General features: G+C 42.4%; 1 protein-coding gene and 1 pseudogene across 1 annotated transcript; one reads left to right on the forward strand and one right to left on the reverse strand.

Moving 5' to 3' along the window:
* Positions 1–24,140: 24,140 nt before the first annotated feature.
* LOC124777750 (keratin, type II cytoskeletal 68 kDa, component IB-like) lies at positions 24,141–79,304 on the reverse strand. The gene is made up of 3 exons (XM_047253255.1): positions 79,223–79,304; positions 32,552–32,822; positions 24,141–24,590 (listed from the first exon to the last, which is right to left on the reverse strand). Exons 1-3 carry the CDS (start codon positions 79,302–79,304, stop codon positions 24,353–24,355), a joined length of 591 nt encoding a protein of 196 aa, XP_047109211.1. The 3' UTR covers positions 24,141–24,352.
* Positions 79,305–136,445: 57,141 nt separating this feature from the next.
* On the forward strand, positions 136,446–136,563 carry LOC124728996 (annotated as a pseudogene).
* Positions 136,564–144,179: the final 7,616 nt, after the last annotated feature.

Raw genomic sequence — 144,179 nt, forward strand, 5'->3', positions numbered from 1 at the left:
TCTTGATGAACTGTGGTATCATGTTGAAGCTGCATGGGCAGCTGTACCTGTACACGACATCCAAGTTCTGTTTGACTCAATGCCCTGGCGTATCGAGGCCGTTATTACGGCCAGAGGTGGTTGTTCTGGGTACTGATTTCTCAGGATATATGCACCCAAATTGCGTGAAAATGTAATCACATGTCAGTTCTAGTATAATATATTTGTCCAATGAATACCCGTTCATCATCTGCATTTCTTCTTGGTGTAGCAATTTTGATATCCAGTAGTGTAATTTTCAATATTCGTCTGTAGCACCACTCTCAAATGTTTCGATTCTCTTCTGTTCCGTATTTCCCACGGTCCATGTCGCACTAGCATGAAATGCTATATGCCAAACGTACATTCTCAGAAATTCATTCCTCAAATTAACACCTATGTTCGATACTAGTAGACGTCTCTTGGCGAGGAATGCTCTGTTTTATAACGCTTGTCTGCTTTTTTAGTCACCAATACATGGCTTCAACTGCATATGTCACAACATTGTTTTTTTCTAAATCAGTTACCTGAATATGTTCCTATTCCTAGCGATCCAGTAAGTCAGAGAGACTGATTACTAATCAACTACAGATTCATTACTTTGTTAAAACTGATTGTGGAGCTATAACTGTCTCAGGTGTTAGTCAGTCTTTCGTATGAAATACCCGATATGATCGATAAAAGAGAATAGTAAAAGTTTTCCAAAATAGCTACTGAAGAAAAAGGCCTATTTACATTATTTAATCTTCATTCGTATCACAAACTTTGCCCAGTATTGAAGTAACAGAATAGCTTTGTGGTCACAAGAAGCATTTTCTGACCATTACAGCTGTAAATCCTACTCATTTGTTCTTCGTGTTGTAGGTTTGTGACAATGTTGTTATCCTTGTGTTCCCATCTACGTTTTTATCTTTATTATGTCTGGTTTTAAGTAGTATTTCTGTAACCATTCAACAGATGGAACAGTTTCAGGGCAGCCCAATTAATGAGCAAGCAGTTCAATAACTATCTCTGAGAAATTACTTATTAAGTTTATTAATCATTTTCAAATGGTTCAAATGGCTCTGAGCACTATGGGACTTAACTTCTGAGGTCATCAGTCCCCTAGAACTTAGAACTACTTAAACCTAACTAACCTAAGGACCTCACACACTTCCATGCCCGAAGCAGGATTCGAACCTGTGACCGTAGCAGTCGCGCGGTTCCGGACTGAAGAGCTTAGAACCGCTCCGCCACAGCGGCCGGCAATCATTTTCGAGATATTTGTATTCTTATGAATACTGCTGGGCTAGTAAGACAGTAACAGAATCAGGTCCTCCATGTCCCATTTGCACTCTACTTAATGCCGTCAAGTATATGATTCAACTGAAAACGTTTAGTAATCGTATCAGTTACCATAACACTTTAATTATCATTTCCATATTACATTTTTCAAGTGTAAAGTGTTAAAGTTTCCTCGTGTCTAAGTTAGCTGTGTAGTGAACACTAAGTTTCTTGCTTTAATGCGGATAGTATTCGTGAGCGGGGGGTAGGTTTCTACCAAAGCATTTTAAGTTTTTATCTTACCAATACTTACTGTTGTTTCGTGTCCAATTTACTAAACAGATTTAGTTGCAAAGTCAAGCTATATTGAGTAGTCAGTTTTTTGATTAACAGTATATTTACTCGGGATCACTTTGGTTAATTGGGCTGGCGACCGTCTTTCATTTACACGACTACAGTTTTACCTTACAACCACATTAACATTGGATCGATCCCTGTTAAATTAGCTGTCAAAACGGCATCTGTCAGATGACAAATCATAGTCCGATTCCTTTCCATTAACATACGATCACTGTCAAACTTTTAATTCCTATCAAGTAACATTTTCGGAGATTTACTCACGCAGTAATAATCGGTAGTGCTACAGTACCTTTACATTTCCGTGTACGCATGATGCCATATGCAGTGCATTAGTGGAGCGTCCCACCCACAATAACGGTATACCTCGACGTTGTCAAGTTTGCCTGTCTCACAATGTAAGCACCAATTGTTTTGTCTTTCAGTCCGAAAACTGTTTTGATGAAGCTCTCCACGCTACACTATAATCTGTAAGTCTTTTCACCTCTGTATAAGTACTGTAACCTACATATATTTTAACCTACGCACTACCACCAGGCCTCGATCTCCGTCTACAATTTTTACCCTCACACTTCTATCCATTATTAAATTCACTGTTCTTTGATGACTCCCGACGTCTCCTGTCAACCTATACCTATTGTTTTTGTATGTATGTCCTTTTGAGAAGAGGTCTTTGGGACGGCGGCCGTTTACTATTGTCGAAAATGGAACGCCTACAGCCGTCCTTAGGATTTTATTAATTTTGTTGCTAACAGTTTCAGCGCTTCAATGCGCCATCTTCAGGCTGTAGTTGATGCGGAAGGGGTTGACACGTTCCCTATGTATATCTCATCAGTGGCCAGCACAACTGGTTACGCAGTCTTATCTGTGAACTGATGGTTAGACTGCTGCCACCAAAGTTTTCAGATAGTTTGCATGACCAGTTATGCTGGCCACTGATGCGATACATATAGGAATCGTGTCAACCCTTGCCCATCAACTACAGCCTGAAGATGGCGCATTGAAGCACCGAAACTGGTCACAAGAAAATAAATAAAATCGTAAGGACGATTGTAGGCGTTTCATTTTCTCACAGTATTCCTTCTTGTAGTCACGTTATACCGTACTGTTCTTTTATCGCCAGTTCGATGCAGCACCTCTTTATCAGCTACTCTGTTTACCAGCCTAATCTTCAGCATTGTTGTGTAACATGTCAGTAGCTTCCATTCTCCTCTAGTCCTTACTGTTCATCACTCACGTTCCACTTTCATCCAAACTCATTCTGCATTCAAGAGGAATCTAAAATTTTATACCTTTTCATCGCCGTAGCTTTCCTCTTGGTATACAACACCTGTTTGCCTACTATCCAACAGTGAACCAGTATCTCTGTCCCACTGTCAACACTATAAATTTTTATCTCATATTTCTCTACATTGGTTTTTTCCTCCATCTGTACCTGACAACCTTACCCTATTATTCTTCGTTCTTCCCCAGACCAGTGAACTCCTCCAATTGTCTTTCATTCTGCACTGATTCCTTACTTTTCTGTTACGTGTCAGTAGTCACATTCGACACCAGCCTAATGACAGAGATTGTTGGTTGGTTGGTTTTGGGAAGGAGACCAGACAGCGAGGTCATCGGTCTCATCGGATTAGGGAAGGAAGGGGGAGGAAGTCGGCCGTGCCCTTTGAAAGGAACCATCCCGGCATTTGCCTGGAGCGATTTAGGGAAATCACGGAAGACCTAAATCAGGATGGCCGGACGCGGGATTGAACCGTCGTCCTCCCGAATGCGAGTCCAGTGTCTAACCACTGCGCCACCTCGCTCGGTATGACAGAGATTGTATAACATAATGTTAAAAGACTGAGATTTCCGAAATTCTATGTACTCATCACTGTAGAGTATTGTAACAATTACTATAGAGGGTGTAAACGGAATAAGTTACCAAAAAATCCTGTTAGTAGAAGTAATTCATTTAAGGCGCCTAGTAGCATGTTTGTCCATTTTCTACGGTTGACGCAGAAAAAAAAAAGTTCATCTCGGGACAATATTTTTGGAAAAGTAGACACAAGACAGTAAACACGAATTAGATTTAGCTTGTGGAAACATTATGCACAGTAGATTGGCAGAATTCATTAAACAGGATAAAAATTCTACGGGGTATTCAACCCACCCCCTACCGCTGCGCTTATTGGCATCGCGAGCCTGAGTAGCAAACGCGTAGGCAACAACGGCCTGCGCGGTTGAGTCACTATAATACGCCGTTCGTCTGCAGTCATCGAGTTACCTGTGCAGACGTTACTGCAACTCTGCTAAACGCTAGGATGGAAGGAAGATTTACTATCACTGAACTATGCGATTTTCATTTAATGTATAGCGTGGCAAAAGGAGTTGTGAGCGCAGCTATTCGTATTTGTCGAGGACGTTTCCCACAACGAAGATTTCCTGCACGATCGACATTTGTTGCTGTTGGCCGAGGTTTGTATCAGCAGAATTCTCTACTTTTATCCGAATATTTTCCAATTCATTCCTAGCAAAGTACAGTAGTTTCTTTATCCTTTTACATTTAAGTCTGTATGCGAAACGTACTGTCTTTTCTGATGTGTTTTCGTTTTATTATTAAATAAATCATGACATAATAGAGATTACGAGTGTGCATTCAATTTGCATAGAATGAGAGACACTGCTGGCTCTTTACCACTCCGCGCAGAAGGCAGTGGCCCACAACGCGAAGAACGTACATTGGAAGCTGTGGAACAAATTCTGGACCGCATCCACCAAGATCCTACTCAGAATACTAGAAACATCGCCATTCAAGTGAGTGTATCGCACACTATCGTTCACCGCACTTTGAAAGAGGAGCGTCTGCGTACACGTACAAGAGTTGGAAGAGCAAGATTTCCCTCCGCGACGAGAATTCTCAGAGTGGTTTTTGTTACAAAGTGCGCAGCATGATATTGTAAGCCAAATACTCGCCACAGATGGAGCGTGTTTCACTCGCAACGGAATAAATAAGTTCGATAACATGCACACGGGGAGCGTACACACTCCGAACCAAGTAGCAGCAAAACATTTTCAGCCTCGCTTTTCCTTAAATGTATGGGTGGGTATAATCGATGATTACATTACTAGGCCTTACATTTTATCAGCACGATTGACTGGTAACAACTACAGAATCTTTCTAGAGGAGACATTACTACAAATTTTATTAGAAATTACTCTCTTAGCCGTACGTCATAAACATGACATATTGAGGAGACATGACTCCGCTGCACAGCGAAAATCTCATTCTGGAAACATCCCCCAGGCTGTGGCTAAGCCATGTCTCCGCAATATCCTTTCTTTCAGGAGTGCTAGTTCTGCAAGTTTCGCAGGAGAGCTTCTGTAAAGTTTGGAAGGTAGGAGACGAGATACTGGCAGAAGTAAAGCTGTGAGTACCGTGCGTGAGTCGTGCTTCGGTAGGTCAGATGGTAGAGCACTTGCCCGCGAAAGGCAAGTCTCGGTCGGGCCCACAGTTTTAATCTGTCAGGAAGTTTCATATCAGCGCACACTCCGCTGCAGAGTGAAAATCTCATTCTGGAAACCTGAATGTAATTTTCGTTATGGTATTTCTGCAGAGAGAGGAAACAGTTGATTGCAATTGCTATTAACGCACAACCATTTACGTGGTAACTGGTTGATTTTATACTAAGGAAACACATTTATTTGAAGTTAGCTTCTCTTTATTACCACGACCATCGTTGTGCTAATCTTGTAAAAGAGAACGTCTACATCTACATCTACATCTACATTTGTACTCCGCAAGCCACCCAACGGTGTGTGGCGGAGGGCACTTTACGTGCCACTGTCATTACGTCCATTTTCTGTTCCAGTCGCGTATGGTTCGCGGGAAGAGCGACTGTCTGAAAGCCTCCGTGCACGCTCGAATCTCTCTAATTTTACATTCGTGATCTCCTCTGGAGGTATAAGTAGGGGGATACCTCATCCAGAAACGCACCCTCTCGAAACCTGGCGATCAAGCTACACCGCGATGCACAGCGCCTCTCTTGCAGTCTGCCACTTGAGTTTATTAAACATCTCCGTAACGCTATCACGGTTACCAAATAACCCTGTGACGAAACGCGCCGCTCTTCTTTGGATCTTCTCTATCTCCTCCGTCAGACTGATCTGGTACGGATCCCACACTGATGAGCAATACTCAAGTATAGGTCGAACGAGTGTTTTGTAAGCCACCTCCTTTGTTGATGGACTACATTTCCTAAGGACTCTCGCAATTAATCTCAACCTGATACCCGCCTTACCAACAATTAATTTTATATGATCATTCCACTTCAAATCGTTCCGCACGCACACTTCCAGATATTTTACAGAAGTAACTGCTACTAGTGTTTGTTCCGCTATCATATAATCATACAATAAAGGATCCTTCTTTCTATGTATTCGCAATACATTACATCTGTCTATGTTAAGGGTCAGTTGCCACTCCCTGCACCAAGTGCCTATCCGCTGCAGATCTTCCTGCATTTCGCTACAATTTTCTAATGCCGCAACTTCTCTGTATACTACAGCATCATCCGCGAAAAGCCGAATGGAACTTCCGACACTATCTACTAGGTCATTTATATATATTGTGAAAAGCAATGGTCCCATAACACTCCCCTGTGGCACGCCAGAGGTTACTTTAACGTCTGTAGACGTCTCTCCATTGATAACAACATGCTGTGTTCTGTTTGCTAAAAACTCTTCAATTCAGCCACACAGCTGGTCTGATATTCCGTAGGCTCTTACTTTGTTTATCAGGCGACAGTGCGGAACTGTATCGAACACCTTCCGCAAGTCAAGGAAAATAGCATCTACCTGGGATCCTGTATCTAATATTTTCTGGGTCTCATGAACGAATAAAACGAGTTGGGTCTCACACGATCGCTGTTTCCGGAATCCATGTTGATTCCTACAGAGTAGATTCTGGGTTTCCAAAAACGACGTGATGGTTCAAATGGCTCTGAGCACTATGGGACTTAACATCTATGGTCATCAGTCCCCTAGAACTTAGAACTACTTAAACCTAACTAACCTAAGGACATCACACAACACCCAGCCATCACGAGGCAGAGAAAATCCCAGACCCCGCCGGGAATCGAACCCGGGAACCCGCCCGCGGGAAGCGAGAACGCTACCGCACGACCACGAGCTGCGGGCAAAAACGACATGATGCTCGAGCAAAAAACATGTTCTAAAATTCTACAACAGATCGACGTCAGAGATATAGGTCTATAGTTTTGCGCATCTGCTCGACGACCCTTCTTGAAGCCTGGGACTACCTGTGCTCTTTTCTAATCAATTGGAACCTTCCGTTCCTCTAGAGGCTTGCGGTACACGGCTGTTAGAAGGGGGGGCAAGTTCTTTCGCGTACTCTGTGTAGAATCGAATTGGTATCCCGTCAGATCCAGTGGACTTTCCTCTGTTGAGTGATTCCAGTTGCATTTCTATTCCTTGGACACTTATTTGGATGTCAGCCATTTTTTCGTTTGTGCGAGGATTTAGAGAAGGAACTGCAGTGCGGTCTTCCTCTGGTTGTACTTAATTCATTGTTTGCGTAAAACGAATTACACGCTCTTGGCAACCCAGCGCGTTTCCAGACTGAAGCGTCTAGCACCACAATGAGTGTTTAAATTGTTTGTTTCGGTAGTACCTAGCTGCCGCGCCGCGTCGTTGTACACGTCCAGTGTTTACATTGCTCTGATTCGTCCGTTACCTTTCTCTGACTGCCGCGTCAATGTTGCTAATACACAAGCAAGGTCGTGTGCTGTCAGTGGACAATGTGAATAGAAATGCATCTGCTATCAAACCTACAAACCTTTTAGTAACACAAAAACCTACAAACCTTTTAGTAATACAAAAATAAGAACATGATACAACGGTATTTCATTAGACTTTTTGTTAAAGTACACAGAGATGTACCGTCTATATAATTTTCGCAGCTTATACCATTTCCACCCTGCATATATTATCGACATCAGTTTTATTATTATCATTACTGTTATTTTCATTAATATTATTACATACTGCACATGTACTATTCACACTACAACGTTAACTCACTAAGGATATCTGGTTAGATGTACAAGAAAGCCTGAAGCTCCAAATCTTTCCGAATTTCGCTTCAGTCCAGGGAAATTTTCCAAGTAATGTCTAGTATAACCAGAAGAAACTTATGAGGAGATCTGTGACATTAATTTTTAGAGTAACTCAATTATTACTCTGTTCCTATTGAGACGCGGAGGGAAATATGCTTGCCAGAGAACTTCGAGAAGAGATCGAAGATCTTAACCATACAAATAATGCTCCACACCAAAATGAACTGTGAGAAAATCTAGCAAACAGTGTGGATTCCCCTGGCAACTAATATTAAAACACTTACGTCCCAGAACAACCTCGATATTGACAGTGTAATAGCAAGGATAGAATACGAATCTCTGGCGTGTTAAACACTATGTGTGCTTCTGTAGCTGAGTGGTCAGTGTGGCTGACTGCCTTGTGGAGAATCCGGGCTCGTTTTCCAATACTGCCAGCAGTTTTGCCTCGCTGGGATGACTGGAAGGGGATGCGCTCAGTCTCGTGATGCCAACTGAGGAGTTATTTGACAGGGTAGTAGCTGCACTAGGCCTGCCAAACAGACATTAGCCAGAACAATGCCATACTGACATCCAACCATCCAGACCGCAATGGAAATGGATGACACGGCGGTTGGTCAGTGCGGACCGGCTTGTATGTGGCCAGAATGGCTGTGCTTTGTGTATAATATTAAATTCTGACATTTGTAAATTTATATTATTATCGAAGAATCAAGTTTTCCATGGCCGCTAATAATGCATTTTTATTACTGTTATCGATTTCGACAGTTCTACGCTATCGTCATTGGATCTTGTAACATTATTAGGTATACATACTTTTTACAACATTGAAAGTCACATAGCGATGTTGTGTCGTGTCAAATTGTAATCCAAAGTGGCAGGCGAAACCAGCGCGTTACAAATAAAATACCACACAAATTAAACATACAACATGTGCTGACATCCCAGCAGAGTAGCGACGAACAAACTGGTTTTCCTCTCAGAAAACATTGCAATTAGTAAGTGCAGCTGATAGTATGGCGAAATAACTCCCACGTTTAGACGAATCACTGCAAACAAGATAAAAGAGCAGAAGTCCGTCGATATTTCTCACGTTACCGTTCATAAATGAAGCGAACTAATGAGTACCGCAATTTTTTTGTATAAATGTTTCTTTTTTTTTAAAGTTACTGAAACTTAATATGAAGCACGAAAGTATTCATCAAACGTAATGTATTTTGTCGTTTTCCTGATAGAAAAACTGTTCGTCAACGTCTTTTGAACATTATGGAAACTGGATCAGTTTTGAAACAATAACCACCTGCTTGACGTTTGACCGTCATTATATGTGAAAACATTCAGGCCATGAAGTAATAAATCGTACAACCTTCAAGGCGTTCTATAAGTGAACATGAAGCTATCCTTGGAGTTTTTGTCAGGGTATGGAAGAACGCTGCAGCAGGAAATTGTGATACATGCCGACAAAATGCTGATGGCTTAGGTAGTAAATGAAAGAGAGTGGAAAACTCATCAAGACTAATGCGCACAGATGTCCAGTCGGTCAGCCAGTGTTAGGACGTTTTGCAGGACAGCATGTTGCTCGTACAGATACTGTATTGTTTAGTGGCTGTGCACTTTTTGAACAGCAAACAAACCAAATTTTCAGTATTAAGCAGTAAGTGCCCCGTGTGAAATTAGCGAATGTCAACTGCGTAACCCCCTTGAAATTTTCTATTGCTCTGAAACCAGATTTGCCAGCATCAGTGTATCTACGATAAGGAAGCTGACCGAGGGAGCTGGCGCAGTGGTTAGCGCGCTGGACCGGCATTCTGGAGGACGACGGTTCAAAACCGCGTCTGACAATTCTGACTTATTTTTCCATGACTTCAGTGAATCGCTTAAGGCAAATGCCGGGATGGTTCCTTCGAAAGGGGACGGTCGCTTTCCTTCTCCATCCTATCCTAATCCGAGCTTGTGCTCTGCCTCTAATGACATCGTTCGACGGGACGTTTAATACCCATGTCTTCCTCCCAGGAAGAAGGTGTAACTCCAGCTGCTACAGAGTTTTCTGTGGGTAGAACTGGAAGAAAAGTTTCCGTTACAGGTCACGGTTCTCGTTTTTCACTTTCTGCCTCAAGAAAGCTGCCCACCCATCATATAATCACCTTGTATGGTGCAACGGATCGCTGATTTACATCGGTCGATTATTTCTTTACCTAAGGTCTAAAAATGTTACCCTTAAATCATTGTACCGTTAAAAAAATCAATACAAGACGTCGCCTTCATGTAATTCTCGAATGTTCACTAAGTCTCGGTCAGCTTTCGCGAGCAGCTTCAACGGTGTTCTGTTAGTTAAAAGTTCTGCTAGATTTATTTACCCTTTAAAATGTTCCTTCTGTTTATGATGCTGCATCTGTTAATCATACGTAATTACAAAGAATAAACCTGGTAAACATTTCAATGAGTTTCTTAGACTCCTTGTTGCAATTACATATTTACTGTTGGATCAGACTCCTATTAGTGAAGAAATTGGTGTAATAATGATACTCGTTGCCATTGTTATTACTCTACTTCGATGTTACCGGCGGCACAGTGAGTACTCAAACCGGTAATGCGGAATGTACTTTAGTGCTTTCCTCTCTCTTGTCTTCATGACATTTCCTTTCCAACTTTACTTCCGGAAAAACACCCATTTTTCTCTGAGAACTCACTCAGAGTTTTTCTTGCCAATTAGAATAATTTTTATGCCAACATTGAAAATATTAATTACGCTATGAATGAGAAAAATACACTGCTGGCCATTAAAATTGCTACACCAAGAAGAAATGCAGATGATAAACAGGTGTTCATTGGGCATATATATTGTACTAGAACTGCCATGTGATTACATTTTCACGCAATTTGGGTGCATAGATCCTGAGAAATCAGTACCCAGAACAACCACCTCTGGCCGTAATAACAGCCTTCATACGCCTGGGCATTGAGTCAGAGCTTGGATGTCGTGAGCTTGGATGGCAGGTACAGCTGCCTATGCAGCTTCAATACGATACCACAGCTCATCAAGAGTAGTGAGTGGCGTATTGTGACGAGCCAGTTGCTCGGCCACCATTGACCAGACGTTTTCAATTGGTGAGAGATCTGGAGAATGTGCTGGCCACGGCAGCAGTCGAACATTTTCTGTATCCAGAAAGGCCCGTACAGGATCTGCAACATGTGGTCGTGCATTATCCTGCTGAAATGTAGGGTTTCGCAGGGATCGAATGAAGGGTAGACCCACGGGTCGTAACACATCTGAAATGTAACGTCCACTGTTCAAAGTGGCGTCAGTGCTAACAAGAGGTCGCCGAGACGTGTAACCAGTGGCACCCCATATCAGCACGCCGGGTGATAGCCAGTTTGGCGATGACGAATACACGCTTCCAATGTGCGTTCACCACAATGTCGCCAAACACGGATGCGACCATCACGATGCTGTAAACAGAACCTGGATTCATCCGAAACAATGACATTTTGCCATTCGTGCACCCAGGTTCGTCGTTGAGTACACCATCGCAGGCGCTCCTGTCTGTGATGCAGCGTCAAGGGTAACCGCAGCCATGGTCTCCGAGCTGATAGTCGATGCTGTTGCAAACGTCGTCGAACTGTTGGTGCAGATGGTTGTTGTCTTGCAGACGTCCCTATCTGTTGATTCAGGGATCGAGACGTGTCTGCACGATCCGTTACAGCCATGCGGATAAGATGCATGTCATCTCGACGGCTAGTTATACGAGGCCGTTGGGATACAGCACGGCGTTCCGTATTACCCTCCTGAACCCATCGATTCCATATTCTGCTAACAGTCATTGGATCTCGACCAACGCGAGCAGCAGTGTCGCGATACGATAAACCGCAATCGCGACAGGCTACAATCCGACCTTTATCAAAGACGGAAACGTGATGGTACTCATTTCTCCTCCTTACACGAGGCATCACAACAACGTTTCACCAGGCAACGCCGGTCAACTGCTGTTTGTGTATGAGAAATCGATTGGAAACTTTCCTCATGTCAGCACGTTGTAGGTGTCGCCACCAGCGCCAACCTTGTGTAAATGCTCTGAAAAGCTAATCATTGGCGTATCACAACATCATCTTCCTGTCGGTTAAATTTGGCGTCTGTAGCTCGTCATCTTCGTGGTGTTGCAATTTTAATGGCGAGTAGTGTATAACAGTAATGGATTAAAACATTAAAATCTCGTTCTGTACAATATATACACACCTAACAGGACACACAGTTCTGTGGTTTCATCTTATAAACAAAAAACCAGAGAGTCAAGTTACATTTTTTACCATAGCTGGATGTTCCTGCCGTAAATTCTTTCGTAGCTTAGAGGATATTCTGTGTTCTCCCCGAAAATATCCATAGCCGGCGTAGCGTACGGCGTTGTATGTTGTCGCAGTTAACTACTGAAATCACAGTTATACAGTTATGACATTCTGCTCTCCTTCTCTTGTATCTGCAGTACCGGCATCAAACATCTCCTCTTTGTACACGATCTAGTGACTTCAAAAATTCCTTGGCCGGACTGAAACAAAGTGGTCGCCTAATTGGAGCCGACACAAAACCTATCTATCTGGATTTGCGGGATTCCAGTCATCATGCAATGTGCAAAAATTTCGAAATCTCGCATCTGCTTTTCACCACGCTTCCGAGGCGATTTTCTTGATTTCAGTCAACTCTTGCTTTTTAACAGCATTGTTTAATTGTTGATAATCGATGTGATATTTGGACCATTAATCGTCTAACACAAGAGTGTGAACCGGACTGCAGAGGGCAGATGTTTCCAATCAACGACACACATTGTTTCGTGTAGATAGAATACTTCTTGTTATGGCTCCCTTGCCATTCTTCAAATGGTTGTCGATCTTCTGCATATGAACAATGTTGGACCGCACGAAACCGTAGTATTCAGCTGCTGATTAATGAAAGGGTTGACAGTCTATCAGTTGTTCCATTAGCGCCCCAACCAGTTCCTGGTATTTCATGTACGATATTCGTTCACGATTTCACCATAGCAGCTTCGTGTCTATGAAGATAAGCCCACGGTGATTATATTTAGTGCAACGCTGTGCCTAATGGTTCTGAAGAGCGTAAGTTTCAAGTGTAGGGCATTTATTTTACGCATACAACTAATTTGTCTATTATCCAGATGAAAGAAACTGGCACTACAAATGTAGGGGTTGAAGTAGTTGGAAGTAGTATCGCATCACAACAATTGCCTCACATGTCTGAAAATTATTTTAATGTGACCTGAAGGCAATATGAAGTTATTCGTCGTAATGAAAGTTTTGTCTGCGGTGAAGTTACTATCGAGAGAGAATATGTGACATAATTTGTGAAAACCTATTAATCCTACTATATTTTTACATAGATGAACGCGAAGACGAGAAGGAAGGAAGATGGACTCGAATTATTCTGATGCATAAAACATTTTCCACTAACGAGGCAGAGATCAAGTGATTGTCTGTAATTACTTGGCGTCTTCCTCTTAGGTGCGTCAAAAACAGGTTGTCTGGCTTGAGTACTGTATTAAAATACCGCCTTACAATCTTCTACGAAGACGTCCAGTTCCCAAGAGAAGTGAGTGAACCTCAACAAACCTTCCTTTCAGTTTCCTCTGAATAAGAGTTTCGCATATGACCTTAATTTAAATCGGTTGCGAATTGAGAAGGAGTGTGGTTTTCGATAAGAGCTGAACGAAAGTTTTCATAAAATAAATGCTACCTGTAACGTCATTTTGTCGTATGAAACTGAATTCTCTTTGCAATTACACTTAAGAAACCTGACATGCAAACCAGCAACATTGATGTCAACTGGGAAGACATTTACCACACAAAAGAATAATAATTAATTTGTTCACGCATTGTTGCTTACTAATTTTTTTTAAAAAAAAGAATCTCTGTAGCACTGTTGTGAAGCATCATGAAATAGTAAATCCTGACTGAGACAAATATTCACTTCGCTGGAAAGGTATTGCCGAATTGAAGTTCATCTTTCTTTTATATGGACCATCCCAGAATATTGCTTTAGTACGTGGACCAGTCAACGCAAAGAACTTGTCATATGTGTTTGCTTCAGTTGAGTAGCTCACGTTAAGATTCTCGTTAACTTGGAATTTTCGGTTACGTCTAGTAAGACTCACTTGCGCAGCTGAGATCGCTAATCCATTATTACGAGATAGTACAATCGAAATCCTGTTGCTGAAGAAAGTTTTACACTAACAGTATTTGACCGTAAAAGGGAGACTTCGTGACCGTAAGACCCCGCTCAGACCCCAAATCTATTAACAGTGACTCATTGAGTGAAGGCATATGAGTCGGTTTGTGGTGATCCGTCCATCCAGTGGGGACAAACCAATTTTCATGTTGTTCTGTCTCGCCACTATCTACGAAACTACTCATCAAATTTACACTTAAGAAATCTGACATGCAAACCACCAACACGGATGTCAACTGGGAAGACACACAAAAGAATAATAATTAATTTGTTCACGCATTGTTGCTTACAAATTTTAAAAAAATTACAAATAATCTCTGTAGCGCTGTTGTGAAGCATCATGAAGTAGTAAATCCTGACTGAGACACGAACACAGGGTCTCGCCTTTTGGGCTCAGTGCTCTTACAGTACCACGACTCAGGGCACGTCCTGAAACCTTCAATAGCACCAGTATTTGTTGATTGCTTACTCACAATCTCCTTAGACTCTAATACATTGTTCTGCACCAACTTGACAAAAACAGATAGCATTTCATGACACTGACTCACTTCTTCGATGCTGTAAAAATGTCTGTTATATATTTTCAACGGTGTTTTTCTAAGGAGGTAGCGGTACATAAAGTGGTTCCTAAATACTGCTATTTATTGAAAGCTCCAAATTCACCATGCAGTCTCATTCTATCCAGAGGTAGTTGAGGTTTAAGTAATCCAGTATGTCCAAAGGAATAGAAGAAGCAATGGACGATGAACAAGGACTGATCAACAGCGCGTCGATAAGCACGCACTTTACTTTAGACACCGGGAGAGTGCGGTGGTAAGAAATTCGCAGGGCAGTTCCTGGTCATCATTTTATTAATCAATGTCGTGGGTAAACTCTCATGAAGCGAGAACATATGACGCTCGTGACAGTGATCGGCCGTCTTAACAGAACAGTATGGTACATGTCGGGATGAGGTTTCACCCCTTCTCTTCGTTGCATTTCGACAGTCATCCAATGTAAAAATACAATTAATAACTACACGGCTGCTCAGCAGTCATATGCTCGATACGGGAAAACTGTATCTCGTCAGATCATACACATGTGATACACTCAGCGGAAGAAAGATTGACAGTACCTCTGAACATCAGTGCGCACCATCAGTATTCATAAAGTAGATCACAATGATCATTAGCGATCAAGTAACAGGAATTTAAAGATAATAAATTCCATAATTTTAACACCTTCGTGACAAAGAGAAACTTCCTGGCGGGGTCAGGGATTTTCTCTGCCTCGTGATGACTGGGTGTTGTGTGATGTCCTTAGGTTAGTTAGGTTTAAGTAGTTCTAAGTTCTAGGGGACTGATGACCATAGACGTCAAGTCCCATAGTGCTCAGAGCCATTTTTTGAACAAAGAGTAACGTCACTCTCGAGCAACTTGTTATTAGGACACCGGACATCGTTGAGTCTTAATAACTGAATAGCCAATTTTAGACAACAAGCAATTTATGAAAAGCTCTATCGCTGAAGCCCCACAAAGTGATGTGTGTAGATGGAGAGATACAAGCTTATTGGTTCAAATGGCTCTGAGCACTATGGGACTTAACATCTGAGGTCATCAATCCCCTAGAACATAGAACTGCTGTCCGCCCTGGTAGCTGAGTGGTCAGCGTGACAGACTGTCAATCCTAAGGGCCCGGGTTCGATTCCCGGCTGGGTCGGAAATTTCCTCCGCTCAGGGACTGGGTGTTGTGTTGTCCTAATCATCATCATTTCATCCCCATCGACGCGCAGGTCGCCGAAGTGGCGTCAAATCGAAAGACCTGCACCAGGCGAACGGTCTACCCGACGGGAGGCCCTAGCCATACGACATTTCCACATAGAACTGCTTAAACCTAACCAACCTAAGGACATGACACACATCTATGCCCGAGGCAGGATTGTAACCTGCGACTTAAGCGGTTGCGCGGTTCCAGACTGAAGGGCCTAGAACCGCTCGGCCACACCGGCTGGCTACAAGCTTATTCTTTACGTTAAAAGAAACTAAGAAAGTTTACTCGGCAACATCTATGGAAATAGCACAAGCTCGGATGGACGAGGCTGAATAGGGGTGCGTCTTCCCTGTACTCACTCTGAAATGATTTAGACAAACACATAAAACCTAAAACGAGGATTTGATTCCTGCCCCTCCTGTACACAATTTGAGTATATTCTTGACGTACTTGAGGTCCAGGCATGTTTGATCCACATCCCTATGCATTCTCTTGGACAATAATATCACCTCTAAAATTTTGTGTGTAAATATTCTATAATATGAACATTCTACCTGATTCCCCTCTGAGCGTAACACGGCACAATGCTCGGTTCATTGCCAGACACGAATTTCACTTGACCTATTTAATTCCTTGTAATTATATGTGATGCAAATTCCAAACAAAACTAGTTCTGGAGCGGTAGCAACACACTCACAGGAGATGCGGTGTCGTTCCTGTCTGTCGCCTACCTGTTTTTCGTGTTAAAGAGGAAACAAGTTTCTGTTATAAACCTGCACAATGTAGGATGGTAATTACTACAGAGACAGCGAAAGAAACATGCCGTTGATACGGATGTATATTCATCTCCACTGAATGAACAGCATAAATGACAGTATGCAGAAAGAAATTTACTCGTCAGTCTTCAGGAAAGTTAAAAGTAGTCTTACAGCCTTCCCTATTCGCTTCCTTGAGACACAAATCAGTCATGACAAGGCAATTACGCTGCATCAGTTAGGTAGCTACTGTTGGAGAAGGGAGCTGGCACCGTGCTGGAGAGGTTGGAGATAAATGTGAGGGGTTGCTGGGAAACCCAGCGGGGACCCACACTTGGCTGCAGGCAGACAGAATGCGATTTTCGCGCGCCTGACGCAGCCACTTATTAGCTCCGATCCGATACATTATTTTCAGCCCGTGCCGGCCTTGGCATTTGAGTTACGTAAGCAGCGGAGGAGCCGGGTGATGCGCCTCGCGGGAAGTTGTTAAGGGCCAGCGCTGGGTAAGTCCGCGCCGTGACGTCACACTGGCCAGCGTAAACAATGCGGCTGCCACGCAGCGGTCCTTCCGCGCCTTCACACGCCTGCTTGACAAACAGCCGTCATTACGTTCCCGACAAACTGCACGTCAAAGAGCTTGCACCATCGTTCTTAATTTATGACGGCTAGGAATATTCCGAAGCAAGTGCATAACTACTGTGTGGAACTTCAGATGAATCTGAGGAAACGTTCGATGCCGACCGGTGTGGTCGAGCGGTTATAGGCGCTTCAGTCTAGAACCACGCGACCGCTACGGTCGCAGGTTCGAATCCTGTCTCGGGCATGGATGTGTTTAATGTCCTTAGGTTAGTTAGGTTCAAGTAGTTCTAAGTTCTAGGGGACTGATGACCTCAGATGTTAAGTCCCATAGTGCTCAGTGCCATTTGAACCATTTGAAACGTTAGATAATCAGCTGCACATTTCACGAATCGCAATGTTTAAGTGGAGTCGCATACTACGTCAGTTACCTAAGTCGTTAACGCTTTATACATCAGGAAGTGCTGAAAATTGTTTTTGAGAGGCAAATGGGAGAATGTTTCGCTGTGCACACAGTACTCATAACTTTTCTACCTAATGAGACAATTAGTTCCACGTTCTTTGATCACATTCGCAATAAAAGTTGTGATTTGGAATGTGTCAGCTGAACAAAACACATTCTCTGTATACTGGCCATTTACGTACTTTTAACTGACTAACGATTTCTGTTCAAAAGTTTTCCTGTGGTATAGAAGGAGTGGTTAAGGAGAAAAGCTTCCATCTATTGTCTGACATTTCGTTTCAATGGGAAAATTAATAAATAATTTTTTAGCTGAATATTTCACTCTTTTCTATGCCAAAGTTTGTGTCACTAGGGGGAAATGCAGATCATTTTTCCTTCTAGGACTCTGTTGGAAAATATCCCTATTACTGTCATACTTTTCGTAAGTGAGTAAATGTACAGCGAGGATGTAAATTGTTTAAAAAATGCCCTCAAGATGTACGTATATGAAATCTACATATAATCCTAATTATTTTCTTTTGTGCAATAAACACCATTTGCCAAACCCATTTTTGCCCGATGTTCCCAAATGGAACAATATTCTTTAAGTTTTCGTTTATTTATTTCGAGTCATGTAATGGTTATTAAACTGTGAAATTCTTTTTACACTGCTTGGAATCTAAGTTTATTCTTAGTGCTCTGGATCAAATTTTCAAATGTGCGAATTCCTAAGGAACCAAACTGCTGAGGTCATCGGTCCCCTAGACTTAAACACTACTTAAACTAATGTATGCTAAGAACACACACACACACCCATACCCTAGGGAGGACTCAAACCTCCGGCGGGAGGGACCGCACAATCCGTGACACGGCGCCCTAAACCGCACGGCCAGACCGCTCGGCTGCTCGGGATCGAACATGTTTGCCGTCTGATGGTTATTGTATGTTTACAAAGTTGTTACTCATTTTAGTTTAGCAGCAACTGAAGTTAAAGCCATCAGACCGGACAGAGCAGAATATATCGACAGAACTGCTCCACCTGAACCAGAATCTCATTCTAATAAATATGAAAGTAATACTAAACGTTGCTGAGGGGATAACTCATCTTCTTGTGATTGGGAGGAAGCTGACATTACTCCCAATTTCAATCAGTTTACTCCACTGCAAGGAAACGATATCTCCTCTAATCTTGTTGAGTGCTTTGAAGTCTTTTTTGACGATAGTATATTGACTCACCTTCGAGAAAGGTTATCATGAAGGTGACCATAGTTTAGCAATTTCATGTGACGAACTCGGAGGTTCCTAGGCAATTTTGTTTCTGTCAGGGTACCTAACCGTTCATAGCTGTAGAATGCTGTGGGAAGTCGACACAGTCCAGCAATGCACCCCAAAAGATTTTAAACAATAAAACAATTAGTCCACTGTGCTAATAACTCCGAAATACCATCAGGCAATCGACCTGGTAAGTTATCACCCCCGATAAGGCTTCTGAATGATCACTTCTTGTCTCATATAACAGTTGACGAGAGCATGGTATCACATTACGGCGGTCATCGAGCAAAGAAGTGTAACTGCATAAGATTTGGCTTCGAGTAGTAGTGTCTCTGTGGGCCACTTGGATACATAGTACAATTTTTTCCTTACAGCCGATAAGATATTGATCTGCTGAACATCATCAGCTTAGGTGAGCATGTTATTCTGGAACTAGTAAAAGACTTTCCACCATCTCCATACAAAATATGGTCACTTTTTTTCCTCAATTTATTTGGCCAAAAAATTGAGAGAGAGAAAATTGAATGAGATTCAGGGGTACAACAATGAGCAATAGATTACGGAAGTGCCCTACGGTTGATCCAAACAAAATAGCGAAGTTCCCTCGCAGTAGCTTCGACTACAGAAGAGAAAAACAATCGGGATCACTGATAGCTACTGGGAACAACAACAACCTACCAGATCATCTCATATGAACGTGTAAACCTGTTCACACCATCAGAGAAGCCTGCAGTTGGGCCCAGGCTGAAAAGTAAAGAGTAGTAGTTCAACAGCCGAATGTAGTCCAAGCGTATATCCGTTTTATGGGCGGCGTAGATCGGATGGACTAAAATATTTCGTATTTTCGTACATCTGTATTATTAAAAAATGGTGGGGGCAAATATTTATTTTCTGTCTTGACGCGTCAACGCAAATTGCATGGGAACTTTATAGGAAAAATATAAATAATAATAATTCTCATTTAGAAGGAACATAGAACAAGTATATTTTCAAAAGTACGATGGACCACTAACGCCAGAAGGAAGAGCTAAAACACCGAAAAAATTGCTAAAGAGGAATATCGACACAGTTCGCATTTACAACATTGGCCACTGGATTTGAAATGCATCCAAACATGGAGGATGGGGAAAAAAACAGAAGGCATGCGAAAAATGTAAATTAACTCTTCAAGAGTATTGTTTCGAGGATTAACATTCGAAGAATTAACTATTGGTAGGACATATGTAATAAATATTTGTACTAAAGCTTGATGCAGAGAAGCAGCAGAGACGTTCGTTCCGAGGTTTACGTTCCAACGGAAGCGGTAGCGCCACCGGCGCACACATTGACACCGTCTGTGACAGCAGTATGTAATCGTCGACCAATCATAAGCCGACCAATCAGAAGCCGTCCGCCGGCTACAAAAAGGCTACCACAGCAGCAGTGAAGACAGGCAGTTGCTCCTGACGATGACGATGGAGGTAATCATCGGAAGCTTCAGTTTTTATCCAGAATTGACGCGGCAAGAAAACCGAGAATGTTTTACATATAAGTGCCGTCGTGAAAAAAATTCGTTCCCATATTAGCTTTTGTTTTACTAAATAAATGAATAATACTGAAAAAAAAATTTTTTTTCTTTCTTACTTGTGCAATCCCTCTCATTCTTGGTGTTCACATTTGGGCATTTGGGAACAATGTTCTCTGCCGAAACCATTGGTGTACATTCAAAAGTTATAGGAAGGATATCTCAAACAAATTACTTTAAGTACATTTTACATGGTCGCCCAAAATCAAACAGAAAAAATAATTCAAGCAAAAGTGGACTAAGTGAGGAGTTACACTAGAATTTTATCATCAGAACATCAGTGAATTAAAATGTGCGCCAGCCGGTGTGGCCGTGCGGTTATAGGCGCTTCAGTCTGGAACCGCGTGACCGCTACGGTCGCAGGTTCGAATCCTGCCTCGGGCATGGATGTGTGATGTCCTTAGGTTAGTTAGGTTTAAGTAGTTCTAAGTTCTAGGGGACCGATGACCACGGATGTTAATTCCCATAGTGCTCAGAGCCATTTGAACCATTTTTTGAATTAAAATGTACAAAATATATTCAGAATATATTGACTTACTTACTTCCCATTATTCTTATGACAAAAGTAGGAGAGTTAGTTTACAAAACATTTTCTTTCTTCAATTTCTCATTGACATACATCTCAAGACCTTCTTAACCAGTATATTATGTTTTTGTTTGCAACCTACATCCATAGTAGCTCTGACAGTCGGAAACGGGATGTCCTGCGTTTCTTCAAAATCAAAAGCTAATCCATTTCTGCAGAACCAGTTAATAACTTTGGCAAAATTATGACGTAATCGTGGTTGTTAAATGGAACTGTGCATTTCTGTAACTTTCAAAAGCTTTAAAGAGCCTTTCGAAAGAGGAGTACAGTAATATATTTGTTATCGTCTGCAGGGGAATACTTCGCAAGTGTCGTGGGAAGTATACGAGATTGCCAGCACAACGCAGTATCACTAGATCCGGCGCGTAAATATCAAGAAAGAGAGCTGTGCACCTATCCGCAAAACGCTTCGCTACAAGTCACATCACACAACATATCAATACATTCATCGTTCCAAGCCCTCTCGTACATCACTGATAAAATTTGTAAATCTTTTTTTTTAATAACTTTTTCATTTATGTAGCAAATTAAGAAATTGCTTCTCCTTTATTTTCTATCACTTGTTGAAAACGTAAACGATATCTGACGCATGTCTAACCAAATCTTCAGGATTAAAATTATGCATGTGGCAAAGATCTCCACGCTGAGTACTTTGAGTTAGGGCAATAATGGAAGCAAATTAATATTTTTTCGTCAAATAACGGGCTTAGGCGTTATAGCAGATAGCAACCGTGCGGAATGACCAACGTCAGCCAGAATGCATACATTATAACATAATCCATTGACCTATTCTCGATGTTCAGTATCGATTTATCTCACTGCTTGCACTCATTTCTTAAGATAGAAGGGCAACTGTTTCTCCACCAATTCTCTCCACACTGTATTCTTCGGAGTATGCATTTTAAGGCCAAGTCGATGCTTGCACATTGATGAATCCTCTCTCACACAACTCTACACCATCTGCTTAAATTCTGTTGCGCTTCTGGAGAACGCTGATCAAGTCTTCGTGTCACGAATGATCCATTCTCTCGCAAGTTCCCATCCACGGCGAAAATTTTTTTTTTTTTCCAATTCAGATGAAGCATGTAACTAAAGTTTTCTCTGTACATTTGTTATGTCTGTGGGGCGGGGGGGGGGGGGGGGGGCGGGGGGGCTACGCCTATAATGGGCTCGTTAAAACGGGTACAAGTAGAAATGAAATACACTAGCCATACATGTAGAAGAAAACAAGGGTTTACTGTAGGTTGTGTTAGAATACAATTGAAGTTAGATCAGAATAGCACAGAAAACAGGCTTAAGGTATTGACCGCACGTTAATCTGGAGATGCTTTCCTACAGCCAGTCATTAGTATTGGAGATCTGTATACCACCCAGAGGCGAACGACCCGATGTGTGCAGTTGAGACCCTTGCGTCTGGTGGGAGCTTACACATTCCACCCTGTGTTCTTCCTTTTTTTCCCTTCCTGATCAAATGATCATATGTCAAATTCTTACAATTTCTCAAGCCAAAGTTATTTTTAATTTTTTATTTTTTGTCTTAAGCGTATACTAGGTATTTTATGAAATAGCAATACAGATTTATTTACTTCTGTACAAAGTGTTACAAAAATGTAAAGTAATATACAGTTCATTTAATAAGGTAACTAATAGACCATCAGTGCAGATAAATGTTAAATGCAAATATTGCATATTGTCTGACTATTCGGACGCTACAGCTACCAGCTGCAGATACATGAAAGTCTATAAATGCAAGTCTATAAATTCCTATAGCAAGTAACTCTCCATCTTAGACAAGTCATCAACTGTAAACAGTGGCAGTTCCACCGTGGGCGTATCGTCAACGTCGACGTGGGAATGAAACATACACAACCGAGTCTCCCATGGGTAGATAATCCGAGACCTCGTAACACCTCAAATATTCATTCCGTCCATTATTTCCTTAACCCAAAACATGATCTTCTGCGGTCTGCATACTTTTGGCCATGATAGTTTCTGACACGTTGTATAAAGAATCTGGAAATAACTGTATTTAAGTTTAACAGATTATATGACCCAGCGTGTACTGAATAATAGAAGAATACAATGAACAGTGATCAGTATAAGAAACATTTACTTCAGGCACTGGGATAATAGGCTTAAACGAATGGCTTCGATGTAGTTAAAAGCGAAGCAGGAAGGAACCATTCTATTAATCGTGCCTTACGTGCCTTACGGAGTCCTCGGGAAACAGAAGTGTGGGTAACAGGACGTGAATTTGAACCATGCTCCTCCATTATGAAAGAATAGTGCCTTATCAAAGGCTACCACTTGCTCCAAGTACGTTACATTTACAAACGCCTTTAGACTATTTTTGCAAGCGGAGAAAGCCCTCGACATTGTCTATTGTAATAAGAGGCTTTGATGATACTATTATAAATAAAACGCGAAAAACTTCTTCCGCAAGTATAGATCACATATTTCAGCTGCACAAGGGTCGATAACGAATACCAAAGAATTATTTCTGGATTATTTGGAGGAAACTAAGCAACCAGACTTTACTCTTCGACCATTAAAATTTAAAACGACTGATAAGGTACGTACTCAATAACATTTTTTTTTATTTTTTCTTACAAAATGTACTCTAAAAAGGTGCACTGGTAACTTACATATGTATGCGGCGAAAGCTTGATAGGATATTGCAAAAAATGCAATTAATCAGAATGAATCAATGGAAAATTTATTAAATTTATTAACTTAATCAGAGACATAACAGAGAGACAGTGTTACAGTTGTTTTTGTTTGTTTGATAGGCGGCACACGGTGGGAAAATTTCATACAGAAATTGGTCATTATGGAATTGGTCCAGCACTGCGTCTGATACCACTGACTTCTGAGCAACGTTGCTGGTTGTTCTAGACTAGAAATATCGTCGATATCTATTTATGTATCCTGTCAGAGAAGGAGAAGAGTTTAAAGAGTCACGAATGGTATACACTACATACATACCCTGACTGCAACAACGTTTTAAAAACATTCTGTCTCTAAACGCCTGTTTTAGTTTACGTTCGACTAATTCGGAACAACAAACGTGCTAAGAAAACATACACTAACTGAGAATCAGATGGGAGTACATCTTGTATTACGAATGACGGAATTGTCTCGCTTTAAAAACACGCTATAAATATAAATATAAGTGTAAAAATTAGACGGTAGGGTTATGTAGCAAATCATGTATTAAAATTTGAGCAATGCTATTTATTTATGCTTAAGTGGTGAGAGGCTGAACACAACGTTGGAGTTATGGCAGTGGGTGCTTTGCTTACATTTACAGCTTTGGTCAACTTGAGGTTTTCTTCGGTAACTTGTGATGGTAACTACTACGTAGCAGGAATTAAATTAAAAAAAAAAGCTTGAGCATAGAGACATTTTTCCTAGCACAGCGGTTGTCAATGAGACGAGGCCGCTGCCCTTCGTAGAAATGTCGTGGCGTTTCGCCTGGCAGTCGATAGGCGTCGCATCAGTCGCCGCAATAGCTCCGGAGATTTCAACGCTGGGTTGGAAGACGAGCCGCGACGGCGTACGAACTCTGGCGGCAGCTGCTGGAACTGCTGCTGGCCGTGGCCGAGGCCCTGGCTGTGGCTGAAGCTGAAGCTGGCCGAGTGATGGACCGCCGCCCCCGCCGGCCTGAAACACGGCGGAGGCGGCGCCTGTGTTAGCGTACACTGTTCAGAGATCGGTCTGAAAACACGGCCGTTAGTCTGTCTGAAACTGGGATACATCTACGTTCTGAAACGATTAAACGTCAACCTGTTTGATCAGAATAACATTTTCCAGTTTTTTCTTGACTTTTTTTTAAATTTTGAACGACTATTTTGTTATATTAATACAAATACAGAATTACAAAGAAGAGAACATTAAGGAAGTACCCTTCTTCAGTACAGCCAAGTGCCTTAAAAATCATTCCATAAGGTTGTTAATCTCTACTAACATAAATCATTAGGATTTGAAATCAGCTGCAACGTAAAAGCATGATGGTGCTTAAAGAAATAAAGGACGTGAAACGTCTATGGCTAACACTTAAAACGTTTTGTCCAGTTGTAAATGCAGCCTTCACAGATAAACGACAATGATAAATATTTTTCCTGGTTTAAGATACAACAGAAATACAAAATGATCAGTGTGGTTTCGCAGAGGAAGACTGCACTGACACAACCCACAAATGCTATCTGTCGGTATTCGCATGTGATTTCTCAAAGTTACATTAACCACCACCGGTGGCGAGCAATTTGATGGAGAACCTTTGACAGTGCATAGCCACTCGTCCTGCCCAAACGACAGAAGAACAGTCAGAGAACCGTCAGCCATATAACCCAAGCAAGATCGTAAGACATGGAAAAGAGCCACCGTGGTACAACAACAGAGTTAGAAAACTGCTGCGGAAGCAAAGGGAACTTCACAGCAAACATAAACATAGCCAAAGCCTTGTAGACAAAGAAAAATTACGTGAAGCGAAATGTAGTGTGAGGAGGTCTATGAGAGAGGCGTTCAATGAATTCGAAAGTGAAGTTCTATGTACTGACTTGGCAGAAAATCGTAAGAAATTTTGGTCTTATGTCAAAGCGGTAGGTGGATCAAAACAAAATGTCCAGACACTCTGTGACCAAAATGGTACTGAAACAGAGGACGATAGACTAAAGGCCGAAATACTAAATGTCTTTTTCTAAAGCTGTTTCACAGAGGAAGACTGCACTGTAGTTCCTTCTCTAGATTGTCGCACAGATGACAAAATGGTAGATATCGAAATAGACGACAGAGGGATAGAGAAATAATTAAAATCGCTCAAAAGAGGAAAGGCCGCTGGACCTGATGGGATACCAGTTCGATTTTACACAGAGCACACGAAGGAACTTGCCCCCCTTCTTGCAGCGGTGTGCCGTAGGTCTCTAGAAGAGCGTAGCGTTCCAAAGGATTGGAAAAGGGCACAGGTCATCCCCGTTTTCAAGAAGGGACGTCGAACAGATGTGCATAACTATAGACCTATATCTCTAACGTCGATCAGTTGTAGAATTTTGGAACACGTATTATGTTCGAGTATAATGACTTTTCTGGAGACTACAAATCTACTCTGTAGGAATCAGCATGGGTTTCGAAAAAGACGATCGTCTGAAACCCAGCTCGCGCTATTCGTCCGCGAGACTCAGAGGGCCATACACACGGGTTCCCAGGTAGATGCCGTGTTTCTTGACATCCACAAGGCGTTTGATACAGTTCCCCACAGTCGTTTAATGAACATAGTAAGAGCATATGGACTATCAGACCAATTGTGTGATTTGATTTCAGAGTTCCTACATAACAGAACGCAGCATGTCGTTCTCAATGGAGAGAAGTCTTCCGAAGTAAGAGTGATTTCAGGTGTGCCGCAGGGGAATGTCGTAGGACCGTTGCTATTCACAATATACATAAATGACCTTGTGGATAACATCGGAAGTTCACTGAGGCTTTTTGCGGATGATGCTGTGGTATATCGAGAGGTTGTAACAATGGAAAATTGTACTGAAATGCAGGAGGATCTACAGCGAATTGACGCATGGTGCAGGGAATGGCAATTGAATCTCAATGTAGACAAGTGTAATGTGCTGCGAATACAATTGAAAGAAAGATCCCTTATCATTTAGCTGCAATATAGCAGGTCAGCAACTGGAAGCAGTTAATTCCATAAATTATCTGGGAGTACTCATTAGGAGTGATTTGAAATGGAATGATCATATAAAGTTGATCGTCGGTAAAGCAGACGCCAGACTTAGATTCATTGGAAGAATCCTAAGGAAATGCAGTCCGAAAACAAAGGAAGTACGTTACAGTACGCTTGTTCGTCCACTGCTTGAATACTACTCAGCAGTGTGGGATTCGTGCCAGATAGCGTTGATAGAAGAGGTAGAGAAGATCCAACGGAGAGCAGCGCGCTTCGTTACAGGATCATTTAGTAATCGCGAAAGCGTTACGGAGATGATAAACTCCAGTGGAAGACTCTGCAGGAGAGACGCTCAGTAGCTCGATACGGGCTTTTGTTGAAGTTTCGAGAACATACCTTCACCGAGGAATCAAGCAGTATATTGCTCCCTCCTACGTATATCTCGCGAAGAGACCATGAGGATAAAATCAGAGAGATTAGAGCCCACACAGAGGCATACTGACAATCCTTCTTTCCACGAACAATACGAGACTGGAATAGAAGGGAGAACCGATAGGTACTCAAGGTACCCTCCGCCACACACCGTCAGGTGGCTTGCGGAGTATGGATGTAGATGTAGATGTAGATGTAGAAGAACGCCAACAGGTACTCGTAAAACAGTATGAGGCTATGATAATGTCGTCCATTCCTGTTTCTTGCGCGTAAAGAAGCTATCACAGCCTAACTACTACCAATAAAGAAATCAAAATTAGCGACAAGAACATTTCATTTTGCGAATAGCTGAGCTTAACAATGAAAAGACAGCAGTACGCACCCCTGTTACAAGGACAGAGACACCGACAGTCGCGCTGAATTGCTTGCCGATACTCTACTGATGTCATTTTCAATGAAAAAGCAATTCTTGTACTGTCGTAAAGCCATCAAATCGTATTCACGAAATATGAAGAAAAACTGCTGTACTGCTGTCAATTATCTTGCTGATAACTATTAGTTCCTAAAAAAATTATGTTGTTGGAAAATAGCTTTACATTAATAAATGATTATAAGCAAATAAAAATAGAACCGACTCCTTTGGCAGTTCCAGTGCGTACGAAATTAGGTGCTCGTCAAAAATTTTCATGATGAACATTCTTCTCGTTCGTAATCTCTGTCCATACGACATCAGTTATACTACGTGAGATTTCATTTAGCAGACTGGATATAATAGCAGAACGAAATTAAATTCCCAGTATACATGTATCGGAAGTGACATTTATTTCTAGATGGATCATAAATATTATTTATTATTTACCAAAGCTAAGAAAAACTAAAACATACACTTTATAATCTCTATTAATCGCATGAAACTCAACAAATATACAATAGACCACAATTTTTGAAGCTGCATTCGTAATTGAGTTTCAACTACATAGTAATCTACTACACGGCCGAATAAATTGATAGTGTTATGCACTCACTTGTCAGAAACTGGTGAAGAAGAATAAGAAATACATCTCACTGAGACAACGTATGCCTTTCTGCGAAACTCTGTAGGTGAAATGAATATAGGCGTTTCGTTCGTATCAATGGTTCTGTGCTCACATCATTATAGTTGTTTGTATGAAATCAAATCATATGTGACGCCATGCTTGTGAAACCACAATAGGAACATCGACTTGGAAGCGACAGTCAACGGCAGGTAATTCAGCGATAATTAGAGCGAGAAAATGGATGCAGATACTTTGAAGGAGATGGTTGTATGAAATTATCTCTTCGAAAATGTGGAGAAGTAAAGTAGACATCCAATCAGAAAAAATGTGTTACAGCAATATGTCGTCATTTTGGGTTCTGGCCAGAGCTTACTGCCTGCAGTCCCAGAATGAATGAACACAATGATAGGTAGAAAGTGAATTTTGGAGAAATAAAGGAGGAAAACAAGCCTAAAGTGTAATGTCCCTTCGATGTCGAGATCATTAGAAACACTAGCTCGGATAGAAAATCGGCAAGATCCTTTTCACAGAATATGGCATTCACCTTAGGAGACTTCAGGAAATCGCGAATGGCCTACATCAAGAAGACTGGGTGAAGCATCTTGGGAGAGAAGGGTCGGTGCTGTTCTAATGATCTTTTGAAACTACAACAGTGTCATGGCAGCAAAATTTCTACTAGGAATTAACTACAGTATTAGTGACCTGTTTGATTTGCGCAGCAGAGACAAATAATATGTAGTACTCGGCATATAAGTCGCGTAAAATTACAGTTAAAATGCAACTCTTCTAGGTAAATTACAGCAAAAGAAGCCTCCTCAGTAGAGATCACTAACACATTCTTTCGTGGTGGTGCTCAACTTTGAGGTAACTCAATCGAATCCTGATCGTGGAAGTAATTTTCATAGCCAGAATTTTGTCGGCAAAGAGGTAGTGGCGTAAAATTCCTGATCATTATCACCAGAGTTTGCGCCAGCGTTCTGGGAGAAATTAAAAACCCCTCCACAATGTCTCATTGAGTGAGGGTCTGTGGCTGTGATACTGATCCGTTAGCTGCGTGGTCGTTGGACCCTGCGGCCCCATTTTGCTGTTCGAGAGGAGCAGGTTTTATGTCGGCACTGACATCCTATCTTTTTTCGTTATCATCAGCATCAACAACGACACATTCATGGTACTACACACTACATATGCACGCATCAGTCACCACCACGACTTATTTTACACTCAATACAATGATACAGAAGTTGTTACAATTGTGCCTGCTAGAAGGGATTGCACCAGGCTACACTACATGCCTTGGTATTAGCATGATTGCTAGACTGAGCTTTCAAATGTTCAGATGTGTGTGAGATCTTATGGGACTTACACACAACTTAACCTAAATTATTCTAAGGACAAACACACACACCCATGCCCGATGGAGGACTCGAGCCTCCGCCGGGACGAGTGGCACAGTCCGTGACTGCAGCGCCTTAGACCGCTAGGCTAATCCCGCACGGCAGACTGTACTTTAATTTGTTGCGACTTACGTAGCAGGAACTTTATATCGAAGGCGTTTTTTGTCCTGTTCATCAAAAGCAAACAGTGGATACTTTGGAGTCTCTTGGACACCATAAGGTTGGTTGCAGGGTATAGATATAGATAAGCTAGGAAATCGGAACACAATCTCATAGCGTTCAAACCGTTGCGGAGGGACTAAGCTGGTCGAGTTGAAGTCTATCGGCAAGGTTCAGACTAGAGTAAGACATTTTTCTACGTCTATCCTCCCGAGACTATGAAGACTTAAAAAGTATGCGAAATTCACTGAGATTTCAACAGAACTCTTACGCAGAGAAAAAAAAACAGATGTCTGTGCCTTACCCGTATTGTGATTGTGTAAACCGTGTTAGACTAATTTAGAGTAAGCAGAGTATAACATAAATGGACTGAGTGAAATCAGGGTGCAAGATTTAAGAAAAATAAATAATACATTGAAATATTTCTTTGGTTTATACTTTATTGTAGATTAATTTCAGTTGAAATCTTCGTTCATGTTTGAAGCCGTTGAAAATGGTTTGCTATGATTTTGTATTCCTCGCTGGGAATCTGCCCAGAGAATAAACTGCACTGGATATCCTCATTTTCAGAGTGTTGCAGGGCTATCTGTTTTAATTGTTAAAAACCATTCAAAAGCCAAGATCGCATAAAAATTTCTTTATTTAAGACGACAGGTTTCAACAGTCATTGCTTTAAAATCTTTTTGTTGTAAAATATGCTCATTTTACACTGAACCTCATGCACAAGATGTCAAGTGGATAAAACTCAGCACGTCATGTTATTAAATATTTCAGCAATGACAAACGTTTGTAATGTGCTGCGATTTAGCCACTTGACATCTTGTGCGTGAAGTTCAACGAAAAATGAATATATTTTACAACAAAAAGATGTTAAAGACCTAAAGATGACGGCAATGAATGTTGAAAGTTGTCGTCTTGAATAAATTACAGCGTATTTATTGAGTGAATCTAGTTAGTTGAACTGAGTGGCACTCTTTTTTTTTCTCTGTACAGGTCTATGTTACCTATATCCCTCTCCTAGGTCACTAACGCATGGTTGTCCGGTGGCGCTCGACACGGAGGCAAGTAGGTTAGAATCCTGGTGGTGGAAAATTTTAAATGTCAGTATTTGGCCGGCAAGGGGAGGAGAGGTGGTGGTGCAAAGTTCCTGTTCATCAGTCTTTGCGCCAGTGCACTGGATTGAAGTCCAAACCTCTCCGCAGTGTCTCGCTAATTGAGGGCATGAGTGACTGTTCATGGTGTTCCTTCCGGCGGCTCTCCTTGGTGCTATCCGAGAGGAGAAGACTATATGCCATCAGCGGTAGCATCATCTCCGTTCCCTTCTTGCTTAACACCAGTACCGCAACGCTAGACTGTACAAACACTCATCACAGCCATCTCATCACAGTCATCAATACGACACATACACTTGACACTTCATAACAGTTCCGAGGAAGTCAAGGGCAAATCCCGTCCACTGATACCCATTTGCTCCCCAACGCTCATTTCCTGTATATGGGACTCTATGTCAAATTGGTAATGGGTTGCGATAGATAAAAAAGGAAGATCTCGATTAATCAGCCATCAGAAATATCGTCAGATGCGGAGCACATGTTCGTATTGGACAAGGACGAGGGAGAGGACCCATTACGGTATTTAGTTTCAGCGATTTAGGAATATCTTCGGAAAAGTGAATTCCGATAGCCGAATGGATATTCGAAGCGCTGTCTTCCCATGTACGAGCTTACTACATCGCTACTGCGCATCATCACCAAGTTACTGTAGGTAAAGTGTTTAGTGAGCTGTTTCTGGTAGATGGGCTGCTGAGATTGCAGTACACTACGCGTACGAGGCTAGTGAACTTCATGCTATCGGGAACAAATCTCCTATTACTGCTTCTTCAGAGACTCTTACCTGTTAGGATAGGAGCGCTTCGTGTGTTGTAATGCTGCTGCACAAGGTACTTGAAGGGAATGCTTGACTAATGTAGGATGAATATAGCATGACATCTCACTACAATAACAATGTTATTACTTTTGTTCTTTGAACATTGTAAGTTGAACACTTTATTCATGTAAACATTATACATTACTGTAAATAAGGAACTCGTGCCATACATTAGCTTAAGAAAAAGATAGATCTGCGCTTGACAGCGAAACGGTTCTACATCTTATGATATACTATAAACATTGTCAATCACAATTTAGCTCTTTAGGAACTATCATATTGCTAGCTCTGGCTTCATCGTCCAGAACTACCTAGGCTATTCAGTGAGTTCCCTTACATAGATAAGCATCAATTTGCAGTAATGTGGTTGAGGTTAATTTTCATAGTAATCACATTAATGGAGGAAAAGCTAAACAATTAGAACTTCTCATGCTTGACGTCAGGTAAGAAAATGGAGCACAGGGTAGAGAACACATGCCCCTTTTTTAAACTTTTAGTTTAATTTAAAAAATTAAGAAATTAAGTAGCAAGAATTAATCATTTATGAGTATTTTGCTGTTTCTGCACTAATGTTAATTAATTCAATTACGCTACTAACTCTAGTGAACTTGAATGAGTCGTAAAAAAAATTTAAAGAACTATGGCTTAGACATAACGACAGCTTCGATTAATTTTTATGTCTAATTTCAGTTAATCTAGGTGAGCGAATATTACAAATGGTAATTTATCGGATCAGGAACTGTGTCCAACGCATGGGCTGTACTATGGCTCTTGCATATTTAGTATAATAATATACTGGTAATAGAGAATACAGTGTTACGTTCTTGTGTGAAAATGCTGTTGAAGACCGAATCTTTCAGAAGGATAACCATGGCTGTATCAGTTTTTCGGATGAGTGTGTATAGAATGTGAACACAGAGTGAGAGGGGTAGCAGGTTGAAGAGAGCGCTTGTCGAGCCTGGGAAGGAGCCTGGTCTCCCGCCTCCCGCCGCACCCGACGCTCACCCGAAGCTGGAGCTGTAGGAGGCGGCGTGCGCGCCGCTGCTGTAGCTGAAGGCGCCGCCCCCGCCGCCGCCGTAGCTGGAGGCGTGGCTGGCAGCGAACCCGGGACCGCTGAAGCTGGAGGCGCCGGCCAACCCACCCTCGGCCACGGCGCTCGCCCCCACGCCGCCCCCTGCTGCCTCCGACGCCGCCGCCGCAGACGCAGACGCCGTGGGCAGTGGGGCCGCCGCAGCCACCACGTGCGGCTCCGGGAACACGAAGACGTCGCCCGCTCCTGCGCAAGATCGCACTTCATAAGAGCTGCTCAAAGCAGAAATTTCCGTAGTCTCGCAAACACATGTTGCTACAACTGGGAAACTTATTTATGTTACATTCGCACATATAGTAAAGCAACTAATATTAAGTGCCAATTTGATTTTAAAAAAAGAAGGAAACAGAATACTATGGTGGTCAAAACAAATGCTGCATATTCTGAAGGTGGTAGGGGTAAAATACAGGGAGCGAAAGGCTATTTACAATTTGTACAGAAACCAGATGGCAGGTATAAGAGTCGAGGGGCATGAAACGGAAGCAGTGGTTGGGAAGGGAGTGAGACAGGGTTGTAGCCTCGCCCCGATGTTATTCAATCAGTATATTGAGCAACCAGTACAGGAAACAAAAGAAAAATTTGGAGTAGGAATTAAAATGCATGGAGAAGAAATAAAATCTTTGAGGTTCGCCGATAACATTGTAATTCTGTCAGAGACAGCAAAGGACCTCGAAGAGCAGTTGAACGGAATGGACAGTATCTTGAAAGGAGGATATAAGATGAACAACAACAAAAGCAAAAATGAGGATAATGGAATGTAGTCGAATTAAGTCGGGTGATGTTGAGGGCATTAGATTAGGAAATGAGACACTTAAAGTAGTAAATGAGTTTTGCTATTTGGGGAGCAAAATAACTGATGGTCGAAGTAGAGAGGATATAAAATGTAGACTGGCAATGGCAAGGAAACCATTTCTGAAGAAGAGAAAGTTGTTAACATCGAGTATAGATTTAAGTGTCAGGAAGTCGTTTCTGGAAGAATTTGCATGGAGTGTAGCCATGTATGGAAGTGAAACGTGGACGAGAAATAGTTTATACAAGAAGAGAATAGAAGCTTTCGAAATGTGGTTCTGCAGAAGAATGTTGAAGATTAGATGGGTAGATCACATAACTAATGTGGAGGTATTGAATAGAATTGGGGAGAAGAGAAATTTGTGGCACAACTTGACTAGAAGAACGGATCGGTTGGTAGGGCATATTCTGAGGCATCAGGGGATCACCAATTTAGTATTGGAGGGCAGCGAGGAGGGTAAAAATCGTAGAGGGAGACCAAGAGATGAATACACTAAACAGATTCAGAATGATGTAGGTTGCAGTAGGTACTGGGAGATGAAGAAGCTTTCACAGGATAGAGTAGTATGGAGAGATGATGCATCAAACCAGTCTCTGGACTCAAGACCACAACAACAACATTGCGAAAATGTAATATTATACAAACTGAAAGTGGAGGGTATGCCCGCACATCCACCATCGACGCGACTGCACAGATATTGCTTCGCCGTTCTCCCCCTCTCCCACGAAATCAGACAAAACGGGGTGTAGAATACTGTCGATACGAAGCTATGCTGGGGTGCTGCGGATGACAACCAAGGTAGTCCTGCTGTGAAATGAAATGGCACCCCAGACCATCATTTCTGTTTCCGCAGCCGTATGGCGGGTCAGTGAGGCTGGTATTCCGCCATTGTCCGCCTAGCGCGTAGTTCGGTGATAGATGCTTTTAATAATTTCCACAACGAAACTCTGTCTCGGAATCTGGAAGAAAATCCAAAGAGATTCTGGTCATACATAAAGCGCACCAGTGGCAAGACGCAGTCAACACCTTCACTGCGCGATAACAACGGTGAAGTCACAGATGACAGTGCCACTAAATCAGAATTATTAAACACGGTTTTCCGAATATCCTTCACCAAAGAAGACGACGTAAATATTCCTGAATTTCAATAAAGAACAACTGCCAAGATGAGAAACATAGAAACATATAAAGTTGATCGACGGTAAAGCAGACGCCAGACTGAGATTCATTGGAAGAGTCCTAAGAAAAAGCAATCCGAAAACAAAGGAAGTAGGTTACAGTACACTGCTTGAACATTGCTCACCAGTGGGATCCGTACCAGATAGCGTTGATAGAAGAGATAGAGAAGATCCAACGGAGAGCAGCGCGCTTCGTTACAGGATCATTTAGTAATCGCGAAAGCGTTACGGAGATGACAGATAAACTCCAGTGGAAAACTCTGTAAGAGAGACGCTCAGTAGCTCGGTACGGGCTTTTGTTTAAGCTTCGAGAACATACCTTCACCGAGGAGTCAAGCAGTATATTGCTCCCTCCTACGTATATCTCGCGAAGAGACCATGAGGATAAAATCAGAGAGATTAGAGCCCACACAGAGGCATACCGACAATCGTTCTTTCCACGAACAATACGAGACTGGAATAGAAGGGAGAACCGATAGAAGTACTCAAGGTACCCTCCGACACACACCGTCAGGTGGCTTGCGGAGTATGGATGTAGATGTAGATGTAAATTTAGTTGTAGATATCCTCGCTGTAGCAATGCAGCTTAAATCCGGGCCAGATTGTATACCAGTCAGGTTCCTTTCGGAGTATTCTGATACAATAACTCCATATTTAGCAATTACAATCTTCGCTCACAGAAAGATCCTTACCGAATGACTGGAAAACTGCTTAAGTCACACCAATACCCAAAAAGGGAAGTAGGAGTAATCCGCTGAATTAGAGGCCCATATCACTAACGTCGATTTGCAGTAGGGTTTTGGAACATATATTGTATTCGAACTATAAAGTACCTCGAAGAAAACGATTTACTGACACATAGCCAGTACAGATTCAGAAAATATCGTTCTAGTGGAACACAACTAGCTCTTTATACTCGGGAAGTAATGAGTGCTATCGTCAGGGGGATGTCAAATTGACTCCACATTTTTAGATTTCCAGAAGGCTTTCGACACCATTGCTCACAAGCGTCTTCTAATCAAACTGCGTGCCTATGGAATATCGCCTCAGTTGTGCGACTGGATTCGTGATTTCCTGTCAGAAAGGTCACAGTTCGTAGCAATAGACGAAAGTCATCGAGTAAAACAGAAGTAATATCCGGCGTTCCCCAAGGAAGTGTTATAGGCCCCCTATTGTTCCTGATCTACATTAACTACATAGGAGACAATCTGAGTAGCCGTCTTAGATTGTTTGCAGATAATGCTGTCATTTACCGTCTTGTAAAGTCGTCAGTTGACCAAAACGAACTGCAAAATGGTTTAGATAAAATATCTGTAAGGTGTGAAAAGTGGCAAATGATCCCGAATAAAGGAAAGTGTGAAGTTATTCACATGAATACTAAAAGAAATCCGCTAAATTTCGATTGCGCGATAAGTCACACAAATCTGAAGGCTATAAATTCAACTAAATACTTAGGGACTACAAAACATAGAGAGAAATGATTATCACGATAAAATAAGAAAAATCAGGGCTCGCACAGAAAAATGTAAGTGTTCGTTTTTCCCGCGCGCCGTTCCAGAGTGGAACGGTAGAGAGACTGCTTGAAGGTGGTTCATTGAACCCTCCGCCAGGCACTTTATTGTGAATAGCTGAGTAATCACGTAGATATAAATGTAGATGAAACACTACACTAAGCGGCCAATTTTGTTATCAATTTGACCTCTCTGATAGCTTTGACAGATTACAGGACCGACGCCGCCGTAAATGGCTCAGCAGACATTGTCGGTGTCCAGTAACAATGGTAACTTCAAGCTAACAAACGTAGTACCCTTGCACGAATTGTCGCCGCGTAACCCTCCAGCACTCCTCTCACTCGTTAGACTGTCACGTAGATTTTATCTTTTATTCTTTTCTCCACAACTTGCCAATGCATTTTCCCCTCTGCTCTACACTGCTACCCTTCAAAAATCTTCTACTAGCTCCCAGATAGGAGAATGTTAATGAGCAACCACACCCAGACGTATAGCCAACCTCAGATTGCGTGAACAGCAGACTAACCCTTTCCCAGAGGGGATTAAACTTATGGTGGTGATATGGGCGTAGAGGAGTTCTAATTATTGAATTATAGCAACCGTAGACGAAAAGTGAGCATATCTTCCACAGCTGGACTTAAGAGGAGGAATGTTTTCACAAGAGAAACGTCAGACAGCGTGAGCTTAAAGTTATTTCGTCGAGAAATAAGTCTTTTTTAACTTAAAAATACAGATTTTTTTTTACTGGCACTAGAAATTCCGTCCAATATGTTTTGCGCATTGTTCTAGACGGTCCCAAAAACTTATAAATGCTGGACGTACATTGAAGGTATATGTAATATGGACGGAGACTGAATGTCATTTCACCTTGAGCCTATGAGATACGCCAGAACAACCTAAATTCGATAGTGTGAACGAGAGATTCGATGCACCGAGACAAAAGGAGATTAACCATTACGTTTCCCGAAACTATTCATACCACCGAAGAACGGACAAGCTGTTAATTTTAAATCTATCAGACAATGATTATGACATTTCATGCTTTCGTATTGTCGGCTACATACATTGTGGTTTATAGTGGAAGGAAGCGTAACGAAAAATCTGGGTATCTTCATAGAGGTTGTGAATCAAGTGAGAGAATACGACAATGTAAAATCGAACAAGACATTCGAAACCAAGAAGACAAATGGGCAACGAAACTTTTAGGTAATGGCTTCCTCTTACAGGTTTTCAGGACCACAGCCACTCGTAAACTTCCTCGAACTGTTTGACGTCCGTCGTGTTCCTGTGAAAGTGGACTCGTTGCATTCGATAGGCGGTTATTGACCTTGGCTTTTGTTCAGGTGTCAGGTTGTTGACGACTACTGCAGTTTCGACACCTTCACAGGGAGCGCGTGATAGAAAAAAACACTTCCGAGAAGAATGACATACGTCTAGAAATGCTTTTTCCCGAAGCGCATTCATTCTAAAGTATAGACCGAGAAGAATGACACTCATTAACAGAGTTTTACACCGTGAGATGTCGCCAGTTCCGTATCTGTAATTTTGCAGATGAATGTCAAACAACAGATCTCCTCATAATGGTTAAGATGTTTCAATTTAATTTATTTTCCCTTCTACGGAACACTAGATGTGAAAGTTTAAGCAATTACTAAACAGAACTACAGTCGTCTTCTTTCTTTGATACGAACCAATACCAATCAACAACAACGTGGGATTGCGGGAGCGAAATCACGAAAACCACTAGACGCTGCTGTGGGTACTTATTCACGGACAGCCAGTCTCGGTAAAGCAGTCATCTTCGTGTCACCAATAGACATTAATTCAAGTTAAATGAAAGTAGTTTGGCGCGGAATATAATAACACTAAGCAACCTTCCTTTAATCTGATGTAGCGTTAATACGTAAATTGATCGCTTGACCGAAAGTGGTTGTCTATAGATAAATGTACATGACAGTAGCTTTTGGTACTCCGTAACACCGGTCTTTAAATACACTGAAGCTGTATACAGCTGGATACAGAACATAATCAGCGATTCAAGATGAAACTCTGAAAGCCATGGATCATGACAGTCGGGAAGAAGCAGTATTTCTCGACTTCCAAAAAGCCCTTGGCTCAGTACCATACTTACTACACAGGATAACCAAATTTTATCAGGCTTTTGTTTATCTTAATGTTTTAGTGTTTATATATGACTTTGCAGTGCTGATGAAGGATATGAAAGTAATTTTTTTTCTTATTTCAGTATTTTAGGTGTAATTTCAAAATATTCACTTTTATTAAAACTACGCTAACATAAGAAACTATTGTGTTCAACAAACAGGGAAATGATATATAAGAAAATAATATCTACAAGAACAGTACTTATAAAAAGCAACAGCCATTCCAAAAGCATATACTTTAGTTTAGGGAGAATTTAAGTAAAAAAGTGATCTTTTGTGTGTATACTCCCCTATCGTAGCTGTATGCCGCTTTCCTTGATACGTTTTCTCCACAGACCGAATGTCTTCCTGGAAACGTCCCCATGTTCTTCAATCACATTTTCCAAAATCTGTCTAAAGAAATCAATATGTGAATACTAATAGGTCAGTTTAATTTACATGCTTCGTCCAGTGGTATTGTAGCTTTGAAGTAAAGCACCATCAAGTTTTAGGCAATTCTCATTTATTTTCATATAGAAACCCATGTACCAGCATTCTGAAGGAGTCCAGTGCATAACGTTCGTTTTTAGTCATTGCTTCCTCCAGATCTTTTGACTGAATGTAAAATGAAGCGAACCAGAGGCTCGGTAAAAAATTCCACCTTTCACTTTTGCGTCAGATGTCTGGGGTAACTTGGGCCTTTGAAAGTGAAGGGCAGCAGAATCACCAGCCACACCTTTCTTGAATTGTTTAATTAGTCCGAACGTAATATCCACAGGTGCTATGGCCACAATACAAAAACAGCAAACATCATTACGGTTTATGAGCTCCGTCAAAATTCGACGGACTGCAAAAGGCATAATTTTTCTTGTCCCATGGAGGTACCCTTCCAATACAGACCTACAGCTTCACATGGCAGAGGAAGGGCTCAAGAAATTTCCACATCCCCAACCGTAACTCCAAAGTAAAATTCATATGCATTACAAAACTCTGCTATACAGTGTTATGTTTAACTTGTTTATGCCCAATGTAACAGCCACAGACATAACAGAAAGAGTCAACTGCTAATTCCGGCTGCAATTTTTCTAAGTCACTGTAAAGAAAACACAACAAGAAACTTATAAGCAATTTCGAATAAACTAGAAAACAGTGGAATAATTTTGCACTAATTTTGCATTGAAAGACAATGGAAATGAATCTAATACAAAACGTGACACTGTGAATTATCTGGTGTAAGTAAATCAATGAACGGTATTTTATTCTAGGTCTTTTAAAAACAATGATATCCTAAGTATTTACAAAATAATTACAAACAGTGCTGTTGGAAGAACATCCGCAACTGAGCATTACAGCAGAAGCTGAAAATACCGCTTCAGTTGTAAGTTGCTTTATTTTCACACGACCGGTTTCGGACTGTTATAAGCCTATCCTCAGGTGTCGTAGCTGTGCCGTGGTCCCCGAGCGCTGCGTGTACCAGGCTCGGTGTGCTGCCTATGAGCGCAGTACAGGAACGTGTGAAAATAAAGTAACTTATGACTGAAGCGGTATTTTCAACCTCTGCTACAAAATAATTATTATTTTGGCAAAACTACGGTCATTTTAGTATTCTACATGTCAGTTTTATTCATAAAGCGACGTTAAATTTACACAAACAATTTCTTGTTACAGAGTGTTGTCAAAAGTATGATCTTATGGGGTATCATACGAAACTGGTGACTGCATTGAGGATTTCTTGGAGGGGGACGCTGCTTGCTATCTTGGATGGAGAGTCATCGAGAGATTTAGAGTCTTCGGGTGTGCCCCAGGAAAGGTTTTCGCGTCCCATTTCGGTCTTGTTGTATACTAATGATTTTTCAGACAAAATAAATATTAACTTTAGACTTTTCGCAGATGATGCAGCTATCTGTAATAAAGTACTGTCTGAAAAAAGCTGCACAAACAATCAGTCGGATTTCAAAGTGGTGCAAATACTGGCAAGTTGCTTTAAATTTTCATAGATGTAAAATTGTGCACATCACAAAATTGAAAAACGAAGTATCCTATGACCACAGTATCAACGATGTTACAACTGTATTCGGTCAATTCATACAAATGTCTGTGTCTATCAATTTTTAGGTGTGTGAAATGGTAGGCACAGTAGCAGGTAAAGCAGCTGGGAGACGTTGATTCGGTGATAGAATATTATGGAAATACAGTCTAAAATTGCTTGCAGACCACTCGTGTGAACCATCCTATAAGCAGCAGTCAAACGAAAACGAGACACAAAGGAAAAAAGTAAACTGTTTATTGTTTCAAAAGTAATCACCATAACTGCTAATAGATTTATCCCACTATGAGACAAGACGGTGAATGCCTTCATGGAAAAATGTTTTCGGTCGCCTACAGAACAATAATTGATCCAAAGAGAGCACCTCTTTATGCGAAGCAAATAGACGGCAGCGGGCATCTTTCTTCAGGGCTCCAAGAATATGGAAATCGCACGGGCAGAGATCGGGACGGTACTGAGGATGTGTGAGGGCTTCTAAGCAAAACTGCAGCGTAGTCGGAACAACCTTGCCAATATGTGAACGGGCATTATCCTGCAACAGAATAATGATGTCCATCAACATTCAGGGCGTCTGGACTGGATGGCGCATTTCATTTTTGTAAATGGTCAACGTGGATTCCCAGGAATGTTGATGGACGGCACCATTCTGTTGACGGATAATGCTTGTCCACGCATTACCAAGGATGCTTCGACAACGCTGCTGGAGTTTCACTCATCCTCCAAACAGTACCGATCTCTCCCCGTAGGATTGTCATATTTTTGGAGCTCTGAAGGAAGATATTCGTGGCGGTCAGTTGCTTCGGACGAAGAGGTGCTCCCCTGGATGCAAACACGGTCCCGCAGACGACCGCAGACTCACAGTAGGGTAAAGGCATTAGCACTTTGGATAACTACTTTAGAAGTAATAAATATTTTTGTCTCGTTTTCATTTGACTGCCGCTTGCAGACTATTGTTCAAGTATGTGGGACCCGAATCTAATAATTCTAAAAGGGGGTGCTGAACATTTACAGAGAACGGCAGCACGAATGGTCACAGGTTTGTTTGACCAGTGAGAGAGTGTCACAGAGATTGCTCCTGGTGAACCTCTCGGGATTGTCGACTGCGAGAATCAACTGAGGTGGAACGCCTCTGAAAATGTTCAGCGCATTTCTGGACGAAACGTAAGGAACAGAAGAGTTTCGTGGATCACGACATTATACTCAGAAAGGCTATTCATTTTTCCGAATGATATGGATTTTAGCATCATCGGGATAAAAACAGAGAAAACAGAAAAGATGTTACACTGTTAGTGAGGTGACAGTCCTCTTAGTGTTGTTCTCGTCCAGAGGATTTTAAAGGTTACCGTAACTGGTAGCCAAAACTCTACGATACAAAATTGTCCTCATAATGATTCTTAAGGAGAAGCTGAACCAAAAGATAAAACATTTCTTTTGCCCTATCAAAGTACCATGAATTTAGTTTCATCAAAGATACATCACAGATAGCTCAATGTAAGATAAAAATCAAACGTCTATTTTGTAACAGAGGTTATTTAAGGAGTACTCAAATGAAACTAGTACTTCCCAAGGGACCTGCCTACAAAGCTAAACTACCCACAAACATCTTAAAACAGGATGGTAGTAAAGAAAGGTCAGTTTACATTCCAGAAGAAAAGACGCATATGGAATGAAATTTTTACATATCCGACAAAAATAGAGATGAAACAGGAAAGAATGTTCAAAACGTATTTAGTTTGAGGAAACTATGCAAAATAACTACTTATTTTCCAAACATAAGGCTTTTAATTTATATTCCACATTGTTTAATGCAAAAAGAAAACAGCTCCAGCTGACAAAAAAAAAAAAAACTAATGGTATCGCAAACTGGACAAAAATTACATAATCTAAAGCACCATACAACAAATATTTTTAGGAAAAATATAGAATAATTTTGCTTTAGAATTTTTGTACAAAGCAGTTTTCTGTTTCTTCCGTTAAATTTGAAAAAGATGACCTGTTCCCTTTCTGCAATTACCAGTTCAGTAACGACATGCTTGATATCAAAATGTTCAACGATACAATAGTGCAAGAAGTGAAACAGTAAAAAATTTCGAGAACACCGGCAGGCATAAATTCATCTCCAATTTATTTTGTAGGCTACCGGCTTAGGCCACATAATACGCCATCATCAGGCCCTCTACACTACACTGCCCAACAAAATTAAAGGATTACTTTTCCGAAACCCGTTAAGTGTCTCCCATTCCAACGTGTAAGTTTGAAAGTTGGCTCTCTATAATGATGTAACAACGTGGCACCCTGTAACTTCACCCTCTGGTTCGTCTACATTTCAAACAGCAAGGTGTCGACACATGCGGAAAGAAGGCCCGAGCTCAGAAGTTCATGTGACGTCACACTGGGACCAAGTTTCACCGCAACTCTGCCCAACACCAGAGCGTGAACCTGTCACACGACGGGAAGGTCGCCAGAGCCCCTCCTACCCACATTTCACCCTTCTGTTGACGCCTCTGCGATGGAGGTCATAACCTCGATGCCCAGCTTTTAAATATTATGTTTTCTTACTCATTTTCGGTCACACTGCAGCACAGAATCGAAACGAAAAGGCCTTAGGGGACTTTATAAATGGCATCAACGAAACCGCACCTTTCCCTGTGACGTCCATTTCCACACATATCGCGGTAGAAAAGGACAGTTCGCAGTGTGATGAGCATCAGAAAGACGCTCTTGACAGCCTTTAACACTGCCGCCACCCTCTGACGTTTCGTACCTTCCTATGTGGAAATTGTGGGCTGCATCCCCATTCAGCATGATCGCAGAGCAGTGCGACAGCGAATTCTGCTCACATGTGCAGGATGGAACCACTGTGGACCATCCAAGCCCATTCAATGAAATCTGAACGTGATCCAAAGCAGCAAAGTGTCCTTACGCTTTTTTCAGTGCTCCTGTCTCAAACCCTCCTGTGGTGTGATCACAGAGGGGTGTAACATTGACACATGCAAGACTAAATCCGTAAAGGGTCTCTCTAAAACCTCAAGTCCAGCAAAATTCTCGGTGGCACCTGCCCACGTTCATTGAGAATTTTAAAAATGTGCCTTTCTGGAGAAAACCCGCGAAGGAGCCTGAGGCACCTGCAGGTAGGCAACCACTTGACACGTGTCTGGGGTCAGTTGCCTGCCTCCAGGCACCTATGAGTATCTCGCAGGTTTTCTCTGTAGAGGTATGAGGGCTGTTCGAAAAGTAATGTCTTATCAGTCATGAAGCGGAATCCTCGGTGAAAATAAAAAACTTTTTATTTGTAACAGGCAGCTACAGCTTCCAGCTACTTCTCAATATAGTTGCCACTCCATGTTAGACATTTGTCGATGCGTTGTACCAACTTTCCTACGTCCATCGCAGAAGACAGCTGCCTGTGGTTTCCACCAATTCTCTATCTTGGTCTGCAGCTCGTAGTCCGTCCCAAAACACCTTCATGGCCATAGGTTCATGTGAGCATAGATGAATCTCAAGGGGAGTCTATTACGGTCTGTATCGTAGGTAATCAAACACTTCCCACCGAAAACGCTGCAGGAGCAGCCCCATTGCCCCTGCAGAGTGCGGCCGAGAATTGTCACGAGGATGGAAACACATGACAGTTATGTTATGTGGGCTGCATCACATCAGGCAAAATCTCTCACATGGCACTCACACTTGGTGAAAGACACATTTTCTAGGAATCTTTAAGTCGTCACTAAGCGCTCGGAACTGAAAAGAGCAACTTGACGCGATGTATGGGCATGCCAGAGACATTGCCCACTACATCTGTGAAAAGCTTCATCGGATTTTCATTGTGGTTTCCATTTCGCGCCCGATCGGACCTTACTTTCTGAATAGCCCTCGTACACTTTTAAAATACTCAGTAAATGTGGGTTGGTGCCACTGATGGTTTTGCCAAACTCAAGGCTTTATAGGAAGTCTTTGCCGTTTTATTCTTGTATGTGTCAATGTCGTACTCGTCTGTGATCACGGCACAGGAGGGGGTAAAACAGGAGCGCTGAAAAAGCGTAAGAACCATCTGCTACTGTAGATCACGTTCAAGTTTTGTCGAATTAGTTTAAACGGTTCCTAGTAGTTCCAGTCTGTACGCGAGAGCAAAACTTGTGGTCGCACTGATCTCCAAAGATGTGTAATCACGTCCATTATGGATACAGCCAAACGATGTCAATAGGGAAGTGTTTGGCACCTTCAAGGGTGTCAACAATGTTAAAGGTTCTCAAGAACATCTACCTCTTGCTCAGCGCACGGCGAACTGTTATGTAAGAAGCGAAATGTGTGAGAATCGACATGTCAAGGAAAGAGGTGGTTTACTGAGGCTCTTTAATGACATCCCCTGATGCCTTTTCGTTTCGATTCTGTGCGGCGGTGTGCCTGAAATGTTTTCCTCGGCCATCCATAAAAAACAGCGTATTTCGACGCTTGGCATCGCGGTTATGGCTTTCATTCCCGAGGCGTCAAAACAAGGGTGAATTGTGGATAAGAGGGGCTGTGACGATCTTCCAATCGTGTCACAGGTCCACGGTGGCGTTAGGCAGAATTGTGGTGAAATCTGATACCAACGTGACAACATTAACCCAAATTACACTTCACATCAGCTTCTGAGCTCTGGTCTTTTTTTTCACATTTGTCGACACCTTGCTGTTTGAAGGGGCCGAGGTCACCATACCGTTTCACCATTACATAGGAACGTTGTAGGCACCTTTGAGCCAAATTTCGAACTTATGCGTTGTAATGGGGGACAATTACGGGGTTTCGAAAAAAAGTGATCCTTTAATTCTGTTGCGCAGTGTAGTTAGCGACTGGATTTTCCAATGACAGGCGTATGCATGTCATACGTGAAAATAACGTCTTCGCACCAGCTTATGCACGAGTGGCATCAGCACACGACAACCTTACCTCTGAGACATTCTCGTGCGCTAATGTGCGCGCATAAGCTGATGCTAAGACTGGTTATTTTCACATATGACACAGATACGTTTGTTATTGGAAAATTCATCCACTGTTTAGTATAGAGGGCCTGATGATGATGCACGTATTATACCGCCGAAACCGGTAGCCTAAAAAACATTGAAGATGAACTTTCAGCTGAAGGTGCTCTTTACCTTCTTACATAAGTATCGGCTGTTGTCCTACAACTCTGCAAAGCAAGAAAGGTTGCACCTAAGAAAAAGTAGCAGTTCCGCTACTTACGAACCAGTATTGTAGAAGATGGCCGAAGCAACGAAGATACCTCGCGATATTGGCACAGGGGAGGAAAACGTTCTTGAACAGAAGAGCCATACTGATTTCAGATGTTGATATGGAACAGAGGGAGGAAAACTTCCACGGAAGTGTGAGTCTGTAGCTCACTAATGTACAGAAGTGAAACGCGGACCATCTCAAATCCGGGGAAGAAGAATCTGGAAGCATTTGAAATGTGATGCTATCGAAGAAGGTTAAAAATTAAATGGACAGATAAAGTACGATATGAATAAGTGTTAAAGAAACAGGTGAGGAAGTACATCGAAAACCCTTAGGAGAAGAACGACTGGACAGTAAGACATCTGCTACGGCAACAAAGATGCTCTCTAAATGGTGATACTTCCTCGTTGACGAAAGCTGAGAAGGTCACTCGTAGAAACGTAATATTTCGAAATGTTGCCTCGTGTGTTAACATGAAATTGCTCTTAATAGCGCAGTTGCTTTCCTTGACATTCTACTCACGGCATGCAATGCAGATGGACAGAAGAAATTTTATGCTCCTTCCGTGAGCAATTATCTGGCATCCTACTGCAACGTATCACTTCTTTGGTTGCTCTAACACCCGTGAGTTTATTTTTTTACAAATTATATAATAGTTGTGTAAAAGTTAGAGATTCGAAGATACCCCGGTTTTCATGGAGTCAAAATTATTACCATTGCTGACATTTTATAACTCACGCTGCATCAGGATGACATCAAGGCTCTACAGCGTGGCCAGAACTCGCTTTTATGTTCGACGAAACTGACTTAATTAAAGCCGTGGAGGCAAAACGGGAAAACTATTAATTCCTTTTTTTCCTCTTTATGTCTCTTTGAGCAAATAAAAGTATGGTACTCCACGAAACCAAAACAAAAGTAAAATATTCTAGATTGCTACCTCCGTCTTATAGCCGAGGTTGCTGACGCAGACTTCTGCCGTGGCCTTCGAGTCAGAGGAAGCCGGTTCGAGCATCAGTAGCAAAATAAGTTTTTAGTATCGCTGATTTTTGGTCCGCAAGGAAATGAGAGGTGATTGCGTAAAGTTCTTGATCACTAGGCTTTGGGGCAATGCCTTAGATTAAATCCAAAGGTCATGTGACACTGCTGACGTTCACTCGGTTGGGGACTTCAAGCTCTGCTGCTCCCATAGTACTACACTGAGGGAAAAAAATCGCAACACCAAAAGATAGTTAATGTAGAGTAATGAAATTTCAGGAATACATTTGTCTAGGTAACATATTTAAGTAATTAACATTGCATGATCGTAGGTTAAGGTAAGAGCGAGATAAGCTATTGCAAATGTGAACTGCTGGTACATTAATAACCAGTGTAACCGCCAGAATGTTGAATGCAAGCATGCAAACATTCATGCATTTTGTTGCACAGATGTCGTATGTCGGATTGTGGAATGGAGTTCTCTACATCTACATCCATATCTACATAGGTACCCCGCAAGCCACCATACGGTGCGTGGCGGAGGGTACCCTGTACCAATACTTGTCATTTTCTTTCCTGTTCCTCTCGCAAATATCGCTTTGCAACGTGACGCACAGATATTTGAACGACTTGACTGTGTCAATCAGGACACTAGCAATACTGTATCCGAACATTACAGGTTTGATCTTCCTACACATCCGCATTAACTTACAGTTTAGGGCTAGCTCAACTAGAAATTTTGTCTAAGTCATTTTGTATTTTCCTACCGTCACTCAACTTTCGACACCGTCCCGCGCACCACGGCATCGTCTGCAAACAACCGCAGATGGCTGCCCACTCCGTCCGTCAAATCATTTATGTACATGGAGAACAATAGAGGTCCTATCACACGTCATTGGGACACTCCTGACGATATTCATATCTCTGATGAACACTCGCTGTTTTCGACAACATTCTGGATTCTATTGTGTAAGCAATCTTCGAGCCACCCACGTATATGTGAACTTATTCCATATGCTCGTACCTTCGTTAACAGCTTGCAGTGGGGCTCCAGGTCAAATGCTTTGCGGAAATCTACGAGGGTTGCCCAGAAAGTAATGCACCGCGTTTTGTTTCTAAACCGAAAACAATGCTACGAATGCGAAACGTTTCGTATGTATCATTTGAAGTCTCCTGCGTGAGTGCGCCAAGTTTCCGTCACTTCCGACAGATGGCGTAGCTGCAGGGCAGTTTCAAAATGGCGCGTTACAAGCAAAGTTCCGTCATTGGCTCTGAGCACTATGGGACTTAACAGCTGTGGTCATCAGTCCCCTAGAACTTAGAACTACTTAAACCTAACTAACCTAAGGACATCACACACATCCATGCCCGAGGCAGGATTCGAACCTGCGACCGTAGCAGTCGCACGGTTCCGGCCTGCGCGCCTAGAACCGCGAGACCACCGCGGCCGGCATGCCGTCATTGAATGTCTCACTGCAGAGAAATAAACTCTGGGGAATATTCACAAACGCTTTTGCGAAGTCTATGAAGCATCTGCTGTCGACAGAAAAACAGTCAGTCGCTGGGCCCAGACGGTGAGGTCATCAAAGGCGATTCGGCGGAGCTCCACGATTTGCAGCGGTCGGGGGAGACCATCCATGGCTGTCACACCTGATACGTTGCAGCGAGCTGACGGTGTCATTCACGAGGACAGACGCATTACGACTCGGCATTTGGTGCTGCATCTGTCAGTCAGCAAAGGAAGTTCACATAGTGAAGCACTGGCTTCGCCACCAAGACAAGGATTGGTACCGACAGGACATACACGCCCTTGTTTCGTGCTGGAGGAAGGCCATAGAACGGGATGGAGATTACGTTGAAAAATTGGGTATGTAGATAAAATACCGTTCTTTCGCGTGTGCAATTCTCATTATGTTCACTAAAGAATTGTTACCGAGGGAGGTGGCGCAGTGGTTAGCACACTGGACTCGCATTCGGTAGGACGACGGTTCAATCCCGCGTCTTGCCATCCCGATTTAGGTTTTCCGTGGTTTCCCTAAATTGCTCCAGGAAAATGCCGGGATGGTTCCTTTGAAAGGGCACGGCCGACTTCATTCCCCGTCCTTCCCTAATTCGATGAGACCGATGACCTCGCCGTTTGGTCCCTGACCCCAAACAACCCAAGCCAATCCAATGAATTGTTAAAAAAAATGCGGTACATTACTTTCTTGGCAACCCTAGTACAATCGTGCAACATGTTCGAAATTTTGAGAAAAATAATAGTAAGCTATAGGGAAACGTGGATAAGTGCAATATCTACTAGAATAAAGAAGGAATAATGAGATTGGTAGATCAAGAACGAAGTGCTCGGATTAAAACTTAAATAAGATAGGGATGCAGCTCTTCATCTCTACTATTTATTCCATACATCGAAGAAGCAATGGCGGAAATAAAACAAAGGTTCAAGAGTCGGATTAAAATTCAGGATGAAAGGGCATCAATAATAAGATCTGCTGATGATACTGCTATCCACAGTGAAAGTGAAGAGGAATTTCAGGACCTGTTGAACGGAATGAACAGTTTTGTAGGTACATAATATAAAGAGTAAACCAGGCAAAGACATAAGTAGTAGGAAATAGCAGAAATGAAAATAGAGGGAAACGTAACATGAAAATTGGTGGTCACGAATTAGGAGAAGTTGAGGAGATCACGAATTAGGGGAAGTTGAGGAATTGTTCTTCCTTAGAAACAAAATAACCCACGACGGACGAAGCAAGCAGGACATAAAAAGCAGACTACCACAGGCAAAAAGGGCTGTCCTGAGCAAGAGAACTCTACTGCTATCAAACATAGATACAGCTCGAGGAAAGAATTTCTAAGAATGTACGTTTGGAGCACAGCTCCGAATGGGGAAACCGAAGCAGAAGAGAATAAAAGCGTTTGAGAAGTGTTCCTGCAGAGAAATATTGAAAATTTTGTTGACTAAGAAGATAAGGACTGATAAGGTTCTCTGCAGAGTCGAGAAAGACAGGAACATATGGGAAACACTGGCAAGAGGAAGGTCAGGCTGATAGGACATGTGTTAAGACATCAGGGAATAATTTCCACCGGAAAAGAGGGAGATGTAGAGAGTAAAAATTGTACGGAATACAGAGAGAAAAAAAGTACTCTCATGAGGTGCATAACCTTTACTCTGTATGCCGTGTTATTGTTTGTGGCAAAGGGGAATGCACAGAGAAAGAAAAGTACACTCGTGAGATGCATAACCTTTACTCTGTATGCCGTGTTATTGTTTGTGGTGAAGGGGAATACAGACAGAAAAAAAGTACTCTCATGAGGCGCATAACCTTTACTCTGTATGCCTTCTTATTGTTTGGGGCTAAGGGTAGTTCGCGTACCCCTATAATTTCTCGCTTTTTTCCCGTCCCTTTGCTGAATGATGCATAGACATAATGCTGTCATAAGCCTACACATGAAGTCGAATTTCTCAGATTTTTACCATCATGGTGACTATAAAATTTCAAGACGTTGTTGTTAACTACATCTTTCACTGGTAAATTATATTTTGTTTGATTACTTCCAATGAAACTTAGTCTGACATTTGTTTTTCCTGTAGCAAGTTTTATGTCGTCGTTCCGCTTTGAATTCTTAAATGGTTTACGGTTGTTATTTACTGTTTCCAGTGATTGCTCGCCAGACGCGTAATGGAACAATAATGGGTCTTTCCGCCTAGTTCCTTCTACTTATGTTGAGGGTCAACCGCCAGCTCCTGCACCGAGCATCAATCCTCCGCAGACCTTTCTGAACCTCTATTCAATTTTCATACGTTTTGACTTAACTATGTACAGCTGGATCAGCATTAGAGTGTCTGTTAGCCGTGGGGACGTGTATTTCTTTCAGTTACCTTCTGCACTGTACTGTAGCAGTTCTTTCCATGCACTGTCCAACTTTCGTCGAGCTATGTTACTTGGATGGGAGACATCATGTGCATGTTACTTTCGTCATTAAGTTTTGCACACTAGTGAATTTTCGTTTTCATGTTGTGTTGTGTTTGATTCATGTTGCAAAATGCGACCGTCATTGTTTCGTTTGTTTAGGTTGCTGAGGAGTCTGCTATTCTTGTGTGTGTGTGTGTGTGTGTGTGTGTGTGTGTGTGTGTATGGTTGTCTGTGAGCGTGCGCTTAATTTTTTTTTTCTTTTTACGATTGGTGTGTGTGTTTGTGGGTGGGTGGTGTGTGTGAGCGAGTGGGTGGGTGTGGTGTAGATATATGTCCTAACTTGCGTGTGCACCAATTATTACTTTGTTATAGCATATTTTTATGCTACTGTGGCACGTGATCATGAGTGGGTATGTTTGTGGCTACAGCAATTGATTATTATTTACTTACCCTATGTTTTATTGTTTTAAATATCTTTTGGTTGTTGAGGTTTGTTTCTTTGTTTCTTATGTGTTCCTTTTCTATGACTGCCGTTTGAGTTTGGAAGTTTCCTTGTTGTGTAAGAAGATTTTTTTGTTTGCTTACTTTTATATCTGTTTCTATTGAGACGGTGTTGGCGATGGTTGGGTAGTGGGGGGGGGGGGGGGGGGGGTTGCTTCTCTTGTCATAGGTGCTCTACTAATGTTGAATGTCTGGTGTAGTAGTCTCATGCTCTTTTATGTTCTTTATATTTTGTTTCAAATGTTCCGCTGGTCTACCCTAAGTATAGAGCTCACACCTGTAACACTGGAGTTGATAAATGCCCGGTTATATATATATATATATATATATATATATATATATATATATATATATATCAGTTTCATTCTCCTTCTTTACATCTTTCTTTATTAAATAATTATCTTGGAAATGTATCTTAATTCCTTGTTTCTTAAAAATATTACCAGTTCTGTGTGTCAGCTTGTTTCTACATGTCAGTGTGTACCAGTGTGGCTGTTGAGTTTCAGTGCTGTGTCCTTATTGTGCTGTGCCGTTGTTAGTGTCTGAGTTTGCAGTGAGTGTTATGTATCTCTGGATTTGTTTGGTGTTTTCTTTTACTTATTTGTGTTGTTTTATTTTTACGTCATTCTGGTTTTTCTTACATAATTTTGTAACTAGAGTTTCTTTGTATCCATTACTTTCTGCTGTTTGAGTTGCTAGCTCCTTATTGTAATTTCGTTTGTCTAGGGACACTCTGTTTAGTCTGTGGAGCCTGTATCTGAAAGCTGTTAATTTTTTGGCACTGTGGATAGTTTCATGATTTGTGTAGTATTGTGTCTGTTGTCGTGTTTTCCTGTAAATATTGAATGAGTTTTAGTTACTTTTTTGTGATGGATATATTTAGAAAATTTATTTGACCTACTTGTTATTATTGTGAAGTGAAATTCATGTTAATATGTAGTGTGTTTACAACTATGTGTTGTTATACTGTCTTTGTTTCTGATTTGCCTACCAAGCATAGCATGTCATCCATGTATCTCCACTTGTGTAGTAGTTCGTATTTTCCTGGTGCTATTTTCTGTAATAACATTTCTTCTGTATTGTTAATGAAAATATTTGCTACCTTTAAGGAAATGAGAGACACCACTGGAAATCCTTCTTCTTGTAAGTCTTTGGTGGGTAATAATGTGTAGGACTGTGCTTATCTCTGAGATGAGTTCCTGTGGTAATTGGTTGTATATTGTTCAATCATCATAATTGTTTCTTTGACTAGAATTGTGAAGTGTATGTTTTCTGCATCAAACCAGTATTGCTGTATCTGGAACATATATGTCTTTTATTTGATTTATTAGTTCCTATGTTGTTGTTTTGTACAACTAAGTGACTGTGTTTAACACATGTCTGGTAAGTATATATGTGGGTGCTTTTCTATAATTTACACCTAGTCTCACAGGTGTATCTGCAATATGAATTTTAGTTTGGAGCAGAGTTCTAGAGCATCAGGTTTCGTATGTGTCAGTCACGTTTTTTGTCTATCTTCGAGTGTATGTTGTATAGTTCTCAATACATGTTTTCATTTTTGTGAGGAATGTGTTTGTTGGGTCTGGCTTTACTCTTTTGAATTTATTCTGTGTAATGAATTCTTGTGTTTTGCTACTGTACACTTGTTTGTCCATGAGACCCACTTAATTTCCCTTGTCTGCTTTGGTTATGATTTTTTCTCTGTGCATTTACCCTCAACAGGTTTTTAGAGTTTTAGATTCTGCGGTTATTCCTTTTGTTTTATTGTATTCATGTCTTTTATCTATGATGCTTTTAACTTCTTTTCCTATTAATTCCCTTGTTCGACCTGTGTTCATAGTGCTTATATCCTTCGTCTGTTCTTCAGATAGTAAGTTTTCAGATACTGTGATCAAATTTTCTTTGTAATGTTCATTTACTTTTATTTTTGCATTATGTGTTAAAAGACAAGCGCGCGCGCGCGCACACACACACACACACACACACACACACACACACAAACACACACACACAAAACACACAAACACACACAAGGTCATATCCGTCCCCCTGCTTAAAATGAAAAAAAAATGCATATTCGATTTAAAACATAATGTAAAAATAAAAGTAAATGAACATTACAAAGAAAATTTGATTACTATATCTGAAAACATACTATCTCAAGAACAGAGGAAAATACAAGCACTATGAACATAGGTCTAACTATACATATACCAGTCGAAAATATAAAAAGACACGTATGCACAGAGATATAGCAGGCATCTCTACAACCATAGAAAATAAAACAGTTTGCCATTGCATCAAAACAAATTGCTTGGGGTAGGTGCATCTACACTATGTGCAAAGATAAAGATGTCCAGGGTAAGTGAAATTTAATATTTTAAAAGTCGAGCACCTGTGTGTGGAAGAATATTAGGAAAGTTGTAGGAAGCAAAAGATCGTGATAAATAATAGTAATTTAATACTGTTAAATAGTGGTACAGTAAAACATGAGAACTGTTTGCAATCGTAACAAACAGATTTGCATGAGAAACTAGACTGTTACAGTGACCACTGAAGATGCTTTTAAAGGCATGGGAGTGGCCGTGCAATACATGTCCATGAAGATGTAGAAGAAAAGGCGATAATTGGTCACTGAGAATGTCACTTATATGGTCTAAATAAGACTTTTATTACACTTGCAAAAGGTGGTATGTAGCCCGTAAATCTTGTATAACGGCAAATGTGGAAAAAAAAGGACTAAAAACGGAAAAGACAACATTAAATGGTATATGTATTAGTCACAGAGGTAAATTGTTCTTTGTGTCAAATCCTGAGCTCTAGTTTCTCTTCCAGGTGTTGCTACTTCAGACGTTATACTTCTTATAAGTACACCAGGAGAAAGACTATTCACGTTCAGAGGACACCATGTTAATACCCCCTCCAGCTTTGATAACGGTCTCAGTACGGTGTGGAAGGCGAGTCCACACGTTTTTTCAGGTGTGCCATATCTAGCTGAAGCCACTTACTGATAATTAGATCCTGTATAACTACCAAATTGCTGCGATTTGCTCACTGTTCCAAATAGTCGCAGAGAGTTTCTTTGTGATTAAGCTCGGGTGATTTAGCGCATCAGTCGAGGAGTGTTGGAATAGCTGAGTGCTCATCAAACCAGGAGAGCGTGTGTGAAGAAGCCCTGTCAAGGCGGCTGTTGTTATCTTGAGAGGTGAGAGTGACCATGGTATACACGTCCATGAAGATGTAGAAGAAAGGCCGATACTTGATCACTGAGAATGTTGCTTTGTGTTCATGGTGCCATGAAAGGATAGGTCCAAGTCGTGATACGAGAAAAAGCCTCGAAACCTCCAGCATGAATTACATCCTCCACGCACTACGTGTTAACTCCCTCATGAGGCCGTCAGCGGGGTTGACGCCAAGTTTCATTTGAAAAAGTCAGTTACTGTCTCGTTTCCGTGATTCTTGGCTCATTGACGAGATGGTCCTGCATTAACTGTTGGGTTTCAATCCGATTGTCACTAACAAGTCGTGAAACTCGTCTCCAGTCCCTTCAGGTGATGCTGCAAGCGGTAGACCATTCCTTGTAGACACACTGAACTGTACGTGATGACAAAACAAATTGGGCCAATTCTTGCACAGTGTACCAGTGACGTTCAATAAGTAATTCAAAACAGTTTTTCTGAAACAGATTGGTACCTGTCAGGATTCCAAAACACCATATTATTGGCCACTCTTTTGGCTAAAAAACTCTATATTTCAACATTATCTCCGTTACCTTACTGTAAGGGCTTGTATTCTTATGCCTGCATGGTACCATTGTACTGCTCAACGTCGGAGCCAACGTTTTGCTGCATTAATAGCCTCTCATTATCCAAGTACCAGGCAACAGCCTTGCCACAGTGGATACACCGGTTCCCATCAGATCACCGAAGTTAGGCGCTGTTGGGGGTGGCCGGCACTTGGATGGATGTCCGTCTGGGCCGCCATGCGCTGCTGCCATTTTTCGGGGTGCACTCAGCCTCGTGATGCCAATTGAGGAGCTACTCGATCGAACAGTAGCGGCTCTGGTCGCAGAAAACCATCATAACAGCTGGGAGAGCGGTGTGCTGACCACAAGCCCCTCCTATCCGCATCCTCAGTTGAGGATGACACGGCTGTCGGATGGTCCCGATGGGCCACTTGTGGCCTGTCGATGGAGTGTTTTATTATCCAAGTACTGCTTCTCGCAGAGAGCATCCTTCGTTGAGCTAGTCAGATGGAAGTCTTCTGATAGGTGGCAAGGAACTCAGTCTGCACAAAATTTTCAGTACCCCAAATGGTGAATACCCCAACTGATGCATGAGTTTGTCAACAATACCAGCGGAGACATCCAGCTGAGACGTTTGAGTATGATCCGTCGATGACCTCGAATGAGAGTGTCCGCACGTTCCAACAATGCCGGAGTCACAGTTGTGTGTGGCTGGCCGGTACGCGGGAGATCGGACATGTTTGCTCGACCTTATTGGGATGATGACAGACGCCTCGCCCAACAGCTCACCATGCTTTTGTTCACTGCCAGGTCTCCGTAGGCATTCTGCAAGCGCCTATGAATATCTGCGAAGCTCTGGTTTTCCAAGGAAAGAAACTCAATGACAGCTCTCTGCTTGGAAAGCACTTCCGTTACAGACGCCACCTATCAGAACTGTGTGAAACTATAAGGGCTGAAGCGGGAATAATCCAGGATCTCTCAGGATAAATTCCGCATTTTTCCAGGAAAGTGACAGAGAAAAAACGTGTTGCGTTACTTATCGAACTCCCCTCGCAGTAATGGGTACATCCAGACACGATAACTCCTTTCTGACATTCTGTCTCGTCTCCACCTCGACCTGTCTTACTGCACTGATTACATCCACTCGACCACTTCACTGCCAAGACTTAGTCAGGGATGGGGGGTCACATTGCCACCCGGTACAAACTCTATGATTTGTACAGAGCTCCAATGTGACCAGTGCGCTCTTTCTAAGTTATATTGTGGCTGCTGAGATTATTAAGTGGAAGCTCGATTAGAACGCGATGCTGCGAAAGCTCTTTCATTGACCATTGCGGATTTGCAGATACACACTAGCCGGGAATACTGCCTACCCGTTGCTTCAGGTCAAACTGCGGCCGTGACAAAACAGTTACGTCGAGTTACGCGACCGTGGGCGCCCGCGAATGTCGAGGCGAGGCTGCTCGACCCATATCGCACGGTATGGGCGGCGGCGCGACTATGCACGCGGGGCGCGGCCCGCATACAGAGCGCCAAATTAGCCACCTGAGGTTCCCGTGGCGGCCACCAGCCGGATGTGGCGCTAGCGGCGGCGGGCTTTCCCCAGACGGCCGCAGCCGGCAAGTGCAAGGTCGGCCGCGCGGGTTTCCCCGACCTGTCCCGTCCGTACACAAGCCGCCTACCATCTGCAGCCGTTTACGTTTTTCTCCTCTGTTTGCAATGAATCTTCTGCGGAGATGTGACGTCACTGCTGCCTCAGGGCACAGTAATAGAGCCATTATTCTTTGCGCCACGTGTTAGTCTTGGCCCACAATCTCTCTGGTAGCGTCACCGTGTTTACTAAAGAGCAAGTGGGATCGACTTGTAACAACAATGGAGAAATACGCCGCGCTAGCTTAATAAGATCCACCTCAGGTAAAGACAAGCAACTGGACAGCGAATGTTCCACAGAAACAAAAGTAATGTCGGGTACGCTTAAAGGATGCGCTACAGGAACCGTAATATTCCCGCCATCTCCTTCTTCTTCCTTGTCTTGCCCCGCTTCTCTACGGGGTCGGCACTGTTATGTGGGATTTGGTAATTTTAGTGCTGGTGGTGATCAGAGGACGCCAACACTCACCCCAGGAGGAATTACCTGTCTGCATCTAGACTAAATCTCACGTTCAATTGCGAGGGCGCTCTAAATGTTTGCGTATCATGTATCTCAGGTGGGACATAGGTATCATCTCAATTGTTATTTAGCTGGATGTGGGAAACCGCCTAAAATCACATCGAGGTTGGCTGGCTTGCTATCACTCGTCGTCCATCACTGGGCAGATTCTATCAGCCATACGATCGCTTTCCCAAATCTCAAGAGCGGCGCTTTAACGTGGTCATTCATTCGGGACGGCAATGTTATCAACGGTTTTGGCATGGTTAGTTTAGAGGGGGGTGGGGGGTGGCAGATGCCCTTCCTAACGCCACTTCGTGACGAAAAATAAGTTATATTTAGTTTTTCGTTAAACCACGAATTCATGAGTCAATGAGACAATTAGCTCTGCGTACTTCTAACAATCTTGAGCCGCGCGTGGCTCGTGTTCGTGTCATCTCTTATTTTACATACTGTTTGTTTGTTTGTTTTTATTTTTTACCATATTGCCACCTCGTTATATTAGTTTCAATTTCTGTTGTGATTGAGTTGCTGCTTTGCCTGCCCATGAGCGGCAGCAGCAGCGCTTATCGATATAGCCCTGCCGTATCATGTTTGCTGACTTGTGCTACTTCCCGGTTGACATCTGTCGTGGAGCGAGTTGGAACGGGCCTGCAGTGCCGTTCGGACCTAGCATTCGAAGATTTGGGACGCCGCGGAAGTCGGTCGGGTTGGAGCAGTAGTGGGGCTTGGATATCCATGACTCGCCCGACCGTCGCCGGCATACATGACTTGAACTGGGGACGGTACTGGTCGATCGTCGGTTGGTCGTCTTACCGGACGACGTGCATTTGCTCGCCAGTCGCATATGGGTTGGTGGTGTGTGTCTCAACTCGTGGTTCTGCCGTGTCATTGTCCAGTCACTGCTTTTAGCATTGGCTGCGTTCTTCGTCCAAGTGTTTTTGGAATTGTGTGCAGCTTCTGATATCGACTGCTCAGTTATTTTAGTGCTGTCTCCATGTTGGTGTGCGACTCGTCGTTCGGTTGGCGTGGAGCAGTGAGGAAATCTTCGCAGGGCGTGGTTTGCCTGGGCCCACTGGCGGTCTCTACGCAGTGTCGGAGTGTGTGAGGCTGTTCCCATTGCTAATAGGTCCGTGGCTCACCGACCGTGGACACGAAAGTTCAGTTTGGATTTAATTGATCAGCAAGTCAAGACTGTTCACATTGTGCCATCTGGTTCTCGTTGTTGGCTGTTGGGACATTCCCGCGAGTAACGTGTGTTCGAGTTGGCGAAGGTTTAGCCACCGTTCAGTGGAGTCTAACTGTATTTCGTTATTTGCAATTGAAGTGCACCAGCGGAATTTTCTGCCTTGTGATCGTTAATGTTCCGGTTACCTGCCCTGGCCGTTGGCGTAATTTCAGGTAGTGTCCTTTTTTCACTGTGTTGTCGCTGTCCAGCATGGCGTCTAGTTTGACAGCTTATTGTATACTAGGTTGTGGGCGTCCATGCCTTTTCCGTTTTGCATTGAACTCCCGGTTGCGTGCTGGTCGATTGGAGCGCAAGTTACCTTGTCGGTGGTTCTGTTGACAGTCTGTTGGTTGGGTTGTCGTCGGATCGAGAATGGTTGGGCCGACTGCCTGTCTCACCTAAGTGATCGTTAGTATTTCAAGTGCTGGCCGATCCCTTCAACTTCTGAGCGCCGTTAGTTGCACTTCCTGTTCTTATTTTCTGTTGTGTGTATTTGTACGACTCATAGCCGATGGTTTTGAATTAAAGTTGAATTGTTTTTAGAGGAAGTCCCTTGCTTGTCAAGTGTTAGATTGTTTGGGGCCTTCAGCCTAATTTAAGATAAAGCTTCGTTGTTTAAATTTATTTTACCTTGAGTTCTAAGTCATGGGGCCTTCAGTCGTTTCTAAATTAAGGGTCTTTGTCTTTCTAGCATCAGACTGTTTGGGGTCTTCAACATAATTGAAGATAAGGCCTTCTGCCTTGTGGTTTTTTTTAAAATTTGATTTTACCTTAAATCTTAAATCATTGTCCTTCAGCCGTCTTTAAACTAAGGTTGTTGCTTTTCAAGTGTTAAATTTTTGCCCTTCAGCCAAATTATAGAACTTACTTGAATCTTAATTGTTATTGCCTTTTCAAGTTGGTAGAATAAACGAGAGCACAATTACGCTGAATGCGACCTGCAGAAAAAAGAACACTCCTCTAATCAATTACCTGCATGGTACCCTGGTGTTTAGACGTTTCAAACAATGTTCTGCCATCGACATCCAGAAGCTATGTTCTCGAAAATCTCGTGAGTTTGAACTTCTGTAGACACACACACACACACACACACACACACACACACACACACACACACTATGTCACAATGTCTGTGTGCGTGTTTGTGAGTGTCGCTGACATCAGATTATATTTGTTTCTTCATGATGACACGTGTCACCCACATTAATAAATTACTTCTAAATTCTTCACCCCTTCATTTGACACACACACAAGCACACGAACGAATGCATTTAATAGCGCTGTTTGGAATTTCCCATCGATGGTTCTTTAAATTATTCTGTAACACTTCAGACTAAAGTAGCACCTTCACAGAATTGTCACCCACCAAGGATTCATGTAAGTATCCTGTCATAGAATAATCTGAAAATCATTTTGCACTAATACTGAACAAATGACGAAATATTCATTTCACATAAAAAGCTGCAAGATGTGCTCTAAAAGTCGTGCCAGCACCAAGGCGGGAGAGCGGATGAACCTCCCCACATGATATCATTATCATCCCAAGGAGAACACTCATTTTGCAAGCCTTGTGGCTTCACGTGCCAGTTGCGCTGGCTGTGATGCAACAGAACAATGATCTGCGCTTCCTGGTAGTCTCGCTGTTCCAAGAATGTTTGGAGGTCGCTACAGCGCAGCGTATATATGTGAGGGTCGGCAGCTGGGAAGTTGCAGAGTTCTGATCTCTGCAACAAGGAGGGTGTGCTCTGCTAGACGCACAAACACCTGTTCGAAAGAAATCGCCCACTTGCAGAAGTGACCAGTCCCTTTCTGTGCCGACAGACCCTAAGACAGCCGTTTTCATGTCTGGGTTGCAATAAAATTTCGACTCAGGTGTTTTGCTGGCGTTAGAAACGCACCTCTTGACTGTTGCCACCAAATTGCTTTCCATCTTTCACTTTTTTGTGGCTTAAGAGTTGAGCGTGTAGGACACTGTTGATTCTGAACCCAATGTCAGGTGGGGCTATAGCCCTGGCGGCCTCGTTAAGTCCTAATCGTATCTCCGTTCTGTGCTTTAAGTCCTTTCCACGGTCAGTGGCAAGACGTAATTTTACACGGCTTAGCTTGGTGCACATACATATGATCACAAATGTACACATTAACACTACCTCAACAGTAGTCCATCAGAGAAGGTACCACTGGAATGAAATGAAATATCGTGTGGCGAAGCCCCCCTGGCGGGTAGACCCGATCGCCTGGTGCAAGTCTTTTGAGGTAACGCCACTTCGGCGACTTGCGCGTCGGTGAGAATGAAATGATGATTACGAAAACGACAGAGACGCCCAGTCCCGGAGCGGAGAAAATCTCCAGCACAGGCGGGAATCGAACCTGGGCCCCGCGGCACGACGTGTCGGCACGGTGGCAGACATGGTGCCACTGATGGTTGCAAAAAACCCTTAGGTGAGGACTGGTACAAAGACAGTTTTGATGCTTGCGGAAAGTGTTGGGACGCTCCAGATTAACTGCAGAACAACTATACTCCACATTGGTAAACGTGAGGTCTATCCCTGCTAGAGATGACGTAGAACCTCTGACACCGGCAAACTTTCTGGTCGGCGAAGGACCACTAAATGTGCGCATTTGACACGAGTCTACTGTCACACTCAGTCTGACCAAAGAATTAGCACAGCACACAACGGCAATAAAAATAGGATTATACAGGCTCATCTCGATTACTTGCAATCTATCAAGTCCATACACATTGCGAATTCAAATGGTTCAAATGGCTCTGAGCACTATACGACTTAACTTCTGAGGTCATCAGTCGCCTAAAACTTAGAACTAATTAAGCCTAACTAACCTAAGGACATCACACACGTCCATGCCCGAGGCAGGATTCGAACCTGCGACCGTAGCGGTCGCTCGGTTCCAGACTGTAGCGCCTAGAACCGCACGGCCACTCCGGCCTGCTATTGCGAATTCATGTTCACGTAATTCTACATTTATCGATTGTGATGGCCGCATCCAAGCTTTGCGAGCGCACGTGAAAACGTTAGTACAAGGGTTGGAACTTTAATAGTGGCAACTATTTATTTACAACTCGTACAAAATAGATATGTGTTTCAAAGTTTTACTGACCTTCAAAGTAGTCACCAGCATTGTGTATAACCTAGCTCTAGACCCTCTCAGTTGGAGGGAGATACGGTGACCTTGCTGGCCAAGGTAGAGCTGCCAGCGATGCGGAAGTCGTAGGATAGTCTTAGTCCTGGCCAGTTGCGTTGACAGTTCGAGCGACTCGGTCTCTTCCCCGACGTATTTGTAGCAATTCTGAAGCGAATGCCGTGAAGTGTTTCCTTCAATTTAGAAATCGAGCTGAACTCACGAGGGCTTAAGTCAGGGGAGTTCAATAGCTGGTATAGCACTTAGCAGCCCCATCAGTTGAACAAATCAGTAACAGCTTGCACTATACGTGCTTGACCAATGTTCTGCAAAATGATGGTCAGGTCCTGCAGAAAGTACCATCACTTCTGTCTCTAAGCTGGTCGTAGGTTGTGTTCCAAAAATGAACAGCATAGAGACAGAAGTGATGACACTTTCTTCAGGACCTGACCATTATTTTGCAGAACATTGGTCAAGCACGTGTAGTGCAAGCTGTTACTGATTTGTTCGACTGATGGGGCTGCTAAGTGCTATACCAGCTATTGAACTCCCCTGACTTAAGCCCTCGTAAGTTCAACTCGATTTCTAAACGGAAAAAACACTTCACGGCATTCGCTTCGAAACTATTACAAATTCGTCGGGCAACAAACAGCGCCGCTCGAACTGTCAACACAACTGGCACTGTTAAGAGTATCCTACGACTGCCACATCTCTGGCAACGGGTTACACACAATGCTGGTGACCACTTCGAAGGTCAGTAAAACTTTGCAACACGTGTCTATTTTGTACGAGCTGAAAATAAATAGTTGCCACTATTAAAGTTCCAACAATTGTACTTATGATCGTGTACAAGTACCAAAAATTCTCAAAACTTTCCCGACGATAACTGCTGAGGCTGGCTTATTCATGTCATGCAAACAGGTTTTACATGAGGGGAGATACTTCGCTTGATGGAATTTGTAGGAGCAGTAATAGACGCAGCGCTTCATTGGCAGGAGATCTACTGTGCCAATAAAACGTCGACTTACACTCCCGTGCCAGCGGCCCCTCTTGTCCGTGCTAATCAGAAATAGACATTACTCAAAGGCAATAAAAATTACGTCTATTTTGGATCTTTTTGCGAAGAATGTGGCCATCGGGACGAAGAATGTAATACAATTACTGACGACACTACACGAAAACAGAAACTGAGACTTACTAACGGGTGTTTTCTATGTCTAAACCGACGACGTAAAGTGTCATATTGCTGAAAGAAGAGTATGGCATTTTGTGATGACGGTAAAATACCGAATCACAAATCGATATGCATCGAAGGTACGTAGCGTAAGATCTTAGTAGCAATGAGCAAAGTCACTTCCGTTATTAACAGGCAGCGGACGGATCCCGAATTCACTCATGTCTCGCGCCAGGTGTTGAGGTCGGATCACGTGTTTAACTACGCGCTGCGAAAAGATTTCTGCTGTTTATGCCGGTAGCAACGTAGCAGACGTGATTGTCTCCATGTACCGTATGCTTCTTTAGCAATGTCATGTATCAGGTAGTTACCATTTGCGTCTACGAGTTCCTCCTCCTTTTAGAGATGGCGCTTTTCAGAAATGAAATGAACTACCGTGAAATAGGTCCCGAGGCTGTCGCCGATCAGTATTTAGATGTACCTTTACATGTAGTTAGTGATTACATCACGATTAAAATTGATAAAAAGTGGTACTTTTCTGCACGAATTAATAATTATTTTTTCATAATGTCGAGAAACGATTTATGTTCAAAGACCGAAAGTTTAAAATAAAAAAATGCAGAGTTGAAGAGATATAATTTTTTTCGACATTACATGAACGAACCAAACAGCTAGCTCGCAAAATAAAGTTTTGTGTAATCAAACGACTGTACCGTAGGAAGATTAGAGGAACTGCGTTGATCAAGCTGCATACAAACAGAACAGCGAGCAACATCCGGCCACGGTGCTAAGATGGAACAAAGACACAAAAAAGACGCTCTGCTTATTAACTATCCGAACGGGACGGAGTTTGATAGATGTGATGTACATGTAGACAAACATATGATTATAATTTCAGAAAAATTATATGATTTATTCAAGAGAAAGAGCTTCAGGAAGGCGATAACGCATTGGTCCACCTCTGTCCCTTATGCACACAGTTATTTGGCTTAGCGTTGACTGACGGAGTTGTTGGATGTACTCCTGAGGTATATCGTTCTAAATTCTGTACAACTGATGCGTTACATTGTCAAAGTCCCGAAATGGTTGGAGGGCCCTACCCATAATGCTCCAGACGTTCTCAGTTGAAGAGAGATACGGCGACCTTGCTCGTCAAGGTGGAGTTTGACAAGAACCAAGAAAAGCAGTGGAAACTTTCGCCGTGTGCAGGCAGGCAATGTCTTGCTTGAATTGTAAGCCCAGGCTGGCTGGCCATAAAGGGCTACAAAACGGTACGAAGAATAACGTCGATGTACTGCTCTGCTGTAAGGGTGCCGCAGATCACAACCAAAGAGGTCATGCTATGAAGTGAAATGACACCTGAGACCATCACTCCTAGTTGTCGGCCATATGGCTGGCGACAATCTGGTTGACATCCCACTACTGTACGGGGCGTCTGTAGACACGTGTGTGGCCTGGAATCCCATTGACTGGTGTAGAATTGTCTTCAGTGACGAGTCTCGCTTCGAATTGAGCCCCGATGACCAGCAAAGACGTGTCTGGTGACGTCCTGGACAACAGTGGAATACCACCGTGATACTTCGCCTGCAGCCGGCCGGAGTGGCCGTGCGGTTCTAGGCTCTACAGTCTGGAACTCGGCAACCGCTACGGTCGCAGGTTCGAATCCTGCCTCGGGCATGGATGTGTGTGATGTCCTTAGGTTAGTTAGGTTTAATTAGTTCTAAGTTCTAGGGGACTTATGACGTCAGAAGTTAAGTAGCATAGTACTCAGAGCCATTTGACCCATTTGAACTTCGCCTGCTACACGGCTAGACAACCAGGAGTGAAGGTCTGGGACGCCATTTCACTCCATAGAGGAGAGGAATTCGTGGCGGGCCACATCAAACAAGTCAGAAGACTGATGGCTCACAAAAAAAAGCAAGACCCCTTTTTTGGTTGTCATCTGCAGCACCCTTACAGCACAGCTGTACGTTGAAGATATTCTGCCATCCTGGGCTTACATTTCAGCAAGATAATGCCCGCCCGCACACATCGAGAGTTTCTACTGCTTGCCTTCTAGATTTCCAAAGCCTACCTCGGCCAGCAAAGCCGCTAGATTTCCCTCAAGCCGAATACGTTTGGAGCATTATTTGCAGTCCTCAAACCGACTCGTGTTTTGGCTGTGTAACGAAACGGTATAACAGAATTTGGCATGAATCCCTCAGGAGGACATCTAACAACAGGGGTCAGGGATTTTCTCTGCCTCATGATGACTGGGTGTTGTGTGATGTCCTTAGGTTAGTTAAGTTTAAGTAGTTCTAAGTTCTAGGGGACTGATGACCATAGATGTTAAGTCCCATAGTGCTCAGAGCCATTTGAACCATCTAACAACTATGTCAATCAATTCCAAGCCAAATAATTGCTTGCCTAAGAGCCAGAGGTGGACCAGCGCGTTATCGATTTGCTCAGTCTGTTAAGCTCTTTCTCTTGATTAAAATATCCAGTTTTTTCTGAAATTGTAATTATTTGTTTTTCTGTACATGTATATCACTTCTACCAATTACCGACTAATTCGGATAATTCCTTCATGGTGTATCCGGTTGGTTTTTATTGTATCTTAGAGTGTATATTCGCCTCAGTGAGTTAAAACACATGCAATACGCCAAACTTCAGTTGCGTATCGTAGGGTCAACAAGACTAAGAAAACTTACTCGATGTGTGTTAGACAACAGAAACCAAGCAACCCTCATATCAAAGTCGTTAACAGAAGATTTGAAACTGCCAGCCTCCGACCAACGACAACTTACAGTTTCCACGTTCGAATCTCATACTAGCTCCTCGTGATGGTACAGCCTTGTCAGTTTTGAAATTCAGGAGTGTGGACTAATGTTACGACCTTCGTCAACGCGTATGAAACTGATCAGTGGTTCACGCCACAGCCCTATGTTCCAGAAGATTATGGTGGCACGTGTCCGCGCACTGCACTCAGCTGATCGACGAACAGATTCCCAAAAATACATGCCCATCGAGTTTTAACTGGTAGTGATCATTATCAGAAAACTGTCGCCGATATACTACCGATCCGCGTTTCTATATCCATTGTTCTGATTCCCACCATATTCAGTTGGGTTCTCATTGGGAGCAGATTTGCTGTATTTGTACTTTGGACTCAGATGTCCACAGACGACGAATTGAGACCATTTTGGGACCTAGAGGTAACTCGCTCAACTACACATCGTGATCCAGTAATGACCAATATAAATTCTGTCTTTCAAGCCCACATACGACGAGTTGAGACCATTTTGGGACCTATAGGCAATTGGCATAATTGCACATCATGATCCAAGAATTCCAGGTATCTTATTTTGTGCTTCATGATCGAAGAGTCGTCCGCCTTCATAAGAAATATTATTCAGTATTCTGCTAATCCACAGAATGCAGAACATAGATCTCGTAGTTCACATAAAAGGCTTCTTAGCAACGACCATCATCTTATGTTGGACGAGGGTAATCCCAAAAGTAAGATCTCCTATTTTTGTAAGTACATAGAGCTGTTTATTTCTTCAATGGTTTACATCAGTTTACAGCTTGATCATTTAGCTATTTTTCGACATAATCACCATTTCTGTCGATGCATTTTTGTAGACGCGGTGGCAGTTTTTGTATGCCCATGTCATACCAGCTCGCCGCCATGCTGTTCAGAAAGTTATTAACCGCTTCTTTCAACTCGTCGTCGGAGCTGAATCGCTTTCCGGCCAAATGTTCTTTTAAACTACGGAACAGGTGATAGTCTCTGGGCGCCAAGTTAGGACTATAGGACGATTATGTTCCACTGAAACTGTTGCAGGAGAGCAACGGTTTGCCGAGCGATGTGTGGGCGAGCGTTGTGATGGAGAATGTGTACGCCCTTGCTGAACATTCCTCTTCTCCGGTTCGGAATTGCCCGTCTGAGTTTTTGCAGAGTCTCACAGTGCCTGTCAGAATTAATCGTGGTCCCAGCGATTCTGTTCCGACGACGAGGTGAAAGAAGAGGTTCATAACTTTCTGAACAGCATGGCGGCGAGCTGGTATGACGTGGGCATACAAAAACTGCCACAGCGTCTACAAAAATGAATCGACAGAAATGGTGATTATGTCGAAAAATAGCTAAATGTTCAAGCTATAAATGATGTGTAACCATTGTAGAAATAAACAGGTCTATGAACGTATAAAAAAATAGGAGACCTTACTTTTGGGTTTACCCTCGTAATACACTGAATGCAGAACGTATATTTCGTAGTTGACAATAAAAGGTTTCTTAGCAACGACTCCTTACAAGACATGCACCATCATCTTATGTTGGACTACACATAAGCATGTAGAGCTCGTTCTTCCTGAAAATCCAAGTAACACCATGCTTTACCTCCCGCATCAGGTAGTTAACAAGGAGTAACTTGATTAAATGAAGTGAATGATCGTTTTCGACACGTCTAATGAGATCAACGCTTTCGCTCTCAACAACGTTAAATAGATGTGACATTCATATATATATATGAAATATGTGTGATGTACGCCGACGAAGCCCCGGGAAAAAAGCTAATGTGAATAAAATGTATAACAGCCTATGGGTTTCGAAATAGGCAGTTCTGCTTCAGTTTAAACAATGTATTGAATCACTTAGAGAGCTACTTCAAGAGAGGCGATTCATTTAAGATCCAGTTCAGTACCAGGACGCTTGAACGATCGCGCTCGATCTGGCGGGAGCTGCTTCGCATCTTGCTAGTGGAAGTAATTTTCAACAGTAGTATTCTGCCAGTGAAGCAAGCACAGGTGGTGGCATAAAGTTCTCCATCAGTAAACGTAGGGCCAGTGTTCGGGGCTAGCTTCCAAACCTCTGACCATGTCCCATGTGGCGAGGGCACCCTTCTGCCGGATGGTGGCATTAAGTTCAATAGCTCCTCTTAGAGACGAGTAGGATACGAGCAGGCTCAGAAAGTCGCCTTATTTTTGCTCGTTTACCAACAATACAAATTCCGCACTATACTCCACGCGCACTCATCACAGCCATCTAAACGAAACAGTTACGTTCAACCACGAAACTCATTCTTCATGATGCCACCGAACGGTCGAGTATAAAAAGGTTTGAATAATTTAGGCCTCTGTACGTGTAGGTAATTTTCCAGCCTAAAGTGCTACACAGAATTCACAAAGTAACTAATTTTGTTGTTATCAGAACTGTCGGACTGGAGATTGGAGATTTATTGGTACCATCCGCGAAACCAAATGTAACACTAAAAGATGTTAATATCTCGGATCTCATTAACTAGTTAAAACTGAATATGTTAATTAAAATTACAGATAGCATTAGCGTTAGACACAACATGCATGTACTCGATTTCTAGTGTCCCTGTGGCTATGTAAGTAACTACAGGATTAGCAAAATAAAAGTGGCCCAGAAAACATTCCATATACCTTAAGACAGCCAACCCAACGTACAAATGGTTCAAATGGCTCTGAGAACTATGGGACTTAACTTCTGAGGTCATCAGTCCCCTAGAACTTAGAACTACTTAAACTTAACTAACCGAAAGGACATCACACACACCCATGCCCGAGGCAGGACTCGAACCTGCGACCGTAGCGGTCACGCGGTTCCAGACTGTAGAGCCTAGAACCGCTCGGCCACCCCGGCCGGCCCCAACGTACATCATCCGCAATTAAGCAGATGATGTCAGTTAAGTTGCCTCTCTTAAGGTACATAAAATATTTTCGGGATCACTTTTATTTTGCCCACCCGGTATAAGAGTACATAGCCAATGGTGCGGGGATGGATGCTCAGAAGTTTATAAAATTTATTCTGGCACATAATTCTTCTTTCGCCTCCTGCAATGGAGCCATGCTGAAGTGTAGGTAACTATGTAACTGCCTCCGCAAGTCAGTTCAAAGGCCGGAATTAGGAAAGGACATACTACCACGTCTAGCAGCGCACTTCAGTGTTCAAACCTTCGAGTTGAGGACAGGTGCGCCCTTGCGCAATTGGGCAGCCATTTCTCAGCAACAACTTACCGAGGTGGAGGACTGGGCTTTCAATAACGACTCCACCCACCGAACTGACGCTTCTCTTGTAACCGCTGATCTGAAGTGAGGAAAAGAATCTTTTTTCAAACTGCTGAAAAGTACCTACACTTAATCTATTGCTGGCGCAGTACCGTCATTAGGGATGCCGGTTATCGCTGAACCAACAGGTTTTCGGTTATACCTGTTCTTTCAACTCCAGTTTATTCTGACTGTTAAACCGCTCGAAATAACCGATTTCTGAAATATGTTTCTGAAATAGCCGATTTTCGCCATTTTATTGCTGTTATTTTTTCCCTAAAGAGAACCGCAGCAAGTCGGTCGAAACGTCGGCAATTTAGTTGTTTTAGTAGTTTACAATGATGCGCCTTAATACCGAAAATTATTTTTTCCAAAAAAACACCGGCTGTGGAAGCCTTTTATCTTACTCCCTGTGTTGGTTGCTCGTTTCTAATCGTCGCCGTTGTTAAAATGGCACTGGTCGCATTTTCCATTTTCTAGAATAACTCAATATTTCATAACAATGGAAAGTTTACAAATAAACGTAACTCTTTTTTAAAAAAAGTTTTATTTCAAAAAATTTACATACTGTTATCTCAGGTTTTGTGCAGGGTGTTCGGAAATTTCCGTTGCAGACTGCAAGGATTTCTAGAGAGGAGTGAGTACATAAGATTTTGAATAGGAGTCCGTTTTACGACGGTTTCAATTCAGATGTTTAGCTCATCCATTTCTGCTTGACGAATAGAATCAGGCGTGACGCAGTACAATTATTAGGTAAAAATTCGGAAGGAAACATAACGGTACATTCATTTATCACTTGAGAACATTTGAAGTATTAACGCTTAAACATTACGTATTTACATAATTCCAAACTAAACAAGAACCCAGCATGTTTTACGTACAGAACAGTACTGATGCATTACAACAGCTGCTCGATGTACTTAAGTGATAAATCGAGGTTTCGTTATGTTTCCTTTAAAACTATTACCCAATAATTGTATTGCATCAAGCTTAATTCAGTTCCTCAAGCAGAAGTGGATCCGTTAAATATCTGAACTGAAAACGTGGTAGAAACGGGTTTCTGTTTGAAATATTAAGCACTCATTCGCTTCTGCAATTCCTATACGTTTGTAACGGGAATTTCCGAACACCCGGTATATTGCTGGTTCTATCATAAGTGGAATGTTATTACACAAGACCACTAGACTTTTAATTATACACTCACAGTGTACGATAGCTGAGCTGTATATTAAATACACGCTCAGCTGGTGTATACCTGCCCTTAGATAAATTACATTTCGTACCTACACTGATGCTTATCTCTGCAAAATTGTTACATACTAAGTTACATTTTACATGTAACTTTGTAAATTTTGTTTTATATTATGGCTGGAATATCAATTCACTGAGCCCAGCGTTTTTATGTAAGCGTTAATGAATACCAAATTACGCATTGTTGTAATATAGTATTTTATTAAACAGCTAGATGTTCACTTGAATGAGATTTTCACTCTGCAGCGGAGTGTGTGCTGATATGAAACTTCCTGGCAGATTAAAACTATGTGCCCGACCGAGACTCGAACTCGGGACCTTTACCTTTCGCGGGCAAGTGCTCTACCATCTGAGCTACCGAAGCACGACTCACGCCCCGTCCTCACAGCTTTACTTCTTCCAGTATCTCGCCTCCTACCTTCCAAACTTTACAGAAGCTCTCCTGCGAACCTTGCAGAACTAGCACTCCTGAAAGAAAGGATATTGCGGAGACATGGCTTAGCCACAGCCTGGGGGATGTTTCCAGAATGAGATTTTCACTCTGCAGCAGAGTGTGCGCTGATATGAAACTTCCTGGCAGATTAAAACTGTGTGCCCGACCGAAACTCGAACTCGGGACCTTTGCCTTTCGCGGGCAAGTGCTCTACCATCTGAGCTACCGAAGCACGACTCACGCCCGGTGCTCACAGCTTTACTTCCGCCAGTATCTCGCCTCCTACCTTCCAAACTTTATCTGCAAGGAAGTTTCATATCAGCGCACACTCCGCTGCAGAGTGAAAATCTCATTCTGGAAACATCCCCCAGGCTGTGGCTAAGCCATGTCTCCGCAATATCCTTTCTTTCAGGAGTGCTAGTTATGCAAGGTTAGCAGGACAGCTTCTGTAAAGTTTGGAAGGCAGGAGGCGAGATACTGGCAGAAGTAAAGCTGTGAGGACTGGGCGTGAGTCGTGCTTCGGTAGTTCAGATGGCGCCGGCACGGTAGCTCAGCGTGTTCGGACAGAGGGTTACGTACCCTCTGTAATAAAAAAACTGAGTTAATCGATCATCAAAGAACTTAATCGGATGTCTTACGACGTCCGTCCCGATCAGATACAACGAACAAACGCGGACAAAATGAGAATTAAAATAAAAAAAAAGATGGTAGAGCACTTGCCTGCGAAAGGCAAAGGTCCCGAGTTCGAGTCTCGGTCGGGCACACAGTTTTAATCTGCCAGGAAGTTTTAGATGTTCACTTGTTTTAATTAGATTTTTGTGCAATGACGCCATCTTTTGATGATCATTTTCGCCAGAGTCCTTACACAAGGTGATATTTATAAGATAATAAACTGGGTGGTGTAATAGATAGAACGTTATTTGTCATTTATAACTACATTGTATCAATCAATTGCATCAATACTTCTGTAATTTTTATTAACACCATGTAGTACTGCCACCTGGGCGGTTCTTCATCAAATACTTCGATGTGTTCAATGAACCATTTTGTATTCAGGTACCATCATGTAATGTAGACCAGGTACTCTATATCCATGTCTGCGAAGTTAAGCTTCGTTTTACCTAAGAATGTGTTACGGATTTTTTTGTGAACTCTATCTCTCCTTTTTTATGATGTTCATATCATGTATTTTATTACTGTTTTTCACTGAGTACGTGCTTCTTCCGTTTCTACTAAGATGTTTTATGTAATTGTACCAACGTATTTTCACTGATACCCTGTCATATATTTCTTTTGTACAGCCTTTGAGAATGACGTAGCGCCGAACCGCGTAAGCCAGTACAAAATTAATTGATACAGTGACACTATAAAATTAATTAATACAATGGTCAAGGTAAATATCAGTTTTTGAGTGCGCTAAGACGTCCGCAACGTCTCACAAAGCATTTACAAATCTTGCTGCTGATTTCAGGAACAGCCGCAGTTACACGAAGTATACCTCGTTTACACATAAAATATTACATTGGTGTGGTTTTTAAATTTTAAATTTATGATTGCTGTTTCCCATCTGTAAAGGAAATAACTACCATAAATTTAAAATTACCGGAAAGACTCCTTTACTGACATATTCATCCCAGATTCCCCTCGAAATCCCACGCCCTACAAACATGCAGCATCCCACCACATGATCCACCGTCTCCCTTCTATCTTCATCTTCCAAGAAGACTATAACTAGGAACCCAGTACAGTAAAAACAATAGCCAAAAATAATGAATTTGATTCCAATATTATTGACAAAATTCTCAATGAAAGACTGAGGAAGCAAACCAGACCCTACTGTACCTCATAAACAATATAGACAGACCGAAAAGCAAGTGATGGAATTTACCTTGCATAGGTAAAACTTCAAAAAGAATAAGCGACATTTTAAAGGCAAAGAGTCTCGCTGTGTTTTTCTATGTCCCACAGACACTAGGTAGATGTTTCTTCAGATCAAAAGGTAAACAACTAGACATCATGTTTAAGTTAGGGTTATAAGATCATCTGCCAAGATTGGCACTTTTGTTACATTGACAGACTGGGAGGTCAGTATGTTCTAGGCTCAGAGAACATGGTAGAAGCTGGAGATTAAGGAAGACAGATTCATCTTTGGTGAATATCGCTGAAACGAAAACCACAAATACGTAATACATTTAAAAGTCCTAGACGTAGAGCGAAAGGGTGCAAATCTTACTCAGAAATATTAGAAATTAAGAAACAAATGTCTGTATCCCACATTTATTATTGAATGAGCAAACTTAATTCAATTATTCACTCCTTTTAGACAAAGTTACAGCCTCTGCTTAGGATCAGAACCTTTGTGCTTTCATTCATTGATAGACAATGACAAAAATAGCACTCTCCAAAGTATGTTTAATTGCAGTAACTGTAAAAGCTGTCCAAATGAATTTTGTAAATCTTTGGGTAAAATTTGGCAACAATGGTAACTGTTACAGTTTAAGTCAAGAATGGGTAGATTAAGAAGCTGAAATGTTTATGTTGGCTTGGTTCTCATCTGTGAGCAATTTTGTACTAGTTTGTGAAACAAGGCTACACATGTGTTTCATTTAATTAGTACAACATACAATGTTTCACCAAGAACTCACAGTTGAATCAATTGAAATGAAAGTTCACTAATTTCATAAGGGTCTTTAGTTCAAATTAGAAAGCGATAGCTTCATTGTCGTTACCAGCACCAAACGCGAAGGGATCCAGGGGGTACGTTGTTGGCTGACATCTGTGCCACTACTAGAAAAACGGTCTCATGTCTAGAAGTGTGCTCCTTCAGCGTTGCCGAAAGCAAGAATGGATTGTATATCGGACCGATCAGAAGTCTAGTGAATTGGCAAGTCGTTACTTCGTTCGCAGTATGGTAGTTTCCTTGACTACCTCGAAAAACGTGCCACAGAAAACTTGTCACACTCTTATCGTCTTCATGGAAGGCGAGCTGCAGAGTTGCTTGCGTAATATCGCTAATAACAGCCGAGGCATGTAATCGGAACTGTAGTAGAACAGAAAGCATTTCTAGCAGAATATTACGTCGCACTTCGCACATATTTGTACACGTATTTCATTTGTATCTGTAACGAATTATGCCTGGTTTCATCAAAATCGAAAGGAAACTTGTAATTGTTCCAGTGTATGTATGCGAAGTGTCCTGCGCAGTTGTTCAGCTCTTTTGGGGTGAAAATGACACAAACACTTTTTACATTTGTAAAGGGTAAGTATATCGTCTCATTTCATCACATTCACTCGCATTCCTTCCTTTTTAAATTTTTGGCGTATTTAAAAATACAGATAAGAGACAGATTGCACTTCATACTTTTAAAGTACTACAACTCAACTAAATGTAGGTAAGAAAGAGCAACTGGTCGTTTTTGAACGTTTTTCCATGTCAGCCCTTCTCATCCCCTTCTAGCCTAGGTCGCTGACGCATGCTTGTGCATTGCATTCGACTCAGAGATAAGCCGGTTCGAATCCTGGTGCTCGATGAAATTTTCGATGCTAATACTTGGCCGGTTAGGGGACGAGAGATGGTCCGTAAAGTTCCTGATCGACGGCCCTTGTGGCAGTGTCCCGCATTAAATACCAAACCTCTCCGCACTGTCTCATGAAGAAGACATGCGACACTGTTGATGGCGATACGTCCATTGGATAGGGACATTAAACTCGGCCGCACCCTCGGTGCTATTCCCGAGTAGTAGGCTATGAGCAGGCACCCTCTCTTTTATCTCACCATCATAATGCGTAACACTACGCTATATACTCATCAAGGGTAATATAAACGCGTACAAGAGCCAAGGTGAAATAAGAGTGGACGACCAAGGTCGAAGTCCTCTAATTATAAAGGGTGTAAGATAGGTACGTAGTCTTTCGCCCTACTGTTCAATCTCTTCGTGGGAGAAGCAGTGACGGAAATAAAAGGAAGGTTCAGGAGTGAAATTAAAATTCAGGGTGAAACGATACCACTGATACGATTCGCTGATGACATTGCTATCCTGAGTAAAAGTGAAGATAAACTACATGATCTGCTGAGAGAAATGAACAGCCTAATGAGCACAGAATATCGACTGAGAGTAAATTGAAGAAAGACGAAAGTAATGCAGTAGCAGAAATGAGAACAGCGAGAAACTTAACATCAGAATTAATGGTCACGAAGTAGACGAAGTTAAGGAATTCTACTACCTAGGCAGCAAAATAACCAATGACGGATGGAGCAAGGAGGACATCAAAATCAGGCTAGAACTGGCAAAAAGGGCTTCCTGGCCAAGAGGAGTCTACTAGTAACAAAAATCGGCCTTAATTTGAGGAAAAAATTTCTGCGAATGTGGTTTTGTAGCACGGCATTTAATGGTAGTGGAACATGTTCTTTGACAAAACCGGAATAGAAGAGAATCGAAGCATTTGAGATGATTTCACAGACGAATGTTGAAAATTAGATGGACTGGTAAGATAAGGTACGAGGAGCTTCTGCGTAGAATCGGATAGGAAAGAAATATGTTGAAAACACTGACAAGGAGAAGGGACAGGATGATAGGACATCCGTTAGGACATCAGGGAATGACTTCCATGGTACTATAGGGAGCTGTAGAGGGCAAAAACTGTAGACGAAGACAGAGATTGCAATACATCCAGCAAATAATTGAGCAGGTACGTTGCAAGTGCTACTCTGAGATGAAGAGGTTGGCACGGGAGAGGAATTCGTGGCGAGCCGCATTAAACCAGACAGAAGACTGATCACGCAGAAAAAAAAGATACACTCATCCATTACACTCACGTACACAATACTACTATGACATATCCGAATGGAAAGGGTCAGTCTGTATGGAGGAAAACACCCTTTCTACCAGGCAAGTGGACCCACACAACCAACAATGCCACATGTTATTTGTATGTTTTACACAAATAATGAGTCATGTATATACCAGTTTGCTCCAGACGTTCCTGAATTGTGCACCTACGTGACCACCTTCTCGTCTCCACCCCCAAACTATGGCAGGTATGTGGTTCATATCCCCACAGTGCTTCTCTCCAGGTAGTAAGCGATACCTGTACCAACTGTGGTTGAAATCGATCCAGTGGTTTAGGAGTATATGTGGGAAGTACATTCATAAATACATACATATGTAGAATGATTTTTACACATACGAATTAGGTAACCGTTTGATGGATTAACAGCAATAAATTTAGAAAGAAACTGTTCCTACACCTCAGAGAAGCTTGATCACAATCTGAGAACAAATTATCGAACAAGTTCAGTACACACTGGTGTCCAGAATTTTCTAGGTCGAAACTACACATATGCTCGAGGATCCCAAACTGAGTATTACGAGCTGAAAAACTAGTAGCCGAAAATTACTATTTACTTCTTTATGATGTAAACAGTTTGCACCTTACAGATCAACTTAAGCTCACGGCTGCTGTTCAAAGTGATGACCACCATTCTTAGTACGAGGGCAGTTCAATAAGTAATGCAACACATTTTTTTTCTCGGCCAATTTTGGTTGAAAAAACCGGATATTTCTTGTGGAATATTTTCAAACATTCCCGCTTCGTCTCGTATAGTTTCATTGACTTCCGACAGGTGGCAGCGCTGTACGAAGCTGTTAAAATGGCGTCTGTAACGGATGTGCGTTGCAAACAACGGGCAGTGATCGAGTTCCTTTTGGCGGAAAAGCAGGGCATCTCAGATATTCATAGGCGCTTGCTGGATGTCTACGGTGATCTGGCAGTGGACAAAAGCACGGTGAGTCGTTAGGCAAAGCGTGTGTCATCATCGCCGCAAGGTCAAGCAAGACTGTCTGATCTCCCGCGTGCGGGCCGGCCGCGCACAGCTGTGACACCTGCAATGGCGGAGCGTGCGAACACACTCGTTCGAGATGATCGACGGATCACCATCAAACAACTCAGTGCTCAACTTGACATCTCTGTTGGTAGTGCTGTCACAATTGTTCACCAGTTGGGATATTCAAAGGTTTGTTCCCGCTGGATCCCTCGTTGTCTAACCGAACACCATAAAGAGCAAAGGAGAACCATCTGTGCGGAATTGCTTGCTCGTCATGTGGCTGAGGGTGACAATTTCTTGTCAAAGATTGTTACAGGCGATGAAACATGGGTTCATCACTTCGAACCTGAAACAAAACGGCAATCAATGGAGTGGCGCCACACCCACTCCCCTACCAAGAAAAAGTTTAAAGCCAAACCCTCAGCCGGTAAAGTCATGGTTACAGTCTTCTGGGACGCTGAAGGGGTTATTCTGTTCGATGTCCTTCCCCATGGTCAAACGATCAACTCTGAAGTGTATTGTGCTACTCTTCAGAAATTGAAGAAACGACTTCAGCGTGTTCGTAGGCACAAAAATCTGAACGAACTTCTCCTTCTTCATGACAACGCAAGACCTCACACAAGTCTTCGCACCCGAGAGGAGCTCACAAAACTTCAGTGGACTGTTGTTCCTCATGCACCCTACAGCCCCGATCTCGCACCGTCGGATTTCCATATGTTTGGCCCAATGAAGGACGCAATCCGTGGGAGGCACTACGCGGATGATGAAGAAGTTATTGATGCAGTACGACGTTGGCTCCGACATCGACCAGTGGAATGGTACCGTGCAGGCATACAGGCCCTCATTTCCAGGTGGCGTAAGGCCGTAGCATTGAATGGAGATTACGTTGAAAAATAGTGTTGTGTAGCTAAAAGATTGGGGAATAACCTGGTGTATTTCAATGCTGAATAAAACAACCCCTGTTTCAGAAAAAAATGTGTTGCATTACTTATTGAACTGCCCTCGTACATGTTATAACTGGGTATAAAAAATTCCCACACTCATTGTCCTTACTGTTCCTCTCCGGTTTCTACTGTTGTTTCATACGGGACCACGAAAAATTCCATCGTGAACACACATCAGGCGATTGTGTATTGCTTTATACAGGTAGCGCCACTAACGTCGATGGAAAGCATAAGCTGTTTGAAATACTTTTTTCGCGTCCATTCATCACCTAGTACAGCGTGAAATATTTATTTCCAACGATTGATTCCTTACTCGAAACATTCAATTTCGAATCCTCTGTCATATATAAAATTTTGACATTAAAAATTTCAGTCGCATGTACATAACAGATTAAAGCTGTTTGCTAGAGCGAGATTCAAACCTGCGTAACTACTATTTTCAGGTTGTGCATTCTGAGCTCACTTTGCAAAGCCTTGACTGATAACAAGATCAACTCTCGACACTGTACAAAGTTTGCCTCGCCCGAATTGACTGGCGTTTCTGCTCTCGATGATTTCGTGAAACGAAAATTCGATTTCGTAAGTGCTTCACGTATTTGACGTCTAATTATACATCTCCCCAACAGCTAGAACACCGACGGGCGTTCTCGAGTTCGATTCCCGGGGGTCGCATCGGATTCTTCAGTAACAGACTTGCCCGATTTTGAATCATTTGAGGCCAGCTCGGAAGTTGCTTCGATAAAGAAGCAACAAAATGGGCACACGGGCGTATGGAGTGGTAGAAGGAACGAAGGAAGCTGATAGTTTAACGTCCCATTGATGTTACCGTTAGTGACGATTAGGAAACTCAGTGTGACTGGGATTGTTCGTTATAGTACATGTTACACAGATCATCTGAATATTTTTTTTTTTACTTAAATAATGACGAAAGAGTAAGTTATCATGATATGTAGACATGATCAGTTTTAACAATACTGAACATATTATTTTTCATTCCTACTAATGTGGATACCTTTAAAAATTAGTCTTTTTACAGCCTACTACTTTTTAAATAAAAATTCTAATGTGAAGCAGAAATAGTCCACAAGGAATGATATTACGTTAGATTTAAAGCTTGTGGTGCTATCAGACATCTTATGTTGCTGGGCAAATGATCAACACTTTTTGATGATTCACACTGAACTGCTTTCGGAGCCACTGACTACTTTAATAATGGGTAATAAAAGTCGGTTTTTTCTTCCTGTGCTGTAGGTATGGACAATACTACTTGGGTAGAAAACGTATATAGTGTGAAGGTGCAGTTAAATGGGCAGAATCACTGCGGGTGAACACATATTATTCTTGCTGCTCGATTAATATTTTCTTTCTAAGTGATGAGTTACTCCAGAAACTTATTCCATAAGGAATTATAGAGTGTAAATATGCAAAATATATCAGGACGCTTTTTGCTGACTCCTGTGCATTTGCCACATCAGTTGTTCGTATGATTGTATTCGTTGTACAAATCTGAATATAGTGTCACATCTATTTAAAACACTACGACCTATTGTGCCGTGGTCGGATCAGTCTGTTGCTAAAACCCAGCATTCTGAAGTTTTTGAAGGTCCGATGTACGACCTGACTAACTATTGACAGCAACGAGCCGGGGCTTCCATCGGATCTTTGAGAAAGCTACAACCCTCTGCTTGAGATGTTTTCCGCAGATGACTAAGAAATGCTAGGTTTCAACAATTACTTCATGCGACCATGGCATAACACTAAAGAGTATTTTAATTAGTGGGTCGTATCCGGCCTTGAAAGTGTACGTTTTACAATGAATACAGTGTGATATAGCAGAACTTAGCGAGAGCAGAATTTGTGCAGGGCCAGGATTCGAATCCGTGTCTCCTGCTTACTACACAAGCCATCTGGACACAGTGGTCATCGCAACTGCACGGACTACTCTTAGCACACCTCCCTCCAGACCCAAATTCTTAACTTGGCTACACGCTACTAATGTAGTGCCACTTCCCCATTATCCTCATCCATTATCTTCACGTCCGAAAGAACAGACCTGTTCACAAATATAACGAAAAGGAGTGGACTCAAAATAGAACACTGTCGTACTCCATGAGTGAAATAGGCTATTACTTCTACAGAGGAACCATCCAGTATTCGCCTGAAGTGGGTCGGGAAAGCCTAAACTGGATGGCAAAAAGGACAGCTTTGTTCCTCTAGAATGCGAGTCCAGTGCCTTACCCATTGGCTACATTGATCCGTTGGCCAGGCTTGCACCAGGTCGTGAACCGTACGGCAGTTCTTTTTACACAACAGCACACATTACCCTTCGATATTAATGCCTCGCACGTACTCCAGTGACTGGGCGCCCTACTGACCTGCGATGTCGGTGGGTGCGGCGCGGGCGACGGCGAACAGCAGCAGTGCGAGCAGCAGCGGCAGGTGGCGGGGCGTCGCCATGGTGACGGCTGGCGTCGCGGCGCGCGCCGCCGGCCTTTTAACACTTCCCTGCCCCCGGCGCGGCGCGGGGCGGGAATCCCTTATGTCGCATTGTGACACGGCCCAGGGGCGTGGCCCCCGCTCGAGGCTACTTCCGGCAGCCGGCGCGCGTCCCCCCTCCGTTTTTGGCGACGAGTGCTTCGTGACGAGAAGTGCTTTGCCCCGCGTCGACGTCTCACGGACCACGCGCAGTGGATCGTGGGAACACCTGTGCTCTGACGTGAAATCAAGGATACTCCCAGTTGCCGGTATTAGCGTAGATAATCCAAAAGCGGACAGATACTGGAGTCTCATAAAAATGTTGGGGGCAGGGAGAAGCCGCATAGGGGCGTAAGGACTACTGGTACTACATAGTATAAATTTATTATGCGAGATACAAGCTGACAGATTTCGTGTTAAAACACGCATCTCAGCGCGATCTTCGAGATGCAACTAAAGTCTTGACGTCGATATTTGTTTAGTTATGAGTGTACCCGTGTGCTTCCACAAGCAGTATACGATGGAAAACAGCTCTGTCGTTTGAGATTCCATATCAAACTAAACCAACACTTGATGTTGTATGCACAAAAACAATGGTGAGGGTGTCTGTACCAAAAATTCTGAAAAATTTCGAAGAATAACGCCTAATATCTGGCGTAATCCTACGCATATATTTTCAAGGATTAGGATTCATTGCGAAATCTACTAATATTTGCATGCACTCATCACGTCGCTCGTAGAGTTTGTTAAATTTCAAGAGGCTTTGATCGCTAAAAGTACACTACTGGCCATTAAAATTGCTACACCAAGAAGAAATGCACATGATAAACGGGTATTCATTGGACAAATATATTATACTAAAACTGGCACGTGATTAAATTTTCACGCAATTTGGGTGCATAGATCCTGAGAAATCAGTACCCAGAACAACCACCTCTGGCCGTAATAACGGCCTTGATACGCCTGGCCATTGAGTCAAACAGAGCTTGGATGGCGTGTACAGGTACAGCTGCCCATGCAACTTCAACACGATACCACAGTTCAACAAGAGTAATGACTGGCGTATTGTGACGAGCCAGTTGCTCGGCCACCATTGACCAGACGTTTTCAATTGGGAGTTCTGGATAATGTGCTGGCCAGGGCAGCAGTCAAACATTTTCTGTATCCAGAAAGGCCCATACAGGACCTGCAACATGCGGTCGTGCATTATCCTGCTGAAATGTAGGGTTTCGCAGGCATCGAATGAAAGGTAGAGCCACGGGTCGCAACAGTTCTCAAATGTAACGTCCACTGTTCAAAGTGCCGTCAATGCGAACAAGACGTGACCGAGACCCGTAACCAATGGCACCCCATACCACCACGCCGGGTGATACGCCAGTATGGCGATGACGAATACACGCTTCCAATGTGCGTTCACCGCGATGTCGCCAAACACTGATGCGACGATCATGATACTGTAAACAGAACCTGGATTCATCCGACAAAATGACGTTTTGCCATTCGTGCACCCAGAATCGTCGTTGAGTACACCATCGCAGGCGCTCCTGTCTGTGATGCAGCGTCAAGGGTAACCGCAGCCATGGTGTCCGAGCTGATAGTCTATGCTGCTGCAAACGTCGTCGAACTGTTTGTGAAGATGGTTGTTGTCTTGCAAACGTCCCCATCTGTTGATTCAGGGATCGAGACGTGGCTGCACGATCCGTTACAGCCATGCGGATAAGATGCCTGTCATCTCGTCTGCTAGTGATACGAGGCCGTTGGGATCCAACACGGCGTTCCGTATTACCATCCTGAACCCACCGATTCCATATTCTGCTAACAGTCATTGGATATCGACCAACGCGAGCAGCAATGTCACTATACGATAAACCGCAATCGCGATAGGCTACAATCCGACTTTGATCAAAGTCGGAAACGTGTTGGTACGCATTTCTCCTCCTTACACGAGGCTTCACAACAACGTTTCACCAGGCAACGCCAGTCAACTGCTGTTTGTGTATGAGAAATCGGTTGGAAACTATCCTCGTACAAGCACGTTGTAGGTGTCGCCACCGGCGCCAACCTTGAGTGAATGCTCTGAAAAGCTAATCATTTGTTTATCACAGCATCTTCTTCCTGTAATTTCACGTCTGTAGCACGTCATCTTCGTGTTGTAGCAATTTTAATGGCCAGTAGTGTAATATAAATTTATTTGACGCTGGATGCGAAATACAGGCTGACAAATTTCGTGTTAATATACGCAACTCTGCTCTGTACACGTGTGTTTCCACAATTAGCGTACAGGCAGCATACGATGGAAAACAGCTCTATTACTCACATCAAACTACACTAACACTTGATGTTGTATGCATAAAAACAGCAATAAGGGTGTCTGTATCATAAATTGTATACATTTTCAAGGATTAGGTTTCACTGCCTGGACTCATCACGTCGCTCGTAGAATTTGCTAAATTTCAAACGGGCTTTGATCGATAAAAGTATTATTCTGTAACCAGTATCGATATATATGATCACCATTGGACTCGTCTGTCTTTGGTAACTAGTGTATTAAATATAAAGTATAGTCAACAAGATTTAAAACATAATAAAACTGCATTATAAACACAAATCACATTGTAATCTTTCTTAGTTACTGCTTTGTATTGTACAAAATTTCACAATTTTGCTCGTGGTGCAAGTGATCAAGCGGAATATTACATTATCTAGTGTAACTGTGAGCGCTGACTCTTTTAATAAGTTAGTGGATTCATTGACGGAACATAAATGAATCGCCGTCAGCGTACTGTGCTTGTAGTTGCGACGAAATCAACTCTTGTAGAGAGTGTCAGTGCAAAATTAGACTAATAACAGCTCCCACAAGATATATAGTCCAATAAATTCTTCCACATTGCATCCTAGAATGGAATGAGAAGAAATCTTTGTATATGACACATTAAAAATTACACACTGCCACGCACTGAAGTGTATACAAGATGATCCAAAAGTAAGTAACAAATTGAACATGAGAGAGGTAGATCGGTTCTAGATGATAATTTTAAGAAAATTAACAAAGGGACTGCTATCTACATATGGAGTGCTAAGCGAAAGTGAAGTGCGATCGGTCCACCTGGACGAAACACGTACATGCATTATAAATTAGGTAATATAAGGTTAGATCGGCCTTGATTTTTGTTTCCTTAAATATTTTAACTGTTATTATTTGAATTTAATTACGATATATCTTACAACAAATGATGCTTATGAGCGCCAGTTCATTGACGGTACATCTCAATTCGTCGAACTATGAACCGCTGGTCGTTAATAAATCTTTCATGAGCTTTATCTCGAACTTCGCCCGGAGCACCAATTATATCTAAGAATGTTACCTCACTGTTACTGGGGTTCTGATACACAGAAGCCTTCATGTGTTCCCAGAGATACAAATCAAATGATGTAAAACCGAATTATCTAACAGGCCTTTTATCCTCTAAAATGAGTGTGTGCCCCGCCGTGCTGGATCGACATTCGTCTTTTGATTTGATGCGGTACATCGAATTATCATTTAAAAGTGAAGGAAGAATGTAAGATACCGTCATAATTATGCGTCGAGAGTTCCATGTTCACTTGCTCAAAACGAGTGTGTATATACATCCCACCGCCCAACAAAAATTATTTATCAAACGTGGCACGAACGGCTTCGCGAGAGCTTTACTTTTCCCATTCAGTGAATGAAGTGCGAGTGATGTCAAATGAAAGTGGAGATACTGTCGCGGAACAAAGTCAAAATTTGTCGAGAAACACAGTCAAAAATTGCTATGCTGGCGCAGAAACCATTGTGAGTAGTTGGTCAGCAACTGAAGCTGTCAGATCGACAGTGAAGAAAACTAATTATACTGGAGTTACTGCTGAGCAGCTCTTACCAACAACAGAATAATGCTCCGGCAAAGAGGAAGGCACTTATTGATAGATATCCATTGTCGCAGATTTTTTCCCCGGAAAAAAATTAATATAGTGGTGCCCAGACCTGTTACTTATCTAGAAAATCTGACTTGCCCGAAACTCTGACTCATTACGACCGAACCTGACAAATGAAAAGCAAGTATATTTATGCTGTTTCTAAACAAAGTGTCAGCAGCCTGTTTGTCGTCGAAGAAATCATACAGAATGTTTACAAAAACGTTTTTAAACGATGTCCAATGCTACAACAGCAAACGAGCAAGAGCACGGTTCCATTTTCTAGGATTCTGGCCAATGTCGTTCGTGCAAGAAAGTACCGTTACCTATTTTCATGTCAACCAAATGTTAAGATCAACGAAAGGTACCATTACCTACACAAGGAAGCGACGCTCGCTGAACCTCTCATTGTGCGTGTTGTTTTTATGGGCATTCGTCAAGAGCAAAGCTCATCATATATCTCCGCTTCCAACGACGTCGCATTAAATAACCGTTTCGACAGCCATCGAGAATTTCATATCTGGTTCAGAGGAGTTGGCAAAAAAGCGCCCACGGCCTGTAGGTCAGGTGTTTATCGCATTGGGCTCACTTCGGATGCACCAAAGGTTGATGAAAAAAGTTCAGACCTCCTTCCTTGATATGATGTTAATATCAATGCTATTTCAGAACAATTACTTCCGTCACGTGCGGCCAAACTGCGGTTTCCTAGTCGCGAGAAGTGGCCGAGAGCTAAAACGTAAAACTATGTGCGCTGCTTTGCGACTAAGAGATTTAGATAACCTGACATCTAACAACAGTGCTATAAGCCTCAAGAAACTCTTTTACACGTGATTGCAAAAGTTGTTTAGCACCGGTCCAGTATGTCATATTATTATAAACAAACTCAAAATTAGATGGCGTTGCTCAAATCCTACATTTATTGTCTAAAAAGCTCTCACAGAAGAATTTTACTATGAAAGCTATACGTTACTGCAACTGCACGTCTGTCCATTGTCATTACTTGGTAGAAATGACTGCTAAGTCTTTTAGATCATTTTATTTGTATTGTAGCAGACACTAGCTTTATTGTGCTAGTCAGCTGATACTTCCTTGATCTCCATGTTCCCCAATACTACATTTGGTATGTATGGCTTATGAAGTTTTTAGAGGAGGAAATTGTGGGCAGAATATTCGTATAACTGCATGTGTAACCTGTGGAGAACTTGTACCCAAGAGGCCATAGTGGAGGCGATGGAGAACAGGGAGAAAGATGAATTGCGAGCCATAAATGTTGTGACTAGCGACCTGGCTGTGCAAGTTATTCGGCGAAGCAGTGCTCTGTGAATTTTACCTACAGAATGACTTCGGGCTGTGGCACTCCATTCTTCCCACTTAGGGCTGGAGCGACAGATGCCGACTCGCAAAACATTTTACCTGGACCCAGGGACGGATCACTGCAAAGGCGGCCAGTTGGCAGTAAGTGGGTTGAGGAAGTCATTTAACAGAGACTACTGTAATACGCGCTTTTCTGCAAATGATGGGATGGACATAAAACTACAAGCATTCTCATGTCAGAAGATGGGACGATTCGAGCAGTGTGGCCGGTGCACAACTTTAGTAGAGGCATGACTGTAACTTCCCTTAAGCCAGGAAGTCACGAGGCTCTTTTAGCGAATGGTAAAAACATATATTTCCTGTGCATGACTGTCTAGGAAGCTTAATAGCCTTCTTTCAGAAATTGGAAAGGATCAGAAACATCGGATCTCTCTGTACATGAGGGACTGAGGTCCCATCTAGGTAGTCGTTTTTTGCCAAAACGTGTCCATGCTTACCTGAGAACGACGCCTCCCTAGTCGAAAATCTTCTTTCTTCCGACATGAGAGATTTTGAGTCGCTGTTTGGCTCCTCTTAGGATATGCGAAGTAGATGCTTGCTCCCCCAGTGTGAGAACCCCGCTGTTGTATCTGTATTGGCTACATGGCCAGCAGAACAGTCGAGAGGGGAGATTCACTAAATAGAGAATAGTTCTCCTGGTTTATGCAACATGGAGGCGGGTTTTTTTCTGCTAATTCGGCTCCCATACCGAGGCTTGGTGTAAAGTGATTAATTCTTTGCTTCTTCGTCTTCTGCCCCCCCCCCCCCCCTGGTGTGGAACTTCAGGTTTTCCCTAGTGGGTGGCTCTTGTGGTCTGCGACTTGTGGTGGACTAAGGGCCAGTGGCAGTATCCAAGAGTACCGACAGTGGAACTGCGTATCATCTCGGACGTATCGTGCGTCACGAGGGTGACTTTATTGGCCCTGAGTCGGCCGTCTGACGTTTGACAATTGCAGCACGCGCCGTCGTGTCAGTGAGTCAAAATGGTTGGCCAGTCCAGTAAACGGATGCACCTCACACTGAAGGCTACCGCGATTTCAGGGCTCTGGTAAGGAAGTTTCCCACTTTCTATTAATCAGAACTCCAGTCCGCGTAGTTTGTAAGTTTTCATGGACGCGTCAGAACATTACAGCTGCAGCAACATGGCCCTCATCACCCACAGCATGCCGTCTTCTACCGCCGCCTGAAACAAGGTGAAAGGGTAAAGTATTGCTGCACCGGCGTAGGGTTGTTAAATGATATTCACAGCTCCCTGTTCTCCGTGAACCATACTTCGTGGCGCTCTTGGTCGTAGTTAATTCCATTTGAATAGAATTGGGGCTCACAGTGGATTCATGTAAACAAAGTCGACTGCTTTCTAAGAGGAATTAATTCAGGGGAGAATTTGTATAGTTTCCACCCCAATAAATGCTTTGCCAGTCAAACACCATCCCTTCTGATTCATGTTTGTCAGTTTTTTTGTGAGATTTATCAGCTCGAATGTAGTTATAAAAGAATGAACAATAACTTGCCATCATTTTTCTAAACTTAAATAAGCCACAGTTCTTATTCCTCATTTTATTGCTGTAATTCGTTGATACATCAGCAATTCAAAATTAAATAGAATTACATTACTTAATTAATTTGACTTCTGAAAGTGACCCCAAAGATAGGCAACAAAAGTGGAATGAGTAAATTCACTAATTTCATATATATAAATTAAGATTGTAGCTCACGAGATTGTTGAGAAGATAATACTTTTCTTTATGTAAAGATAATAACATTTAGTATCACTTGGACATATACTTACGATTAAAGCAAGCGACCTCTTGCAAAGGACCCATGCAGCAGTTCGATCACCAACCCTGTCAATTAGCAACATAATATTAATGTAAGTAGGACCAATGGGAAGACACAAGGTGCGCTAGATGTCATGCGCTCCTTTACGCCCACCAAACTATCAGAGGGCTAGCCAGCCCTTTTGGCATCCCGCTAGAGGCATCAAGGGTGGAGACTGAGATAATCCGCAGTGGCGTTATGCCGGCGATGTCGACTGCTTCCACATCTGGTGGTGATACCAAATTCTTGAGTCCACATGATTTCACGAATGCACATATTTATTAATCATCATTTTTTATAAAAAAAATAGCCTTAAGAAAACGTTCAGTAATATCTAATCGTTTTGGTCATTCCGAGTTTGAACCTAGTGCCGAAGGGAGTATTTCGTCGGAACCATTGCCTCTTCCTATCAACTATCATGAGTGTATTTGACTGAAACCAGGCTTACAGGCGAGGAATGTTACCAACAGTTTACTCACATTATGTCTATACTATTGAGTGTTCGTATGCTCGCTCACACGGGAGTTATGCTAGAGAACGAGCTAGACAGCTTTGGGCACCGGAAAACATAGCGTCGAATGTGAATTGGTAAGTGGTAGTTTTGATCCAGACCGCTATGGCAAAAAATTTTAAATGTGTTTAAAAAAGTATTTCATTTACAGTCTCCGTCAGTAATGTGTAATAGATAGTGAAGAACAGTTATGGCGTCACTACTTCCACAACGATCTTCAGATATCTTGCTGTTGACGTATACAATACGTGCTGCAGGCAGCAACGTGGCCAGTCGAAGAAGTGCAGGAAATCACGACCAAAGGAGTCGGAGAAAATGAAACGGTTAAGAAAGAATAACAGGGGTCTAGAAATAGAGTAGAATAATCTGCATCTATAATAATAAAGGAAATAATTAAAACAACTTTAACCGCGTTACGCAAAAAGTAAAATTTGTGTGGCAACTGTCAAGAAATTTTGAAAGAAAATCAAGAGTAAGACAGGAAGATGGCTGGTCACCTCTACATTTTAAATGCGCTTTAGACAAAGTGGTTAGCGAATAGAGGAAGGCCATAAATACGAGGCCTGTTCAGAAAGTAAGCTCCGATTGATTGCCAAATTGAAACCACAGTGAACATCAGAAATGTTTTACTTGTAACAATTAGCTACACCTTTCAGCTACTTCTCTACGTAGTCGCCGTTCTGACTTAGACTTTTGTCATAGCGTTGTACCAACTTTTCAATGGCCTCATCATAGAAGGCAGCCGCCAGTGCTTTCCGCCAATTCTCCACGCTGGCCTACACCTCGTTGTCTGTGTCAAAATGTTGTCTTCAAAGACAGCGGTTCACGTGACCAGAGATGAAACTCAGGGGGAGACAATTGCGGACTGTATTGTGGGTAATCTAACATTTCCATTTGAAAACGATGCAGGAGCATCTTCATTGCCCCTGCAGAATGCTGCTGAGAATTGTCGTGAAGACGAAACAGCACGACAGTTATGTAATGTTAGCTGCATAGCTTCAGGCGAAATTTCTCACCAGGCCCTCGTACTTGGCGGCAGACACTATTTTCTAGACATCTTTACGCACTCACTGCGAGCTCAGAAATGAGAAGAGCGACGTGATGCTAACTGGGGTTATACTAGAGACACTACCCAACACATCTGTGCAAAGCTTTATCGGATTTTCATAGTCGTTTCCATTTCGCGACCGATCGGAGCTTACTTTCTGAACGCCCCTCGTATTAAAAGTACACAACTACGAAGAAAGCCAAACAAGATTACTCTAGACTGCCTAGCATTTGCCGATGAGATGGCACTTACAACAGACTCCCTGGAAAATGCACAAGAAAAACCCACAGAACTACAACGTCAAATACCAACAGTAGGCTTACAATTATCACCTGAAGAAAACACAGCTCATAAACAACATCAATAATAAAATAAATTACAACACAATATTTAAAGTACACTGTTTTAAATATCTAAGACAATGGACATCAAACAACGTGAAATAAAATACAACATTAGAGACTAGAATACATAAATTGGAGAGCGCCTTTCAAATAACAAGAAACATCTATAATAAAAAATCCTGGAACACAATATTGAAATGTTATGAAACAGTGGTAAGACGAGAAACATTCTCTGCAACAGAAACTTTAAAACTAATTACGAAGTGAGAGCTTGAAAAATTAGAAAAACTGGAAGAAGATTCCTAAGAGAAATGCAAAGAACCAACAGCAGCGAATCAGAATACAGGTTAAGATAAAATACAGAACTACATTCAAAAGTTGTAAAGGTAACAGATGTAAATTTTAAAGAAGCGACAGAAAAGGCAGGCTTTCGGTGCAGAAAAAAATTAAGAACTGGAAGTAAGAAGACACAAGAAGCGAAGAAACAACATTCTCGAAGAATGACAAAAGTGTGGGCCCAAAGGACACTACAAATGAAAACAAAGAAGCAAGAACAATGTAGATTTATCGTACCTTCCAAAACGGTTATTCGAAATACAAAAAAGTGGACGCTATCAGTCACGTAACCACATCGGACACGCTCACTCGAATTTCCTCGAAATGGATCCTCTCAAAATAAGTGCATGATTTGTTCATCGAATTACGTAGTGTGTGGAATATTTTATAGTACATTGTACCAGTATTCGTCAATGTTCATGTGCCTATTTTTCCCCATTTTATTTAAGTATTTGAAGTTTAATTGGTGGTTCGCCTGTTGACGAAATAATGTGTACAGCCAGAATGTCTCAACCCCTGGTGAGGACAGCAGCCAGCGATGTACTGCCCGAGCAGGCGTAGCCAACAGTAATTCATTTACCTGTCGTTCGGCTGCCAGCCACACCTGGAGGAATTTCCGCGGAACAGCGTAACGTTTCATCGACAATGTCCTCACGTTTCCGAGAACATCGCCTTTCAGGGACGCTGATGGAATTGGAGAATGCTTGGGAATGAGAGACTCTGAAGAGTAGTAACGCCACATACATTCTTCTGCTTTCGTGTCTATCGAAGTCCAGTCTGGTTTGTCTACACCACTAAATCACTTTTTTTGATATGTTCGTAAAAATCTTCTTATTATTTCCCTACTCAATATCACAAATACTGAAGGCCCAATAGAAATAATTAGAAAGGGACGACAGTGTCAGAATTGTGGTCGCAAATAAATTTCGTATTACGAACAGAGAATAGAAATGCTAAGGGAGAACTTATACCAACAAATATGCTAAGGAAAACTTATACCAATAAATTGGTGAACTGCCCCCCGGATTCGTTCCATGTTACACAGTTTCTCTCCGTATTTTAATTACAATTGTCACTTGGCAGTATGTAACTAAGTTAGCCGGCCGAAGTGGCCGTGCGGTTAAAGGCGCTGCAGTCTGGAACCGCAAGACCGCTACGGTCGCAGGTTCGAATCCTGCCTCGGGCATGGATGTTTGTGATGTCCTTAGGTTAGTTAGGTTTAACTAGTTCTAAGTTCTAGGGGACTAATGACCTCAGCAGTTGAGTCCCATAGTGCTCAGAGCCATTTGAACCATTTTGTAACTAAGTTACCATCTCTAAACTCTACTCGACAGCTTCTGTACATCTATTTAAAGACCCACATTAACTTATTGACAAGTTTTTATTTTCTACAGAACTCATTGTAGTTGTATTTCGTATAGTGAGTGCCAAGCAATGGAGAAAACAACAATGTATATTATACCTCAAGAACTTCATCACAACTCTATTGCATGTCACTGATTTTTAATGATGAGTCCTTCAGTTTCCTATTTTCAGGCGCAAAACGTATTTATGAACACGTTTGAAGGCAAACTGCCAGACTTGATGCCATGCGGCAGATACCATCAACATCAAAAGTGTTACACCACACCCACCGCACCGCTTCGAAGATAATACACTGTTAGTTGACATAATCGTGTGTCATTGTGTAAGAATGCGCCCAAATAGGGAAGTTGAGGTTATGAGGTTAGCTTATCATTTCGCTATAGGTAAAATACTCAGTTTTTGGTACAAAATGAAGTACAGTGAAAGGAAAGAAGACCTTTCAAGAAGCAATTTTGAAGGCGATGCGGATAAAGAAAAAACTACAATGTTTTATCTCAGAACAGGGAAACATTTACAGAACCTAAATGTGGAGCGTGGACAGGCAATGGTCAGAAGTTTTTTCATAACAACAACACGAAGAACAGCAATCTGTGGACTATTACGGTTATTATCCGTATTTTCATAATAAATTAAGAACTTTGGTGTAAAGCTGGAGAGGTTGAAAAATCAGCCAACCAGTTGCAAGCCCAAGATTTATGTAGCACTTGACCTAAGTTTCGCTATTTTATAAAACTATCTTCTTCAGATGGAGTGGACCTTGCTACATCATATGTTGGTAAATTACGTAATCTGAAGCCAATCGTAATGATATAACAAGATCCACTTCTTTTGAAGAAGATATATCTACAGATATCGAAACCATGGTCAAGGCCTAATAAACCTTTGATTTGCAACTGGTTAGCTGATTTCTTTCAACCTCTTCAGATTTATACAGTTGCTGAATCGCAGCCATGTTTAAAATATTGAGTTTCTGATCAGCTGACATTGTGAATATCCAGGGCTAAATTTCAAATCTCTCCGCAGCGTGTCATGAAGTAAGGGCAGGTGATACTGTTTTTGGCGATCCGTCTGAAAGAGGCTGACGTCAGGCTAGATTGTTCCCTTGGTGGTAGTCGAGAAAGGCAAGCTATGTGCCAACAGCGTGTTCCGTCCTCTCCCTTTTCTTCAGACATAGACACATCACTATGCTCTACACGCACTCAGCGATTCACGTGAGGCAGATAGACTCGTCTACACAACAAGGGAAGGGTATGGTAAATGGAGCAAGTCGTAAACCACTTATGTTAGCGTAGTTTCCAGGCAGCGGTTGGCGTAGCGCAAAGTGCACGAAGGGTACTGGGATGATCGCAGGATATATTCCCTGTTTGTAAACATTTCTTTTTCTTTTTTTATTTTCAATTTTTGTGTTACTTAGACCGCAAACGAAACGAAATAATTGTATTATCATATATTGTGTTTCTTAATACTTTCATAAAAGGCATGAAAAGGAAAAGCAAAGGAAGTTTGGGATTTAAAAATAAATTTACAAGTAAGTATTGTACTTACAGCGTCCACAAAGACTTCGCAAATTGTTTTCCAAATTCAAATGGTATAAATGGCTCTAAGCACTATGGGACTTAACATCTGCGGTCATCAGTCCCCTAGAACTTAGAACTAACCTAAGGACATCACACACGTCCATGCCCGAGGCAGGATTCGAACCTGCGACCGTAGCAGCACCGCGGTTCCGGACTGAAGCGCTTGGAACCGCTCGGTCACAGCGGCCGGCAATTATTTTCGAAGAAGGAATTGTAATTAAAGTGTCCGGTAGACCAGGTAAGTCGACAATTGTCATTCGTCAATGTCAATCGAAATACTCTTTTTAACAGCTTGTATGGTAAAACATTTACGTTTGTGTATTCTCACTCCAGGCTGACAGTAGCAATTGACATACAACCGAACCCTGGACCATCGAAGGGAAAGTAATTCTTGTGAAACGACAGGATATTATCACAGTAATCCACGTACTCAGCGCAGTATGTTGTAACCCTTTCTGGAAAATTATTGCAGTCTATGTATGCCTGAAAGTGATTAATGGCTTATTTGGACCGAGGAGTCAAAAAATGGTGGTTGAGTACGCTGTAATAACAAGAATGTCGTCATTACGTCATTAAAATCTGGGAAACTTAAAACAGCTTTACACAAAAGCCACAAGAACAAAGTGAGTGATTGTATTATAAAATTTTCATGTAAGCAGGAAACGAATACACAAACTGGCATCGCCTCTTACTAAGTTATTCTCCTCTCTCTCCACAATATGATCACAGCATTCCTGTAAAGAAGCATTAATAATTGTATATGTTGTTGTTGTTGTGGTCTTCAGTCCTGAGACTGGTTTGATGCAGCTCTCCATGCTACTCTATCCTGTGCAAGCTTCTTCATCTCCCAGTACCTACTGCAACCTACATCCTTCTGAATCTGCTTAGTGTATTCATCTCTTGGTCTCCCTCTACGATTTTTACCCTCCACGGTGCCCTCCAATGTTAAATTTGTGATCCCTCGATGACTAAAAACATGTCCTACCAACCGAACCCTTCTTCTAGTCAAGTTGTGCCACAAACTCCTCTTCTGCCCAATCCTACTCAATACCTCCTCATTAGTTACGTGATCTACCCACCTTATATTCAGCATTCTTCTGTAGCACCACATTTCGAAAGATTCTATTCTCTTCTTGTCCAAACTAGTTATCGTCCATGTTTCACTTCCATACATGGCTACACTCCATACAAATACTTTCAGAAACGACTTCCTGACACTTAAATCTATACTCGATGTTAACAAGTTTCTCTTCTTGAGAAACGCTTTCCTTGCCATTGCCAGTCTACATTTTATATCCTTTCTGCTTCGACCATCATCAGTTATTTTACTCCCTAAATAGCAAAACTTCTTTACTACCTTAAGTGTCTCATTTCCTAATATAATTCCCTCAGCATCACCTGACTTAATTTAACTACATTCCATTATCCTCGTTTTGCTTTTGTTGATGTGCATCTTATATCATCCTTTCAAGACACTGTCCATTCCGTTCAACTGCTCTCCCAAGTCCTTTGCTGTCTCTGACAGAATTACAATGTCATCGGCGAACCTCAAAGTTCTTACTTCTTCTCCATCAATTTTAATACCTACTCCGAATTTTTCTTTTGTTTCCTTTACTGCTTGCTCAATATACAGATTGAATAACATCGGGGAAAGGCTACAACCCTGTCTCACTCCTTTCCCAACCACTGCTTCCCTTTCATGCCCCTCGACTCTTATAACTGCCATCTGGTTTCTGTACAAATTGTAAATAGCCTTTCGCTCCCCGTATTTTACCCCTGCCACCTTCAGAATTTGAAAGAGAGTATTCCAGTTAACATTGTCAAAAGCTTTCTCTAAGTCTACAAATGCTAGATACGTAGGTTTGCCTTTTCTTAATCTTTCTTCTAAGGTAAGTCGTAAGGTCAGTATTGCCTCACGTGTTCCAACATTTCTACGGAATCCAAACTGATCTTCCCCGAGGTCCGCTTCTACCAGTTTTTCCATTCTTCTTGAAGTCTGAGGGTATTTCGCCTGTCTCATACATCGTGCTCACCAGATGGTAGAGTTTTGTCATGACTGGCTCTCCCGAGGCCATCAGTAGTTCTAATGGAATGTTGTCTACTCCCGGGGCCTTGTTTCGACTCAGGTCTTTCAGTGCTCTGTCAAACTCTTCACGGCCGGCCGAAGTGGCCGTGCGGTTAAAGGCGCTGCAGTCTGGAACCGCAAGACCGCTACGGTCGCAGGTTCGAATCCTGCCTCGGGCATGGATGTTTGTGATGTCCTTAGGTTAGTTAGGTTTAATTAGTTCTAAGTTCTAGGGGACTAATGACCTCAGCAGTTGAGTCCCATAGTGCTCAGAGCCAGCCAAACTCTTCACGCAGAATCTTATCTCCCATTTCGTCTTCATCTACATCCTATTCCATTTCCATAATATTGTCCTCAAGTACATCGCCCTTGTATAAACCCTCTATATACTCCTTCCACCTTTCTGCCTTCCCTTCTTTGCTTAGAACTGGGTTGCCATCTGAGCTCTTGATATTCATACAAGTGGTTCTCTTCTCTCCAAAGGTCTCTTTAATTTTCCTGTAGGCAGTATCTATCTTACCCCTAGTGAGACAAGCCTCTACATCCTTACATTTGTCCTCTAGCCATCCCTGCTTAGCCATTTTGCACTTCCTGACGATATCATTTTTGAGACGTTTGTATTCCTTTTTGCCTGCTTCATTTACTGCATTTTTATATTTTCTCCTTTCATCAATTAAATTCAATATTTCTTCTGTTACCCAAGGATTTCTATTAGCCCTGGTCTTTTTACCTACTTGATCCTCTGCTGCCTTCACTACTTCATCCCTCAAAGCTACCCATTCTTCTTCTACTGTATTTCTTTTCCCCAGTCCTGTCAATTGTTCCCTTATGGTCTCCCTGAAACTCTGTACAACCTCTGGTTCTTTCAGTTTATCCAGGTGCCATCTCCTTAAATTCCCACCTTTTTGCAGTTTTTTCAGTTTCAATCTGCAGTTCATAACCAATAGATTGTGGTCAGAATCTACATCTGCCCCAGGAAATGTCTTACAACTTAAAACCTTGTTCCTAAATCTCTCTCTTACCATTATATAATCTATCTGATACCTTTTAGTATCTCCAGTATTCTTCCAGGTATACAACCTTCTTTTATGATTCTTGAACCAAGTGTTAGCTATGATTAAGTTATGCTCTGTGCAAAATTCTACAAGGCGGCTTCCTCTCTCATTCCTTCACCCCAATCCATATTCACCTACTATGTTTCCTTCTCTCCCTTTTCCTACTGACGAATTCCAGTCACCCATGACTATTAAATTTTCGTCTCCCTTCACTACCTGAATAATTTCTTTTATCTCGTCATACATTTCATCTATTTCTTCATCATCTGCAGAGCTAGTTGGCATATAAACTTGTACTACTGTAGTAGGCATGGGCTTTGTGTCTATCTTGGCCACAATAATGCGTTCACTATGCTGTTTGTAGTAGCTAACCCGCACTCCTATTTTTTTTATTCATTATTAAACCTACTCCTCCATTACCCCTATTTGATTTTGTATTTATAACCCTGTAATCACCTGACCAAAAGTCTTGTTCCTCCTGCCACCGAACTTCACTAATTCCCACTATATCTAAATTTGTATAAACATGTGTTAAATGTTAAATGTTTTTTGTAATGCCAGTGTAATATGATGACGAGATATCATCTCGAGACATGTCCCTGAATAAATAATTTAGTTGTGCGATTCCCAGCCTTGTCGGGGATTTTCCCCTCTCGGAACTGGATTTGTGCGTTGTTCTCATCAGCACTGTTATCATCTACGATGTGCAAAGCGCCGAAGTGCCGTCAGAAAAAGACATGCACTAGGCGGCCGGATTTCCCAGAAGGGAGATCTCGGCCACAAAATCAATACGCACATTTCATTTCATTCTATCACCTGAAACTTGTGTAGACGATACCTGAGAATTATGATGAATAATGTTCATTCAATTACGTAATTTCCAATAAACGGAATGTGGTCCTACAGTTACCAATTATAAAACAGCCAGCAAGATAACCTTATTAAAATGCAATAACGTTCAACTAAATGTGTTAGAAGAATGGTAGCAAAACCACCAAGTTAAATAGTCAACCAAGATGTGCTAAGGAAATCCACATGACTATTTAAACATCAAAACATGAGAGATAAAGAGTAGACACTCATACTCTGTCTAGTCTCAGCTGCATAATGCAAGCGGAAAAGTTGAAGTTCTGAATCAGACTTCAAGAAAGTTAAAGACCCTTCGAAAGTTAAAACATCATAGTTGTCGCTCACCACCCAGACTCTATCACCTGTATGACCGAGTATCACACATTACCTCAGGTAGGCCTACCTTCTTCCGGATCTAACGTAAACATGTCCTGAATCACTCCCTTGAGTGTACCACTCAAAAAGGACCTGCCTTCACTTGACTCCAGTAGTGTTCCGCCACTGCCTAATTCTCATTGGCTGAAAGCCATTCCCCTGAAAAATACGTTGTTCCTATACTCTACGGACATGATTGACTCATCTTGATCACTTTCTGTGGTAAACTAGTAAATTTATCAATGTTTACTAAAAAGAGTCTTATAAACATTCAGTCACGCTCATACCATTTACAATAAGTATAAATAATACCTTTTTCATTAATACATAAACCAACATTCTTGTGCATGTGTGCTCAAGTTAAATGAAACTAAATTTTGTTAAATATCGTTTAAATAAGTACATAAGTCTACTTGATAGAAGCGTCTTTAAGAACTCTACTCAATGGTGGTGTCAGATAACACATGAAACTCACCACTTTTAAACTGCAGTGGTTAATATCAACTGTAATCATATTTAAATAAAGCTACTGGCAAAAATAGTAAAATATTCATTAAATTATTTCGTAAGGATGACAAGATATGAGGCATTCTTGCTGCATTCAGTTGGTGTGTTATTGTGGAGAATACGATGTCCTGACAGACACTTGCACAATGAAAGAGATATAAAAAGTAATAAATAAATAAATAAAATAGATAGAAATGAACGGCTTATAGGGATGATACCTATGGTGCTATGCTATCATCCGAGACTGTTTGTTGAAATCGCACAAAGCATTTTAAAGTTGTTACTTTTAAGGTTTATTGTGAAAATATTTGGTCACTTTTGTCACTTTTGTACTTTTTAAGATATAAAACAGTACTCTTATTTCATTGGATGTGCCTCACTTTATGAGATCGCGTATTTATTCAGTTGTCCTTTACTATGGAACTATAAGTTATTACTGAATTTCTAAAAGTTTCAAGTAACCACATTTCAGACTGTCTTATACATGCGCCGGCATTTGCAGTGCATCTTCTGCACTCTAGCCATGCAAGCGATCCCCTTTCACATCCTCCTTGCTCTGGTATTTACCCATTTCCGGCTATGTACTCTTGCCTTTTATCATGTATGATATGCTATGGATGTCGTCAGTGAAGATGATAGCTATGAATACTTTAGTTGTCGACATTAGTCGACAGAGATCAGTATCTCGAGGTGGTTGTAGAGCTGTTATCATGTCCATTCTTGATAGAGCCATTGACACTCAAGTTCCACAGACAATGTCCAACCATATGAAGCTCAGAGTGATGACTTCTTTACAACCAACTACAGTATATTCACCGTCTGAAATTACTCTTGAAGCTAGAAGAAGTTCTTAGAAGCAACGTAGCAATGGTCACTAGTGGATACACTGACGATTTCCTTGTAGTACTTACTGAAAATTCTAGAGATCAGGCACAGCAAGAGTGTAACGCAGCTCTGTTGTCTGTTGATTAACCAAAGGTGTGAAAAAAAGGAAAAAAAATCATCGAAGACAGTTTTTTAGGTGATGCTGAAATGAAATCTGACGAGAAACAGGAATCATTGTATAAAATAAATGGTGTATCGATTAGTAGCAAAGCAGTAAGTCGATCTTTGAAGATATAATTTTGAATGAAGGAAAACAATACTCATACAATAGGACGTTTAGTGGTACTTGCGAGGTATCCCATCGACTCACATTTTGAGTGAAGGAAAGCGAAATATTCCCTCAGAAAAGGCCAATTCGCGAAAGCTAAGAAAATAACTGGTCAAGTAATCATTAGCAGACAAGAGCTAAAGAGGTGAAGACAACTCGTATGGAACAATTCCATTACAGCAATAAAAGTGTCTAATAGTCCCCTCGATTAACGCATGGAGATGAATCACGAAATTCCTTCAACAGTATGGTCAGCATGCTAACGCTCCAAGGACATAATCCAGACAACTTTTAAACATTAGATGACAAGAGCAACGGCAGATGAATCTGTGGAGAAATGTGGATACCTGAACTCGTAATGTCTCAGTGGCTCGGTCGAAAGGCTACAGCTGATGAACAGGCGCTCTCTTCTGGTCGTACAAGAGGCATGTGCTGTCCAGAATATTTTAGCAGATCCATATTACAGCAAAGAGGTCAGTCTTCATATAGAAAGAGAACGTGAAGTTCAGTCATGATTTTACTGGCTCTAACAAATTTTATTCTTTCCCCACAAATGTTAACCAAACGTGGCCATGGAGCGCATGAAGGAAATACGTTAATGTCGGGAAATACTACAAGGAGGACAGGTCATTCTACTTTGAGCTTCGTATCACTGGAGTAAAAAATGGCTTGTGACACGACATATACATTTAATGGCGTGCTGCGTTCTTTATCTTGTGCTGCACAGCTTGGTCGGCTTGGCTGCTGCCGTGTCTCGTCAGATCTGTAAATCTACCAAATACTATGCTGAGTCTAGCTGATTTTATATCAGCGAACTTGCCCTACGTTTTAGTGAAGCGAAAAATGTTAACTTTACCCTAGTCTGCTTTTAATGGCTAAACACACGCGAAGGGCTGGCGCGACGTGTGTTGCTCTGCCCTCGCTATTCCCGGAAGAATTTAACTATATTGGGTCTTTTCGTTCTCCGATCAGGAGATTTACGAAAAGAATTCAGCCAGCTCTTGACTGAATTTTGGTGCCGGATGAACAAAGTGTTCACATCAATATATGTCCTTTCCCTGTCGTCACGTCAGAGAGGGTCGTCCTCCGACCACACTCGACGATGTCTCGAGGGAAAGTGCTTGTCGCTCTGGGCAGTTGCGCATCTCCTCAGCCTAACTTTCCTTCCCTCTACAGTGGGTTGGACATTGGATGGAACAGCCAATGGCAGTCGCTCTTTCATTTCTAGTAGTCATGGCTGCCCAATCAGCAAATGGCTTAATAAGTACAGTGTCGTATAACTGTCTAGCTTTCAAGTGAACAGCCGGGTCTGTTACCCTACCCCCCCCCCTTTTTTTTTAACACTCCATCATCCACAAGAGTAGTAAGTTACGTCCTCACGCGCCCCTCACGTGATGTACTGTTCTTCCCCCAGTTCTCTGCTGTGCCCATCACCAGCACTTGACCTTGACTAGGCCTTGGCTCTACAGGCCATTGTGTCACAGTGTGTCTAACTACAACTGGCTTCCCTTCCAGTGATGCTTCCTCCCTGTTTCTACTTAAAATAAACATGCAGGTTTACGTAAGGGAGTTATTCTCGTCACTCTCGATGCCACATGTATTAAATCTCAAACAAATGAAACATACATACAAAGACCTGTCCCATGTTGCAAAATCAGTGTCTTGCAACACTATAAAACTGAGGCACCCAACATGTAAGGTGTCCACAATCCTGAGGCCTTACAGTGTGTGTGTGTGTGTGTGTGTGTGTGTGTGTGTGTGTGTGTGTGTAAGGAATCTGTTCCCTAACTTCGAAAAAGCATTTTTGAACCACCCTATAGAATACCAGTGCCTCCAAGGGTGATTCATATTATGAAAGTTTATTGCCCTCAAGGGCTCAGCATTCGTTTGCTGGGTACACGCTTTGCGACCCTGGAGTTTTTTGAGCTGGGGACTAGTAAGCGCCGCCAGTTCCCTGTCACCGTAAGCTCTGGGCATGCTTCAGCGACCACTATATGGCACGCCAGTGGAACGTTGTGTGTCGCAGATATGGGGATCTGGCATGACTGTCCGGATCACGAGAATAGTAAAAATCCCTGAATCTAAAGGTATTGTGTGCAGATGTCATGTATGGCTGTTGACATGGAACAGTCGTTAGTGGGCAACCTCTGGAGGAACCTGCCACGCCTCTCAGTTGTATGAGCTTACTCAGGCATACAGGGCCCTGTCTGAGTGGTTCCTTATTTCCCTAGCTGATGATGGGACCAGGAGTCGAAATTTTCTTTCTCTCCTCCCAACTGAAAGGGTGGGCCGTTGTAAGATACAACCACCGAGTCTAATAAGAGGGCTCATGTAGCCAGTCTTTCCAAGTCAGGATTATTCCAGAATTCTAGTGTTATTAGTAATAGAATGCATGCTGCTACTCAGAGAGCGCTTCTATTAGTTAAAAGGGATGAGGAAGTTTTGAAAAAGTCTCATCCTTTTACATTCAAATGAGATGTTTGCAGGTACATTAAAATCTAATAAGCGGAATATGCCACTGAGACGGAGAGGGCGCTTATGGGAAATGTGGTAAGGCTGCCCACAAAGGAGTCGGATGTTCATCTCCTCCAAAGTGTGTGAATTGCTCTGGGCCTCACTCTGTCTGGAGTAGGGACTGCTGTGTCTTCCTTGAAGAACAGAAGATACAGGAGATCAAACTCATAAGATGGATCCCCTACAATGAGATCAAAAAGATTTATAAGACCATGCAGCCGCTCACCCCCTCTCCCCCCCATTTCCACATTTGCTACGTCCTGTGTTTCAGTTATTAAACAGCAGGCAGCACAGAAAGCCAATGCTGCTACGCAAACGAAGGTATCTGGTGTCAGCACTAGTACCTGCAGATGTCAATTTACTTGTGCCGCTGCTGTTACTTCAAAGCCTACACTTCCTCCCAAAACATCTGACAAGACCGTGGTCGCCAACGTTGCAGACCTTCCTGCTCCTCCAAAGGTTCAGTCTGCTCCATCATCCATGGCTGCCACCACCACTGCCATGGTTGTGTATCAGAAACCTGTCCAGAACAAAAAATATGAGGCCAAGGGTCTACCACTGACGGAGTCGGGAAGTCAACAGTTGGATGATTTCGACGTCATCCTATCTGACGTCTCTCGCAATTCCTCTGTAGAGCTAATGGACCTAGACGTCAGACTGGAGCAATTATCTCGCCCCAAGACTGAGCCTCCACCCATTACAGACTCCCCTCCCCAGCAGAAAGATAGTGTGTAAGTGCAACGGACTTGTTAGATGGCTCCCATATTATAGTGAAAAATTAAAGGGTTCAGAACATACGTGGAGGAACTAAAACTACCAGTATAGGAACGCCCACTTTACCTATGTTTACAAGAAACAGGTTTTAAAGACACTGACACCCATATGCTACATGGCTATACACTTCACTAAAAGGACGACTTGACTGGGGACAGAGCCATGGGAGAAATTCCTGTGTTTGTGAATAATATGCACTATTCCTCTGCTCTCCCCCTGGATACTGATTTGCAAGTAGTTGCTGTTGAAATTCATTTGTGTCAGAGGATCACTGTTTGCTCACTGTATCTATTTCAAAAGATGCAATAGACACTGAGGCTCTCACAGACCTTACGGAACAACTCCTGCGGCCAGTTCTCCAACGGGGAGTCTCAAATGCCTATCATGTCTTGTGAGGCTCGACCTCTACTTGGCCTCGGGGTCAGGTTTTGGAGAGTGTCTTGACGTCTCACTAGCTGCGCATCCTCAACACAGGTACTGCAACCCATTTCTGTGCTGCTACTGGGTCATCCTCTGCCATCAACCTCTCTTTCTCCTCTCCAGCCCTCATAGACTCTGTTCAGTGAGAAGTAATTCATTTCCTTCATTTCAGTGACCACTACGCACGCCGCATTCATTACTGGATGCAGCATTAACTGAAGAGAAGCCATCAAAATGGATCGTCAGCGGGGCTAAATGGATGCTGTTCAGCGAGCTGGCTGTTTTTTAATACAAGGGTTGTGTACAAAAATTGGTGGACCACATTACATGAAGGATCCATCATGCCGCTGACCTATTGATCCCAGAGTCGTCTTAGGAGACAACCAGTACCTTGGTGGATCAGAGAGGGCCCCTCAGCAACCCATGACAGCATTTCGGAACGCAATATCTAATACTCGACGCGTAATGAAGGAGTGCAAAAAGAGGTCATGGCAAGCGTTCCTGACTCCATCAACTATTCCGCTTTTTTTACAAGAGTATGGGAAGTCATCACAAGGATTTCTGGTAAGCACAGTCGTTTACCAATAGCAGCACTACTAAAACAAGGGTGTCTCCAAACAACACCCAGAGAAATCGCTCAGATGCTGGCAGAGAATTTTGCGAAAACTACAGTCAAGTGCCAGGTAGGATCCAGTGTTTTTGCGTTACTATGCAACTGCAGGCTAAGATTATATTGATACACAAGAAAGGAAGTATTCACAATATTAAAAACTACCGTCCTATCAGCTTGCTCTCAATTTTATACAAAATTTTCACAAAGATCTTGTTAAACCGAATTAGTTCCACCCTAGACTCAGCCCAACCTATAGAACAAGCAGGATTCCTAAGCAATTTTAGCACTATTCACCACATTCTGACCGTTAGTGAAGTGATAAGCAGAGTGAATGAATACCAACTGCCTCTCTGCATTGCCTTTGTCGACTTTGAAAAGGCATTTGACTCCGTTAGCCATGTAGCTGTCCTCTAAGCTTCGAGTGAGCAAGGAGTGGGAGCAGCATACACTGAAGTGCTCAGGAAAATCTAGGAGAATTCTTCAGCTTATGTTAACATCGGCGAATCAACTAAAGAATTCCGCATCATGAGGGGTGTCAAACAAGGCGATCCCATCTCCCCAAAACTGTTCTCTGCTGTATTGGAAATGGCTATGTCAAAGCTGAGCTGGGAAGGTAAGGTAATTAGAGTTAATGGAAGAAGGCTTACCAACTTGAGATTTGCTGATGATATTGCCTTACTGGCCAAAGACTTCGCAGAGCTCCAAAACTTAGTTACAGATCTTGCATCGGAATGTCAGCTGGTTGGCTTGAACATGAATCTTTCCAAAACAAAAGTAATGTCCAACAAATGGGTCCTAGCTGGAGATGTGAAAGTCAAGGACAGTCTACTAGAAGAGGTCAGTGAATATGTCTACCTTGACCAGATTATAAATATGAAGGGAGACATAAGGCCAGAAATCTATCGACGCATCAGGCTTGGCTGGCAAGCATTTGGGAAGAATTCAAAAGTATTCAGATAAAAAATGCCAGTAAATTTGAAGAAAGCAGTATTTGATCAATGCATTCTTCCTGTGATGACGTATGGCTGCGAGACATGGACACTGAACTCATTTACAAAAGGGAAACTTAGGACAGCACAGAGAGCCATGGAGAGATCAATGCTGGGCTATACAAGAAAGGACAGGAAAAGGGCAGATGACATCCGGTCTGTGACAAAGGTTAATGACATCTTAGAGACAGTAGGTTCCTTGAAATGGCAGTGGGCTAGCCACGTCGCAAGAAGAAAAGACAACAGATGGACGAAGCTAGTACTGGAGTCCGAGAGAGCACCGGAGGCCTAGAGGAAGACCACCAGACAGATGGGACAAAGACATCAAGAAGATCGCTGGTAACACCTGGCAGAGAACTGCCCAAGACCGTCCCACTTGGAGAAGACTGCTGAAAGCCTGCCTGAATCCACGATTCGAAGAGGCCACATTATTTAATGATTGAATTGGCTGATGATGATGATGATGATGCAACTGCAGAGAGGGTCAAGTTGGACATCAGACCCTACAGTTATGAGTCTTACAACTGCCCTTTCTCCATGTTGGAGATGGAATCGGCATTGAGATTCGTTATACCGTACCTGGTCACGATCAGATCCGGTATGCATGCTTCGACATTTGCTAGCAGCATCAAACGAAATCCTCCTCGAATGTTTTAACCTTGTATGGGAGACAGGTAGCTTTCCAAACTCGTTGAGAGAGGCAATTCTCTCCTCAAACCAGGCAAGGATCATCATGTCCAAGTAGTTACCAGAGCGTCGCTTTAACGAGCTGTGTAGAAAAGACCGTGGAGCGAATGGAACCATCGTCTGGCCTGATTGTTAGAGACCAGGCGACTTCTTAGCAGCTTCCAGTGTGGAGTCCAGAGATTTCAGCCCACTATCGACTACGTGATCCTACAAGAGGCAGCTATTCGGGAGGCTTTCCTTCCTGAACATCACTGTCTCCTGTTTTCTTTGATATCAGTAAAGTATACAACATTACTTGGAAACAGTATTCTCTAGTAACTCCATCAATACGGGTTTCGTGGCCACCTCCCAATCTCCATATGGTCCTTCCTGTCTAAGTGCTATTTTAGGTGCCGAGTTTGTGATGTGCTGTCAGATCGTTTCGAGCAGGAGAATGGTGTTCCTCAGGGCAGTGTTTTAAATGTCACCCTCTTTGCCATAGCCATAAAAAGTATCACAGCTACTGTAAGGAGTTCTTTACAGTGCTCCTTATTTGTGGATGATTTTACTGTTTTCTGTTCCTCCTTCAGTTTTGCAACAGCGACCTGTCAGTTGCAACTCACAGTGCAGAGGTTAGAGGAGTGGGCTGCAAAGACAGGTTTTCAGTTTTCTGCATAGAAATGTGTTTGTATATTCATTTTAATCGTTCTCATCGTATTTTTAATTTATCTGGCTTGCGTATGAGGGACACCTGTCTACAGTTTAAGGACTCAGTGAGGTTTCCGTGCCCTTTTTCGACTCCAACTCTTATAGTTACCACACCTGAGAGACCTGGAAGCCAGAACCCTGAAGGCACTGAATATCATCAAGCGCCTTAGCCACAGGTCTTGGGGAGTAGAGTGGATGCACCTGATCCAGTTTTGTATGGCTTATGTGCGTTCGCAGCTAGGCTGTGGCTGCATGGCTGTATGGGTCAGTGAGGCCATCTTACCTGAAGATTATTGACGCTACCCACCATGAGGGGATTGGGCTAGCCGCAGGTTCTTACAGGTCCAGCTGCATACCCAGTCTCAGGCTGATGAACCGCCACTCACTGTCCGGCAACACTTCCTCATGGTACATCAGGCATGTAAGTTCCTCCCAGCTCCAACTTCAGTTGCATACCTTGCTGTTGCTCTTCCACCTATGGAACTCCCTTTCTTCAATCGTCCATGAACAACACTGCCGTTTGGGACACACGTGCAGTGGGTGCTGGAGTCACTTTGTGCGGAGCATGTACATCCCCAAATCCAGGTTTTTAACCAACTGCCACCATGGTTACTGTAGAGGCCCAGGGTGATTTTAGCTTAGTACAGTACAGAAAAGATCGCACTCCTGGATATGTTTTTAATGCTTTATTTTCTGCCATTAACCGTTCTACAGCTTCTTTACGGATGGCTCAGAACAAGGAGACTCCGTTGGTTGCTCTGTTGTTTGCCCTGATCGTGTCCTCAAAGACCGACTGCCTCGAGTCTTAACTGTATTCGACGCGGAACTGTATGCGATCTTGTGGGAACGGAGGAGGTGAAACGTTCTTCAAGTGCTGAATTCCTTGTCTGTTCCGATTCCCTGAGTGCCCTTCACACTCTACAACGTTTGTACCCAGCAGATAAAGTCGTCCAAAATAACCAGGACGTCCTCCTCCAACAACAATGACTAAGGAAGCAGATGTCTTTCTGCTGGGTACTAGGGCACATGGGTCTTGCGAGGAACGAAAGGGTGGATATAGCAGCCGAAGAGAAGTGTAGCGATCGTCAGTTGTTTCAGTGTGCTATCCCCCTGCAAGCTATCCCCTCGCTGTTGAGGTAGAGAGTGATGTGTTGATGGAAAGACGAGTGGCTGCAAGTGGTTGATAACGAACTGCGTCTAGTAAAGCCCACTACGCGGCCGTGGCGTACTTCCTCTCAGCCACGAAGACGGGGTGAGGTCCTCCTTGCTCGTGCCCGCATAGGCCAGAACCCTATGACGCATGGCTTCTTGCTCCAGCAAGAAGATCCTCGAGTGTGTGGCACTTGTGGCGTACAGATTACTGTGTGCCGCAGTTCACTCGACTTATTTTTATTTTCGGGCCAGAGGGCAGCCGCAGACTTGCTGGCCTACCTGCCCCTATTTTGACGCTGAAACGAATGTAGTTAGAGTTTTACTGTTTTATGATGTATTCAACTTCTTTCCTAAAATTTTAGGGAGACTTTGTTAATGTGTTAACAGGGTGACTGGCTCAGCCACATTTTTTCATAAGTGGTCAGCTAGTCATATTTCCATATCCTTTTCGCTCTTATGTGGTTTTACTTCTGCTTTAATCCCATGTATAGCACCTTTCTCCCTTCTGCATTGTATTAAGGCCTGTGAGGCAGAGTGATTGTGTGGGTCTACGCAATTAGATGGGAGGGAGTGAATGAATGTCATTTTAAAGGTTTCCTCCTCACTGTGTGACAACAATGTCAGACATTTTACACACATTCCTTTCTTAGAATATATGTGAAGGCGCTGATAACCTTGACGTCTAGCACCTGTAACATCCAAACTTACACACACACAAATGAAAGTATATGGATTAATAAACTACGCCGCGCGGAGTGGCCGCGCGGTTAGAGGCTCCACGTCACTGACTGTGCAGCTGGTCCCGCCGGAGGTTCGAGTCCTCCCTCGGGCTTGGGTGTGTGTGTGTTGTTCTTAGCATAAGTTAGTGTAAGTAGTGGGTATGTCTAGGGACCGATGACCTCAGCAGTGTGGTCCCTTAGGAATTCACACGCACACCCAATAAACTACAAAGGAAAGTGACGAATCAGGACAAACATTTCTCGTAAAGAAAAACTTGAAATAAGTAAGGCATATGTTTAAAAATCAAGTGATTAACTCACCAAACAGTTAAAAAAATGGTATCTTGTGCTTCCTGTTCACGCCACCTCAGTATTTACCGAAAAGGTATTATTAGTGAACGGTTAAAACCAGCGGGATTAGATAGACAAAGTTTCACTAAATTTGAATAACAAACTAATTGTTTATTTATTTAAACATAAATTTTTAAAGCATCAGCAGTTATTAACCTTTCAGAGGCAACCAAAATCCATATTTAATGAAAAAAGTACGAACAATTCGTATTTAACTAGATAAATACATAAATTTTGAAAACACTTAATTTTTATACACATACTTTTTATTTGGCTCTTCTTGAAATAAGACACGTTATTTGTCGACTCTAATATGGTACATGTATAACTGAAAAGGCTGGAAAAGTGAAATCACTCAAAAACGGAGACTGAGGAAAAAGTTTCATATAACTGCCATAACTGCCAGAGACTTCTGTCAGGCAGTCTTCGCACACTGAATGAAACCACTCAGACCTGGAGAGTGGGTGGAAAACATTCAGGCTGCTGACCTGGCCGTATAGATTGGTTTCATTCGGTTGTTTCATTCAACTGAAAGAACAGACTTAACGAAAAAGCAGTCGAATAGCCAATCGGCTTTTAAAGCAAGTCGGTTGTCCCATCACTATTAGCGGCTATGGTGAGCACGGCGTTAAGCAGTTAACTCTTTTGGACGATCGTAAATTTTACACTTAAGAATTTGCAACGGTAGCAGCTGCATGAGCTGATTTTAGCTTATGGAAATACACGGTCTACATCTACATCTACATATACATTTATACTCCGCAAGCCACCCAACGGTGTGTGGCGGAGGGCACTTTACGTGCCACTGTCATTACCTCCCTTTCCTGTTCCAGTCGCGTATGGTTCGCGGGAAGAACGACTGTCTGAAAGCCTCCGTGCGCGCTCTAATCTCTCTAATTTTACATTCGTGATCTCCTCGGGAGGTATAAGTAGGGGGAAGCAATATATTCGATACCTCATCCAGAAACGCACCCTCTCGAAACCTGGACAGCAAGCTACACCGCGATGCAGAGCGCCTCTCTTGCAGAGTCTGCCACTTGAATTTGCTAAACATCTCCGTAACGCTATCACGGTTCTAAGCACTCTCCCAATGAATCTCAACCTGGTACCCGCCTTACCAACAATTAATTTTATACGATTATTCCACTTCAAATCGTTCCGTACGCATACTCCCAGATATTTTACAGAAGTAACTGCTACCAGTGTTTGTTCCGCTATCATATAATCATACAATAAAGGATCCTTCTTTCTATGTATTCGCAATACATTACATTTGTCTATGTTAAGGGTCAGTTGCCACTCCCTGCACCAAGTGCCTATCCGCTGCAGATCTTCCTGCATTTCGCTACAATTTTCTAATGCTGCAACTTCTCTGTATACTACAGCATCATCCGCGAAAAGCCGCATGGAACTTCCGACACTATTTACTAGGTCATTTATATATATTGTGAAAAGCAATGGTCCCAAAACACTCCCCTGTGGCATGCCAGAGGTTACTTTAACGTCTGTAGACGTCTCTCCATTGATAACAACATGCTGTGTTCTGTTTGCTAAAAACTCTTCAATCCAGCCACACAGCTGGTCTGATATTCCGTAGGCTCTTACTTTGTTTATCAGGCGACAGTGCGGAACTGTATCGAACGCCTTCCGGAAGTCAAGGAAACTAGCATCTACCTGGGAGCCTGTATCTAATATTTTCTGGGTCTCATGAACAAATAAAGCGAGTCGGGTCTCACACGATCGCTGTTTCCGGAATCCATGTTGATTCCTACATAGTAGATTCTGGGTTTCCAAAAACGACATGATACTCGAGCAAAAAACATGTTCTAAAATTCTACAACAGATCGACGTCAGAGATATAGGTCTATAGTTTTGCGCATCTGCTCGACGACCCTTCTTGAAGACTGGGACTACCTGTGCTCTTTTCCAATCATTTGGAACCCTCCGTTCCTCTAGAGACTTGCGGTACACGGCTGTTAGAAGGGGGGCAAGTTCTTTCGCGTACTCTGTGTCGAATCGAATTGGTATCCCGTCAGGTCCAGTGGACTTTCCTCTATTGAGTGATTCCAGTTGCTTTTCTATTCCTTGGACACTTATTTCGATGTCAGCCATTTTTTCGTTTGTGCGAGGATTTAGAGAAGGAACTGCAGTGCGGTCTTCCTCTGTGAAACAGCTTTGGAAAAAGGTGTTTAGTATTTCAGCTTTACGCGTGTCATCCTCTGTTTCAATGCCATCATCATCCCGTAGTGTCTGGATATGCTGTTTCGAGCCACTTACTGATTTAACGTAAGACCAGAACTTCCTAGGATTTTCTGTCAAGTCGGTACATAGAATTTTACTTTCGAATTCACTGAACGCTTCACGCAGAGCCCTCCTTACGCTAACTTTGACATCGTTTAGCTTCTGTTTGTCTGAGAGGTTTTGGCTGCGTTTAAACTTGGAGTGGAGCTCTCTTTGCTTTCGCAGTAGTTTCCTAACTTTTTTGTTGTACCACGGTGGGTTTTTCCCGTCCCTCACAGTTTTACTCGGCACGTACCTGTCTAAAACGCATTTTACGATTGCCTTGAACTTTTTCCATAAACACTCAACATTGTCAGTGTCGGAACAGAAATTTTCGTTTTGATCTGTTAGGTAGTCTGAAATCTGCCTTCTATTACTCTTGCTAAACAGATAAACCTTCCTCCCTTTTTTTATATTCCTATTAACTTCCATATTCAGGGATGCTGCAACGGCCTTATGATCACTGATTCCCTGTTCTGTACATACAGAGTCGAAAAGTTCGGGTCTGTTTGTTATCAGTAGGTCCAAGATGTTATCTCCACGAGTCGGTTCTCTGTTTAATTGCTCGAGGTAATTTTCGGATAGTGCACTCAGTATAATGTCACTCGATGCTCTGTCCCTACCACCCGTCCTAAACATCTGAGTGTCCCAGTCTATATCCGGTAAATTGAAATCTCCACCTAAGACTATAACATGCTGAGAAAATTTATGTGAAATGTATTCCAAATTTTCTCTCAGTTGTTCTGCCACTAATGCTGCTGAGTCGGGAGGTCGGTAAAAGGAGCCAATTATTAACCTAGTTCGGTTGTTGAGTGTAACCTCCACACATAATAATTCACAGGAGCTATCCACTTCTACTTCACTACAGGATAAACTACTACTAACAGCGACGAACACTCCGCCACCGGTTGCATGCAATCTATCCTTTCTAAACACCGTCTGTACCTTTGTAAAAATTTCGGCAGAATTTATCTCTGGCTTAAGCCAGCTTTCTGTACCTATAACGATTTTAGCTTCGGCGCTTTCTATCAGCACTTGAAGTTCCGGTACTTTACCAACGCAGCTTCGACAGTTGACAATTACAATACCGATTGCTGCTTGGTCCCCGCATGTCCTGACTTTGCCCCGCACCCGTTGAGGCTGTTGGCCTTTCTGTACTTGCCCAAGGCCATCTAACCTAAAAAACCGCCCAGCCCACGCCACACAACCCCTGCTACCCGTGTAGCCGCTTGTTGCGTGTAGTGGACTCCTGATCTATCCAGCGGAACCCGAAACCCCACCACCCTATGGCGCAAGTCGAGGAATCTGCAACCCACATGGTCGCAGAACCGTCTCAGCCTCTGATTCAGACCCTCCACTCGGCTCTGTACCAAAGGTCCGCAGTCAGTCCTGTCGACGATGCTGCAGATGGTGAGCTCTGCTTTCATCCCGCTAGCGAGACTGGCAGTCTTCACCAAATCAGATAGCCGCCGGAAGCCAGAGAGGATTTCCTCCGATCCATAGCGACACACATCATTGGTGCCGTCACATTAATGTGACACCGCTTATGTTCATCGTCAGCGTGCAATAACCACTTACAGACGGCAGATGGCAGCACCAGCGGTGGAGGGTATATAGAGCTTGTCGGGGGAAGGGGGGCAGGGGGATGAGGGCAGAAGTGCCAACACCGTGTTGTTTGAGGAAGCCGAAATGCACGCTATAAGCTCACGCAGGATGGCGTGTGGTCTGAAACAGGATACGTAATGAATGCTATAAAGAAAAGTACGTAGCTTCTGGAATACTTAACTTTAATCCATCATTTGTATATCGCTCTTGACGATACAAGTTAGACTCTTTAGATACATGCAATATAATGCTAATGGCGCCTTGCTAGGTCGTAGCAATTGACTTAGCTGAAGGCTATTCTAACTATCTTCTCTGCAAATAAGCGTGGCTTCGTCAGTGTTGCATCGCTAGCTAAGTCGTCCGTACAACTGGGGCGAGTGCTAGTAAGTCTCTCTAGACCTGCCGTGTGGTGGCGCTCGGTCTGCAATCACTGATAGTGGCGACACGCAGGTCCGTCGTATACTAGCGGACCGCGACCGATTTAAAAGCTACCACCTAGCAAGTGTGGTGTCTGGCGGTGACACCACACTGAAAACAGTGTAGTCGCGCTCATAATGAGGAAACAGCTATTTATCTGACGACCAAAAGTGCATTATCATTGTCTTTCGGTCCAAGGGTGGAAGCATTTTCAAAACGGTTAAGTTTGTAAACAGTTAATGAGACGTGCTGCATCTCGCGTTGGTGCTGTTTGTAGGTTTCCGCTCGCTGTCGAAGGCCAGACCGTATCGTTTAGTGGGCGTCGTTGCTTGTCTTCTTCTCGTGTTGACTGGCGCCACTCGGTTTCGCAAGTGTTGCCTGTCAGCTAGTGGCAGGAGCGGCGGTTATCGATATGTAGTAACTGTTGCCCTATCTTTGCGGCGACGTCGTTGTTTTCCCGGGTCGTATGAATGTGTGAGTTCGGTTGGAGACTGAGGAGAAGCCAGGTCCGCGCAGTGCGACGACCACGCAGGGACCGCTGGCGGCACGCATGGACTGCCGGATGGAAGGACTGTGGTCACAAGGGTGCACGACCTCGTCATAAGCCGGATCCAGCAAGCTTTAAGATGAGTGCATTTCAATCCAAGTAGAGAAACCCCACCATTGTGATATCTCGCGATTCTCAAGTGACTTGGGTTCGTGTTGCTGCTCGTAGTGTCACTGAGGCGAAGAGCAGCGAGTGAAGTTCTTGGGGAAGGTGGATCTGATTATCTTTCCTCGACTTCTTATTACTATTTACTGCGTTCAGCTTGTGACAATTTGTTAAGTTCAACCAGCGGTAATTTACCTTGCCTGGTGGCCGCTAACGCCCCAGTTATCTGCCCTGGGGGTTAGAGTATGTAACGGCAGTGTACATTTCCTCGCCTTGCCGCTGCTGTCTGGTAAGGCGTGTAGTTTTAACAAATGGTTCAAATGGCTCTGAGCACTATGGGACTTGACTTCTGAGGTCATCAGTCCCCTAGAACTTAGAACGACTTAAGCCTAACTAACCTAAGGACATCACACACATCCATGCCCGAGGCAGGATTCGAACCTGCGACCGTAGCGGTCGCGCGGTTCCAGACTGTAGCGCCTAGAACCACTCCGCCACACCGGCCGGCGTAGTTTTAACAGCTTTCTGGTGATTCTTCTACTCTGGTGGTAGTGATTCCTTTCTCGTTCCAGGCGGTCTAAACACAGTATTTTGGACGTAGTGCAGACCGCCGGTTGCGGCTTTGGCATATTGCAGTATTTGGTTTATCGGACGTCAGGTAGCTTCAACAAGATTATCATTAGTAATTCATTAGACTTCCTCTAGTCTGAGTTACCATCTCGTGAAGTGAATGCAACTCTTGGCTGCCTATCTCATCGCTCTCGAAACTGTTTGTTGCTGGACCTTCTCAGAGGTCGATTCCTGGAGCACCATCTGGATCAGTTGCTTGTTTTTCTAATTAACTTTTGTCATTGTAATTGCTGTTTTACAGCAGGTTTCAAAAATGTTTTATGTTATTGCCGTTCCTGGCGTGCAAGGCCTTCAGCCGTGATTGTGGCCATTTGCTTTAAAATTCTAATTTGTTATTTGTGTTTTAGCAGTAAACCTTAAAACCTTATTTACTGACATTCCTGGCGTCCGATGCCTTCTGCTGTGTTTGAGGCGACTTACCTTAATATTTTATCACCTGTAAGTTGTAAATTGCAGCGAGTTCTTAAACAATTCTTAATTTATTGCCATTCTTGTCGTTTAAGGCCTTCAGCCGTGATTGTGGTTGCTTGCCTTAAAATTCTAATTTGGTATTTGTATTTACGCAGTAAGCCTTTAAAACCTTGTTTACTGCCATTCCTGGCGTCTCATGCCGTCTGCTGTGTTTGTGGCGACTTGCCTGTAATATTTCAATACCTGTAATTTGTAAGTGACAGCCATTCCTGGCGTGTAAGGCCTTCTGCCCAGATCACAGCGGCTTGCTTTTAAAACATAATCTGTTGTATCTGTTTACTAAATTGTAACTCACTGAAAACACTATTATTTACACAGTTATTTATTCCTTCATTAATAATGTGTGGTATTTTTTATTTATTGTTGAGTCTGGAATTACTGATTTAAAAGACAACCAGTAGTAACTGATTACGGCCCCGTCCACGATCATAACGGAATCCTGCCTTCCCTTGACTACCAGGTTTCAGTTAACTTACCACCGTGCTTAAACTACACTGTGCGTAGCAATATGGCTCTATTCAGACACCGCCGCCGGGGCAACTGTGGGTCGCCAAAGACAGTAGATGAGAGATGTGAAAGACGGCTGCGGAGACGTATACAGGCGATTAGACGAGCAAGTGTTGAGCAACTGAGTGCCCAAATGAACCAAGGGGCTACCAACAGCGTCTCCCCAACGACTGTTCAGCAAACGTTGCTGAGTATGGGCCTCCGCAACAGACGCCTGATTCATGCACCCATGCTGACCACTGTTCATTAGGCCGGTATTACACTATCAAATTTCTTTGTCAAAGATTTGATCAAAGATGTGACAAATATTCCGTGAAATATATTTGACAAAGATCTTCGATGTAGTGCTAGAAGGGGTATTACACTGTCACCATATTTTTCGTCAAAGTTCAAGATGGCTGACAACAACAACTTGTTATTAACCACAGCAGTTGCATGTACCACAACTGCGCATGCATAAGAGAAGCGGGGGAAAAAATACCTGAGTGAAGCCATGGGTTTTATGATGGCACGATAAAAGCATTCAACAAAACTTGTTACGTGAGCTTATAGTGGAGGAGTGGAGGACGTCAAGTCGTACATCAATTACTTAAGAATGGATGAGCATACATTTCTGTATGTGCTCAATGAAGTGTACCCTCATGTCACAAAGCACAATATTCACTTAAGAACTGCTACATCTGCAGAAGGCAGGCTCACTGTAACAGTCCGATTCCTTGCTACAGGAGAGGGTAAGGTTAGGTTAGGTCAGGTCAGGTCAGGTCAGGTCTCCAATCTTCATAATCTGTTTTTGTATTCAGGGTGCCTCATGCTGTAAAGCGCCTCATTAGCTTCATATATCTCTATTAATTTTGTAGTTGTCGGCGCACACCAATTGTATTTACCGGCAATGTTTATAAAAACACTGCAGACGACAGAACGCTGCAGCGATGCTAGCGCTCCATGTGGTAACATGTCACATTGCAGTGAACAGAAGACAAGCGACTTCTTTGATCAAATCTACAGCGAGGCCCTAGATTCGATCAAATATTGGACGACATTTGACAAAGTTCCCTATTACACCATCAAATATCTTTGACAAAGATAAAGATATTTGACAAAGAATTTTGATAGTGTAATACCGGCCTTAGTAACGAAGGCCAGACTTTGCACACCAACACCGCAATTGCACGTCCATTAAGCGGCAACAGGTGGCCTTTTCAGACGAATCACGTTTCATGTTCTATCTTACAGGAAGCAAACATCCTACAACAATCGTCAGCAGGGTCAACCCCAGAGGAGGGAGCATTATATCTGGGGAATGCTTTCGTGGTATTCACTGGGCGATCTCGTCATTCTGTGGATCAACAAGGAAATGCGTTTATTCATGGGGACCATGTCCACCCATACATGCAGATCGTTCCTTCCCGGCACCACAGCATCTACCAGCAGGATAATGCAGTATCATACAGCTCGCCATACAGACCTTTGTTTGAATGGCTCCGGTATGAGTTTACCGCACTCCGCTGGCGATCAAACTCCACGGATTTAAAACAAATCGAGAATCAGCGCGACAACTTCGGTCTAGCTCCTCGTCTCATAGGTCCGCAACCGAGATACAGAGCGCAGCTGGTCAAGGCAGGGTTTCACATCCCTGTCTTCCAGAATCTCACTGATTCTTCCTGCATGTCTCGCAGCGGTCTGCACTGCAGAAGATGCTTATTCAAGTTTTTGACAGGTTTTCACATTAATGTGAGTGAACAGTGTAAATGGTCATGCAGGCCATGTGCTTAACTGAGTAGTGTGTGTGTGTGTGTTGTCGCTATGGTTGCTAAGGACTCCTCACCAGTAGCGAATTGTTTTATTGTGTAAGGGGCAATCAAAAAGTTTCCATTCGAAGGCCATGCCAACCCCTTGCCTAGATGTCGGTGCCCATATACCTGCATCGGAGTCGCTCTGAATTGCATACACGCTGCGGCAACCTACTGAAAAATGTGGCTCAAATGGCTCTGAGCACTATGGGACTTAACTTCTGAGGTGATAAGTCCCCTAGAACTTAGAACTACTTAAACCTAACCTAAGGACATCACACACATCCATGCCCGAGGCAGGATTCGAACTTGCGACCGTTGCAGTCGAGCGGTTCCAGACTGTAGCGCCTAGCACTGCTCGGCCACACCAGCCAGCACCTACTGAAACGGAAACTTTTTGAACGTGCTTGATGTACCTTACGGCACCTCATATTTGCTTTTTTTCTCGTTTTTATGGGTGCCTGATCACATTATTTTGTCTCTAAGCTCACTCGTTTAGGTCAGTTAACTATGTCGCAGTGACAATCGATAACAGGCTCTGATCCAGCGATGGTGAAACCGTCACCCACCCTGTGACAAGGTAAGAGACAGGTTTGAGGTCTGACACATTACAAAAAGTATTACGAGAGCCCCAGCTATAAGCGCAATGCTAGGCGAAAATGCCTATACGTGTTGCAACTCCAGCCACTCATGGACTGTTAAAAATTCAACAGCTTTACACTTAAGCGAAACTGCTATAAACGACGATAGAGTGACGACAGTGACGTGTTAGAAGATTTCAGCTACCGTCAGCTGATGACCACGAAGGTGACAAGACGCCCTTATGGGTCGCGAAGGCCGCTGTGGACGATAAAGACTGCAGCACGCGTCGCTGTGGTTACCAGCCGAAGGATAGCGTGCGAGTGTTCTCCACACTGTGAGTCAGGCTGACTTCGTGCCTCTCATACCAAGACGGCAAGCTACCTACTACTTTTCTTGGTGCTTCTTAAACGGCACTGAGGCGTAGCTACAGTGGTTATACGAGGCTACACCACAGTTACAACATTCTGATCAACAGTATTTTTGGATTGTCCGCAACAAATATCTTTTTTCCTGTATGAGCCTTCATGAAATATATATACAACGACGTAAAAAATCGCAACACAAAAAGTAATTAATTAGAATAATCAAATTTCGGAAATACATTTTTCTAAGTAACCTATTTAAGTGGCTAACATTGCAAGGTCATAGGTTAATGTAGACGCCATTGCAAATGTTAAATGCTGATACATTAATAACCGGTGTAACCGCCAGAATGTTGAATGCAAGAATGCAAACATGCACGCATTATGTTGTACATGTGCCGGATCGGTCAATACAGGAACGGTTAATGCTGTCTATGTATGATACTGGAGTTATCCGATATGTGTTCGACTAGAGACAGATATTTTTTGTATGTCCATCCTTTTAGCAGGGCGTCTCTGGGACGACGGCCGTTTAATATCGTGACAAAAAATAAAAACACCTACAGCTGTCCTTAGGATTTTATTTTATTTTGTCGCTACCAGTTCCAACGCTTCATTGACCATCTACCAGATTTTGCTGGACAGGACTATGGCATCCCCAATGTTGCAATTGTAACAGTGGATATAATGTCAATTCGTAGACTGCTATGACATGATCAGTCCCACAACAACCATAAGTATAGGGTTCACTTACGATTCAATTATTTACAGTTTGTGTGGGCACCTCACTGGTCAATTGAAAATTTGGTTTGTGTAACGATAAGTATGGCCAGTAAGGCTCTTTTGAAATTTGATTACATCGATATGATTTTTAGGTTTGACGTAGTTCAAAGTCCAAGATGTGTATTGGTTACAATACATTTACTCATAAGTATGTGCAATTTAAATTTTATTGTATTTTTGCGTGGTTACTTGGGTTTCATTTGTATGAGTACTTTTCGAGTGGGTTGCTGGTCAGGAAGTTGACGTGAACGTTGATGGCCACTGGCCTCTAGTTACGTGTTTGGTGGTAGAACTCTGTATGTTAAATGTCGCTTTCTATGACATGTAATTACTTTAGTCATACATGTGACATTGATTATGTACCTGTATTCAATTTCGAGTAGACCTGCATTACATTACCTTAAGTTCTACTACATACGACTCGTGGCATTGCCAATGTTTTTCTTGTACTAGTGTATGTATTGCCAACATGCAGATAGATGTCACTCGTTAACAGTGTACGACTGGTCGAAAAATTACTATTACTTACGTTTTAATTATGAGCATGGTGTGTGGTCTCTTCACTGGCCAATTAATAATGTAGCTTGACTTTGACACGATTTGAATGACTGGAAATTTTTCTGATTGCTGGCATGAATATATATATATATATATATATATATATATATATATATATATATATATATATATATATACTGTTGTCATCCTTCATGAGACACTGCATCCTTGCGGGCTACTTAATATCCCTGTGTGTGATTGTTTCATGGCAATACACGATATATGATGCATTCGCATATGAATGTTTGCATCATAAACAATTTCCTTTTGGGTGTCTTTCATACGTCCTATGTATGTTGGTCCTAAATTCGTTTTATACCTCGTCTCGGACGATCATTTTATAGATATGACATGGTGTATGCCCCTCATCTGTGTACGCATAAGCATTTGATACTTTGACACGACACATAGGTCATGTTCCTTCTTTTTTGTGAGGTATTGTTTCCTTCCATTCATCACCTTTTACAGTTATTTTGTCTTACAGTAAGTTATTTCAAGGTTGTGCAGATAATGCGTGTCCGACTCTCAAATAAAAATCGTGAATAATATTTAAAGAAGTTTTAATAGATGGTATAATTTTACAATATATTGAGTGGAAATTCGTGACGGTAAATTTTAGATATGTGACAATGGATGTATCAGTTCTTTCTGTCAAATGTTCGGTGTTAATTCATTTATAGAGTCGTGCCGTTGTTCTCATTCTATTTTTATCCCTTTCTGTACTACTTGACCGATAAGTTCATAATGCTATCTTTAATGTTTTATGCATACAGGCCTGAAGGTGACCCAATGAAGCGTCGATACTGGCAGCGACAAAATAAAATAAAATCATAAGGACGGCTGTATGTGTTTTTATTTTTTTCACGGGAGACAGATGTGGTGATCGAGCAGGCCAAGGCTACATGTTGACACACTGTAGCGCATTTTGGGCTACAACAGCGAGATATGGATGAGCGCTATCCTGTTGAAAAACACCTCCTGGAATGCTGTTCATTAATGACAGCGCAAAATGACAGCTCAACAGGTCGAATCACCAGATCGACGCGCAAATTTGCAGCCACGGTGCGTGTGATAACTACGAGAGTGCTGCTACTGTCATATCGCACCTCAGACCACACTTCCAAGGGTATGTCCAATATGTATACCACACAGACAGAGTGGTTGCAGGCCCTCAATTGGCCTCCGTCTAACCAACACTCGGCCATCACTGGCACTGAGGAAGAACCATCTCTGCCTGCCGCTACGGTCGCAGGTTCGAATCCTGCCTCGGGCATGGATGTGTGTGATGTCCTTAGGTTAGTTAGGTTTAAGTAGTTCTAAATTCTAGGGGACTGATGACCTGTACATTTAAGTCCCATAGTGCTCAGAGCCATTTGAATCATTTGATGAACCAGCTCTCATGAGAAAACACACTACACGCATCCTGGCTCCGAGGTTTTCTTGAAGTAACCGATTTTTACCAGTTCGCTGTGTCACTGCGGTGCTAACTACTGCTCAAGTTGCTGCTGCAGATGCAGTACGATGCGCCAGAGTCATACGTCGAACACGATGGTCTTCGTTCTTGGTAGTAACACGTGGTCGTCCGAAGCCCGGTCTTGTTGCGACCACGCATTCTCGTGACCACCGCTCCCAGCAATCATGTACAGTGGCTAGATGCTTGCCGAGTATTTCTGAAATATCGCAGGAGGAGCATCCGTCTTCTCGTAGCCTTACTACACGTCCTCGTTCAAAGTCAGTGATGTGTTGATAATGGTGTCTATGGCGCGTTAAAGACATTCTTGACTAAAATCAACTCACTATGTCCATTCTCAAAGGTAACTAAGCTCACTACCGCCTATTTAAAGCAAACCTGATTTGCATTCTCTCCACTATTATGCAACTGGCGCGAAATTTTAATCGACATTATCTTTCAGATGTAGAAACACGTTTTGCTGTGTAACTCCTTCTTGGTGTTGGGATTTTTTTCCGTTAGGTTATATATACCAAAGTTTGTAGATGAATATGAATGATTTGAACTGTTTAATTTTTTAAATTTTGTTGGAGTCTTAACAGCAGCAATAACGTTTCTTTCTTTTCAGTAATGTAAAAAACTGCAACCAGTCACAGTTTCATCAAAATTAAACATCTTATAGGTAGTTTCCGTGCCTGTATGTTCAAACTAGAAATCAATAATCAAAGCGTAAACGTCACCACCCTTTAATTCTTTAATTACGATGGGTTGGAGACGTTTTGCTCCATCACCAGATGTTTAACTTGCACCATGGTTCTCGAAAAGCCAAGGATGCAGACATTTCCCCTACGCATCTTCAACAGATCTCATCTGAGCTTTACACACTCAATGTTTCCAAACTGTACAGAAAATACGCAGGAGCAAGCTCCAATCAATTTCTACATATAACTGTGACAGAAAATGGAAGCCAATACATGGTAAAATTATTTCAGGAATTTTGTGCGAAAAATGGCATTTAATACATGACATCTTTACTTACACCACGAATAGGAGACAGGAAACATAAAATGTTCATTTAAACCGCATATAAAACCTAACGAAAACGACGAGGGAATAACCTAACATAGATACCATTGAACCTGTCCATAAAACTGTCTATAGCACGTGGCCGTATTGCCAGTATATAATATTTTTCTCCGAAATTTTGGCCATTGTTGCAAATACCCTTCCTCAGGGTTTTTTGCTTATAAAACGTGCAACATGTTTACAATACAGTCATATACCCTGAATAATTTTATGGACGGCTGCTGAAGCTTACATTTACATACTAGATTTATTCCTTATCACACAAGTGAAAGAAACAAGTCATACTGCGATACTGCACAGGGACAACAGCTAAAGTTACTTCTCTACATCCGCCCCAAACCTACGCCATCCCTCACCTGTAGTGCTCTCCTACTCCAGACTGATGCCCTGGAGTGGGCGTGCACGTTTGAGATACAACCAGGCTGGGCATCAACCAAGGTGGCGGACACCTACAGACATATTGAGTTCATGCTGGCCAGGAGAGATGGCACTCTTTGATGTATTGAGTGTGGCGATCTCTCTTTTCTGCCCCCTGGCCTAACATCTTTCCCCACCAGCCCACAAAGCCCACCATCAGCAGTAAAAATCCGCATATAGGCATCTCAAGGGCAGCAACATACTTTGTAGACGATCTCAATTCAACTGGGGATAGATCCACTGCACTTAATCTATGCACACTGCCCAAAGGAGGAAAGATTTGGTGGTCCTAATGCCACTACCTTTCGAAGATGCAACTTGAACAGTGGTCCAATAGCCTAGCTCACACATCCACCAACACAGATACTGCTGCCCAGGACATCCATTTGCCCAACACGCTGTCGTTGTTAAGCCCAGGATACTTCTGCCCTACACGCTTATCATAGGGAGGCAGCGGTTACCGCCAAAAGAGAGCCTCGTCGACGTCAACACCACTGTTGACCCGGTTTACATGGAGCCCCACCACTCACCCACTCAGGACATCGAGTACACTTATTCACGAGACTGGTTGTGTAGTGGCTGGATACTTACCTCAGTTCACAGATTCAGCACTCACGAGCTTGTCTCCTCACTAGTACATAACGAATGGCTTGGTTCTGGTTATTCTGTATCAGAATACGTACTCAACCATCACACGACGATCTGCCCGTATGATTCCTTTTTTTCTGCAGACAAATCATTTCACCTATATTGCAGCCACCCAAGAAGATAAAAGATGCGATATACATAATCAAAGATATTTTTGGTGTAGTTTCAGGTCGGCATTGACGTAGCACTTTCTCACAAACCAATATATAATTATTTTCGATGAGAGAAAAATCTTTTTGCATAATAAATTGCTAATATCAAATACTGAATAGTAATTTTCGCTGTTGTATGGTTAGGAACCAGGCTTTAAATTGTAAGACATTTCCAGGGGCAGATGTGGACTCTGACCACAATCTATTGGTTATGAACTGTAGATTAAAACTAAAGAAACTGCAAAAAAGGTGGGATATTAAGGAGGTGGGACCTGGATAAACTGACTAAACCAGAGGTTGTACAGAGTTTCAGGGAGAGCATAAGGGAACAATTGACAGGAATGGGGGAAAGAAATACAGTAGAAGAAGAATGGGTAGCTCTGAGGGATGAAGTAGTGAAGGCGGCAGAGGATCAAGTAGGTAAAAAGACAAGGGCTAGTAGAAATCCTTGGGTAACAGAAGAAATATTGAATTTAATTGATGAAAGGAGAAAATATAAAAATGCAGTAAATGAACCAGGCAAAAAGGAATACAAACGTCTCAAAAATGAGATTGACACGGAGTGCAAAATGGCTAAGCAGGGATGGCTAGAGGACAAATGTAAGGATGTAGAGACTTATCTCACTAGGGGTAGGATAGATACTGCCTACAGGAAAATTAAAGAGACCTTTGGAGAAAAGTGAGCCACTTGTATGAATATCAAGAGCTCAGATGGAAACCCTGTTCTAAGCAAAGAAGGGAAAGCAGAAAGGTGGAAGCAGTATATAGAGGGTCTATACAAGGGCGATGTACTTGAGGACAATATTATGGAAACTGAAGAGTATGTAGATGAAGATGAAATGGGAGACACGATACTGCGTGAAGAGTTTGACACAGCACTGAAAGACCTGAGTCAAAACAAGGCCCCGGGAGTAGACAACGTTCCATTGGAACTACTGACGGCCTTGGGAGAGCCAGTCCCGACAAAACTCTACCATCTGGTGAGCAAGATGTATGAGACAGGTGAAATACCTTCAGACTTCAAGAAGAATATAATAATTCCAATCCCAAAGAAAGCAGGTGTAGACAGATGTGAAAATTACCGAACTATTAGTTTAATAAGTCACTGCTGCAAAATACTAACGCGAATGCTTTACAGACGAATGGAAAAACTGGTAGAAGCCGACCGCGGGGAAGATCAGTTTGAATTCCGTAGAAATGTTGGAACACGTGAGGCAATACTGACCCTACGACTTATCTTAGAAAATAGATTAAGGAAAGGCAAACCTACGTTTCTAGCATTTGTAGCCTTAGAGAAAGATTTCGTCAATGTTGACTGGAATACTCTCTTTCAAATTCTAAAGATGCCAGGGGTAAAACACAGGGAGCGAAAGGCTATTTACAATTTGGTCAGAAACCAGATGGCAGTAATAAGAGTCGAGGGGCATGAAAGGGAAGCAGCTGTTGGGAAGGGAGTGAGACAGGGTTGTAGCCTGTCCCCGATGTTATTCAATCTGTATATGGAGCAAGCAGTAAAGGAAACAAAAGAAAAATTCGGAATAGGTATTAAAATCCATGGAGAAGAAATAAAAATGTTGAGGTTCGCCGATGACATTGTAATTCTGTCAGAGACAGCAAAGGACTTGGAAGAGCAGTTGAACGGAATGGACAGTGTCTTGAAAGGAGTATATAAGATGAACATCAACAAAAGCAAAACCAGGATAACGGAATGTAGTCGAATTAAGTCGGGTGATGCTGAGGGAATTAGATTAGGAAATGAGACGCTTAAAGTAGTAGAGGAGTTTTCCTATTTGAGGAGCAAAATAACTGATGATGGTCGAAGTAGAGTGGATATAAAATGTAGACTGGCAATGGCAAGGAAAGCGTTTCTGAAGAAGAGAAATTTGTTAACATCGAGTATAGATTTAAGTGCCAGGAAGTCGTTTCTGAAAGTATTTGTATGGAATGTGGCCATGTATGGAAGTGAGACATGGACTTTAAATAGTTTGGACAAGAAGAGAATAGAACGTTTTGAAATGTGGTGCTACAGAAGAATGCAGAAGATTAAATGGGTAGATCACGTAACTAATGAGGAGGTATTGAACAGAATTGTGGAGAAGAGGAGTTTGTGGCACAACTTGACAAGAAGAAGGTATCGGTTGGTAGGACATGTTCTGAGGCATCAAGGGATCACAAATTTAGTATTGGAGGGCAGCATGGAGGGTAAAAATCGTAGAGGGAGACCAAGAGATGAATACACTAAGCAGATTCAGAAGGAAGTAGGTTGCAGTAAGTACTGGGAGATGAAGAAGCTTGCACAGGATAGAGTAGCATGGAGAGCTACATCAAAACAGTCTCAGGACTGAAGACAACAACAACAACAACAACAACAACATGGTAGCTAACACTTAATAATGAGAGGTTACAGAAAAACATGTCGAGTTTGCAGTTCCGTTACTCTGCTGGAATTCCTCCTTTGTAAACACTGGCATAAACTGTTGTAGTGCTTGCATATCTCTTTACCTTTGAATTATGTTTCTAAAATGTTATTTGGACGATTATGTGGTAGGCAATCCCAATATATAATCAGTTATGGCAGGTGTTGGTAATGACACAGTGTCATGAAATGCGCCGGCCGGGGTGGCCGAGCGGTTCTAGGCGCTACAGTCTGGAACTGCGCGACCGCTACGGTCGCAGGTTCGAATCCTGCCTCGGGCATGGATGTGTGTGATGTTCTTAGGTTAGTTAGGTTTAAGTAATTCTAAGTTCTAGGGGACTGGTGACCTCAGAAGTTAAGACCCATAGTGCTCAGAGCCATTTGAACCATTTTTCATGAAATGCTTAAGATATTGTTTCAATCTAAAGTAGCAATTAAGTCGCGAGTATGTTATTTAATAATGTCATCTTCAAAAACTATATTAGTATGATGTTCAGATGTGTGCTTCTGAAATAATATAGAATGGTTCTTTTGACATTATTCACTAATTTCACAGAATTCTACTATTTTCCAGCAGATTTTATCGAAATTTCAACATAGTTTCGGTAATTACCCAAAAATTCACATTTTTCTTTATTTTTATCAGGAGAGCATAGGACAAACTAGGCAGGAAGCAATAAAAAATTCTGTAATGGAAAATGATTGTTTTATTCGTCAAGGATCAGCAGTTCCACTCCTTGATCTTAACACACACAAATGCATATTAGACCATAAAAACATCTATGTGCATGCCTCATAATTAGAGCTTGATAGAACAAATATTTATCTTCATGTCCTCACGAGCATTGAAAGTCCTCGGTAACATTGATCAAGTGGACTACAGCGATGCTGTGAGTATCTGCGTGCAGTATACTCACTAAGATATCGAATTTATGAAAACACTGTTTTCTGTACAAGTAAAATTTAAATAAATATTATTGTTTGTCTTATACACCCAAACAAACCAAACAGCAAAACATTTGTCGGCAAATTTTATATCCATCCTGTACTGAATTATCAGTCCGTATGTATAGTTGTGCAGATCTTACCTTATGGCTCCATACAGTAAAAATCCGAAATTATAGTCTTCAATAGACATGCCGAGAGTAGTTAGAAGGTGTGTGCACCATTCTGTTTTCCCCAGATCCGATTTCAATCACGATATGAGTTTGAGAGGCCATTTGGGTCACAGGGTGTGATGCCTAAAAAATCTTCAACATCTCCGAGATGTTACGAGTTTAGGCACAACCAAGATGTCTAAAATCACCATTGTTTTCTTCGAATCACTCTTGCGTAGAGTGTACATAATGTGTATGTACTTTTTAGGGTTCTGTGCTTCAATTCATAAAAACGGAACCCTTATAGGATCGTTTTGTTGTCGTCTGTCTGTCTCTCTATCTGACTGTTAAGAACCATTTTACTCAGGAACGGATAGATGTACCAAGCTTAAATTTACGTCACGTATTACGGGCTATGGTACGTTGGCGGTGTATTAAGTTTCTGAGTCAATTCAGTCAAGAGATACAGCCATTTATGTTACACATTTTGATACTCGAAAACTCATTCATCAAAACCTATAGGGTACTTCCGGTTGACCTATAATCATGCATTTTGGCAGGAAGCAACATTTCACATTACAAGTGAAGGAAAAACTCTGAAAACTGTTAATTATATAACACGAAAAAATTGTCACTTTTTTGCCGTCTGTCTGTCTCTCTGTACATGTGTCGAGAACGGGCAGACGTACGAAGTTCAAATTTATATAACATGTTGTGCACCACGGTCCCTCGGTGGCGCTTAAGATTCTAAGTAAACGCAATCAAAATATACGGCCATTTATGTCATATTTTGAAACTCGCAATCTCAGTCATCAATACATACACGATACCTCCCGTTCACCCAGAATCATGAAATTTGGTAAGAAGCAAGCAAAGAGGAAAAAATCCAAAAACTCTAAACCGTAATTATATCAATCAAAAAAATCTTTTTGCTATTTGAACATAAACTGCATTCATCATCCGTCAAAAGCATAACAGACGAACATTACTGCGTGTGAACATAAAATGTAAGTTGTAATCATGGTTTAGAAAGGAAATAAAAAAATGTTTTATCAAATCTTCTCTCTCTCTGCATTTAAACTGAAGTCCCCCGCTCTCTTCCTTTTGTATCTCTGTGCTAGTTTTGATATGGTCCTGAAATTCCGGCCGGCCGGGGTGGCGGAGCGGTTCTAGACGCTTCAGTCTGGAACCGCGCGACTGCTAAGGTCGCAGGTTCGAATGCTGCCTCGGGCATGGATGTGTGTGATGTCCTTAGGTTAATTAGGTTTGAGTAGTTCTAAGTTCTAGGGGACTGATGACCTCCGGTGTTAAGTCCCATAGTGCTCAGAGCCATTTGAACCTGAAATTCCCGGTAGCAATATCTTGCAAGTATCGATATCGATAACAGGCCAAAATTATTCAGATTGTCAATTCCCAGGCTAGATGAACTATGTATAGACATAATCAAGTTTGGAGGAACCCTCCGTGCGCGAGTCATACTTTTCAAAGTATGAAGAATCATTTCGCATGCTTTGAAAGCACCATTTGCTCCCTGAAAGCCTTGTTCGTCAGAAACGTTCGCAACTGAAGAGTAAGGGAATACGGTCAGTCGCCATGTAGACAGTACAATAATTGACATAAAACTGATATTTACAGACGTCGTTGAAGCCTGGAAAATCAGCAAGGAATGTAAGTGAAAGAGCTGATACAATTAAATACTGCGCTGTGACTGGGATAGTTACTGAAATGTATGATATAACACTATTTACATACTTTTCATTTTTCATTTACTCCATGTTCTTTGTCTATAAGATACTGTCAGTAATCTAAACAGATCATCAGCTGAACTAAATTCGCAGAGTAGCTAAGGCACGATATTTTGTGCCAACCACATTTACAAAAAAAAAAAAAAAAAAAAAAAAAAAAAAAAAAAAAAAAAACATTTTAAGACTTGCGGACGAAATCACCGGACAGTCTTACTGATCAGAAAATAAACAACCGGCTTGCGAAAAACTTAAACTCTGTGAGGTAACAATTTCCATTATCAGAAAGCATTATGTGAAACGTAGTTTCCCATTCTACGTCAGTCAAAAGAATTTCACAAAGTGGAAAGCAAGTTCAGATAGTGGCTCGTTAATTTTAACCCCAATCCTGTTTCCTTTCAATGACGTGAGGTGCAGTCAGAAACGTCTGTGAGCGATGAAGGTGTGGCTGTGTACCATGAAGATGTGTATTAACTGCTGGTGAACAGAGGCAGCAGTTTATATGAGCTGGTAACGTCAGAGGGATGCTTGTTTCTGGGAACTCAGACGAATATTACTGCCGGCCATCGTTCCCACATAATTCATAAGAAACCATTAGCTGATGTGCTGCTCCGCTGAATCATCAGAAAGGTATTCCCCCGGGAGTTGTTGTTGAAACTAATGGCCCTGATAAACTGAGAATGTCCTCTTTAATTTAATAGCTACGGTAGTTAGCTGCTCTGTTAAGCTCTGTTCAGAAATAGCTATATTTCCACAATAGGAGCTAGAACATTTATTAATAATATGGATTTCAGAATCACTGCAAGTTCCTTTCTCAGTTAATATACTCGATACCCAATATTTTGCTCTGGTGTGTAACTGGTGTTTTCGACTGTGTCTTTTATTCTCAGTTCCCGATTCAGCTTCTTTCTTCCTCATGACATACCATTAAAAACTAAGTCCGCACAAAATCAGTAAATTAAATACGAGGATGAATTCCTTGCGTGCCTAGAACTCCTTGAAGAAAGGCTATTAGGCAGAGATGACTTAAGCGTAGCGTAATGGATTGTTCCCGGATTATTTCCATTTATTCATGAATCCTTTCTTCCAGCAGTACTAGTCCCACAAAGTATGCACCGGAATTTCTGTGAAGTTTGGGAAGTAGTTCTGAGCTACCTGGTGATGCAAAGCTGTGCGGAAGACTCACGAGTTCTACATGAGTAGCTCATTGGATAAGAGCAGTGCCCGTGTAAGGTTATGTTCCGGGTTCGAATACAATTCCAATCTTGCACACAGTTTACATCCGTCAAAAAAAATTACACTGAGCTGAAAAAAATCATGGGACTTGGTGTGGACTCAACAAATCATTGGAATTTCTCTGAAGAAATACTGAGCCATGTTGCCTCTATAGACGTCCATAATTGCGGAAGTGTTGCCGGTTCATGATTTTGCGCACGAACTGACGTATTGGTTACGTGCCACAAGTGTTGATGCGATTACGTCGGGCCGGCCACGGTGGCCGAGCGGTTCTAGGTGCTTCAGTCTGGAACCACGCGACTGCTAAGGTCGCAGGTTCGAATCCTGCCTCGGGCATGGATATGTGTGATGTCCTTAGGTTCGTTAGGTTTAATTAGTTCTAAGTTCTAGGGGACTGATGTCCTCCGATGTTAAGTCCCATAGTGCTCAGAGCCATTTGATTACGTCGGGCGGCATGGGAGGTCAAATCGTTCGCTCGAATTATCCAGAATATTCTTATAACCAATCGCTAACTATTGTCATTCATAAAAATTCCGTCATTGTTTGGGAACATAAACTCCATGAATGGCTGAAAATGGTCTCCAAGTAGCCGAACATAACCATTTCCAGTCAATGATCGGTTCAGTGGGACCAGAGGATACAGTCCATTCCATGTAAATACAGCCAACTACATTACGTAGCCACCGCCAGCTTGCACAGGACCTTGTTGACAACCTGGGTCCATGTCCTCAGTCGAACCCTACGTCCGGCTCTTACCGACTGAAATCGGAGCTCATCTGATCAGGCCACGGTTTTCTAGCGTCTGACCGACATAGTCACGAGTCCAGGAGAGGCGCTATAGGCATTGTCGTGCTGCTAGCAAAGGCACTCGCATTGGTCGCTTGCTACCATAGCCCATTAACAGCAAATTTAGCCGCGTTCTCCTAACGTATACGTTCGTCGTACGTCTCACATTTATTTCCGTGATTATTTCACGCATTGTTACTTGCCCATTAGCACTGACAACTCTAGGCAGTCGACGTTGCTCTCGGTCATTAAGTGAAGGCCGTCGGCCACTAGGTTGTCCATGGTAAGAAATAATGCCTCAGATTCGGTATTCTCGGCATAGTCTCGACGCTGTGCGTATCGAATATCGAATTCCCTAACGATATCCGAAATGTTTGTTAAATCCTGTCGTGCGGCCATAATCACGTCGCAAACCTTTTCATATGAATCACATGAGCCCGCCAATGCATTGCCCTTTTGTACCTTGTGTACGCGATACGACGTCCATCTGTATATGCGTACATCACTATCCCATGACTTTCGTCTCCTCAGTATAGTTGGACTATGGGTATTCATGAGTAACTTAAATACAAATGGAGATATTCGAACCCGGTGGGTGATTAATGTCTTACTTATTTTACGGAGGACGAGCAGTATCGTAAGGTTAATGGCAAGTTGATTCTCAGTCTTCACTTGAGTTATACATTTCGCAAACAAACTCAATAAAAGGTCGACAACATTTCTTGCAACATAATCACCCATTAGCTTGATAACAGCACAAAAGAGATTACAGGACTGTCGTAGGCGTCGCCTCCTCATCCACTTTATTCTTCATTCTCTCACCACCCGCTTTTTCCCACCTTATCACAGTAACACAATATGCGACCAGTATGGATACGTAACTGCAGAAATGGAATCGTCAAATTCATATTGTGCAAATATTCATTATTTTTATCCTTAAAAACTCTAACAAATATAATCGCAAGGATGATAACCAAGCAGCTGCCACGTTATTGTAAATGACTTTAGCTTCTTTTGTTAGTTCATTACAAACTAGCAACCCACCCTGGCTTCACTGGACGACTAGTCTGATGTAGTGCTAAGTTTATTTATAGGCAGCTGCGAAGAGATATGATCGTAATTGAGTGAATAGCGCTAGGCAGCTGAACAATGAAATCAGCACACTCCACGAAAGTTCTTAGGAGGCACGAATGTTATCCCATATTTAACTGCTGTTTGGAGTGACGTCTTTTGGCAATGACGGGAGATGTGAGCCAGTCTCTCCGACTGTAGTGCCACTGTAGTGCAACTGTAGTGCCACTTGCTGCCTGACTGCGGCGCCAGTACAGTGCAGTACGCTCAACCACAGTACTGTTCAGCACGAGCTAAGCCCACGTGCCAGCCGCCTCGACTCAAGTGCCGCTTTGGCACGAGCTACGTTTTATGTATGACCTTTCCCCCCATTTTCCTTCACACCCGTTCAATATTAGCTCTACAGGGTGAGTCACTAACTATTGCCACCTAGAATAACTCAGAAAGTATGATAGGGGCTGATTGTGGGACAAATGTTGCATGGAACAGGGGGGAGGGGGGGGGGCATAATATGACGTTGGTTTTTTGTTGCTAAGTGGGGTCGTGTCAGAGATATGAAGGTCAATTTTTTTTAATGGGATGCTATACTTAGGTACTTATTTTCTGATAGCGGCTATCGAGACGAATCCAGTGTGAAACAGTGCGGTCTTTGACGGTCAACGAAGGTGACTAAGGTGGCATGAACGTCCATTTACAGAAGATGTTAGAAGTGATGACCATTGGTGCAGTGTTCTTATCATGGACTGAATGGTATTCCTTATCACTTCGACACTTATCAAAGCAAATGCTGTGACAATTCTCTCCCGTATATCGTGCAAATAGTAAACATTCGCCTAATACGGCGTATCCATCTAACGTGCCATTGACATGTAAAAAGCGGTCGACGGTTTCGCAATACAACGGCAATAAGAACGGTAAGACTAGTATCGTCGAATCAAGCGAATGTGAATGATGTATTCCCTCAAAGAACAGTCAATATGCTTCTCATTTACGGAGAATGCCAACGAAATTCAGTGAGAGCTAGAACTTATACGCTGAAAGATACCCTCAACGTACTCATCCTACATGTCGTACATTTAAATATGTGTGTGATAAATTGAGAACAACTGGATCGTTAACGCATCGGAAATATGTCCGGTAAAGGACAGTTAATAACGAGGAGCGGCTGGTCCCGGCGGAGTATCGATTCCTCCCTCGGGCATTGGTGTGTGTGTTATTTGAACATTTTTGAACTAACGAGGAAACTGAAATTGGTATCTTGCAAGTGTGGTTCCAGATCCTCGTTTTAGTTCGCGTCAAATCACAAGGGAATCTGGCATGAGCCAGAGTAGTATTGTCCGTGTTATGCATCGCCATAAATATTATCCTTACCATACAAGTCTCCACCAAGAATTAACTGGTATGGATTGTATGTGTCGCATTGAATTCTGCCGATGGGCTTAACTACATATTCAGAGCGATGACACATTTATTAATTTGAATTTATTTACTGACGAGAGTACGAACCATGGAAATGTTAATCTGCATAAAATGCTTTATTGGGCAACTGATAATCCATGTTGGCTGCGGCATGTTGCACACCAAAAACCGTGGTCGGTGAGTGTATGGTGTGGGATTCTGGAGGACAGAATTATAGGCCCCTATTACATCGAAGGAAATCTTAATGGTAGGAAGTACACCACAATCCTGCAAGAAACATTAGGTCTGTTATTGGAAGAACTACCTTTAAGAACAAGGAACAGAATGTGGTATCAACACGATGGGTGTTCGGCACATTTTTCGCTGATGGCTACAAATGAGTTGTAGAGACAACCCCCAGATCGTCGGATTGGACGCGGAGGTGTGTCGTGGTCGGCTCGTTCGCCAGGCTTCACGCCTCTGGTTTTTTCTTGTGGGGGTTCGTAAAAGACATGGTTTATAAAGACGTTCCAACTACACCTGAAGATATGCGAGAGAGAATTGTCAGAGCATTTGCTTCGATGCGAGGGAGAACTGTCAGAGCATGTGCTTCGATAAGAGCCAATATGATAACGAATACCACTCAATCCATGATAAGAAGATTGCAGCACTGCATTGATACTAATGCTCATCACCTCGAACACCTTCTGTAATTGGACGTTCATGCCACCTTTGTGACCTTCGTTGACCTTCACTGTTGCACATCATTGGATTCGTCTCGATAGCCGTTATGAGAAAATAAGTACCATATTCAAAAACACAAAGTTGACCTTCATATCTCTGAAGCGGCCCCACCTAGCAAAAAAACCAACGTCGTATTATGGACCCCGTTGTCCCATGCAACTTTTGTCCTACAAACTTTTCAGCTCCTATCATACTTTCTGAGTTATTCTTGGCGGCAATAGTTACTGACTCACCCTGTATATCTCTTGGCTGTAGTAGCTTGTGCCAGCCAGGCATTGTAATCAAACAGCCTTACACCTGAATGGATGATTCCAAACAGTTTTCTTCTTAATGGAAAACAACAGCCTTCAGCAACAAATCGTGATTTTATTAAAATGCACGTTGCACGTCGAGCCCTGGGGCTCATCTTAAGGTGCTTTGTCAGTCTACATCAACTTTACATTTTGAGTAGTTCCAGGCTGCTTCTAGTAGTAGGTGTATAGTTCTGGAGAATGTTTATGTGCAGCAAACCTGCAGAAACATTTTTACACAGCACATTTTCGAACACAAGTCCTTTGAGTTGTTTTGAATTGTGTTCGAGTATGTTCTATGTCAAAATGTTTCTGCAGATGTGCTGTTTAATAGAAAGTGAGTATTTGTACACAAATATTCTCCAGAACCCTACACCTGCTACTAGAAGCAGCATAGAATTAAACGAAATGTAAAGTTGATGTAGACCGTCAAAGCACCTGAAGATAAGCCCTCAGGGCTCGAAAAGCATCGCGCGTTTTAATAAAATCACGATTTGTTGCTGAAGGCTGCTGTTCTTTATTATTATGAAAGTGATGCAGCCATGAAGGAAACGCTGCAAACAATGGATGAAATTAAGTTCTCCTGTTAAGTGGGAGATGCCAATGGCATTATTTTCACATGGCGGGGGACTTAATTCATCACCAGTTCACACGAAATATTTGTACGTTATATACACAAACTTTTCTCGTGAATCAGTTTGTTAGTAAAAAGAGTGTTAAAATCCCTGCAGCAGTTCCTTAGATTAACCCAAACATATAGACAGGAAATGCGGTGGAGATTTTTAATTTATATATACCGATTGATCAGAAACAATCTGAAACGACTGTAAAGCTGCTGCAGGGTAGATTGCGCTGAAAAATAATTGTTGAGAAAAAAATTCGATATATTGCGCCGTTTCCGAGTTAATTAGAATTTGAGTTAGCCAATCAGGCCACTGGGCGCGCAAATTCAAGCGGACCGCCAGAAACGGTGTCGCATTTGGTTTCTTAAAACCGAACAAAAGAGCGATACAGACATTGGACATGGAGTAAGGATCTGTAACAACAACGACGTTGTACTATTGTACATATAAATAATATTTTTTCCATCTGATTTTTCGTTAAACTTGAGTAATTGATGTTCTGCTTTCATTTCTTTTTTGTTCATGCCATTGTGTTAAAAAAACTGTAAATAAGTTTCAAGGTGAAAATTAATGTTTATGTCAAATGTCAAGCAATATTGTAATAGAATTGAAATGTAACAAATGTTGGGACTGTTGTAAGATGTTTAAGATTGTAACTGTGCGTCTAGTCCATACGTAGGCAATGTGTTAGGATATGTAGAATGCAAAACCTCGGGTGAAGGGAGCGGTAAAAGGTGGATGACAGCCGAGTGCGGGAAAATGCGCACGGGCGCTGCACGACACAACGGGCTCAGCAGTAGTAGTTGGAGTTTGGCATTGGTCTGAGCAACACGTTCTGGAGCGAGGAGGCTCTCCTGGAAGACGTAGTTTCATTGAGCCTCGGGTATGCCGTTCCAACGCCCATACAGCATGGCAAAATTCCATAGGCACTAAACGGAAAAGTATTGCGACGCTAAGAAGAATTAAAGTGCCGATACGTCAAGAGCCATAGCTGTGGTTGTATGTGTACTCTGTGCCTCGCCATCTCGCCGCCCCCCAACTGCCGCATCGATACAAGCAGGTTGAGACTTTTAGTACTGTATTCGCATGGACCAGAGAATGATTTATGCAACAATAACTTAAATTATACCAGAACTTTCCTATCATTCAATTATCCTCAAAACTAACCTAGATAGGGTCCTTTCCAAATGTTGTGCAATCCGAGTGTCCCGAAATGAAAAATTAAAATTTGTGTTAATAATAATTACTTCCAGACCTAACTATGTAAGAATGGTGTTTAAAGAACTGTTTTGTTAATGAACCAGTAAATGAATAACGAAGGTCTAACGAAGTTCAAAGATAACTTTAATATTGATATAGTAATGAAGTTTAATTATTTCGAGACAGATATAATGGTATTTAAATGAGCAGGAAATAAAAAAAAGGGTAGCAACTCATATATTGGAAATCTTGAGCGCATAATGCTTTCAGTAATTAATTTTTTTAATACAGTGATCATAACAGTTTCAGGGTCCCCCCCCCTTTTTTAATTGAAGTTTTGAACTGTGTGTGAAATCTTATGGGACTTAACTGCTAAGGCCATCAGTACCTAAGCTTACACATTACTTAACGTAAATTATCCTAAGGACAAACACACACGCCCATGCCCGAGGGAGGACTCGAACCTCCGCCGGGATCGGCCGCAAAGTCCATGACTGCAGCGCCTTAGACCGATCGGCTAATCCCGCACGGCCCCCTTTTTATTCATTTGAATTCCGAAGTGTTCTACATTGATTTGACCAGCAAAAGTTAAAGTCAATATAAAAGCCAAAATTTATCAGTGTTTTATCTTTATCAAAATTGACATTGTGTGTGTGACTCGTAAGTGCTATTTCTAGGGTAACCTATGCCCGATTTTAATCAGATCAATAGACAGTACGAAGTTTGGTAGTATACATTATAGTGTAGTGTTATGTATTCATGGTTTTTCCGTATCAGTACAGAAAGTGGAACTATCAGTTCAATAGGTTTTCTGGTTCTAAAAGTCTACTATATTATGCAGTGTTACTACGTGTTGTTTTGCATGAATATACATCAACTTGTACAGGGAAGAAACTCAGTTAATGCCTAATTAGGCTGGCGACCGTATTATTATTAAATTGGTAGCATTTTCAGTGTTGCTTTGGGTCCATGATGACGTGTAATTGCATTTTGAACTTACTTGACGGATCATTGTTATTACAGAGTGGGTGTAAGTCTGATTTGCCACCATTCAGGTACACGCGGTCAATATCTATACGAAAATCCTGTCTCGTAAGGTGAACCCCGCTCACTTACTATAGTACAGGCTTTAAGGAGTATTGTGTGCCACAAGCGCACGTTACAGATCGAAATCAAGCCAAGGATTGATCAGTCTGGTGCGGTATTATCTACACTATGAGAACAACAGACACTAATTGTATCTGGCGGGCAGCTTGAATTTGGGCGCCCAACGGCCTGATTGGGTTATTTCAATATTAATCAACTAGGAAGCGGCGCAACGTAGCGAATTTTGCTCTTAAGAGATATTTGTCAGCACAGCCTACCCTGCATCACCCTTACAAGCTTTTCAGACTGTTTCTGACCACCCTGTATATATAAGAGATATATGTAGTCCACCTGAATTGATCACTCTGTAACTTCAATAATGCAATCTCTTTGTTGTTTCTTGTTAGATATACACACAAACTTTTATGAATATTGAAACATGCAGAACAAGATTGGACAATGCGTAGAGCAATTTGCCACCAACAAGCGACTGAAGCTGCAGAAATGGTACCATGTGAGCTGGTGAAGTGAAAGCACTGGACTTGTGTGCTGGAAGAGCGCTCAGGTCCCTCTTTTATATGGTTTCCCTAAAAGCAAGTACTGGCATAGTTTCTTAGTACAGGACAAGATGATTTTCTTGCCCGTCGTTTTCCAATCCTTGTTTGTACTGTGTCAATATATCTTGTCGTTGAAAGGTTGTTAGAGCTAAATCTTCTTACATTCTCTTTTGCAGAGATAGCTTACACTTAGGCCTTGCAAGTCCTGTCTTTAAAGAGACAAGAGGTCATTGTTATAACAAACTTAGTCAGTGACAAGCTCTGAGTCATAGTGAAACATCAATTGAAAGTGACTAAATTATTCATGGATGTACGCCCCGATCTCTGGCCAACTAAATCGTTACCAGCGGCAGGCACACTGGTGAACGGACACGCTGGAACGGGAACGCCGTGTTAATCCTCCTCCCGGCCGACTTATCCTCCCCCCCCCCCCCGCCCCCCTTCCCACCGAACTTACTACTCTGCCATGGTTTCGCGCCCGGGGATGCGCGCTGGATTGTTGGAGGAGTGTCCTCTAGTGCTCCATCTGCGACCGACGTCATTTCGTTGGGGTCGCAGCGTGTCTCTTTCCTCTTCTTAACCAAAGTGCGGTTTGCTACGCTTGCTACATCTGTGGCTGTGGTGACATTTGATCCGCTGGCCCCTTACTCGAATTTCGATTATTTAACGATATAATCCTAGTATCTTGACATCTGTGCTAGAATATTAATCCGCTCGTAATGCATTGTGTGTCTTTCCAACAGGCCTATAAAGAATTTTTGAGCGCAGATCTGCTGGCTGCAGCTATCGGCTATGCCGTTCGTGATTGCAGCAGTGATCCTTGACGGTATGCACCATCTGCGCTATATGTCGTGCCGCACAGGGACAGACTTCCGAAGTCCGAGGTCGTGGTTGGTACCACCCAGCACACAGTACACTAATGAACCAACACGCTATGATCACAACCAAAACAAGAGACCTAATGCTGCCTGTTGGGGTTGTGGGCGCATAATGCAGTAAGAACGATACACTATCGGGTCAAAATTATTCGGGTACGTATAAGTGGACTTTAATGTAGGGTGTGTCAACGCTTAGACTTTACGATGGTTTGAATCTGCTCGGGACAGTTTCATTAAGGTGTCGGAATGCCTGTGGAGTAACGACGGTCCATTCTTCCTCAAGATCCGAAACTAGAGAAAGTAGTGTTTGAGGCTGGGTTTCGGAGCGAAGACGACGTTCTGACTCATCCCAAAGATGTTCCAGTGGATACAGGTCAGGACTCTGGGCAGGCCAGTCCATTTCAGGAATATTCTGGCAACGGCCTTGCCGCAGTGGATACACCGGTTCCCGTGACATCACCGAAGTTAAGCGCTGTCGGGCGTGGTCGGCACTTGGATGGGTGACCATCGGAGCTGCCACGCGCTGTTGCCATTTTTCGGGGTGCATTCAGCCTTGTAATGCCAGTTGAGGAGCTACTCGACCGAATAGTAGTGGCTTCGGTCAAGAATACCATCACGAGCGGGAGAGCGGTGTGCTGACCCCACGCCCCTACTATCCGCATCCTCCACTGAGGATGACACGGCGGTCGGATGGTTTCGGTAGGCCGCTCGTGACCTGAAGACGGAGTGAGTACAAGCGATTCGCTCACAGATGGTGCTGTATGATAGGCAGCAATGTCATACATACATGATCACCGTGTCTGAATTGTTCCTTTACTGCAAGCAATGTACAGTGCTATAAAATGTGTCCGTATCTTGCGCACTGATTTGAAGAGCACTGTTTGAGTCTATAGGAACCGGTACCATGAAAACATAAATGCGATTGTGTCTGGAAATGACAATTATTTTAGCAAATATAGTAGTCACGATCGTCTCCATACAATCAAAATGCCATTCTTCACGAAAAGCTCATTTCAGTTTCACGCAATGTGTTGGTGTTGCGTGCTACACAAATCTTGTTCTATTCAGTAGTTTTAGCCTTGATGGCTTACTGACGAAAGTCTGGTGAGGACAGATGAATGGTGCAGGCATTTTCAGTGAAAAAGATTCGGAAGCAGTAAACTTCACGTACCATCAATGAGACACGAAAATTTTATAAAATTTGCGTATGAGGCGTCATTACTGGCGTTTTGTATTGTAAATAACATTTCAATGCAAATACAGAGTTTATTACCATTTTGCTACATTGTTTGATGAAGTGCTACTCACCGTCACATTCTAAAGATTACACTAGGAATGTATGTAAATAGGGCAAATTAATAACGAAATGCTGAAAAATACACTGCGCATTTGGTACGTCATACATTATGCACGTCTTTGACTTAACTACAAATTATGTCAAAAGCTTTTTATTGGGAAACAAGGAAGTAGTAATAACATAGTAATTTGGTACAGTATTATGTATTTTTCATACCTCTCATCCTAACATAGGGACCACCGTTATTAGAGTGTTATGGTTCGGGCATAGTATATACCGCATTACGTAGCAAACATAAATTTACTTCTGGATAGTGTACTCTAAGAGAAGTCCTATTCCTTCTCCACTGTTCAGTACCAAGTAGCCACATACCGTGCCCCTACATGACCCTCATAGCGCTGTCAACAGATAATGAGATTGCATATGGGACGACATCCGCTGTTGATATTTACAATATACGACACGAACCACGGTGGGCAGTGGTTTCACTGTTTGGTCTCCTTCTTCTTGTCGCTGCCGCTGGTGGTCACGAGCAGATGGCCAGCGCTGTCTCCAGTCGCCGTCACTGACGAGAAGGTTGGCTTCCCACTCGCGTCTACGCCGGTCTGCTCCGACGTGGACGTGAAGATGGTACCTGTCACAAGCACAAACAGCTGGCTCTGGAAGCATTCGACGTACACAAGAAAAATATATTCTGGTTTAACTCTTAGCTGTGCAATCTACCCACATTTAGCATTAGAATGCCAACGTCTACAAATTATTGCCGAAATCTGTCATCCGAAGAACAATGGCGTCAGAAAAGCAACGTCCTACACTGATAATGTTTCCACATTTAAACAAATTATATGGAAACAGAGAAAGTTCAACAGAGAAACACACATCTCATTTATAGACTTAGAGAATGCCTTCGACCATTTCGATGGTGAAATCTTATGCGAACTTATTACACAAGAATAGATATCCTCCGCAAATAATAAAGGTGATAGAAAATCTATATAGAACTACAAAAATAAGGATATCAGAAGACAAAGCGATAAACCAAGGGGTTCGACAAGGGTGAATCTGATCACACACACTTTTTAATATAAAGGTTGACAATGTGATCGAAGCATCTACATCTACATCTACATGATTACTCTGCAATTCACATTTAAGTGCTTGGCAGAGGGTTCATCGAACCACAATCATATTATCTCTCTACCATTCCACTCCCGAACAGCGCGCGGGAAAAACGAACACCTAAACCTTTCTGTTCGAGCTCTGATTTCTCTTTTATATTTTGATGATCATTCCTACCTATGTTGGTTGGGCTTAACAAAATATTTTCGCATTCCGGAGAGAAAGTTGGTGACTGAAATTTCGTAAATAGATCTCGCCGCGACGAAAAACGTCTTTGCTTTAATGACTTCCATCCTAACTCGCGTATCATATCTGCCACACTCTCTCCCCTATTACGTGATAATACAAAACGAGCTGCCCTTCTTTTGCACCCTTTCGATGTCCTCCGTCAATCCCATCTGGTAAGGATCCCACACCGCGCAGCAATATTCTAACAGAGGACGAACGAGTGTAGTGTAAGCTGTCTCTTTAGTGGACTTGTTGCATCTTTTAAGTGTCCTGCCAATGAAACGCAACCTTTGGCTCGCCTTCCCCACAATATTATCTATGTGGTCTTTCCAACTGAAGTTGTTTGTAATTTTAACACCCAGGTACTTGGTTGAATTGAAGCCTTGAGAATTGTACCATTTATCGAGTAATCGAATTCCAACGGATTTCTTGTGGAACTCATGTGGATCACCTCACACTTTTCGTTATTTAGCGTCAACTGCCACCCGCCACACCATATAGCAATCTTTTCTAAATCGCTTTGCAACTGATACTGGTCTTCGGATGACCTTACTAGACGGTAAATTACAGCATCATCTGCGAACAACCTAAGAGAACTGCTCACATTGTCACCCAGGTCATTTATATAGGTCAGGAACAGCAAAGGTCCCAGGACGCTTCCCTGGGGAATACCTGATATCACTTCAGTTTTACTCGATGATTTGCCGTCTATTACTACGCATGCAAATAACACACTGATCCGGGCTTGAAAGTATCACATGATATTTTTTAATACTATCCTTTTTGCACACGATCTTGTAAACGTACATGATAGCGAGACTTCCCTACAAAGTTCCGTCTATAGACTGAACCAAATTTCTAAGGAATATAATACGAAAATACCCATTTCAAACACAAAAATGATGGTTTTAAGAGGGGCAAAACCGCTGAGGCTAAGATCATAATAGGAACCAAAACCATTGAACTCGTTAGTCACTTCAGTTACCTGGGAAATATTTTAGGCTACCGGAATGAACTCTAAGTCGACAAAAAACTGCAGAAATATCAAAGGTGTACACGGTGGCAGCCAGTCAAGGAATATTTTAGGGAATTGGTTTAAAAATTTTATTTCAAAGGCCCTGTCAAATCTTTACAAGTTTACTCCTGGAGCAACTTACGCTGTGGCTAAGTGACACAAGTTACCTGTCTTTCAAAACCGAGGCAGTTCTGTCCAGTTAAAGCTGCTGACAAGAGACGCCCTGAGACATCTGCTGAAACTGCTAGCCAATTCACGCCATTGGTTTTAGCCAATAGCGTGAGTGGGATGCAGGTCACGTGTTTGGACGCTGGAGTTTTCTGCGGTGCAGAACACAGTTGCCTCTGTCTCTTGTAATCCAGACCTCGAGCAGAACAGACGTCTTTTTGGAAGGCAGAGCCTCTGGCTCTTCTTTTCACGACCGGCCACCAACATAAGTTAACAAGAACCGCTTCCCCTTCCGTTGCCCATTTTAATTAATTGTTCGACCTCCTAGACTGGCCTGAACCTTCTAACTTCCGACCCTAGGCGCGCTCCTTGTACACTGTACATTGAAATGCATCCTCTTTATTGTACCTAATTTCCTGTTTTGTCATTTAACAGCAGCCCTGGATGCCCACTCTCAAGTCCTGACCCCTCGACCTCCTGCACACTGTCCTCACGAGGAATATGTAACAACCTTCTCCCCCCTTCCCTGGCCATATACAGTACCAAAGAATACGCGGAACAACCAATAGAACATTGAGAAATAAAGTGAGAAAAGACACAAAAATCAAGTTTTATAACATCATGGCCATCCCTGCTTTGCTATTTGGTAGTCAAACTTGGAGAATTACTAAAAAACAAGAAAGTAGAATAGAAGTAACAGAAATGAAATTTCTAATAGAAGTTAAGGGATGTACAAGATTAGATTGACTAAGAAACAAAGACACAACAACAGAGCTGGGTATATATCCGATAAATGAGAAGATCAAGTCTAATCGACAATGCTATTTTGTCTAAAACTGACATGCTAAGACCGTGGCTGTGTACAGTCAATGTAGCTTAATTCTTACAAAGAAGAAAACAGCAACCAGCCACTATTAACACTGCTATTTATTTAGGTAAATAGCGCCGTTACCGGTTCCGAACTGGCAAGTTCATCACCACACGGCTGTTCACATGATTTTCAAGATACACTTTACATTATCGTCCGTTTCCGATTTTTATTATTCCACTATGGCGAAGTATTTTTGGTGTGTTGTTGCCCTACGGTAGAAAAACAGTGTTAGAAGCGCCTTATGTGAAAATAACAAACCTCCAAACGATGAAATACAGCGTAAATAAATATGTGAGGTCATAACCACTTGTTGTTGTTCATGTCTTCAGTCCTGAGACTGGTTTGATGCAGCTCTCCATGCTACTCTGTCATGTGTAAGCTTCTTCATCTCCCAGTACTTACTGCAACCTACATCCTTTTGAACCTGCTTAGTGTATTCATCTCTTGGTCTCCCTATACGATTTTTACCCTCCACGCTGCCCTCCAATGCTAAATTTGTGATCACTTGATGCCTCAGAACATGTCCTACCAACCGGTCCCTTCTTCTTGTCAAGTTGTGCCACAAACTTCTCTTCTCCCCAATTCTGTTCAATACCTCCTCATTAGTTATGTAATCCACCCATCTAATCTTCAGCATTCTTTTGTAGCACCACATTTCGAAAGCTTCTATTCTCTTCTCGCCCAAACTGTTTATCGTTCATGTTTCACTTCCATACATGGGTACACTCCATACAAATACTTTCAGAAACGACTTCCTGACACTTAAATCTATACCTGATGTTAACAAATTTCTCTTCTTCAGAAACGCTTTCCTTGCCATTGCCAGTCTACATTTTATATCCTCTCTACTTCGACCATCATCAGTTATTTTGCTCCCCAAATAGCAAAACTCCTTTACTACTCTAAGTGTCTCATTTCCTAATCTAATACCCTCAACATCACCCGACTTAATTCGACTACATTCCATTATCCTCGTTTTGCTTTTGTTGATGTTCATCTTATATCATCCCTTCAAGACACCATCCATTCCGTTCAACTGCTCTTCCCAGTCCTTTGCTGTCTCTGACAGAATTACAATGTCATCGGCGAACCTCAACATTTTTATTTCTTCTCCATGGATTTTAATACCTACTCCGAATTTTTCTTTTGTTTCCTTCACTGCTTGCTCAATATACAGATTGAATAACATCGGGAAGAGGCTACAACCCTGTCTCACTCCCTTCCCAGCCACTGCTTCCCTTTCATGCCCCTCGACTCTTATAACTGCCATCTGGTTTCTGTAAAAATTGTAAATAGCCTTTCGCTCCCTGTATTTTACCCCCGCCACCTTTAGAAATTGAAAGAGAGTTTTCCAGTCAACAATGTCAAAAGCTTTCTCTAAGTCTATAAATGCTATAAACGTAGGTTTGCCTTTCCTTAATCTTTCTTCTAAGATAAGTCATTGAGTCAGTATTGCCTCACGTGTTCCAATATTTCTACGGAATCCAAACTGATCTTCCCCGAGGCCGGCTTCTACCACTTTTTCCATTCGTCTGTAAAGAATTCGCGTTAGTATTTTGCAGCTGTGACTTATTAAACTGATAGTTCGGTAATTTTCACATCTGTCAACACCTGCTTTCTTTGGGATTGGAATTATTATATTCTTCTAGAAGTCTGAGTGTATTTCGCCTGTCTCATATATCTTGCTCACCAGATGGTAGAGTTTTGTCAGGACTGGCTCTTCCAAGTCTGTCAGTAGTTCTAATGGAATGTTGGCTACTCCTGGGGCCTTGTTTCGACTCAGGTCTTTCAGTGCTCTGTCAAACTCTTCACGCAGTATCGTATCTCCCATTTCATCTTCATCTACATCCTCTTCCATTTCAATAACATTGTCCTCTAGTACATCACCTTTGTACAGACCTTCTATATACTCCTTCCACCTTTCTGCTTTTCCTTCTTTGCTCAGAACAGGGTTTCCATCTGAGCTCTTGGTATCCATACAAGTGGTTCTCTTTTCTCCAAAGGTCTCTTTAATTTTCCTGTAGGCAGTATCTATCTTACCCCTAGTGGGATAAGCCTCTACAGCCTTACATTTGCTTTCTAGCCACCCCTGCTTAGCCATTTTGCACTTCCTGTCGATCTCATTTTTGAGACATTTGTATTCCTTTTTGCCCGCTTCATTTACTGCATTTTTATATTTTCTCCTTTCATCAATTAAATTCAATATTTCTTCTGTTACCCAAGGATTTCTACTAGCCCTTGTCTTTTTACCTACTTGATCCTCCGCTGCCTTCACTACTTCATTCCTCAGAGCTACCTATTCTTCTTCTACTGTATTTCTTTCCCCCATTCGTGACAATTGTTCCCTTATGCTCTCCCTGAAACTCTGTACAGCCTCTGGTTTAGTCAGTTTATCCAGATCCCATCTCCTTAAATTCCCACCTTTTTGCAGTTTCTTAACCTCACATAATTATTTACGCTGTATTTCATCGTTTGGAGGTTATTTATTTTCAAAAATGGTTCAAATGGCTCTGAGCACTTTGGGACTTAACATCTGAGGTCATCAGTCCCCTAGAACTTAGAACTAGTTAAACCTAACTAACCTAAGGACAGCACACACATCCATGCCCGAGGCAGGATTCGAACCTGCGACCGTAGCGGTCGCGCGGTTCCAGACTGTAGCGCCTAGAACCGCTCGGCCACTCTAGCCGGCCAGTTATTTTCACATAAGGCGCTTCTAACACCGTTTTTCTACCGTAGGGCAACAACACACCAAAAATACTTCGCCAGAGTGGAATAATAAAAATCGGCAACGGACGATAATGTAAAGTGTATCTTGAAAATCATGTGAACAGCCGTCTGATGATGAACTTGCCAGTTCGAAACCAGTAAAGGCTCTATTTACCTAAATAAACAGCAGTGTTAACAGTGGCTGGTTGCTGTTTTATTCTTTGTAAAAATTAACCTACATTAATCTAATCGACAAAGTTGGCCAGAACGTCTACAAATATTGCCAGATTCAAGAGTACCAAAATAAGTCTTAAATTTCAAAGCGCTAGGTAGATATGATCTAGGGGTAGCGTCTTTGATTAGCAATGAAAACGTCCTCGGTCCCCGATTTTGAATGAAAACCATCAGCAAAAGCGGCCGGAGACTTCCGGCATAAGAAGGCATTCCTCACTTAGCCAACGGCCTTGTCAAAGAGGGCGGAGGAACTGACAGAGGTTCAAGGGGTGGGATACTGCGCCAAAAGGTGGAAGAATCAGCAAAGGGCGTAAGGACGCAGAAGACAATAGAAACCACTGCATTAAAGACACAACGTGTATCCAAAGGAAATGTGGCCTCTAACTGAAGAAAAATATCTTGATGATCTCTCAACTGGCAACAGATTCTGGAACAGTCATCCATTTGGATCTCCGGGGTGGGGGGGGGGGGGGAGGGGGTACATCCAGGGGGGAAGTGACCATGAGA

This window comes from Schistocerca piceifrons, chromosome 1 (assembly GCF_021461385.2).
Source record: "Schistocerca piceifrons isolate TAMUIC-IGC-003096 chromosome 1, iqSchPice1.1, whole genome shotgun sequence".
Taxonomy (NCBI): domain Eukaryota; kingdom Metazoa; phylum Arthropoda; class Insecta; order Orthoptera; family Acrididae; genus Schistocerca; species Schistocerca piceifrons.

Excerpts from the sequence above, each read along its gene's own strand:
- LOC124777750 (XM_047253255.1), bottom strand. The coding sequence starts at position 79,304 with ATGGCGACGCCCCGCCACCTGCCGCTGCTGCTCGCACTGCTGCTGTTC. Across the intron at positions 32,823-79,222 it reads CGCACCCACCGACATCGCAG|GAGCGGGCGACGTCTTCGTG; the intron begins GTCAGTAGGGCG and ends GATCTTGCGCAG. Across the intron at positions 24,591-32,551 it reads TCCTACAGCTCCAGCTTCGG|GCCGGCGGGGGCGGCGGTCC; the intron begins GTGAGCGTCGGG and ends GCCGTGTTTCAG.